Consider the following 107350-nt stretch of genomic DNA (forward strand, 5'->3'; position numbering starts at 1 on the left):
CAGATCACGAACTCTTATCAACACCAACATATGAGCTGATCCGACAAACAAATGGAGGCACAAAACATAGATATATCTATATATATTATATATGACCAAGAGGAAGACGAGGGAGAAGAAGATAAATGACAAGTTCAGTTTCCTTTCACTAACAAAAGTTTGACGGTGTTAACATGAAGGGAGATGATTGAATTTTGAAAACTAGAGGGGGTGTTTGTGATGTTTAGGTAAAACTCAGGGGAGGTGGGTGTAATTTGCCCTTAATTTAATTTGTTTTGATAATTTTGGATGGCATTGTTCATGCATGACAGATAACGAGTCAATGATCGGAACGCTTTCCTGTGTAACGGTCTAGATGGACCCAATCCAGTGGCGCCTAGCTAGATGCAGAAATTCAAAATGAGTAAACCCGATAAGAACAAATCCAGTGGAGACACGTCCATACAAACCTCCACCGTATAAAACATCCAACGGACTCAAATTAATCCAGAACAACCCCAAATCCTTCATCACCTAACCAAGGGTCCCACTCCAAACCAAAATTCAATCAAAACCGTTCATCAAATAACAATCCACGTGTCAAAATCAAGAAGAACAGTCACTTTCCGTTATTAAAATCGAAAATCAATAATAAAAGAACCCTCTCTTCTTTCATTTGAATTTTCAAACTCTGTAACAAATTCGTTGAGAGCGTTTTTGAAAATGAAGACGGAACTTCGTTCGAAAGAAGAAACTGCTACGTATCAACAATGGTTCAATTTAGCAGATTCAGGTTACGATTCATTTCATAGATACATTTCAATTTCTAATTCAGAAAACGATTTGTTTCATTTGATTTGGTGTTTTTTATTGTAGATGGAGATGGACGAATCAGTGGAAATGAAGCTACGAAATTCTTCGCACTTTCAAACTTGTCTCGTTCTCAACTCAAGCAGCTTTGGGCTCTTGCTGATAACAAACGACAAGGATTTTTAGGTTTTTCTGAGTTCGTTACTGCTATGCAGGTTCTACACATTTTCAATTTATATTTTATCAATTTTTTTTTTTATATTCTGATTTTGTTTAGAGAAACTTGATTTTGATTTGATTTGATTTGTTGCGAGCAGTTGGTGTCGCTTGCACAAGCAGGATATGAACTTAATTCTGATATTCTAAAAATTCAAAGTAAGTGTGATTTCATCGCGAACAGTGATTCTCTAATTTCAATTTGTATTTGTTAATTGAGTTTAGAATATTGATCTTGTATGAATATGAAACCTATTAATCTTATCTATTGACTTTGAAGATTAATAAATGACACTTGACACGGACACATTGATATTAGTATTAATGAGGAAATTAACAATGAATGTAATCAAATTTGTCAGTGTTGTGTCGTTCATTGACATACCCAGGATACCACATTTTCGATCAGAAATGTCCGTGTTTTAGAGCTTGTCATTATTCAATCTGTAGTTATTTGAATGAATTTATTTGAGTTGTTTTCTTATTGATGTTCTTAATACTTTACATTAATTAGCCGCTTGTAGAATGACTTCTGATTCGTAGTTTCAAATGGAAATTTATTATTAGAATGCTTGATATTAACAATTCAAATGTTTGGAGACTAAAAATAGAAATAGATATAAATGCTTAAAACTAATTTAAGAATTTCTACTGTTAATGTTTAACTTTGATTTTAAATCCGCTAAGGAATTAAGGATTTTATTAAGTTTAAAAGTTTTGTCACTAAGGTATTAAGATTTCTCTTCTTTCAATGAAACTTACTTCTTTTTTATTGATTGCAAGATTTCTCTTCTTTCAATGAAACTTACTTCTTTTTTATTGATTGCAGTGGATAAGGAGAATGTTAAACCACCTGTTATTGAAGGATTAGATACTTTAGTAGCAGTAAGCAGTGCTTTTCTATTTCTATCCCACGTTGTGCTTAATTACTAAGATTTAGATCATATTAATTCTATTGATTTTGTCTCTTACTGTCTTTTCCCCTTTTTTTTTTTCCAGCAAACTAAGAAATTGACAATCACTACCCCATCTGAAGTGAATGGTTAGAAATTTCTGATTCTTATTATAATTATTCATGATATTGTATTCTTTAGTAAAAATTTGATTTGATTATTTTATTGATAATATGTAGTGACTTCCAAGCCTCAACCGTTTCTACCTAACTCATGGTTCACTGCAAAATCTTCAAAGAAAGTGAGTCTTTTTTCTGTTCTCAGATATAGTACTCTTACTTGATTTTGATGAAACTTATGATTCCTAGTTGGAGCCTTTTTGTGGCTTTAAGGTGATATGTGATTTTATTTCCATTTGTTTAACAAGTTGTTGGTGCTGGCTATACATTAAATTTTAAACGACTTATTTTCGTTTTATTTAGAGCTCCTTCTGTAACTGAGATATCCTTGAAGCATATAAACATCATTTCCTGATGGAAAATGTTAACTTGTGCCTTATGAATCAAATATAGAAATAATTCATTGAAATGTGTGTATTACATTTAATCTTTAATTTTTTAATGAATTGAATGCACAAAATTTTAGAGAACATTTCTTCTTTTGGGTTACTTAACATGGGCCCTAAGGGCACAAGTTAACACTAACCTATAAAGATTATGCTAGCTATAAATTCATAAATTCACTTTCCTCTTTGTTGTTCTTTTGGATGAAGCGGATAAGATTACTGCCCACTTTTACATTGGCAATAATAGAGTGTTTAGCTTTAAAATAAAGGAAAAGTAAACCACAATCGCCTTATTTTTCCTTGGCAAATATATGTTCTAATTGATTCTTTTTGGTGCGAATGTGGTTGGTAAATGTTTCAGTTCTGTACAATTTCCTATTAGGAGGTAGTATTTCATCTCATGTACCTTATTTTGCCCTCCCATTTCCATTTCCATTCATTGTTACATTGATGAGTTGAATCACTTGCACAAACCAATATTTGGAAACATGTCCACATGACAATCCTACTTAAAAACAATTTAGGTGTTATTGTGATTGATATTAATTGTAATCAAATATCAAGAGATATTTCATACTCCTATATTCTTAATATTAATTTGTTGTTGCATATATTCTAACATAATAGTTTGTTTTTTCATAGTTGCCTCCAAGTGCAGCTACATCAATAGTTGATGGCTTGAAAAGATTGTATACTGACAGACTAAAGCCCTTGGAAGTTGCTTATAGATATAATGATTTTGTATCTCCGTTGCTGGTAAGTGGCATTTGCACCTATTTTATAACTAAAACATACCAAATTTCGTCAATTGCACGTATGAGCATAATTTAACACTTTTTATCCATGTAAATATGATGATGTTAACTGTTAGAATGTATTGATTTATCCCTTTCAGACCAACAGCGATTTTGATGCTAAACCCATGGTCATGCTTCTTGGTCAATACTCTACGGGAAAAACAACATTTATAAAACACTTGCTAAAATGTGATTATCCAGGTTGGTTGAATTGTTATTGATTAAACAACTACATTATTGTATATCCTTCATTTACAAAATTGATGATTGCGGGGCATAATTGGGTTATTACTATACTGATTCTATACATTCTCTTGTAACTCAGGAGCACACATTGGGCCAGAGCCTACAACAGATAGATTTGTTGTTGTCATGGTATGAAAATCTTTTTGTTCTGATATTGTCTGCGGAAATCAATAGATTACAATCAGAAAAACATGGTGTGGGATAAAGATCATAGTGTTATTTTTATTTTTAGCACACTTATCTTCTATAGTTTGTGTTGTTATGTGTTCTAGTAGTGTTGTTGGAGCTTGCCTCAAAACTCATTTATCTTTTAATTTATAGTCTGGTCCTGATGAAAGGAGTATTCCGGGAAACACTATAGCTGTTAATGCTGATATGCCTTTCAATGGCCTGACAACTTTTGGAGGTTCATTTCTATCAAAGTTCGAATGCTCTCAAATGCCACATCCAGTGAGTTTTATTTGTTTATATATTCCAAGTCAAATGACAATCGATGTGTATTTAAAATTGAAATATTTGTGTCTTTTAGCTGTTGGATGAAGTAACAATTGTGGACACTCCTGGTGTCCTATCCGGAGAGAAACAAAGGACACAAAGAAGCTATGATTTCACTGGTGTTGTATCTTGGTTTGCTGCCAAATGTGATGTCATTCTTCTCCTATTCGATCCACATAAGCTTGACATCAGTGATGAATTCAAACGTGTAATTTCATCTTTACGAGGCAACGAGGACAAGATCCGTGTGGTTTTGAATAAGTCAGACCAAGTTGATACTCAACAAGTATGACACATAAACAAGATTGAACTTTTTTTTTACTTATAATTTCTATAATTGTGTGCTGATTTTTTTTTTTTATTTCATGTCAAATTGTATCATTGCAGCTTATGAGAGTCTATGGAGCATTGATGTTGTCGTTAGGAAAAGTTTTGAATACTCCTGAAGTTGCGCGTGTATACATTGGGTAGGTTTGCTATCTTTTCTAATATGTATATTGATCTAGTTTACTATGCTTACAACTTATGACTACTTAACCATCATTTTACCATCTTGTGATTTGAAAATCTAAAGAATGACAACACTGTAATAGTTGGATTTTACCAATGTTTAGTGTTGTAAGCATTTTATTTCGGAATCTTTTGATGAGATTCACATCAATTCACTTCATATTAATGGATTGTTTATCCAGTTAATTTGATATTCTTGACTTTGACAGATCATTTAATGATAAGCCTACAAATGAAGGATTTGCTGATCCACTAGGGAAAAATCTCTTCGAGAAGGAACAGAACGATCTGTTGGCAGATTTGCTGGATATCCCAAAGAAGGCTTGTGATCGTCGGGTAGGTTTGCTAATTTCAAATTATTTAGGTTACTTGTTGGTGCAAATTAATTGAGTTGTACGTAGATGATGACATATCACGAACTGGTGCAGATAAATGAATTTGTGAAGCGTGCTAGATCTGCTAAAATTCATGCATACATAATTAGCCATCTTAAGAAGGAGATGCCAACAATGATGGGCAAAGCCAAGGCTCAACAAAAACTCATTGACAATCTCGACAATGAATTTGCAAAGGTTTCTCCTCCACCTTCACTTTTGCCTACTTTGGTTCCTTAATTTCTCAATTATTTTTCATTTTATGTTTTACATGGAGTATCATCTACCTGTAACTTTTCATTTATGTTTTTCTCAATTACTTTTTGCCTGTTATGTTTTACAAAACAGGTTAAAAGAGAGTATCATCTACCACCTGGTGATTTTCCCAGTGTTGAGCACTTCAGAGAAGTTTTGAGTGGTTATAGCATTGAAAAATTTGAGAAACTAAAGCCAAAGATGATTCAAGCCATAGATGACATGCTAGGATATGAAATCCCAGAGCTTTTGAAGAAATTCAGAAATCCATATGATTGAAATGTTTAAAGAAAGTCAGAAATCCATATGATTGAAATGTAAAATGTTTAAACATGTTATCAACCATCATATGTTTAAGAAATGTAAGATTTGGTATTTTAATTAGTTATTGAAGAGTTGTAGATGGTTTCATTTTCATTGATTAATATTCATATTCGTTTTAGTTTTTATTTTTCTTTTCTAGATAACCTTAAGAAAGGAAGATACCCCTTCCCATTACTATTTTCACAATGTTTTAGTTCAATAGTATTTTTTTTTTTACAATAAAAGAAATCAAAATAACATTATTGTATGATTTAAACATAAATATGTAATATTTCTCATTTTACTTTCCACTCACCAAATATACTCACATACTCACGTGATCATAAATATGTAATATTTCTCATTTTGCTACATGTTTTAACCCTACCGCTTCCAAAAAAAATCTCGATGTTTCTTTATATTTCTGTTCGATCCAAAGACTCGTTGTAATTTAGTGACCATCCTCTTCCAAACTCCTAATGAAATCTTTCTTTCCTCTTGTTTCAACCCCATAATATTTTATTTTTTTCTGTTAGAAAGGGCAGGTACTTGAACAAAATGAAAGAGGGAATGTCATATAGCAAGAGCCATGTAAGATAGGGTGATTTACAAAGGATACCATGATCAAGGACACATAAAATTGTGATACACTGAGTGTAAAAAGTTTACACTATCAACCAATGTACTAAGGAATCCATATCCCACTCACTTTTGCTGGTAATTACTCGTACTTGCTCATGTACATAATACAAATTTTAACTCTATCCATTGTAAGTTATTTTTTGTGAATCGCTAACCAAAATGTGTTCTTGGACTAACCAAAGTAGGATCCTTCTAAAACTTAATTATGACGTAAAAATATCTTCAGTATCCTAGAGATTTCAATTATTTGGAGATTTTTAAACAAGATCTTGAACCAAAACACTTTGTAAATAAATCATTGAACTTTGCACGAGGAAAGCAAAGTTCAAAGAATCAAATCATTGAATTTTCAAGAATAGAAAAGATCCATATTAAATCATTGAACTTCCCAAAATCTGAGAAAATGAATAATATTCTAACATAGTAGGTATTCAAGAATCGATACATGACATTTTAATGAACTTGAAAGAAATTGTACTGAGTTAAGTTACATGTATGGAACTCAGGACGCGTCTATTTGTTTCAAAGGTCATGAATATGCAAATGCTCATTACATCATTTTACCACCGGTGGACATCATTGATGATACACAACATATAACTAACCTAATAGAACCTGTTAATTTGTGTATTGAAATATAAATTGTAGCCAACACAGGAATGCTCCTTAACTGCACGTGGAAAGCAGAAACACAAGTAAAAACTTAATTTAAGTCAACATTTATACAATATTATCGTGCTAACATTGATGGTTTTCAATTTTTACAACTACTAATACTGGCATAATACAATAATATCAACTTATGAATAAAACTTAACCAAGCCTTGACAATTAATATTTGTCAACAGCTATAAATTTCTTCTAAAAATAAGCTCAAACATAAGAAAATAATTACTTTGGACCCCTTCGGGCACCTCTACCTATGTACATAAAATAAGCAGAAAAATAAAAATGCTCAACTTCGTGGATACATAGATATCATATTCTCAAACTGCTTTCAGTTTGGCCTTGATGAATCCTCACATCATATCAATCAAGTGGTATTCTGATTATTAGGAAAATATTAGTAATCTGCTTTGCATCTTCCAGAAACATGTGTGTGGAAAGGAAATAATACTTATTCCGTAGCATACGAGTTCTCCATCGGTTTGTGCCATTTCAGTGTTGTGACATCTATTTCCGAGGAGTAGAAATCAAGGAAAGATTATACTAAACGGCAATGACATCGGTATTTTGGTTGTCCTCACATGTTATGATAAGACCTTCGACACCAGTCGGCAAAAGGCAGCGCATCCACTGACAACCTGTTGAGACAGGTTCTGTTGGAGGAACAATCATGAGCACATTCTCGTGTCGACGGACTACTCCCATAACACTTACTGTGCTGCCTTCTTTGATGTGCCTGTACCAAATAACAAATATAAAGGAAGCTATAACAACATATATATAACTTAGCAAGATGAAAACTGTAAATTACACTCTCCATGTGTGTGCTACATATTGTATCATTTTAATGTGAATGAACTTCTAAAGTACAAAATTTCTCCCTCAATTTTATGTCAATACAGGCTAAAGTTTTGATGCTGATAACAAGAATAAAAAAACGATAATAGTGCTAATTATCAGCCGCAGGTGACATTAGAAGTTGCATAGAGAAAGAATATTCATTTATAGTTGTTTACCGCCGCTAAAAAAAAAAAAATTATTGACATTAAAATGAACAACCACATTTTATTTCTCTCTTAAGAAATGAAATGATAATTAAAATATTAGGGAATGTAATTTTGTCAAGCATTGAAACTATGTCTATGCCATGAGAACTACAAGGCATGGTAGTTATATGAGGGAGGAAGCAATGAAAGAATATTCAGATATTTTCAGTTCCTAGTATCAAATTAACTCAAACAGAAAACCAAAGAATAATGCAGACCACAGAATATTCTGAGATTTATGGTTCCTATCAAATTAACACAGAAATCCACAGAATAATGCAAACCATACCCTTCCTTGAGGCGCATTATCCGGTCATCAGTTGAGAGTTTGCGATCTGCAAGCCAGCCTAGGAAGTTTGGAGATAACTCTCTGTTCTCCTTTGTTACATCAACGACAGTAGTGGGTTTCACAAAAGGAGCAACTTTGTTACCATAGCCTGCTTTCACTAATGCTCTTAACCCGGTCTGGAAGTCCGATATGTAGAAGTCTGCCACGTATTTCTGTTTATAGAAAATTATAAAATTGTGATCACTATGCGGCGTAAGTGAGACAAACTCAACACATACAGAAACCAAGAAGCTATATAAAAGCAACCACAGTAGGTTCTTGTATTAAAGTTTATGACTCTAAAAACAACCATGAAAATGTACACGTCTTTAAATGCACAGTTCAAAAATATTTGGCACAAGAATTTTCTTGTGTGGTAGGTATACCCATGATTATCAATTAGAGATTCAAATCATGTGTGGTAGGTATAACCACAAGTATAACTATAATCCAGTGTTTTAGGTCTTTGTCCTGACAATATGATCCATTTAAAGATATGCTTTTTAATTAGTTTAATTAGTCTTCACATTTTTTGCTTTCACTTCTTAGGTGGCTTGGTGTGGCTGCCACTGAGTTGCACTAGTGAGTCCCACCGAAAGACATTGACGAATGGGCTCCTTAGGATTTGTCGAAATAGGCTAGTTTGCTTTTAAGTGAGCATCTGCAGTAGTATTTTTGCTGACCCTATTTCATGGAATCAACCATTTCAGTTTCATTCAACTTTGGTGTCGCGAAATTTAATTTAATAAAGACACGTAGAACTATCTTCTATCTATAGTGAACATACAGTGGCGTCATTTTAAATATCCTTATCAATAGACTATATTTAGAGCTATAAATATAAACAATGCAGCCTTAAAACCAATTGACACAACTCCCCAAGCTAAAGAATGGAAAAACAACCCGCAAGCCTGCAGTACTACTAGAAACACAATTATCAGGGAATCAGACACTGACCCGAGATCTAAGATGTCCTTAATTTTAAGGTGCTTAACAATATCAGCCCAAAATTTATTTATTATTCCTTAAGCATCTAGTCATTCTATATTTCAGTGTTGTTGATTGCGGAGAGCCAAAAACTCGCCAAACTGGCCAACATGTCTCCGCCATATCTGAGTATGGCGCCGTGGCGTGCCATCCTTCACAAACTGGCTATGGCAGAAAGCCAAAAACCCGTTGTGGCGCTGCCATGGCCGATATTTGGCAACACTGTTATATTTTATATGCCATTTGAGTCAACAAACAACTATCTGTTAGTGATGTCAGACTCGTCAAATTGAGCATAATTCTTCTCTGTTAGTACACATAAAGCATCAATAGAGTAACCAAACAAACTAACCTCAGAGTATCTAGAACCCCAAGTGAGGCAACGATGCTTAGGATGCGCTGACTTTCCACCCCAACCTTTATATTCATATAATTCTGATGAGACATATACACATCTAGGTATTCTTTGGTAAGATGACTCCAAAGGAATACTGCCACAAGTTACAACCTACAGGAAAAAAACAGGATAAATACATATATATTAGAATTGTGCCAAGATCTTCCCAACTAGCAAAGGTTACAAAAATTCATATTTTTCACTTAAATCACCCCAAAACTACTCCCTCCGGTCTCATGATATAAGAAAAAAAAAATAAGACTAAAAACTTGAATGTTTTTAGTGAAGAACAAAATGTAAGGAAAACGAGCCTATGTTTCGTAGGACAAACACGCATAAAATTCAGTATAGGCCATTATCGTCAACCCAAACAGAACAATCTTATTTTAGTGCATTGTAGTGTTAATGAAAAGAGACAAGTAAGAATTAAGAGTATGTCAGACCATCCTATTTAGGAAGTATGATAGAAACCTCTGAAGCACCGGCACGACATGTCCAGTGTCCAAGAAAACAACAAACATGTGATTACATTCAATTAAGTTTCTCAAATTATTACATTTGTCATGTTCGGTGTTCTTGTATGTCCTTCATAGTTAAAACCAACTAAGAATGTAACAACCTTACTAGTATGATATATCCATAATGTTTAGCAAAATATTTTTCCCTGCAGCATGCTACTTATCAGCCACAGGAAAATATTAGGTGTGAACATAGATTAAAAAATGATTTCTTTTTATTTTTTTTTGAGGGAAAAAATGATTTCTTAAATGCTATGCAATTACGTAGCAATATAAATTTCCCCAAATATCACAAAGTGGTAAAACCCAAGAAGGCAATGTGAATATCCACTTTTGTAAATAAATGATTACATAGCAAGCATTTTTAGTAACAAAAGGAAAAAAGCTTCCAAATTCTGACATTCTTAGAGAAGCAAATATCTGATCATTACTTAGTTAGTTGACCTCATAAATACACATCAAACATCATTATTATAATCCCTTAAAACCATCTACACGCCTAACTCAAGTGGTCACCATAATCAACACTTTTTTTGGCATAAGTAAAACATTACCCAAAATGCAAGTAAACTCCAACCTTTCAAATCATTCTTTTACCCCTGCTGTTCATTTTGTAACACCAATAATAGATATAGATATATCTATACATCTACAAACATCATTTGCTGGCTATGTTTTTTGAACAAAATCAAAATTCACTAAGCTTAAATACTGATATTGGACACCCCAGCGACCCCTACAGAGAATCATCAATATATAGGTCAACCACAAAAGAAGTAGTTGCAATCAAACACCATGACAAATCCATTCGTCATATATAAGTATCAAACCCATACCTAACAATAAATTAATATTATTCAATAGTATTAAAAACAAACCAACCTCTTCACACTCCTCTCATTAAAAAATAAAAAATAGCTCAAAAAAGAAAGTGTGACCACAAATAAACACATTAAACAATGTCAACTAAACACAACAACATTAAATAATCACAAAAATGAGATACCATCAATAAGCATATTAATAATTAATAAATGACTATGATTATTAATTTATTATTTATGAAACACTTAAACGGACACCATATAAGACACATTAACACGGATAAAAAATGGAAAAAAAATGAATTAATGGAATGTAATCACTCGTGGCAGTGTTGTGCGGTGTCGGACACCAAAACATGCCTTCCAATCTTCCATCATAAGTGTCGGTGTTAAGAAGATTATAATCATGTAAAAGAGAAAGATTAAGAAAGAACATTACCCCAGTAACCTTAACATACTGACCATCAATGGCACCTCTAAGTTCAGCATCAGGATACCTTTTCACAAACCCTAAAAGCCCTTTTCTTCCCCAAACACAATTCCAAATAATCAAAACCAAAACAGGAACAATAACACCACCAAGTGCAAACAAAATCACATTTTTCTTAACAGCCACCATCAAAAACACACCAACAAGCAAACACATTGCAACCACCACCATAAAAACCCAAACCACCGACCTAGAAACCCTAAACCCAACTTTCACTTCTTCACCCAAACTCGTCACTGCCGACCCATAAACCGCTTTCCCCATCGACCCACTTTGCTCCAGCTGCCCTGACCGTCTACTCGCCCCAACCGGACCGGATCCCACCGGTCCGGAAGTTATCAAACCGGTCGGCTGTAACGCTATCGGTCCAGACCCGGTTGATTTCCTCGACAACGTACCCGACCCAGTAAGATTCTTCCCCACCTGACCCGAATTCGGTCTGGATCTCGCTGGCCCAGTGCTAAGTTGAGAAGAAGAAGAAGATGGATGCGATTTCGGATCCAGAACAGGAATATCTAGCATTTTACCAAGCTCACCGGATTTCTTCGGGTCACCACCGGTGTATGGTACAGAACGGGATGCCATTGTCGGTGGTTGCCGTTCTTTGGGTTGTTCTGGTCGACCCGAGACATAGAGTCCGGAACTTAACTGATGTGAAGGGATTCGAGTCCCCATTGAAACTTTGAAAGCTTAGAAGATGATGAAAGTTTGTATGGTTACACTGTGAGAGTGAAGAAGAAGAAGAAGCTTCACTGGATTCAGTTTCGTGGGAAATGACGTGTATGTCCTTGGAACATGTTTCTAAGACACGTTGTTCGTTCTGTTTGATGAATGGTGATGCTTTTGTAGTTTCGTGTTAACTTGGGTCCCCACGTTCTGTTTATTTTTACCTTTTTACCCTCTTTAATTATACTTTTTATTCTTTTTAAAAACTTTATATCTTTTCTTGCTTGCTTTACTTTCTCCACCTTATCTCCAAAATAAATACGGTAATAATGTTCTTACACATTTTTTTAGAGAAAAAAAATGTTCGAGTACTCTTTTTCGGGCAATTAATAATGTTCTACTCTTATGATTTGTGATTTGGATTAATTTTGAAGCAATATGAACCTCAGATTTTTTTGACGCAGTATGAATATAAAATAATATAATATATGAACCTTAGTTTGGTTGACACCTTTAAATAATCTAAATTGGTCAAATTAAATGTCATTTAGTTTAAGGCTGTGTTTAATAAAGTCAATAAGTTAGTTTTGTTTTTTTTCATAACTTTTGGATTCTCAAGGAAAATATGTTTTAATTATTTAAAGTTTGGTCCGAAGATAAGTAAAGTTTTGTTTTTGTTTTTTTTGAGGGAAGTAAAGTTTTGTTAAGAATTGTTTCATTTTAAATTCTCCTAAATAATTTATATTATTTGATGAAGTTCATTAAATGCGTAAACTCAATTGTTTGGTTAGTTAGCTGAAAAATGCTGACAAATACCCTTGTATCATTGTTTAAGATATCAAATGCGATAACTTTTACATAGAAAATAATGCAATTATAACTATAAAAAGTGATTGAATTGTATTTTGAAGACATTTTTTTTTTATATGTATCACTTAAGTAATATTTTTAGGACACTTGTTGACATGACCTATATTTATTCGACAAACATGTTTTAAAATATAAAATGTGTTTGTTAACGAGTGTTTTTGTCATTGGCTTATAACTTTTCTTGAGATGTCATTTCAATAAGCATTTGAGATTTATAGCTTATAGTATGGATTGATTACTAGGATCCTTCAAGCACTTGATTTTATCAGTTTAAAATCAATAGAATAAAATTCTTTTTATTTAAACAAAGAGAAATGATATTTGTGCAACCATTTTGTGATAACTTTTATAATATTTTATAATGAGAGAGTTTTGTACCCTCTCATTGATCCCAATAGGATGATAGGAATTTGCTTACGTGGCAACATCTAAGGCCATCAACATAATCTTTAACTCATGAAATTTAAATTAAAAATGACTAATTTAAAAATCTAAACAAGGAATTATATTAAATCGATATATTGCAAAATGATTCAAAATACAATTTCTTTTTGAAAACCCAGTATCGGGCTTCAAAATACAAAATTTGAAATCGAATTATTACATTTCAATTATAGAAAGTTTTAAATTTTAAATAACAACAATAGCCATATTTGAAAAAACAATGCTAACATAATAAATCATCTTGAAAAGGAATAACAATAAGAATTGTTCTTAAATGAAATTCGACGATGATCGTTGCACTACAAATGGTTAATGAGCTTCACCAAACAATTGAGATCAGGTAGTCAATGAGCTTCATCAAAGTCGAATCATTCGGGAGAATTCAAGTTCAATTCCTAAGGAGAACAATTCTTAATCAGATTATCATGTGAATCGCCATTAAGATAATAATCAATTTACTTATAGGCATTTGGACCTAGCATGTTGCCTTGTAAAGTTAGTGTTGAAGATAGATGGTGGCCATTCATCAAGACCTAGATACCGAAGGCTATTCAGGTCAGTCTAGAAAACCTTACATAATAGCATATGCACTTTTCATCTGTCTTAGGTTGTGTTTGTTGAAGCGGTGGGTAGTAAAAAATGAACTTTTAGAGCGATGCTACATTTTGTAGCTTCCTTATTTTCACAGCAAAATTGCTTAGGAACACGAGAATTTAGCTTTTGCCGCATATCCAAACAATGCATTAGTATCCTGTGGCATATCCAAACAATGCATTAAAGATCAAATACTCGAATATTTTCTAAATATACCACGCTTCGTGATTGACGTCACATTTTATCTTATTACTCCTCATGGTTGATGAGTCGCATATCATATGCTCACCATGAGATGTTGGTCAAAATAACTCTCACCTAGACATTGACCATTAGTTGAGTGTTTGTGGGTTTGTTTGGTGATTTACACGGGTAGGCGTTAAATCGTAGTAAATCCAGCTCACATTGGTTTAACAAATCATATTCTTTGTTGTGAAGGTTTTCCCGCATTCAATCATCTGCGGTGAGCATATGACGAATGATGTGCTAAATGCGTGAATGCGGCAAATTGCCTAGAGGGAAATCTTGTTTGTTTCTTTATTATAGTCATGAATATGTCTTTTATAATTTGAAAACTAAAAGATACAGGCTTTAAAGCGAGTACCATCTTTATTTTGAAACGAATGATGCCATCTTTTACCTTTCCATTGAGTTTACATATTTCGAATGTTCTCTATTCACCTCAAATTTTTAGAAAAAACGTTTTAACAAAATTCAACACGTGAAAGGACATAAAGATGAATTACACGTTTATGTAATTACAATGTCTAACTTTTTTGAAAGTTCACTTATAAAAAATTTGGGATAAGAGTTTGATGCACTTGTTCCCATGTAGCTAAACCTATTCAAGTATTACCGGCTCCCACTACAATTTAAAACTCATAACAAGGGCAGATTTTTTGCTAACCACCATAGTTATAGGGCCTTTGGCTACCATTGCATCTTCTGCGGTATCCCCATAAATTTATATCCTTTGAACTTGTTATGAAATTAATCCTTAAGTTGGTAATGAGACATGTGATTTTTTATACCCTGAGTTGGGATGCCTCTTAAACAGGTGATTCCAGCAATCAAAATATTGGTTCTTTTCTTCGAAGAGAGCCATGTTACCAACAATCTTAATACCATGTTGGTTAACATTGGTGTTTTAGGGGAAAAAATATTTACACAGTGATTAATAATTTAATTGATATTTATTACTATAATCATAAAAATGCTAGCCAATCTTAATTCACTACAAAAAAAATTGGTTATATTGACGCTAAATAAGTTGCTGATATTATCACCTAGTGGTTTAGTGACATTTTTCTGGTTTTTAAATCGATCACAAACTCATTTAGGAGCTGGGATAGAGAGGGATTTAGCAACTAAATTTGGCATTAGTCTCTAAATTGGTCGTTAGAGACACTTTTTTTTAAAAAAAAAAAACTAGTAGTTTCAGTAGTTATTAGACGATTCATATTCTAATATCACAAAACAGGTCTAAAGTACAAAATTAAAACATATTTGTCTAATCAAGATGGGATGATCTAGATGTCCAACATTGTGTGATTGAAGAAAATCCATTTCCTCCTCGAATAAAGCTGCAAAGTAAAGAACTAGTAGTTTTAAGGGTTTCAATCGTTTTATATAGGAGGTGTTAGTTCTATGTAAAAGTTTGACATTGTATCTCTAGGGACAAAGTTCAAATTTCATTGTGAATCAAAGGGTTTGAATCCTCTTTTCAAGTGTGTATCTTCACGTGCAAGTAACAGATAGTTATAGCATAATTGGGTGAGGATTGATAAACATGTGCTTACAAAAAGAAAACATTTCCATGAAAATATGAAAAGAGGAAAAGTGACATAAGACACGCACAATGAATTAATGCATGTAACCGATTTGAACTAGATTTTTCATTCTTTCCATGAAGACAAAAATGGTTCCCTAACAGTGTCAGAAAAAGCAGAACATGCACACTACACCTCTAGAAAATTTTGGTTTCATGGTACACAGAAGCAATTCTTTCATTCAGTTTCAGTTATTTATTCTTTCTTTTTTCTTATTGTTATTATTTTATTTATAAATAAACCATCAATTTAATATGTAAAATATCATTCTCATAATTCTAAAGTATATGAAATCTATCACTTTAGTCTCTGCTATTAAGATGTTATCGACTAACATGACAGAAATTCACATGCTTTAAGGACTAAAACGAAAATTTCATATATTTTAGGTACCACTTGTTTTTTTTTTTTTTTTTTTTTTATATTCTTTAGAAACCAAATTGGAGACATAGCGATACTACATGAACTAAATCGATACTAGTTTATTATTTTTTAATCAGGTATTTGCACAAAAAGAGATATTAGTATCTCACAAAGCAAATGCTCAACTTCTGGAATTACACAATACATTGTGCTAATTGTTAGCACTTGTGTTTTTGGATGTGCTCCTCATGATATTCACCTTCGCTGTGGTTGGTTTGCTTCTGCAAGAATAATCAATCGTTAATTGTTCAAGAGACTGACTCTCTTATGATGACTATTTGGTGAATGGAGGGAAGCCTTTAACTTCTAGCCAGATTATTATATTCACCTATTTTAATTCCTTTATGTACCCTCTTGCATTCAAGTCAGCTAGATTTTGCTGAGTCCAAAATACAATTCTAAAAGAATAAGAAGAATAATACAGAGTTCAAAAAATTATTATGGGCCCTTATTTATCGTCGGTGTAACTTTTTGGAGTCAACCATAGGATACCAACCAAGCTATGCTTGGAGGAGCATCATGTGTGGCAGAGAAGTACTAGAAAAGAGCACCAGATGGGTGGTGGGTAATGGAGAATCTTATTGATGTAGACACAAAGAAGTGGAAGAGAGACCTCATTGCTTCATGTTTCAACCATTTTGAGGCTTCCGAAATCACAAAAGTCCAACTATTAGACTCCCAGAGGACAGAATCATTTGGCATTGGGAGAAAGATGGAGTTTACTCTGTGAAGTCAACCTACCACTTACTGACCGAGGAAATATTAAGACAGGTACCAAGCTAGTCCTCTTTGTCGAATAGCAAACTCTGGAAAGCCCTGGTGCTCAACAAAATCCAAAACTTCCTTTGGAGACTGGTTAAGAATATCCTGCCTGTTTGCGTCAACTTAGGGAAAAAAGGAATCAATTTGGACTTAAAATGCCCGATCTGTCACCTCCATGACCAAGGTGTTGAGCACCTATTCATGCATTGTCAATCAACAAATGTGGCATGGTTTTGCAGCTCCCTGGGAATTCACATGCCCCCATCTGTGAACCTTGGTGATTGGTTGGCTATTATGTGGTGATGTCTTCGCCTCACAACTCTTCTGCTCAATGCTTTGGAAAAAGTTTGGGATGCAAGAAATAAACTTATTTTTGAGAATCAGAATTTCATGCCATCGATTATTGCCAACAACGCTGCAAGGCTCATATGTGATTTCAACGAAGCTAATGGCAAACCTATCCCTCAAACTGAACCAATCCCAGATGTTGCGAACTAGTTTCCTCCTCAAGATAACTGGGCAAAACTGAATGCAGATGCAGGTTGCTTTAAGTACTGCTGCTTGCAAAAGAGATGAAGTGGATTTTAGTCCTATGTTGGCGGAGGCACTCAGTTGCTAAAGACTTGCGTTTAAACAAGGTGGTGGTGGAGTCCGATGCAGCTACTGTTGTGGATTGTATCAGTGGCAAAGCTACAATGGCTGAAATTGATCCAATTATCCAAGATTGTTGTTCTATTTTAAATTTGTTTGAGGATATTAAGGTTACTTACTGCTATTAGTAGAAACCAAAACTCTGTTGCTCACGAGTTAGTTCAATTGTTCAAAATAGTTGGCTCTAAAAATTGGGTGGGGATAAATGTCCCACACCAAATTTCTCAATTGGCCTGTAATGACTATGTTTCTGTTTTCATCATAGTTCATGGGGTTAGACTCAAACATATAGAGGAGAAATTGATAACACCATGCAATTAATCACACAAAATAAGTGCTTTCATTTTCCATTTTCTTTGTTCTTTGATCACTGGTCTTCATTGTAGAAGGTAGTTGTATGTCAGAGTTTAGTAATAACACTTCATAGCTCTTTTAAAAGTCAAACATGGAAATATGGATTTTTTACCTTCTGCATGGAAATATGGAATACTCAAGATGTCAAAATTTGTGTTTTTTATTTTTTACAATTATGTAGAGGAAAACTTATTTTCTTAATGAGTTAGGTCAGCAACAAACTCTTTCCAGCACACATTTTTATTTATCCATTAAATTTATGTGAGTCTATAGAATTTAATGAAATTCAGTAAGATTTTTTTACAGTAATAAGACTCATTTGAATTTCAACCATTGAAAAAATGTAGATAGAAAAATGTTATTAGCACTCCTATACAGTGTGCTTCATTTGGTCTGAAGACCTAAACCATTAGAAAAAGATTGAATTTTTTACATTATTATAAATCACGTGACATTATATTTTCCTCTAGCTATTGAGAACAAGGGACGGATCTATGTGGTTGGATGTGTAGGCGTGCCTGCACAAAATTTTTAGAAAAATTTCTTTTTAGTAGTATAATGCATCAATAGTTGACATTTTGACCACATGACCCACACTTCTCGCAAATCATTTCTCTTTTGGCCCACACATATCATCGTATATCTCAAATTCTTTCTTGATAATATGAATATTATCAAAAATCGGATGTAAAATCGAATGAGAGATGGTCAGTTAAATAATTGTTTAGTTATTTATATAGATAAAATATTTTTATTGGTATTGAAAATGAGAAAATCGTAGAAGACAATTATTAGGTGGGATTTAATGTTACAAGTTTTTATATATAGTGCCCCCACTATTCAAAAATTTTGGATCCGTCACCGTTGAGAACCATGATAACTTGCAAATAGACATACGCACTACATTTTGAATGCATCTCTAGGTCTTACATTTACGAGAAGTAGGAGGAGGGTAAAGAAAATACAAAATTTGTGAAAGAGATAGATTGCTCCCCCTATTCAAGTATCCGTTTCCTACACATGAAATAGAAAAACTAAAAATGAAAAAGAAAATGGTCTCTAATATTCAAGTATCCCCCATGAACTATGGAGTTTTTTTTTCTTTCCGTAAAATTCATTTGCATGGATCAATCTCTTCTTTATTTCTTAACTCTATTAATAAACGACTTTGAAAATTCTCTCACTCAAGTATATATTTAAGGGGACCTCGCATGTACACATGTCTCATTTTTTAATGTTAGTAGTATTTAATTAGCATCTAATCACTCCAATCCAAATACTTTAAAAAAATTTAATAAATAAGTTTCACCAATAACACTTCATCATTACATTATGATGTGCTTCTCACGGGTATTAAATACTACTAACATTAAAAAATGAGTTTCACCCATACTACTAACATTAATAAATAAGTTTCACCAATAACACTTCATTATGATGTGCTTACATTGATAGTTCATGTAAATTAAACTTTTTCAAAAAATATGACATAACCTAGATGAAATTTCTATACCTGTTGTTTATATGATTCTTAACTTAACTACCTATACCAACACATGTTGGCTCAGTTGGTAAGGAACGGGTCACTTCCCCTCAGAAGGTTGTGTGTTCGATTCCCGCTGCCGATGTGAGGACGGTGTTGGTGGGTAATCTGTAAGTAGCTCTGTAAGTGCCCTTTGGGCCCGGAGGCCTGCCCTGACCCTGGTGGTGACCGGAGCCGAATCCACCATAAACTTTCTGTAACCAAAAAAACCCTGACCCTGGTGGTGACCGAAGCCGAATCCACCATAAACTTTCTGTAACCAAAAAAAAAAAACTTAACTACCTATGATTTTCTTAGATACATAATTTTTTAAAAGTTTGTTACACTTAAAGCCTATTGTAAATTAAGGATCATACAAAATGTACCCAAAGAAATGCACCTAAATTTTACCCATAAAAATTATGTGATGCTAAAAATGAATCTCATCTATTTCTCATCTGGATCGTCTACTTCTCTTATAAACTGAGTCATCTATTTATTTTGAGAAATCAAAAGGTTCTCGACTCTTATACTCCCTCCATCATAATTAAAAAGGTTTAAAATTTGGTTTGCAACTATGTGATGCAATAGTATCAATTTTTTTTTTTTTAAGAGTTTCCTCGAGTCGATTAAAGCACAAGTTGAAACAAGCCCTTCCTTTAAGTCCACCAAGAAAAAACTTTTAAGTATTTATGAATATTTCTTTGTTATTTTATTCTTTTTAGCGTATCTAATTTTTGTTTAAGAGCATGTATGTCATTTTATAATTACACAATTTTTTTTCTAATACTAAACTATTAAATAATCATCTTACTCGTTATTTATTTTATCTTATTTTTTTCATTTTCTTTTCTTTCCTTCATCAACCGAACAATATGAAAAAAATGTATGAGCTATAAGTTGTCTCATTTTATTTTGCTCAGGGACTAAAATTTGCTTTTATTTTTAACTATATTGAGTCTTTCGGTTTTTCAAGGACTTAGGTCCATTTATTTTAGATTTTTAAAATAAAAAAAAAAACTAAAATTTGACGTTCTAGTTATGTTTATGGATAGGGTTATTCTTGAAAATAACTTTTGTACTAAAAATGAAATAGCTTTATTTATGGGGTTGGTGCATAGGTCTCGAAAGCATGTCTTACCATGTGATGTGAGAAAAACACTTAATAAACGGTGTTTGATTCTAAGGTAGTCTCACCCTAGTCCTTCAAAAGAAAAAAAGGTAGTCTCACCCTAGTCTCATTTTTTTCTTTTTTGTGTTTGGGTTTTTCAGTTTTTATAAGGAGTAATTGATTTGTAGATTCATGTCCATAAATAAAGAGACAAGTTGTTGTGTAGATATTATATGTGTCCTTTTTTGTGTTTGTTAGCTATGGATTTTTCGATTTGTAGGAGGACTAATTGATTTGTAGTTCCATGTTCTCTAAAATGGGACCATATGTGTCGTGCTAATTTAAAATTTAAAGATTTTATGAAAAGTGATAAAATTTTGAAAGAGTATAGGAAAATTGACTCTCACTTGTTGGAGAGTCTTACGTAATGAATAAAGTTATTGGTTGATCTCGCGTGAACAAGAAAGTTGTAGCTAAAGATATGAAGGATATAAAGTTGTTACTGTGACTCACTTGAGAGCAGAGCAAGGAAGATGGCTCAGTAGGGGGAATAACATTGTTGTTGACGACTCTCTTAGCACGTTGGCGTTGACTCTTCTGAAAAGAGATAAGAAGATAAGAAGTATAAAGTTGGTATTTATTCTTCTGATGGAAACTCTCCGACAAAAAGGATAAAGCTGATTGATATGGCTCTCCTATGCACAATATGACGTAAAAGTTGATGGTTTCACCAAAATGTCAACATTCGGAAACCAATTGTCATATGAAAGGAAAGAAAGAAAGATTTTAGATGATTTGACTACTCTAATCCCGTCTTTATCTTTATCCTCGATAATTAGTTTGTTGTAATATCAAATACAACTGTAATATAAATAAAATAAATAAATAAAATGTTTTTGGTTTGGTAAGTTGGTAAGTTGATGTGTGGATATTGTATGTGTGGTGTAGTTGTGGAGAATGATTTGATGTACTTTATTTTCTTAACTTCTTGACAACTAAGAATTGGATGGATGAAACAATCGTATATCTAAGGAGGACAAAAAAAAAAAACTTTATAACGATCATTTGAGAAGATTCCAAAAATGAAACATACAAAATTATCTAATTTCATTTTATTATTTTCTTTTTCTACATTTTTTTTAAATACGTGTGTTTGAATAGCGTGAGAAAATGGTTGTGATCATACAAGACTTCCTCTTCATAAAGTTACTATCTTGACAAGCTCTGATATATAGATATTTATGTAATTTCACTTCCTTCGTCCCAAATTATATGTCGTTTTTTTTTTGTCAAGAAGTTATATGTCACTTTACAATGCTAACAAAACATTAATGTTATTTTTCATATTATCCTTAACTATTTACTATGCTCTCTTCTTTCAATTCTTCAACTTATCTTTCCCATACAAGTTATTAAGGATAGTTTTGTAAAATAACTCATAATATTTCTTTACCATATAAAATTAATTATATTTCTTAATACGTGCGAAATAACCAAAACGTCTTTGAGATGGATGGAGTATCAAGTGTGAGAGTGGCAAGTGAGTGTTGCTTTGTGAACATATAAATTATTGAATTGTCAAGTAAAAAAATGAATCCTTCAAAAAAAAAAGTAAAAAAATGAAAATAGGCCCAAAACGTTAAAATTTAGTGACTCATCAATTAACATTTAAGAGCATTGCATTTCATCATACATGATGGTTGTTAGATTGATGTACAACCAAACTAGTGTTGTGATTTATATGTTGTGGAAAACTATTTCTACTTCAAAAGTCACAGGCATGAGCAGGCTTTATCACTTTAAATTATTTTAACAAATGAAAATTGCAATAGAACATAATCAACATGGCATAGATGGGGCACTCTGCTCTGAAATTTTCCTAATAGCATCAAAGGAATCTATAACTGTTCCTGCACCGTGCCGAAGAACTCAAACAAAGCTATGTGACCACGATCTAGACTGCTGCATCAGAGTTTTCAATATCTCTGGGACCGTATGGGACGTTGCTTCGATTGCATTTGACCTTGATTCTCTACAAAATCAAGGATTGTCACTGTGACCATTGTTTTAGAAAAGTTGAATATGTTTGTACCGTGCCTATAAAACAATTGTCAAAGACAAATGTCGATTATCTTAATAGGCACAATGTATGTATACTAAGTAGATACAAGAATCTCAAAGACTCCAGCACATAGTTTTCACTATCACTTTGAAACCTCAAATTTCCATGTGCATTATGTTTGTACTATAATATGCAAATTATGCATTATTAAGAGCCTGTTTATATTAAATTAAATCATCATGTTAATGGCCACTACCATTACCACTCAACCGTTTTCTAATGTCTTCATATGATGCTGCAGACTTGACTTGATTGTTTCTAGAAGTGGTGATCAACCAAGCATGCTGTTTCATGTTAATCATATTGGATAGTTTATTGTAGTTCTAAGCATATATAAAGAAACATAAGGAGAGGCTGAAAGAGTTAGGAAGAGTCTACCAAGCAAGCTGTTTCAAAAAAGTCCCACATCGACTGTTCAAGGAAGCAAGTGAAGAGATGTGATATATAAAAGCATAGGCAAGTCCATCTTTCAACTCATACCTTTCTCGGCCTTTTGGCTAAGATCAAGTGTAGTATTTGTTCTTATCAGTTTAATATTTGATTAGTGGCCCAATGGGTCACAACAGTATTAAATTACTTTTTTGAGGGGGAGAGGCCTTTTCAATAGCTTGCTATTGGGCTTCTCAAGTGTTGCCTATGTGTTGCACTATTGCATGGGTTGGTGCGCCCCACCAATTTTATTATGTTGATGTTGATTTACGGATGATAATCCTGGGCATCCTTGAATATGAAATGGTTATAAATTTTTATTTTTATTTATGTATTCACATTTCATAATTAGTATAGCATTTTTGTTATGAGTGGTGTGGATAAAGTTCCACTTTTTCTTCTCTCCATTTGTAATTGATTAAGAAAAAACAAATTGAGTTTCGAAAAATTAACAAAATTAAAAGATACATTTGTCGATTCAAATAAAATATATTGTCGACTCTTCAACATAGAGGCTAAATGTTTGAAGTTGAAATTTGATGACCGGCACCATACAAATAAAAGTAGTTCTGATGTGGAATATGAAAAACTATACACCTTTTTTATGACGAGTAATAAAGTGCATGGCTTGAAAAGTGGCATCAATTGGTGTTGAACAATCGACCTTTAGCGAATCGATGCATGAAATAACCATTTAGACCAAGGGATACAATTGTTAAGTGACGAACGGGAATAAGATATATATGTTCGGTTTAAGCATTAGAGAAAATCTTGAAAGAGTTGTTTCCTTTCACTAAGTGGAACGAGTTTATGAATAGACACTTTTAGAACACAAAACATAATGAAGATGAGGCTATTCTCCACTGTCTCTTCCATTGCTCTCGATCTGCTGCGGTTTGGCCGAGGTGTGGTTTCCCTTACCCAATTTCATTGTGTTTAGGTGTAGATGTGGATAATATAACTAAGGTAATCCATAAAAATAGTGAAGGATATTGGGATCCTTGCACCTTTGATTATGTGGAATATTTGGTGTACAAGAAACAAACTAGTTTTTGACAATATTCATCCAGATATGCACTCGACTGTCGCGACAATATTTTTCCAACTTCATCTTGCACACAAAGCTTTTGGTACCGACTCCTTGGTGACTCTTATTCCCACTCCAAGGATGGTGAGTTGGCAGCATGGGGACGAGGACACCATAATTCTCAAATAGTGGGTTAATATGTAAGCACGATGGAAGTTTCCTTCATGGTTTCTTTGGTAGCGTGGGGATATCGAATATTTTACATGCTGAGATTCAAGCGTTGTTGAATCAGATCATGATATTTTGCTTTTAAGACAAGAATATCAATTTAATTTTTGGCAATTCACCATGATGGCCTATGTGTATGTATCTACTCTGATTGATGATAATGTTTTAAGAATAAATAAAACAAAGGAGGAAGAAAGTGTTTTAGGAAGAGGAGTCTACCAAGCAAGTTGTTTCAAAATAGTCCCACATCGACTGTTCAAGAAAGCAAGGAAGGGATGTGATATATAAAAGCATAAGCGAGTTCATCTTTCAACTCATACCTTTCTCGGCCTTTTGGCTAAGATCAAGTGTAGTATCTGTTCTTATCAGTTTAATATCTGATTAGTGGCCCAATGGGTCACAATGGTATTAAATTACTTTTTTGAGGGGGAGAAACCATTTCAATAGCTTGCTATTAGGTTTCTCAAGTGTCGCCAATGCTTTGCACTATTGCATGGGCTGGTGCACCCTACCAATTCAAGTTGAATTTTTCATCTTTTAACCATTACTTTGCTAGTATATGGTTGTGCATTATGTTGATGTTGATTTACTGACCAGAAACCTGGGCATGTAAATGATTGTATTTTTTTATTTATATGTTCACAAAAAGTATACCATTAGATCAATTGAAATAATGCTCCTTATTTATCCCTTTCCTCATTCCTCTTTGCATTCACTTTTCGGTTTCCTATCAACTTCTCAATCCCATTCACTTTCTTTATGTCTCCTCTAAATTCAACTTCAATTATTAGATTTTAATTCTGGAAAACCAAATCACCACCAGAACACAAAAGCACAGAACTTAAAACAAATTCTGAAATTGATTTTTCTTTATCCTTTTTTCATTTTCTAACACCAACAAGTTGAATATCAGAAATAGTTCATAATATGTCTTGATTCAGAGTAGTTCAGAATCACGTTTAGTATTCTATTGAAATTCATAGTAATTCATAATCGTGTTTTGTTGTTGATGACTAGAAATCATATAGGGTTTTTAGTGTCATTTTAGAATCATGTTAAAGTTCAAGTAGCAAGTTTATTATGTTTCAATAAAGCTTTGTAAAGGATTCAACAAAAAGGCATAAATGAGCAAAAATCGGAAAAATGACTTTGAAACTCGAATCACCCAAACTAGACCACTATGTGGTCGTGTTATATTTTCCTACAAGATATATCAAGTGATTTCTTTGGATATAGTCATTACGGATGTTTGAGTGAGTAGAAATGGGACAAGGAATGAAAACAATCAGAAGGGTCAGCCTCAACCTAAGTTTCATGTTACGAGTCACGTGTCGCGCCATTGAAAGAATTTCATAATGTCTAGCCTTGTCACAACATGCGCGCGCACTAAGGAGCGGCGCCCCGCGAAAGTCAGTTACGGAAGTGGTACGAGCCACCTGTTGCGCCATTGAAGGAATTTCAGAATGTCTAGCCTCGTCACAACTCACGTCGCGCACTAAGGAGCTGCCTGTCGTGAAAGTCAGTTACGGAAGTGGTGGAGTACAAATAGAAATTATTTCCCTTTGGCTTATTGGGTTATCGTCCAACCTCGTCACAAGTTCACAACTCGCATGGCACACTTTGATTTCACTATGGGTTATTGTACTTTGACATTTTCCTCTCGTGAAAGGCAGTCTTTAAATAGATAAAAAAACGAACAAAAGAAGAAGAGGATAAAAAAAGTGTTGGAGTTCTCTCCCTTATTTCAAAACTCTTTTCATTTTTGCAAACTGCATTTTCTGTTCCCACAGTTCATTACTCACTTCTCACATTTCTACATCATGGATTTGGTTTCAAAACAATTAATCTGCACAGATATTAATTACAGAGAACAAGTGAAGAAGGAAAATATGAAGATGCATATATCTTAGAAGGAGAGCTTAAAAAGAAAGAAGAAGAATTAAGTGCTATGAAAAAGAATCACAAGATTAACAAAGGATTAGTTGCAACTATACATATGAATTTGACCTCAAGACTCAAGTGGCAGTGAGAGGGCTGCACCTCGTTCTTCTGCTTAGGAAACCGTTTAGTTGTTAAAAATGAATAATACGTAATACTTATTGTGTTGCATATTAGGACACGATAAATGATAGCATCACATTTATCAGTATATTGTGCAGCGTGCCTAAGTCATGAAATGACTAATAATGTTAGTATCCAAGGATTTCAGTTTTGTGATCATCAATAATCTTCAACATCAATAATCTTAACAAACCAATTTACTCCAACTTTCGTGGAGTATAACTGTTTTGTGATCATGAATGTCAACTGGTGAGTCATACTTAATACATTTATATAATATATTCCCCGTTTCTTCGATTAAAAGATATATATACCTCATACCTGAAACATTATAAAAGAGTATGATCGTTTGTCATCAAACCCTTCCACTTATCCTTCTCGACGCAGATTGTTCCTGTTCTTCTCAAAACCAGATACTGATGTTTCCATGGGCAATGATCACTTCGATAATCATGTGTGGTTTGTGGAAGCTCTGAACAACTCAGGGATTCTCTCTCATGTTGTTTCTGTTTCTGCTGCGGTTGTGGATAACTGCCTCCTCAACCTTGATAATTATGATGTTAATGCTTTCATCAACGATGAAAATACTAATAATGTTAAAAAGGAGAATTTGATTGATGTTGACTATTCAGTTCTTGTGGATGATGATGATGAGGAGGAGGAGGAGAACATGTTTAATTCTTCACTAGCTAATCTTCCTGAAATTCGAGTTCGTGTTGATCATGTGACGATGGTAGCGGGGCAAGAATAGAGGCTTGTAATTGAACAGCATCAGGATAAGAACTTTGATGATGTGCAAGGGGTCAACAATGTCCAATGTTTCAAAACAGTTTCCTATAGACAGCATCAGCAGCCAAACAACAATGCTAAGCAAGCATAATTTGATTCGGAGAAATATCTGTCGCATGATATTGAGGGTTGATTGGACTTCTTGTTCATTTTTTAGTGATTAATGCATATGAGATCTTCTTTCTGAAAAACTAAAGTCCCTACTGTTATCTATATGAAAGTGAATCTAATGTATGATCATATATTTCAGTCTAGTTTTTCGCGTTGTGATTTATATTTTGTGGCGAACTATTTTTACTTCATAAGTCACAGTCATGAGCAGGCTTTGTCACTTTAATTTACTTCAACAAATGAAAATTGCAATAGAACATAATCGATATGACATAGATGGGGCAGTCTGCTCTGATATTTTCCTAATGACATCAAAGGAATCTTTAACCATTCGTGCATCATGCCGAAGAACTCAGTCGTATTATGTATGTATAATAATCTGATGATCTTGGTAGCTTGTACTATTTTGCTTTGATGATAATCTAAGGTCTCAAACAAAGCTATGTGACCACGATCTAGACAGCAACATCAGAGTTTTCAATATCTCTGTGACGGTAGGGAATGTTGCATCGATTGCATTTGACCTTGATTCTCTATAGTATCAAGGATGGTCTTTGTGACCATTATTTTAGAAAAGTTGAATATGTTTGCGCTGGGCCTATAAAACAATTGTCAACAACAAATGTTGTACAATGTGTACATACAAAAATCTCTCCGACTCTCCAGCACCTAGTTCACTTTCACTTTGAAACCTCAAATTTCCAGGTGCATATGTTTGTACTATAATATGTTAATTATGCATTATTACGAGCCTGTTTATATTAAATTACATCATCATGTTAATCTTCAATTCTTCAACTTTAGTTTTATCTATGCATTAATGGCCACTACCATTACCACTCAACCGTTTTCTAATGTCTGCATCTGATGCTGCAGACTTGACTTCATTGTTTCTAGAAACGGTCCAACTGCAGTGACTTGTTATGAGTTATTGTTGTTTCTTTCATTCACTATGTTTCTTTATTTGTGATTAGTCCATTAGTTTATAAACTAAAAAGTAAATGCAACAATTCAGCTAAATTAAGTTTAACAGCCATTTCTATTTCGACCCTTTAGTATAATTTTGATCTCTGAGGGAGGATCAGCCATCAAAAAAACACAAGAATTAAATTGCTTAACCTGCAACAAAGGCATTAATTATTTTGCAGAAACTTGGTTTTTCAAATAAATTCCTGTTTGAAATTGATCAACCAAAACTGTATAAGTTTTAATTTGCTGAAATGTCTACATTATTAAAACTCCACAAAACAATAGCTGTCTGTAGTTATCCTACTACATCACAGTTTGAATTCTTAAAAGTATTTTAGCATATAATTATAACAGACACACACAACAGTGGCTCTCAAAAACAAATGAATGAACACATAAGATGAAAGATATAATAACCTTAGCAGGTTAGCCCATCAGCAAAAGCAAGGGATAAGATATGAATCAGATCATGATATTTTGCTTTAAGACAAGAATATCAATTTTATTTTTGGCAATTCGCCATGATGGCCTATGTGTATGTATCTACTCTGATTGATGATAATGTTTTAAGAATAAAGAAAACAAAGAAGGAAGAAAGTGTTAGGAAGAGAGTTTACCAAGCAAGATATTTCAAAAAAGTCCCACATCGGTTGTTCAAGAAAGCAAGTGAAGGGGTGTGATATATAAAAGCATAAGCGAGTTCATCTTTCAACTCATACCTTTCTCGGCCTTTTGGCTAAGATCAAGTGTAGTATCTGTTCTTATCAGTTTAATATCTGATTAGTGGCCCAATGGGTCACAACAGTATTAAATTACTTTTTTGAGGGGGAGAGGTCATTCAATAGCTTGCTATGCGTTGCACTCCTGCATGGGCTGGCACACCCCACCAATTCAAGTTCAATTTTTTTATCTTTTAACCATTATATGGCTGTGCATTATGTTGATGCCGTTGTATCTTGGAATATATTAAATATATATCAACAAAAGTGTGGGTGCATGGTGTTGAGTCAAGTCCTTTTTGAACACGTTCTTGCACAAAGATATTAGTATCTCACAAAGTGAAGGCTTCTCATGATATCCATCTTCACTGTGGTTGGTTTGCTTCTGCAAGAATAATCAATCCTAGATTGTTTAAGAGACTCTCTTATGGTTGGTTTGGTGAATGGAGGGAAGCCTTTACTTCTAGCCAAATTATTAGATTCACTTATTCTAATTCCCTTACGTACCCTCTTGCATTCAAATCTGCTAGATTTTGCTGAGTCCAAAATACAATTCCAAAAGACTAAGAAGATTACTACATAGAGTTCAACAAATCAGTATAGGCCCTTATTTATCCACAACCTTTTATATGCCGAGGAGCATAACTATAATTCCAATCAAAGTGACATGGTTTCAGGGCAGAATTGTAATTTCAATCAAAGTGGCGTGGCTTCAAGGTAGAACCGTAATTTCAATGCAAGTGACATGACTTCGAAGGATAATCATAATTTCAACCCAAGTGACATGGCTATAAAAGCATAACCCTGATTCTTATCCAAACCACGTGGCTTCACACCAAAACCGTAACTCCAAACCAAATGAGGTAACGACAAAGCACAACCCAAATTCAAATGCAAGACACGTGGCTTCACATCGGAAATGTAAATTCATGTGAGAAGTTTCGAGAGTACGTTTTCATGAGTAAGAATCATATCAAACAAATCATGATTTACAGGTGTCACGCTCTGTGCGCCAACGACAAACGCTAAACTTGTTGATTAAGTTATTAATTAAATTATTAAGTTATTAATTAAGTGACAAACGCCAATATAATAAATTATTATCAATATATATGACATGTATTGATATATGATTTTTTGTCATGGTGAGAAGATTGATGTATTAGCAATATTATACTATTATATAGTTTCCTTTTCATCCATTCATCATTCATATATGCTTCAACATTTCATGGGTCATTCTCTTTCCCTATGGAGCTCCAAATCCTAACCTTCTTCACTCTCTCCAACCAACTCGCCTCCATGTTTTCTTTCTCTCTCCTCCACCACGGGTACTCTCTCCCTCCCTCCCTCTTTCTCTCTTCCATTACTTCTCAATTGTTCCATTTTTTCTTCATTTTTTTCATGGGTTTTCATTTTTCACTTGCTGTTTGATTCTTTTTGTTTCTCTTATGCTTTGAATATATTTTTTTTTTTGAAATCAGCAAATTTTATTGAGATCGAGAGTGTACAAGACGCACAACAAACTCGAGAGGCTAACAAAATACAATTGTCTCTGATATACCGGAAAACAAACCCCAAAACAGATCCCAAAACAGAAAAAAAAACTGCTATGACAGCAGGAAACCCAGCCGCAGCACCCTGTTGCAAAAACACAGAAAACTGATGCTGCTATATGCATACTGACAGCATTCTACAGCCGCAGACACCTTATACCTCAGCCTCAGCCTCACAATGCAAACAGAAATGACACCCTTTACCGCGACAGACACTCCTTTGGATTCCAATGCCATTCATAGAACATACAAGCCGGAGAATTGGACCGGTCCAAATGCCATCTCCAAGACAAGACCTTGATGTCCTCCACTAGAGCATCCACCTCTCCAATTTTATTGTTAAAAATTCTGTCGTTTCTAGCACGCCATAAGCTCCACACCACTGCATGCCAAATCATCCGAAAGCCATTACACATCTTTTTAACACCCGAAACCCCATCCCAATTCTCCCAAAGAATGAACAGATTCGGAGGAATCATGAAATGGAATCCCAACCATCTCATAACATTCTCCCAGACCTTCATTGCAAACTGACAGTGGAGAAACATATGGTTGGCCGATTCCAATTCCCCTAGACACATCACACAATCTAATGAGGTATCTGGCGCAAGAACCTGTCGAACCGAGAGATTTGACTTTGTCGGAATCCTATTAAGTAGTAGTTTCCATGAGAACGCCGTTACCTTTGAAGGAGCACCACTCTTCCAAATCTTTGAAAACACCCTCCTTTGCTCATTTGAGCTAGGTCCCTCGTCAAGCATCAACCCTTCCAACTTTGAATACATAGACTTTACCGAAAAACTCCCATTCTCTTCCAACTTCCACCTCCACTCATCCACCCCTTGTCCTCCCCTAAACCCTTGAAGATCCGTCAACTTTGAATATTATTATTACTATGATGATGATAATGTTTTAAGAATAAAGAAATTTGTAAGAAAAGAAATCAAAGATAAAGGAGGAAGAAAGTGTTTTAGGAAGAGAGTCTGCCGAGCAAGATGTTTCAAAAAGAGTCCCACATCGGTTGTTCAAGAAAGCAAGTGAATGGATGTGATATATAAAAGCATAAGCGAGTTCATCTTTCAACTCATACTTTTCTTGGCCTTTTTGCTAAGCTCAAGTGTTGTATCTGTTTTTATTAGTTTAATATCTGATATGTGGTCCAATGGATCACATGATATTAAATTACTTTTTTGAGGGGGAGGGGCCATTTCAATAGCTTGCTATTAGGTTTCTCAAATGTTGCCTATGCGTTGCACTATTGCTTGAGCTGGCCGAACGGATCTCTCTTGGCTTGACGGTTGTAGCTTAAGGAACACAAATTTCTTTGCGTGATCCCATAGCTTCCACTGAAAGTCATCGTCATACACCGAACCATCAAAGTAACAAAAAAAAATTAAAATACTAATAAACATCTTAGAGAAACACACTCAGAATATAGGATTCGGATTCTCTCAATCGTGAAAGAAAAAAATAACTTGAGAGGATTATGTGATAGATTTCACTATTAAAATACATTGAACTCTACAACTTATCAAAGTTATAAGTCAGATCCAATACATTTTAATGGTAAAATCATCCACATAACACTCTCAAGTGAAAAGTTAGTCCTAATTGAGTGTATGGTCTTGACTAGTTCCCCAAACAAATGTCCTTAAGTTTCCAGTTTTGTTTACCCAATGCACGTTATTGGAAATTGTAGGCCCCTTACAACACATTGAAATTGGAATATATACATATATTTGGGAGCTTCTTTACCCACGAACTTAGATTGTTGTCTCCTCATGATTGAACACATGCACTTAGGGACCATAAGTGTCCGATCGAAATCAGATGGTTTAGATCTGAGTAGATTTTTGTTCTTTGTAAATACTAAAATTACAAAATTTGAGATCATGGACGTCCGATCGAGATCAAAAGGTCATAGATCCTTTGACTGTGTGCAGTAACTGAGAGCAATTTTGCACATCTTGTGCTAGTTTGTTCATTTTTGATAAAAGTTTGCTCATAAAAAAAATAAAAACAAATTTCTTTTTTCACTCTATCGATCTTAAAAATCAATTTTTTTTAAAAAGTTTAGTGGTTAGACTCACATTATAAATATAGAAAAGTGGAGAATTGGGATTCAAACCACGGTCTCATCACTTCAATGTTCATGGAACTATCAACTGAGCTGAATTTACACGACAATCTTAAAAATCATTTTTGTCCACGGGAAAAATGGTATTTGTTCTTGTATTTGGAGAAGTATTTTGTTAAGAAATCTATCGAGAGTAAAAATAGATCTCCATAATTTTGATCTACAAACAAAGGCAGGAATTAGTCACTTTAGTCCCTGAATAGGAAAAGAGTCGTCACTTTAGTCCCTGAATGCAGATAAATTGCAAAATAGTCCTTGAATGCAGACTCCGTTAGTCAATTTAGTCCCTGAATGTAGACTCTGTTAGTCACTTTAGTCCCTGAAATTGACCAACTGAGTCTACATTCAGGCACTGTTTTGCAATTTCTCTGCATTCAAGGACTAAAGTGATTACTCCTCTCCTATTCAGGGACTAAAGTGACTAATTTCCCAAGGCTTGATTTCAGTGATACACATTGTGTTTGCTTTGCGTTAGAGAAGTACTTACGACGAGTTTGTGACTATGACTCATCTTTCAGGATTACTCAAATGAATTGTAACTATTTAACGATCTTAATTGTGTGCGTACTATAATTTCATATTTGAGTTTAAAGGTCAAGCTAACAATTGTTCTAAAAATATTTGTTAAGAAAACAAAAAGTATAAACTTTTCATTTTATTTACCAAATATAAACTTTACATTCAAATGCACTTTCTCAGTACCAATCCATGACCACAGCAGTTGCTGATGCAACAATGTCAGGTGCTTCAAAACAATTTTCTATAGACAATATTCAGCAGCCAAACAACATTTCTAAGCAAGCATAATTTGATTCGGAGAAATATATGAACGTTTGGTTCGAGTAAATTAATGAAAATAGGTCCAAAACTTTAATTTAGCGACTCATCAATTTATGTTATCATTTAACATAACATGGTGGTTGGATTGATGTACAACCAAACTAGTGTTGTGATTTATATGCTGTGGAGAACTATTTTCATTTCATAAGTCACAGACATGAGCAGGCTTTATCACTTTAAATTACTTTAACAAATGAAAATTGCAATAGAACATAATCAACATGACATAGATGGGGCACTCTGATCTGAAATTTTCCCAATAGCATCAAGGGAATTTATAACCGTTCGTGCAACATGCTGAAGAACTCAGTTGTATTATGTATGTATAATAATCTGATACTCTTCCTAACTTGTACTATTTTGCTTTGATAATAATCTAAGGTCTCAAACAAAGCTATGTGACCACGATCTAGACTGCAACTTCAGAGTTTTCAATATCGCTGCGACTGTAGGGGACGTTGCATCGATTGCATTTGACCTTGATTCTCTATAGTATCAAGGATTGTCACTGTGACCATTATTTTGAAATCTCTCAGACTCCAGCGCATAGTTTTCACTTTCATTTTGAAACCTCAAATTTCACGATGCATATGTCTGTACTATAATATGAAAATTATGAATTATTAAAAGCCTGTTTATCTTCAATTCTTCATCTTTAGTTTTACCTATGCATTAATGGCCATTACCATTGCCACTCAATTGTTTTTTAATGTCTGCATATGATGTTTCAGGCTTGACTTGATTTTTCTAGAAGTTGTACATGTGCAATGACTTGTCATGAAATATTGACGGTTAGGAAACCGTCTCGATCTTGAGATATTGCTGTTTCTTTCGTTCCTTATGTTTCTTTATTAATACGTAGAACCAGCATAAACTATCCATTATGATTAGTCCATTAGTTTATAAACTAAAAAGTAAATGCAACAATTCAGCTAAATTTAGTTGAACATCGATTTGTATTTCGACCCTTCAGCAGAATTTTGATTTCTGAGGGGGGATCAGCCACCAAAAAAACACAAGAAATAAATTGATTAACCTGCAACAATGGCATAAATTATTTTGCAGAAACTTAATTTTTCAAATAAATTCCTGTTTGAAATTGATCAACCAAAACTGTACAAGTTTTAATCTGTTAGAATGTCTACATTATTAAAAACTTCACAAAAAAGGAGTTGTCTGCATGATCCTACTACATCACAGTTTGAATTCTTAAGAGTATATATGTTGGCCCTCAAAAACAAATGAATGAACACAGAGATGAAAGATATATTTTGCTTTAAGACAAGAATATCAATTTAATTTTTGGCACTTCTTCATGTTGGCCAATGTGTATGTATTTACTCTGATTGATGATAATGTTTTAAGAATAAAGAAATTTGTAAGAAAAGAAATCAATGATAAAGGAGGAAGAAAGTATTAGGAAGAGTCTACCAAGGAAGAGAGTTTACCAAGCAAGTTATTTCAAAAAAAGTCCCACATCAGTTGTTCAAGAAAGCAAGGGAAAGGATGTGATATATAAAACCATAAGCGAGTTCATCTTTCAACTCATAAATTTCTCCGGCTTTTGGCAAAGATTAAAGTTTTTATCAGTCCCATCCTATGGGATTCTCGCGCCCTATTTTTTTTCTTCCTAAACTGCCCTTGAAGTTTTTGGATTTTACAATCTGGAATGATGTTTCCCTTTGTTAAAGGGTGAAAACATGAGTTACGAATTTTTCCGGAAAATCCGGAAACTTCAAGTGTTGTTTATGTGTTGCACTATTGCATGGGCTGGCGACCTGGCACACCCACCAATTTTAGTTCAAAATTTTATTTTTATTTCTTAGCGAATACCTTGTTAAGTATTATATTGATGTTGATTTCCTCGGCATACTCGTATATCAAATGGTTATATTTTTATTTATTTAATTATGCATTTGCATTTCTTATTTTAGGCAAAATAGAAAATCACATAAATAAATGAGAGATACAAAGATTGGGGGACCTTAGCCTGACCTAGGAATAACTCAAATGGGAATACATCGTGATAGAACAGTCCAAGTGGATCAACCTTAAACTATACTAATAAAAATTCACTAATCAAAGGCGCAACCCAGCGAACCCGTATTTCAAAGGCACCCGCTCTTTTGACTCTTTGGGGCTGACTTTTTCTCCTACTAAAATTATTCTCAACTGTCAATACAAATAACACATATAACAAATACATAAAAGTACATTTAAATATTAAAACAATATGTAACAAACTCTATATGTCAAACCCACTTGGGTTGGCCTGGTGGTATTGGCTTGAGATCTGGGAGTGTGCTCCTCCTTGAAGTCTCAGGTTTGATTCTATCCGGTGTCAATTTGGGTGGGTTAATTTAGCTTCTTAAAAAAAACAAACTCTATATGTCAGATTTTTTTTTCCTTATCATTTAAAAAAGATAATAGATGAGAGTGAATTCAAATATTAAAAAAAAACAAATACATAAAAGTACATTTAAATATTAAAACAATATGTAACAAACTCTATATGTCAAACCCACTTGGGTTGGCCTGGTGGTATTGGCTTGAGATCTGGGAGTGTGCTCCTCCTCGAGGTCTCAGGTTTGATTATATCCGGTGTCAATTTGGGTGGGTTAATTTAGCTTATCCAGTGTCAATTTGGGTGGGTTAATTTAGCTTCTTCAAAAAAAAAAAACTCTATATGTCAGATTTTTTTTTCTTTATCATTTAAAAAAGATAATAGATGAGAGTGAATTCAAATATTAAAAAAAAATGTAACACACAATATTTTGTTTTGTTACCATACAAAATATATCGTGTAACAAACACGATATGAGTATATGTCCAGTTTTTTTTCTTTATCCTTAAAAAAAGTGTAACAAACTAGATCAAGTATATGTAACTATAAATATAATCAATAAGAAAATGATCATTATTTTATTTTTATTTTATATACAGGCAAACCAAAATACGTCGAGTTGATAAATAATTTTGTTATATGCTTTAACAATAATTTGTAGATAAATCGATATACAAATAATTTCTATTAATATTTAAAAATTGTAATCAAAATTATACAAACATAATAAAATACACACACGTTAGTGCGGTAAAAATAACGGACAGACGGGCATTACAATACTCGTCTTTCCGCTAGTTAGCATAGTATTTATGTTATGTATGGTGTAGATAGAAGTTCCACTTTTTCTTCTCTCCATTTGTAATTGATTAAAAAATATAAACCATATGAGGAGTTTAGAAAAATACACAAAATTAAAAGATATATTTGTCCATTCAAATAAAATATATTGTCGACTCTTCAATCAGGGAGAATCGAATCTGAGACCTTGAGGAAGAGCACACTCACAAGTTCCAGGTCAATACCACCAAGTTAATCCAAGTGGGTTCATTTTTAACTAAATGTTATGTTATATATACTAACGTTTGCATTACAAATCATGTTTTTACACTCTAGCAAAGTGGTTAAGCACCTCACCTTCCCGCGTTGTCATGTGTTCGATTTTTTCTTTGTTCATTTTCAGTTTTGACTCGTATTATTTTGTATTTTTTTAACACAAAATGCAATGAAAACATTGGATAATGCAAGTATTGAACCATGGTTATGAAGCAACATAATAACAAACAAATCACTTGACTACAACTTTAATTGTAATTTATTTTGTCACAAGATATATTTATATCTTAAAAATATGGCCCCTTTATAAAATAAAAATAATAATTTGGCTCCGCCATTGCGTCCAAAGATCATAGTTGGCATCGCCAGTTGAACCCATCTTTGCTAGAAAATCAACACGCTGATTACCATCTCTTGACTAAATTTTTTGTAGTTTGATCACGCAAGTTTCAAGACATTGTTTCCATATTTGTTAGCATTTCCCTTATTTATTTTTGGGGAACATTAGGATTGTCTTATTCATTGCCGCCAATTCAGCTATTTTTTAAATAGATAGATCAAACGTGCAATTAAACTATTTTTAAATAGATACTATTGTTTCCATAGTATCAAGGATTGTCACTATGACCATTATTTTAGAAAAGTTGAATACGTTTGTGCCTATAAAACAATTGTCAAAGTGAGACAAATGTTGATTAACTTAATAGGCACAATGTATGTATACCAAAGACATACAGAAATCTAGCAGACTCCAGCACATAGTTTTCACTTTCACTTTGAAACCTCAAATTTCTAGGTGCATATGTCTGTACTATAATCTGAAAATTATGCATTATTAAGAACCTGTTTATTTTCAATTCTTCAACTTTAGTTTTACCTATGCATTAATGGCCATTACCATTGCCACTCAACTGTTATTTAATGTCTGCTTATGATGTTGCAGACTTGATTTTTTCTAGAACTGGTGCAAGTGCGTGCAATGACTTGTTATGAAATATTGACGATTAGGAAAACCGTCTATACTGATTGTTAAATCTAGTTATTGTTGTTTCTTTCATTCATTATGTTTCTTTATTTATGCTTAGAACTAGTATATGATTAGTCCATTGGTTTATAAACTAAAAAGTAAATGCAACAATTCAGCTAAATTTAGTTGAACAACCATTTCTATTTCGACCCTTTAGCAGACACAAGAAATAAATTGCTTAACCTGCAACAATGACATAAATTATTTTGTAGAAACTCTATTTTTCAAATAAATTCCTATTTGAAATTGATCAACCAAAACTGTACAAGTTTTAATTTGCCGAAATGTCTACATTATTAAAAACTCCACAAGACAATAGCTGTCGGTATTACAGTTTGAATTCTTAAGAGTATTTTGGCAAATAATTCTAACACACACACACAACAGTGGCACTCAAAAACAAATGAATGAACACAAAGATGAAAGATATAATAACCTTAGCAGGTTAGCCTATCAACAAAAGCAAGGGATAAGATACTTATCAGATCATGATATTTTGCTTTAAGACAAGAATATCAATTTAATTTTTGGCAATTCATCATGATGGCCTATGTGTATGTATCTACTCTGATTGATGATAATGTTTTAAGAATAAAGAAAACAAAGGAGGAAGAAAGTGTTTTAGGAAGAGAGTCTACCAAGCAAGTTGTTTCAAAATAGTCCCACATCGACTGTTCAAGGAAGCAAGTGAAGAGATGTGATATATAAAAGCATAAGCGAGTTCATCTTTCAACTCATACCTTTCTCGGCCTTTTGGCTAAGATCAAGTGTAGTATCTGTTCTTATCAGTTTAATATCTGATTAGTGGCCCAATGGGTCACAATGGTATTAAATTACTTTTTTGAGGGGGAGAGGCCGTTTCAATAGCTTGCTATTGGGCTTCTCAAGTGTCGCCTATGTGTTGCACTATTGCATGGGCTGGCGCACCCCATCAATTCAAGTTTAATTTTTTTATCTTTTAACCATTATATGGTTGTGCATTATGTTGATGTTGATTGAATTAATCTGGGAATGTATTAAATATAAAAGTGTCAGTGTATGGTGTTGAGTCAATTCCTTTTTGATCCATATTCACTGTGGTTGGTTTGCTTCTGCAAGAATAATCAATCCTAGATTGTTTAAGAGACTCTCTTATGGTTGGTTTGGTGAATGGAGGGAAGCCATTACTTCTAGCCAAATTATTAGATTCACTTATTCTAATTCCCTTATGTACCCTCTTGCATTCAAGTCTGCTAGATTTTGCTGAGTCCAAAATATAATTCCAAAAGACTAAGATTACTACATAGAGTTCAACAAATCAGTGTAGGCCCTTATTTATCCACAACCTTTTATATGTAGAGGAGCATAACTATAATTCCAATCAAATTGACGTGGTTTCAGGGCAGAATTGTAATTTCAATCAAATTGACGTGGCTTCAAGGTAGAACTGTAATTTCAATGCAAGTAACATGGCTTCGAAGGATAATCATAATTTCAACCCAAGTGACATGGCTATAAAGCATAACCCTGATTCTTATCCAAACGACGTGGCTTCACACCAAAACTGTAACTCCAAACCAAATCAGGTAACGACAAAGCACAACCCAAATTCCAATGCAAGTCACATGGCTTCACATCGGAAATGTAAATTCATGTGAGAAGTTTCGAGATTACGTTTTCATGAGTAAGAATCATACCGAACAAGCTATGATTTACAGGTGTCACGCTCTATGCGCCAACGACAAACTTGTTGATTAAGTTATTAATTAAATTATTAGTCAAACCAATATAATAAATTATTATCGTTATTATCAATATGTATATGACATGTATTGATATATGATTTTTTGCCATGGTGAGAAGATTGGTGTATTAGCAATATTATACTATTATATTGTTTCCCTTTCATCCGCTTCAACATTTCATGGGTCATTCTCTTTCCCCATGGAGCTCCGAATTCTAACCTTCTTCACTCTCTCCAACCAACTTGCCTCCATGTTTTCTTTCTCTCTCCCTCTTTCTCTCTTCCATCACTTCTCAATTGTTCCATTTTTTCTTCATTTTTTTCTGGCTTTTCATTTTTCACTTGTTGTTTGATTCTTTTTGTTTCTCTTATGCTTTGAATTTTATTATTTTTTGGTTTATGATTTTTTCTCTAAAAATTATTCTTCTATTGTGTTAAACTTGTAAAGAGAGTGTCCCTTAAAGGAAACAAAAAAAAAATTACATTGAAAATAGTGTTTTTGAACTTTCCATATTTTGACCACCTAAGCTTCAATACTTTGTTTCCATATATTTGTTAGCATTTCCCTTTTTTAAAAGGGAACATTAAGATTGTCTTATTAGTGTCGCCAGTTAAGCTATTTTTCAAATAGATGGATAAAAAATGCAATTAAGCTAAGCTATTTTTTAGGGCAACATCTGTTTTTGTGAGTTTGATAAAATAGATGGATCGAAAAGTGGCGGCATCAAATGGTGTTGAACAGGCCACCTTTAGCGAATCGATGCGTGAAATAACCCCTCAGACCAAGTGATACAATTGTTAAGTGACGAACATGCATAAGATATATATGTTTGGTTTAAGCGTTAGAGAAAATCTTGAAAGAGTTGTTTCCCTTCACTAAGTGGCATGAGTTTATGAATAGACATTTTTAAGACACAACATAACATGAATTCATGATGTTCATGAAGAAGAAATAACAGTCACAAGAAATGGGGGTTTGTATTGCAACCCTTTTAAATTAATTTATATTCTTTAGTCTCGACAGGTATTCTAATTTCAGTTCTTAATTGTAGCATTATGCAAGTTTTGGTTAAGACTTTTTGAAACTGTTGATATGCAAAATAGAGAAAATTCATTAGTTTTTGCACTTAGATTCTACTTTAAGCAAAACTTCTAATAGTCACTCTAGGAAAAACCGAAGTTTTAAAACTTCAACACAAGTTTGAGATATCTCTCATATCTTTGCACAGGGAATGTCGAATGCCAAAAATAGAATTATGTGTTTTACACCGACAGTGAAATTGAAGGAAGAGTTTCTGTGACTTGTTCAATTTCAAAGATGCACAATTATGGTACAGTTGATTATGAGTGAATGCCCGGTATGAAATGGAATGTTATATACAAAAGAATATCGATGATGGAGAATCCTGAATTGTTAAAGAGTTGTTAAAGAGTTGAGAAAGTACAGAAAATATGATAGAGCTTTGCAGGTAAATCAATCAATATAAACCTTTTCTTTGATATATGTTATTATTCTACTTTCTATAAAGTAAAAATACATTTAATTGGTATATATTGTTAGTGTAAAGATATGTTTTTACAATGTCGACAAATCAGAATCACTCATATCTGCCACTTTCTTAGTTGTGGTTAAAATAAAAAGATTTCAATGATATGATGTTTATGAGTGATTGACGGTGTAAAGAACTTCTACACAGAAAGTATATATGAATTAAATCCTCTTATAATGAGTTTAACTAGTATACTATGTCACGTCAAATCAATAGAACTTGGCTATTAAGATTATCGTTGATCTACTCGTGCATAGTGAAATTGGACTAATTAATTAGTCAGGATAAAATCCAAGATTTGCTGCCAAATATCTTTGACATGGGAGCAACCTCCTAATCATATGAACTAGAACTTCTTTCTGAGAACCACATACAGGACATGGATTTGAATGCTGGCAAAATGCACTTCCTTTACTATTTATATAATTCACTTGATTTTATGAATTGAATTAACTAAATTGTTAGTAAAAAAAATAAATGGTAGCACCATTCTTATACTATCCTCTTGTAAATTCCAGATTTGCGAACATTTTCAGTAAAGTTTTAATAATCTAGAAGTCCATTTCCCCTACGATTCTATTAAACAGAATGCTTCCTTTTGAAAGTATGACATCACTCGATGTTTCTGATTAAATATACTTCCTTACCTCAAATAATGTCTTAATATCAGCCTCGAACGATTTTATAAAAGTAATAACTAATGAGCATGTTTTGCAGGTATATGATTGGATTTACAATAGACCAGAGAGGTTTAAAATATCTGCAAGTGACGCTGTGATTCAGTTAGATCTATTCGCAAGAGTTCACGGAATTTCTAGTGCAGAAGGTTTTTTTTCTGAACCTAACCAATGATTTAAAAGACAAGAGGACATATGGTGCCCTCTTGAATGCATATGTTCATTCTAGATCAAAAGAGAAGGCAGAATCTTTACTCGACATAATGAGGAGTAAAAGTTACTTAATTTAAGGATGACTCTGTACATGAACTATAATGAAAGAAAAGAGAAGATGGAACAAGTTTTGAACAGAAGTCGAAGGATCCTACCATTATTTCTAATTGGAGTACATTTAGTACAATGGCCGCACTGTATATTAAGATGGAACCGTTTGAAAAAGCACAAGAGTGCTTAAAAAAGGTTGAGGGTAGAATATAAGGTCGAGATAGAGTACCTTTTCTCTTGAGTTTGTATGGAAGTGTTGGAAACAAGGACGAAGTTTACCGCGTGTTGAATAACTATAAACCAATGTTTTCAAGTATACCTAACTTGGGATTCCATGTTGTCATTTCTTCTCTTGTAGGAATGGACGATATTGAGGGGGCAAAATTTTTTTTACGAGGAATGGGTTTCTGTAAGGCCTTCTGATGATTCTAGAATAGGATACCTTCTCATATGTTGATATCTCAAGGCAAATCTGATAAAGCTTCGAGTTTCTTTGAGCATATGACTGAAGGTGGTGGATGTCCAAATTCGACTGCATGGGAGCTTCTTTCTGAGGGTCATATTTCCGAAAAGAGAGTTTCTGAGGCGCTTTCGTGCTTGGAAAAAGGTTATATGACTAGTGATTCAAAGAATTGGAACCCAAGCCAATAAAATTGGCCGCATTCCTTAAGCTTTGTGAAGACGAAGACGACATGAAGAGCACCAAGGTTTTAATTGAGCTGTTGAGGAATTCAGGATACCATAACGATGAAGCGTATGCGTCACTCATTAGCAAAGATGAACTGTCAAACAGGATTGAAAGAATTGATGATGTTGACAGTGAAAACATGGATGATGATGATGACTCTCAATTGTTGTTTAACCAAGTAGATAGCAGCTTTTCATACCTATGTAGCAAGCAAGTTGTTTCAAAAAAGTCCCACATCGATTATTCAAGAAAGCAAGTGAATGGATGTGATATATAAAAGCATAAGCGAGTTCCTCTTTCAACTCATACCTTTCTCGGCCTTTTGGCTAAGATCAAGTGTAGTATCTGTTCTTATCAGTTTAATATCTGATTAGTGGCCCAATGGGTCACAACAGTATTAAATTACTTTTTTGAGGGGGAGAGGTCATTCAATAGCTTGCTATTGGGTTTCTCAAGTGTCGCCTATGTGTTGCACTATTGCATCGGCTGGCGCACACCACCATTTTTAGTTCAAAGTTTTATTTTTATTTTTTAACATTACCATGTTAGGTTGTTGTGCATTATGTTGATATTGATTTACGGATCCTGTATTCACATTTCATAATTAGTATAGTATTTATGTTATGCGTGGTGTGGATAAAGTTCCACTTTTTCTTCTCTCCATTTGTAATATTAAGAAAAAACAAATTGAGTTTCGAAAAATTAACAAAATTAAAAGATACATTTGTCCATTCAAATAAAATATATCGTCGACTCTTCAACATAGAGGCTAAATGTTTGAAGTTGAAATTTGATGACCGGCACCATACAAATAAAAGTAGTTCTGATGTGGAATATGAAAAACTATACACCTTTTTTATGATGAGAATAAAGTATATGGCTTTAAAAGTGGCATTAATTGGCGTTGAACAATCCACCTTTAACGAATCGATGCATGAAATACCCACTTAGACCAAGTGATACAGTTGTTAAGTGACCAACGGGAATAAGATATATATGTTTGGTTTAAGCGTTAGAGAAAATCTTGAAAGAGTTGTTTCCTTTCACTAAGTGGTATGAGTTTATGAATAGACACTTTTAGAACACAAAACATAATGAAGATGATATTATTCTCCATTGTCTCCTCTGTTGCTCTCGATCTGATGCGGTTTGGCAGGGATGTGGTTTCCCCGATCCAATTTCATTGTGCTTAATTAGGTGTAGATGTTGATAATATAACTAAGGTGATCCATAAACTCTTGGGATATTTAACCCGCCGATATCCTTGCTAGGGGTGGCAAAACGGGCCCAACCTGTTGGGCCGGCCAGTTTAACCCGCTATTTTTGGCTGGCTGAGTCGAAGTTTTGAACTCGCTTCCTATAGTTGGTTCGCCCCGCTTAACTTGTTGAAAAAGCGGGGCGGGCACGGCCGGCCCGCTTAACTCGTTTTTCATTTTTTTACTAGTTCATGTAATCATCAATTATTATTTGAGTTGCATAAGTGTATAGGACAAAGACATAGTAGCATTTTCTTTGATACAATACTTGCCTATACTTTGCCTCATCCATAACCCACAAATCACAATGTATCTCCCCATCTATTGGTGGCTTCTCAAGTTGTTATGCTAATTTATTATTATTCGCTTGAGCATTATCTTGTACATATATATCCTTGAGGATTGTTTTATTGATTAAATTCATTACTAATTGTGTTTTCGTCAAAGTTATTGTAGGCAGTTAATTTTAATGGATAACAATTATTTATACTTGAATTTCTCTATAGGTTTATTTTATGTTGTTTATCTGTTTTATATTGGTGGATTTGCCTTATTTGCTATTAATTATGATGTTGAATTTGAGAATTTGTTAACTATCTTTTACCACAAATTTATTTGATGACTATTCTTTAATATTTTTTTTAGCAACTTAATTTTTTGTAACAATTAAGATGTAAAAAATATGCATTAAAAAAAGTTTTTGTTTGGCAGGCCAACCCGCCAACTCGTCAGTCCGCCATTAAACGGGGCATGGTAAGATTTTGGACTCGGCCACCTAATTTGATTTGGCTCGTCTCGTCCCGTTTTAAGTGTGCCTAGACGGGGCGAGTCGGGCCGTTTTGCCATCTCTAATCCTTGCTAAGTTGTGAGCTAAAAGTTCAAACCATCTTATTATATTTAACGTATCACATGTTTTACTAGACGAAGCTTTAGGCGTGTACTTTTCAAGGACTTGGTTTTTCTTCCCTTTTTTTTCCTTTCTTTTTTCTTTTTCTCATGTAACCCAAAAAAGAACACAAAACATAACAGGGATTCATGATGTTCATGAAAAAGAAATAATAGTCTCAGGGGTTTGGATTGCAACCCTTTTACATTAGAGAAACAACAACTTTTTAGACATTCGAAAAAATTTAAAATACACTTTTTTTACTAATTTTCAAGAAAGTACTATTTCTATTTTAATTTTTCAACAAGTGTTTTGAAGATAATATTTACCATTTCTCACTATTTAATTTTACGTGTTTAATGTTCTTTCAAGTTTCAATCGTATTACTTCATTGTACTTCACAATATTTAAGGTAAGATTCGGATCTGTGAAAAATTATGTAACATTTATCTCCTGTATAACTAACTAACAACAAACAATATTCTACAGCAGCTCACCAACTACCAACAACAACCACCCAGTGGGCTAAGCAAACTCTTTAAAGTATCTATCCACCAAACAACTAGCAAGTACTACTACATTATACTATGCACCAGCAACTTGCTACTACATTCCACCTATATATACCTCTAACACTGACACTAGGCTTACAAGTTAAACGAGCAATTCTTCCATAGTCACAAACACAAATAAATAGTGTTTGGTCACACACACATAAAAATGTCATTTCTTGAAATACTAAATCATTTCATTATCAATTTCTTTTTCATTATTTAAAAAAATCTTGTAATATGTGTGTGCCCAAGTACTATACATTTATGTTTGTGACTATAATAGAATTTCTCCAAGTTAAACTACACATGCACATTTATTAATTGGTGGAGTGGAGCCTTATTAATGATTAGGATATCCTAGATTCCTATTCCCTTGTGATTAAAGTTTTCACCTTCTTAGATTTCGTCAAAAAAAAAAAGGGGGGTTTTACCTTAGATGTGAACAAGCTGCTAATCTAACACTATTTGTTGGCTTGGCCCTATGTGTTTACATTCTTTGTTCAAAACAAATGAAATTAGGAGAGAAGTTGAGTGAATAAAAGTTAATTACCGAAACAGAAATCATACTTATATAACTATTTTGTGATAATAACAACTCTCTCATACTCACATTATATTTTTAGAGTTGTGTTATTTGAACATTCATTTATATAACAACTTTTGAGACAGCTAAAATTTTACAAAGAAAATGAGGTATTGACACAAAAACCAAAACAATAGAGAAAGTAAAAACATAGTGTGAGTATGAGAGAGAAAATTGTCACAAAAGTTGTCAAGAAATGGTTGTTCAAATATCATTTCTCTATTTTTATTATCTCTCTTCCTTTTTTTTCTCTCTATTTTTTTTTTACTAATAAAAAGAGAGAAAAATGAAGTTGTCACAAAAATTGTCTCACATATAGTTGTTCAAATATCACTATTTTTACCAAAATATGTACTCGTCGTTGTTAAAGGACCGACAAACGTCGTTAACAGAGAATGCAACGTCAGCGTTGTAGTTGAGACAAACAAAGAAGAACATTGACCTAGACTCTAAAAAATAAGTCTTAAATTAGGACTAAAAATAAAATAAAAAATGGGGATCTTTTCAGAATGTTGAATTTGCTGGATAAAAATAAATTAGAAAAACCTTGCACAAATTTTATTGTTGCATTTTCTCGTAAGGATTTGTCGGATGTTGATGCAAATGATTTTTTTCTTAGATGAAAATGTTGCAAATCTCTTTATCAAATGTGTTGATGTCGGTATATGAAATTCTTAAGTTTGTCAAAACCATGAATTGTTATCCAAATATTTCAATTGTTTATCGTATTCTCTTAACTATGTTGGTGCCTATTGCATTTTTTTAAAATTAACTTATTGAAAAATTAAGTGAGTTCGTCAATGTCACAAGAAAGGTTGAAAGATACGACCGAGTACAGTAATAATTCATAGAGTAGAAGCATACAATAGGCAAATAATGAATGCATAGACATGACATGATACCTAACTGACTCTAGTGCTTGTCGTTTATTTTTCGTTATCAACTTTTACCAAAGCTACCATCACTTCACTCTCACCGAACATGTATCTCCACCTCAAATTCAAGGAAGCTGCATCAAACCAAACAAAAGGTAAAGTAATAGAGATTAAAAGGAAAGAAAATGAGAGGAAAAGATTAGGGAAAGAAAATAGAATGAAAAGGAATAAAATGATACTCCCTCTAATCACATTTATAAGCTAAAAACAACTTTTTAGATACATCCAATAATTAATGTATCTAATCCATAAATGTGACCGGATACATTAGTTATTCAATGTACCTAAAAAATCATTTTTTGCTTATAAATGTGACTGGAGGGAGTAAAGTTTAATTTCTCTTGCTTTTCCATTTTGAATCAGTTTCTCTAACTTTATTTGATTGGATAGAAAATTCTCGAATTACTTTGTTTAACTATATAGAAGAGGAAATCATATGGTATATTCTGTGAAATGAAAAAACAAAATTATGCAATCACATATACCACTTGTCGGGGAGCTAGATTAAGAAATTTGAGTATTTTGCCTGATAAAGACAAGTTGAACTCATGAACATTATTGGCCTTTTAAGACCAAGCAAGGGCTTGAGAAAGTAAAATTATAATTGAACTATTCAAAGATGTCTGCTTCGGGTTAGAAACTTAAAATATAGAAATAGTTATTTTTACAATCATTATATTAATATTATTATTATTATTACTAGTAAAAAGAATAGCACTCACGTGTCCATCTTTCCTCTCTTTTTATTGCGCTAAAACATGTAAATTATCAACGATGTTTTATAGAAATTTTGCGTTGAAATTACAAATGATATTTTATTTAATTTTTTTATTATAGATTAGATTCTTTTTTGAAAGAATATAGATTAAAATTATAAGTGATATATTGTATATGTGACTTTCAAATGTAAGAAACCTAACAAACCCTATTTATATTGTTTAATGACAACAATAATATAACAAAGATAACAAAAATTATTATCTTTTTTAACAACACCAACCATATAATATTATTATATGAAAATTTAATATAAATATTACTCTTCGGTCATTATTATAAGAAACAAAACCAAAAAACATTAAAACTAATACAATAATTAATTAATTGTAAATTTTTAAATATTTTTACAAATATACCCTTATAAAAAATTGTGAAACATTAAATACTGCAACTAACACTAAATAAGGGTAGAAAATGTCTTTTAAACAATAATTATACCTTAAAAATTATGACATTTTCTTATAAATATGACCAAATTTAAGGTTTACTTAAAAATTAGTGGAAAGACGAACATTTACATGACATAATATAAATCAATTTCTTACCAACTAAACCAAACTCCATTTGTATGAGGTACTCCCTCCGTCCCGGAATAACTGACCCATTTTCTAAAAAAAAGTGTCCCAAAATAACTGACTCATTTCAATTTTCAATACAACTTTCATCATTCCCAATACAATATAACACTAAATAATACTACTTTTATCATTCCCAATACAATATATTCCACTTTCTCCTTTATTTATACACTTTTCTTAATCGGTGTGAAAAACCAAAGTAGGTCAATTAAACCGGGACGGAGGGAGTATCATTTTTCTACGGACATAACATTTTTTTTGACAATTCTACGGACATAACATATAAACATGATAGGAAATTTTGTTAAAAAAAACATTGATAGGAAAAAGAGAGACTGCATACTCAGTCAAAGAGAGACAACATAACATGATGCTAGTAAATAAATATGTAAACAATTCTCTTTAAGGCCAGCTCTATATAGTATATACTACTACCTCCGTCCCGGTATAATTGATCTACTTTGGTTTTTCACACAGATTAAGAAAAGTGTATAAATAAAGGGGAAAGTGGAATATATTGTATTGGGAATGATAAAAGTAGTATTATTTAGTGTTATATTGTATTGGGAATGATGAAAGTTGTATTGAAAATTGAAATGGGTCAGTTATTTTAGGACACTTTTTTTAGAAAATGGGTCAATTATTCCGGAACGGAGGGAGTAGTAGTATTTTTTCCGTGATAATGAGTTTGTTTCCCTCTCAACAACCACTAAAACACGCTGCAAAATCTTGACTTCTGTCTTAGTCCCACAATGAGTTCATATTGGTACTCCACGTATAAGGTGTTGTTGACCATAGTCAATTTAACCTTTACTACAAAGCAAGAACCACGAAAGCATGCATCACACTTTTTTTATATATGCATCACACAACGATTATGTACACACACAGCATCAAGAAAAAATTAGTTCTTTCAACTTGTGACTAATGAGTAATGATTGTGCCAAAAAGATTTGGTTTGAGGTTTGATTCATTCAGCCGATCAATTTAACTGACGTGATGCTGATATTGAATTCCAACTTCTTTTTTGCAATTCATAAATCTTTTTTAAGATAAGATGTAGACTATACTTTTATTACGTGCTCAACAAGTAAACTATGTTTTTTCTTTTGCATGAACAAGTGAACTATTATTAAATACTTTATCATGCGAAATTTTTTAACACGTTTTTTTGCAGGAATGAGTGAACTATTATTCCTTACAAAAAAAAAAAAGGTGGGCTATTATTAAATACTTTATCATGCAAAAAAATTTACCACTCTCATTTTTGACACATTAATAAATACAGTACAACTCAATTTTATTGTAAATTTGTAATTCACCTTCGTTGTAAGTTTTTTATGCCTTTTTGTTATGTTTTACTTTTTTATGTTTATCATTTTTGACACATTAATAAATACAGTACAACTCAATTTTATTGTAAATTTGTAATTCACCTTCGTTGTAAGTTTTTTATGCCTTTTTGTTATGTTTTACTTTTTTATGTTTATTTTTCATTAACTTCACATAACGTGTTTCAGGGTATTTTAAAAACACGTGGTTGACGGAGATCGTTTCTTCCTAGTTGACGGAGAAAAACGTTGATAAACACTGGTCAACTCATTGACTAATTAATTTCAGTCATATTGATATTTACTTATTGACAAGCACGATGAAATTTTAAATTTTCATAGCCATACATTATTTACTAAATACTCAATAATGACAAAACGGTTGAACCGAAATTTAAAATTGTAAGTTTGTTTTGGAATTTGTTAGACAAACCCTTAATATTTTATCGGATTTAAACATAACAACCGATAACTAATATTGGTCGTTTAAAGGAATTTCCATTAATTTGCTGATCAATACACCCTCTGGTCACTAATATAAGCAAAAGTTTGATTTTTAGATTCATTCATTAAATGATGTATGCAGTCTATAATAAAGACTACATACATCATTTAATGAATGAATCTAAAAATCAAACTTTTGCTTATATTAGTGACCGGAGGGTGTATATGTTATTTTGAGTTTCTGTTGGATTCAATTCAATTCAATCGGACTATTTTAGATTTTATTGTTTGTCTAACAATTGTTGAATTTTAATGAACTACTCCCTCCGGTCCTAAATATAAGCAAATTTGACTTTTTAGATTCATTCAATTAATGATGTATGTGGTCCATAATATGAACCACATACATCATTAATTGAATGAACCTAAAAAGTTAAATTTGCTTATATTTAGGACCGGAGGGAGTAATTTTGGAGTTCATTTTGTTTTAATGAACCAGCTCGCCTAAAAGTCAATATGTTTTGGTTATTTTTAATTGGGTCATGTTAACTTGTGCCCTAAGGGCACAAGTTAAGAATCTAAAAAAGGAATTAAAACATAAATTTTGTATTAAAAAAATAGGTTTTTAAACTTTCAAGACATTGAATACACGATTTCCAAAATTAAGTTTCTACATTTGGTTTATAAACTTGTGCCTTGAGGGCACAAGTTAACATTTCCCTTTTTAATTTTGTTTTGTTATTGACGGATCAATATATTCGCATGGTCAAAACTTCAACCCACCTACTTAACCTATGTTTGATTCCATGTTTGGAGTAGTCATAATTGATTTTAGAGATGTTTGAAGTATTTAGTTGTTTTTGAATATAATTGATTTTGCCTTTAAGGTTGATTAAAACTTGTAACTACCATTTGTTACTTTTGATTATAAACATATTTTTTATATTGATATTTATTGTTCAACTCATTTTTACAGTAAACATAAATAAATTACTAACATTATTTTTGTAACTGACTGTTACAAAAAAAATTATTTTTGTCCACAAAGAGGATTCTCCCGTTTGCCGCCTCTAGAGAGAACATACATTACATGAATATCAATATCATGCATGTCAAAAAATTATCTCAGGATAAAAAATTGTTGTGATTTGATCCAAAAAATAAATAATGTTGTGAATCTTGCGATTATTGGTTGGGTCACTTGAGTGTGCGTTATGCATAAAGTTTTATAAAAGAGAAATATATTTGTACAACCATTTTCTAACAACTTTTTAACAACTTTCTCTTTCATATTCACGTTATATTTTTATTCTTTCTCTTCATTTTTCTCTTTTTATTATTTTTGACTAATCATAAAAGAGAAAAACAAAGTTATCATAAAAGTTATAAGAAAGAGATGTACATACATCACTGCTCTTTATAAAAACGACTAATCCTTTCACAAGAACCGAACAAAAGCCGAAAGCAAAATAATCGAAAGAAATTATGCTAAAATTCATAGTAAGACTATGTGCAATGGTGCTGTTGAACCTGACATTAAACAAGCAAAAGCACTGCAATGGCATGTTGAAACTGTGTTGAATGAACTGCTGGACGAGAGAGAGGATTAACGGATTCAACACCAATTAATCTGCCACAGGATGCCACGTGGCGGCGTGCAATTGGCGTGCAAATAGGATGCTCGCCATTTCACATGGCATGCAAAAAAAAATTAAAAAAAAAAACAAATAGGATGCTCGCCATTTCACATGGCATGCAAAAAAAAAAAAAAAAAAAAAAAATATTATGCTCTCCATTTCACATGGCAAACAAAAAAAAATAGTAAAAAAAAAACAACAAATGGCGCCATTTGATATGTTAAACATGGAAAAAAAAATTAAATACTTAAATATACATGCTCGCCAAATAAAATTACAAACACACACAAAAGTTTGGAATGTTTCGTGATTGAAGATGATTTGTATCGTACTAAATAGATTGCTTGTGTGTTGTGTGCTTTTTTTTTTCTTGCATTTTAAGTTATTTGTGTGTTGCGTGCTTAGTTTGTTGTATTGCATTTTAAGTTAAGAAAATAAAAATAAATTATTTAAATAAATTTTGTTTTTACAAAAAAAAATGTTAAGTGTTTCTTTATTTTAATTTAATTATAATCGATAATTGTAATTTTATGTAATTATAAAAACAAAAATATAAAATTAAATAAGAATAAGAAATAAAAGGTGGTGGGGTAGAGTGTTGAATGAAAAAAAACCATTGGAGAGGTTAAAGTTGAATGAGTGTTGAATTAAGAGAGAGAAGATGATGTGGAGTGTTGGGAATTGAAAAAGTGGGTGTTGAAGGGTGTTTAATGTTGGTGACCATTGTAAATGGTCTAAGTGATTATAAAAGGGAAAAGCGGTGGAAGTGATGTTGAAATTTGGAAGAGTATCATAGAAAGAATAAATGAAAATGGGTACACCTCGAAGTCCAAGGAAAAAGAGATTTTGGAGTCAAGTGTCAAATTGAATAGTGGAGTTTATTTGTTCTGCATCCTTCGCTTAAATCGAAGCCCTTACTTTTGCCGACCTTGTTCTTTGCAACACCTACCCTACTATTATCTCTTTGTCATTTTGTGTTTTTTAAAAGAATGACGAATAATCCTAACCAAATTAAAAGAAAGCGTGGTGTTAACTTGTGCTCTTATGACACATGTTAAGAAAACTAAAAGAAAAAATATTCTTTAAAATTGTGTGCATTCAATTCATTAAATAGTTAAAAATTAAATGAAATGCACACATTACAATAAATTATTTCTAGTTTTGATTCATTAACTTGTGCCTTAAGGGCACAAGTTAACATTTCCCAAAAGAAAAAGGTCCGCTATGAATCTATGATCATGGTGAGCTAAGAAATTTACGCAACAATTAACTTCACTGAAGCGGTAAGAAATTGAGGTATTCCATCCAATCCGAGAGTTTGAGGAAATTGAGAACCTCTTCAAGAAGATCTTCGAGATATGAGATACACGTTGATCTTCTAGTGATGATAGTTGTCGTTACTAATGAATTCGATTCAAAATGATTTGAGATCATTTTTTACTAGCAAATACTCCCTCCATTTCAAAATGAGTGTCGTTTTAGGTGTTTACACACATATTAAGAAATGCAATGATTAAAAGAAAGAGAATGGTTATTTTACCAAATTATCCTTATTAACTATTGGTTAGTTTTAAAAGTAATACTTTGGAAGTAGTGTGCAGAGTATTAATTGGGGGGTACAATTGAAAAGAAAAAGTTATTATTGCATTAGAAACTGAAAGCGACACTCATTTTGAAACAATTTTTTTTGGCTAAAGCGACACTCATTTTGAAACGGATAGAGTATAATGTTAGTTTTCCCAAATTGTAGTTGAAGACTTCGATGATTTTCCCTTGATAATTGCGAATAAATCCTCAACGGGGTGAAATACCATTGACCCAATCATATGATTTATCAACATTAACTTCACAAGCACCTTCAAGAGGGGATTCCTGGTAAATTTAACTTCATTTGGTGACTCGATCTATAAACTCAATAGGGTGATGAACATTGTGGTAATATAACTTAGTTAGATGTGCAATGTCATCAATCAAGCTCACGATTTGAATGTTGTGGGATTTTTAAAGAATTTCTATCCTTACGGAGGGAATGAACAACAACTTCTAAGGGATATTACCAATATTATCATTAGTGAGATTCCAATCCAACCAAACATGAAGACCAAAACTAAAGAACTTAGCCTAATGATTAGGTTGTATTATGCTAATCCAAAAACCATCTAGTTCTTCACAATCTTGTAAGATATGCATGATGGACTCATGAGAAATATCACAACGAGGACAAAGATCATTAGTAGTCGTATTTCGTTTACACCTTTCTTCATTAGTTAATAGTTTTTCATGATAAGTTTTCAAAGAAAGGCTCGAATTTGAATCTGACTTGCCCACTTCCAAGCCAACATATAATTATGATCAAAGTCAATAATGAAATTCATTAATAACTTGTAAGCTGATTTAAAATTCCTGCAAATACGTTCGATCTCCTCACAAATGGATGCATGAGTATTGCAAGTTTGCATTATGTAGTTAGAGGTACTTGTCAAGAAAGATTGCCTTAAGATTTATCGGCGAGCAAAAGAGAGGGAAATTGCTACCAACAAGATAGTTTCTTTCTCATTTTATCTATCAGAAAAGAAAAGGTATTCTTAGTAGTTTTTTTTTTTTTTTTTTAAGTTTCTTAGTAATGGATTGATGGATCATCAGAGCGCCAAGATAAGTTCCAAGATCAATAGTTAGATCGATCCCTGATGTATCACAAATGATTTGGTTATTCTCTTATCTCTCAAGTTGGTGAGGCCTACGATACCTTTTGATAAATTGAGAGTAATTTACCCCAAATGACAAACATGATTCAATTTTGTAACGAATGAGATGGAGATCACATGTGGAATAATGGAGATGAAGAAGTTTGTTGTTCTTCGTATGAAAATTGTAATTGATCGTAAGAAAAAGTTATATTGGCGAGGCCAACATTATCCCTTGATGAATTGAGGGTAATTTACCTCTAATGACTAATAGAACTCGATTATGAAACAAAGAAGATGTAAATCAAATGTCAAATAAAAGAGATGAAAAAGTTTGATATTCTTAAGATAAAAATAACAACTCATTGTAAAGAAAAACGAAGAAAAAAATGATTTTTCTTTGATAGGGATAAATTACCCCAATTCAACAAAGAATAACGTAGAGAAAACATTTTATCCAACACTTTTTCAGCCATTATATTTTTCTAATCTGTTTAAACTAAGTTATTTATAGTTTTTTTTTTTACCAAAATGTTATTTATAATTTGAAACAACCATTTCAGCCATTATTCTGAGTGAGGTGTGTGCTCTCTATCCATCCCAAAAATGAAAAATTACGTGTTCTGTAAACAATTGCTAATTATGTGAGTCATAAATACCTTCATTTATTGCGTGTAGTCTTTTTGGACTACAATGTTTTTTTCCATGTAGAAGCCATACAATTTTCACCTCATTGCAGAATAAAATTTGAAAAAAAAATAAAAAATTTGAAACCCTTACTGCTTGCATGACAATTGTTAGTTATGAATTTGAATATGATCTCCTATCCAGTCAGTCCTCACTTAGTCCAGTCAAAAGTACAATTGTATGTATATGACTAAAAAAGATTTTGTTCATATATACGTCAAATTATATATATTTTTTGGTCAAGAAATTAAAATTATTTCAACATGTGTAGAAAATGTCAAAGAATTTATATATTTTTTGGTCAAGAAATTAAAATTATTTCAACATCTGTAGAAAATGTCAAAGAATTTATAAATAGAGATGAAAAAAGTAGTCTTCGTAAACATAATTCAGTTAATAGAGACATCACATAATATATCAGAGTCATGGTTCTCGGATCCTCTCTTTTTTGTGAATTTTGTTTGTTTGAAAAAACGTTAAAGGTGAATTTTTAACAACTATATTACTTTATAAAAAAACTGAGCGAGTATTTTGCGCTAAATAATTTTGATGAATAACCTCTCAATTTTTTTATTAATGAGAAATTATTGTATAATATATTTAAATTTGAAGCAGAACTTTTTAAATATTCAAGTAAAATCTTTAATTTATTCGCCTAGGTATCTTTAATTTATTCGCCTAGGTTTATTTCTATATTATAGGAGATGAGACCTAATAAAGGTGATCGTCCCAATTTTATTTATTTATAAAAGAGTTGAGATATCTGTAAAACCTGTTAATATTTTATCTATATATCTATCGGTAAAGAAAATATATAGTTTTGTCATTTCTGCCTAGTTTTTTCACTTTTAATTATACCATTGAATAAATTTATCTATAAGAATATTATAGAGAGATTAGTCATTTTAGTCCTGAATAGGAAAGAAGTCGTCACTTTAGTCCCTGAATGCAGATAAATTGCAAAATAGTCCCTGAATGTAGACTTTGTTAGTCAATTTAGTCCCTAAATGCCGACAATTTATATTATATTTATTATTTATATTGTAGGTGTCATTACCATATCAAGACAATAATAGTGATTTCGGTATATAGTAAACGCTTGTAAACAGTTGTTTAAAAATATATTTCAAAACTCTAATGTTGAGTTTAATAGAATATAAGTTGATGGGATAGCTCAGGAATTAGCTCAAGTTGCCTTGTGGAACACTATCTCTTACGCTTATGATGATATATCATCATGTATTTAACTTGTTTTAACTAATGAAATGCATTGAGTGCAAAATATCTAAACTCATACTGTTAATCAAATTTTCATAAAAATATTGTTTGTAATTTCTACGCATTAACGCGATCAAATTTTGTTTATAACTTTTACGCGTTAGAGCGATAAATAAATAGCGCATTAGTATAATTTACGTGTGACATAATTTTAGTCCTTCATTTTAAAAATACTTGGATACATTTTCCATCCTTTATTTTACGCGTGACATAATTTTAGTCCTTCATTTTAAAATATGGATTTTGGTAACCAATTTCATAGTATTTATGGTCCCAGTCACAATTTTGGCCCCAAAAAAATGCGAGTTTTGACCCCAAAAAGTGATGAATTTGTGAAATTAATTATTGACACTTCACCAATTTTAAAAGCCGAAATTCAACAATTTTGAAGCCGAAATTCACCAGAACCAACGTTGTAACAGTAAGTTAAATGGAGACAAAGAATTTTGAATAAAAGACTAAAGTTTTAGGTAAAATAGAGAATTAAAGCTGCATTTAAGCCAAACGAAAATTAAGAGCTGATATGCAGAATGCTTAGGCGGTACTGTTCAATTTAAAATTTATTTACTTTCAAATTAATCGAATTTAATTTAATTCAATGCACATTTAAAAAAGTCAATATATGCGAGCAATACTTATTTTTAATTTTGCCCATGACATTCTTGTGCAATTTACTTGTATATTAAATAAATCCTCGATCGAAAGAGATAAATTAAGACCACTAAAACTATTTATAAAAATAAAAAAACCACAAAATCTACCTGGTGGCAAGTATGAAGTAGTCAAATTCAAACATCTAGTTTAAGGAAAGAATTAAGGAATGGACCATTTTTGACCTAAAACAATGAACATTATTACTGCAAATTGAATACTACTTACAATGAACAAGGATTCAACCAATATTTACAATAAGGAAATAAAATGTTTTTTTTCCCAGTTTTCTGATCAATTGAAAATGAGTTCTGTACCCAAAATTAAGAGAATTTTTTCCATAATTTCTACAAAAAGTAAATAATAGTAGTTCAAAATAATTTACAATGCCTTGGAATTAGAATGAGATACATCCATTGAAGCAAAAAAACATAAACCAGAACATTTGTCTGATGTTTAACAACAAAATCTAACCCATTCATCACAAAACCAAATAAACATTTTTTCTTTTTAAACATAACATGGTGATGATTAATGTACAAAAAGATTTTAACAAAAAATTAAAAGAGAAAAAAAGAAAATAAAAAAGGGTAGACTAAACAAACCTACCTTAATTTCTTCTTCTTCTTCTTCTTCATTATATGAAGTTTTCTTCATTATTTTTCTCTTACAAATTCATTTCACTATCCCCAAACACCCCAAATCCTTTCTCCAATGAAACTCACAAATTTTCTCACTGACCCTTTTTCTTCATCAGCAACAACAACAACAACCTTTTCACTATTTTCACTTCCACCACTATTGTTACTACTATTGCTACTTTCACCCACAGATTCTAACTCAGTAGTTGACTCGTTCAACACAGACCGATTCAACTCACCAGAATTCTTATTCTTATTCTTATTTTCAAACCCTTTCTTGTTCCTCTTCTCTTTCTTTCCTTTCCCTTTCTTTCCACCTTTACCACTCTGCACCAACCACTCCTCAAAAGCATCGATGATCTCATGTATGAGTTGACGATTCGGTGACTCGTCCCATCTGACCCAGTAACTTGTATAGCATCTGAAACAGCTACAGTTGAACAGAGTTGCATGATCGCCTGTTTTGACCGTGCTCCGTCGTGGGTTACCGGAAAAATTGCTGAAAGTTGGTGGGGTTGTGGTGGATGAACAATAGATGAGATAAGCTAAGACTTCTCTGTCTTCAGGTGATAGCGCCGCCGCTAGGGTTAGGATGGTTGCCGGAAGGAAGGAAAGTTGGTCGGTTATCACCGGTGGTGATGGATGAACCGTCGCTTTATGGTAGAGCTTCTTCATGGTTGAACAAAAAGATGAAAAAGATAGAGAGAGAAAGTGTTTGATGCTTTTTTTCTTAACAACACCGAACAGAGAGAGAGTGTGTTTGATTTTTGAGGTTTGAAGGGTTAATGATGTTTTTTTATTTTTTTGTGTTATTGGAGTTGTTGATTTTTGACGTAGATTTTGGGCTAGGGAAATGATAGGGTGTGATGAGGGACATGGTGATATGATGTATCAGTGTTTGTTGTGTACTTTGTGTCAAAAACTTGATTGATATTGGGGAGGGTGTCTTAGGGTAGGACCCACGTTTATGATAAGTCCTTGTCGTCTCTTCTGGGTCTGTTTTTGAATCCTCTTTATTTATACGGATTTAAATCATCTTTACTGTGTCCCTCTTATGTGTCAGAAAAAAAAGACATCCCATTGCCGATTGCTTTTTGGGTGGAAGCAGTTTGGATCCCCTGCTTGGAAGTAATCTAAAAATCAAACCCTACATTATTACTCCGATACAACTGGGTCATCTAAATTAACATCCGAAAAAATTAAATTTGAAACTTTGGTGTGAAGAACGATGTAAGGTCTCGTGCCAACAATATCAGACCGATTCATCGGTGTCTAATGGTTACATTATGTGACAATGGGTCGACGATTATAAGTTATTGACAATGGTTACATATGAGGCCTTGTCGACGATGTGTCGTGATCAAAGTGAGTTGGGGTTCTTGAATGAGGGGTGTGTGTAGAGAGAGAGGTGATGTGTCAATGTTTATACTCATCGTCCTGATCAAGGGCAGTTGTCTCGGATAATCGTCGCCCTATTTTTCTAACATTGTGATAGTGCTCTACTGACCTAGTAAACACCCATGTGCCTCGTTCTTATAGGCATTTATATATTAAGATTATGGATTGTCTTATTTGGTGATGGTTTTAACATGCTTTAGGAAGTAGTAACCGAGTAATTATCCTGAGTATGACATTCTATAGCTCCCTAGGCATGAGGTTTGCAAAGACAAAGTGTTTAAGACATCATGTTTGATGTAACAATTTACAATAGTCCATAGCCCCAAACACGAGGTTTGTAAGAAGACAATAACCATTCAGAGAGCGAAAGATTTGTCTTATAACATGCTTCCCAGTGTTAACTGCGAATTCCAAAAAAACGAGATACTTTGGCTTATGGGAGTTGTATTGTGTTCCTTCCTGACTCCTTTGCACCAAGTTTTAAGCCAAATGTTGTGTTTTGGCATTGTTTAAAAATGTGTCAAATGAAACATTATTCTTTCGGTGATAATGTTTTGTTCTTTGTAACGTATCGTGTACACACTGTTGCTAAAGTTTCTTTTCGCCAAGTGGATAATTTATGACTTATGTTCGCCTATATCCGACAACATTTTATTTTCCAATGGTTCAACATTGTGACATCTGCACATACGAATGATGCTTTCTTTTCTAAAAAATTAAAATAAAAAAAAATAATCTCCCTGGTTTTCTCCTTCGTCCTTTTGAGTAACATGTGCTTAAAAGGTATTAATCTCTTCCTTTTACTTTTTGTCATGTTGTTTCTGTTAATTTTATTCACTTATTTGTTTAAGAATGGTGACTCATTGTAAGTTAGAGTTCCATGAGATGGGATAGCGAAAACCTCCCACCTTTGATTTTGCTCATTATATGTCATGTTATACTCGTTTAAAAAAGATTTGATGGAATCGTAAATTGGGAAGAGTGTCATAAAGAAGTATTTAATTTTTCAAGTGTTTCTATTAATAGAGACTTAAATTGTGACGAGAGAGATCATGTCATAATCTAATTTTTTTCCTTTCTTATGACCAAGCGAGGATACTTTTGAAAACTAGTTGACCTTGTTTGGACGTGGTAGGGTATACTTTAATTCATTGCAGCGATGACAAATTCAAGGGTTTTGTTCATCTGTATGTGTCTTCTATCTAGTGGTGGAGTCAACAAAAATGTTCGGGCGGACCGTCGAAATAAATTATAATAAACATATACAAAATTTATGTTTTAATAAGGATTAAACACATATTTGACCAACAAAAACTTAAATCTTATGCTTAATCCTTATTAAAACACAAAGATTTGACTGGAAAAGGTGATGTTGTGGTTTCGGTTCGTTCGTGGGTTTAATACGGCAAATTATGCTCTCGAGGGCGTTCTGCTCGATGTCAACCATTCAAATCGTATAATTAATTAATTAATTTAGTGGTTTTGATATTTTCAAAACAAAGGATAAAGAGAACTAGTTTCCCGTAAATGACCCCCCTGGTCTGAGATGACCAAGTGTACAATGGTGTTTACAGAAGGAGGGGGCGCAATCTGCAAAAGGCATTTCGACTCTCAACTCAGTATAATGGTTACATATGGAGGTTTATAGTATATTGATTTGTACCTTGATGACACCTGCAGTCCCATTTTTGTGTTTGGACGTTGGACCCTTTGAGAGTTAATGTGAGGTAGTCGTTGAGCAACGGTTACAAATGACGGGGTCTTGCGACCTTCGACTCTTGGTTGATTATGGAGGGCTGCAGACATTACAAATTACGAGAATTCTAAGCTCGTGTATGTTATGGTCCCTATTTATTGTAGGGTAAGGGTGTAGATAACATTTTGGACTCTGCAAGATTGGGCCTTATTTGAGCCTCTGTTCGACATGGGTCTATTAGGCCAAAGGTATGTTTGCCCATTTCCAGGCCCATGTTCGGTGCTAAACCGTCGAATATAGTTCTTTGAAAATTGTTATTCTCACAAAACATTTTGATCATTCCCACCTCAAACTTCCTAAAATAACCCCAACGTGAGTTAAGTCGAGCTCAGAACCAGCGTGACTTAACTTACGTTGCGTTCTGTTTTAGAACAGCACAGGCTGAAACATAAGCCATTGTGTTTCAAACTCAACCAAATTGAAATTTCTCCCAAATTGTGCGAATTTCATCAAGCTCAACCAAATCAACTTCCATTACAAGTAAGTGCTCATTGGTTTTTTTTTGTTTAAATGTTATATTTATTTGATAAAATTGTGAAATGTTAGGTTTTTACAGTCGATGAAATTGTTAGAATTTTCGGATGCTAATGATCAAATAAGTTAGAAATTGTAGTTTAGATGTTGATTAGAGCAAGTTTCACTCCAATGTGGTAGTTTAAAGATTGAAATGACACAATGAACTCGTAATTAGGCTAAATTACATAACCAATCCCTAAACTAATTATGAGGTTTCATCTTGGTCCCATAATTAACTTCTGTTACGTTTTGGTCCCTTAACTCGCGTTTGCCAGTCAAATTAATCCACTTCGTTAACTTTTGTCAAAAAAATGTGAACATCCATTATCCTATTCACCGTCTTCATCCTCAAACCCATAATTCATCCCCTTAATCACTAAACCCAAAAAAGTTCAACATTCTTTCGGGTTTGAATTGCAACACAAAAGTCCAATTTTAACACACTACAATCATAGTGCACTTATTCGAAGTTCATCTTTCTCATAAGCCAACTTAAGAGAAATCCTCCAATCTGGAATAAAGATGTGAGTGAATGGAGGTGAGGGTAGTTCTTTCAGTCGACTCAAATCCACAAAAACCAAAACTCACAAAACCATAACTCTATCAAAAAACAACATAGAAATCCTTTCTAAAACACTCATTTTCAAATCCCCACTAAGGTCCAATTTTGATACCAGAAACGCAGACCCAGACACCATTTTTTCAAAACCATATGAGAGATTTGAAAATAAGCTTGAGCTCATAGAAGAAGTATCATCCATAGTACAAATTAAAACATTGATACAAATTTTTATGCGTATTTTAAATATCAATCGAAATTGTGAATCTTAGAATCTCCTTTTCCATGTGCATTACGAGTTTAAGAGGGTGAGAAGTTGGATATAAGGAAAATGATTGAAGAATTTTTGTAAGGGGATTGAAGAGTCATGCATTTTAGGTTTGAGTGGTTGTGAAGATTTGGGTGAGTTCATAAGATAGTGGTGAGAAGAGAGACGAGGGAGAAGAAGATACATGAGGGGTGTGGGAAGGAGGAGGTGGTGTGTGGGGATGAAATTGGATGCGGAAGGAGGGAGTGGGTTTGGGCGTGCTACATGTATTGCTAAAAATAGTTTTTAGGTTTAATTAAATTTGGAAGTGGAAGGAGGGCAAAGTTTTATTTGTTTTTGTTGTTGCTGTAAAGATTTTGATAAAGGAGTTAAATTTGTTTGTTGTTTTAATTTATGGGTATACATTTTGTTAAGTTTGAGTTTTTTATTTTATTTTTCTGGGTTTTGATGATGAAGGTGATGATTTTTTTGGGTTTAGTGAAGAAGATGATGAATTTTCTGGGTTTGAGATTGAAGATGACAAATGAGATGGTGAATGTTAACATTTTTTCACAAAAGTTAACATAATGAATTTATTTGACTGACATAGGTGAGTTAAAGGACTAAATCGTAACGAAAATTAATTATGGGACCGATATGAAACCTCATAAATAGTTAATGGACCATATATCTAATTTTGCCTCTAAATTGTTATCATGAATGAAATGAATTAGCACATTCCTCCGTCCTAAGTTATAAGGTGTTTTCGGTATTTCACATGTGTTAAGAAATGTAATTAATATTTTTTTAAAAAGAGATATTATGAGTTATTTTACAAAATTGTCATAAATAAACATTTTTTCTTTTTAAACATAACATGGTGATGATTAATGTACAAAAAGATTTTAAACAAACCTACCTTAATTTCTTCTTCTTCTTCTTCTTCCTCTTCTTCTTCATTATATGAAATTTTCTTCGTTACTTTTCTCTTCCAAATTCATTTCACTATCCCCAAACACCCCAAATCCTTTCTCCAATGAAACTCACAAATTTTCTCATTGACCCTTTTTCTTCATCAGCAGCAACAACAACTTTTTCACTATTTTCACTTCCACCACTATTGTTACTACTATTACTACTTTCACCCACAGATTCTAACTCAGTAGTTGACTCGTTCAACACAGACCGATTCAACTCACCAGAATTCTTATTCATATTCTTATTCTCAAACCCTTTCTTGTTCCTCTTCTCTTTCTTCCCTTTCCCTTTCCTTCCACCTTTACCACTCTGCACCAACCACTCCTCAAAAGCATCAATGATCTCATGTATGAGTTGACGATTCGGCGAGTCAAATAATTAAAGCTACTGGGTCAAGTAGCTTGTATAGCATCTGAAACAGCTACAGTTGAACATAGTTGCATGATCGTCTGTCTTCACCGTGCTTCGTCGTGGGTTACTGGAAAAATTGCTGAAAGTTGGTGGGGTTGAAGATGACGAATGAGATGATGAATGTTAACATTTTTTCACAAAAGTTAACATAATGGATTTATTTGACTGACATAGGTGAGTTAAAGGACCAAATCTTAACGAAAATTAATTATGGGACCGATATGAAACCTCATAAATAGTTAATGGACCATATATCTAATTTTGTCTCTAAATTGTTATCATGAATGAAATGAATAAGCACATTCCTCCGTCCTAAGTTATAAGGTGTTTTCGGTATTTTACATGTGTTAAGAAATGTAATTAATATTTTTTTAAAAAGAGATGTTATGAGTTATTTTACAAAATTGTCATAAATAAATTCTATGAAAAGGATAAATTAAAGAACTAAAAAAGATAGAGTAATAAAGATAGATTAATAAATAGTTAGAAATATAATAAGAAAAATATCATTCATATTTCGTTGGTATATTAAAACGATTTATAAATTAGAATTTAAGAAAAACTACATTCACCTCCCCAAAGGTCTATTAAAATGACACAACACCCTCTATAGTTTCAAAACTTGCACTAACCTCCCTTAAGTTTTCATCAAATATACAAACGACTTCCTTCCCTGTTAACACCTGTCAAAGGATCAATAGCCTTGCTATCTCATAAATCATAAACCAAAACATATACATTATAATTAAAAATCTAAACAAATTTTCATTTAGACACTGAAATGTATCAGAAATATATTATTATGTGACTAAGATAGAAGACAATAACTTTGAGTAACTTTGAGTCCATTGTTTAGAAGAGAAGGATTCGGGTTGTTGTGTTGCATTGAAATCATAATAGTTGTCATCAGTGCCTAGTTAACTCGACAACTTTAATATTCGTTTCATCTTCGTTGGCGTTCAAAAAATACTATTCGCTTTAATGCTTGGAATACCATTGTTGAATGTTTGATTGAGACCATTATTCATATTTGAATTTGATTGATGACATTAATGAATTAATTTTCAATAGTAGATTCAACAATGGAGTTTTTTGTCCAAAAAAGTTCCCTCTAAAAAAAAAAATATAACACTATGATAACGGTGTTAATAGAGATGAAAGACGCTTGTCTATTTGATAAAACTTAAAGGAGGTTAGAGCATCCACAATAGTAATTTAAAAATGAATATGAGGATAATTATGTCAATGTAATTAAAATTGCATTAACTCATTTATCTTTCCCTCCCCTCCAAAAAAACTCCAATTTGAGGGGGAGCAATAAATGAGCTTACGAGGGATTTTGCTCCCCTTCCTCTCCCTCCCCTTCTAAAAATTGAATCAAACACAACAAATTTAAAATATTCCCTCCCCCTCCCCATCAAAACCTCCGAACCAAACTGACGTGCATGTTTTAAAACTAGAGGAGGTATTAATGCCATTTTAGTAAACCTCGAGAAAATGAGTATAATTTCCCTGAAAATTTATGATTTGGAACCAAGGAATATATAAATAGCAGTTTTGGCCCCCTATGTTTCAAGAAGTTGCGATTTTGGCCCCCTAACTAAAATAATTCGATTTGGGCCCCCTACGTTTTGCCCCATAGACCAATTTTGACCAAGTCAATGCTGACGTGGCGCCACATGTGTAATTTTTTTATTTATATTTTTTTAATTATTATTTTTTTAAAAAAATATTTTTTAATTAAAAAATAAAAAAGGATTTTTTTTAATTAAAAAAATTTTAAAAGTATTTTTTTATTTTTTTAATAATTTAAAAAAAAATTACACACGCGGCGCCACGTCAGCATTGACTTGGTCAAAATTCTAGGCCAAATGTGCAAAGAGGGCAAAACACATGGAGTCAAAACTATTAAGCTTATATAAAAAGATAAATAAATGCATACAGAAAAAGGGAGGGAGAAACGAAATGAAAAAAATCGTAAACCCTAGACTCTAGAGCCTTCCTTACAAAGCTGCATTTGGGTTGTACAAATCAAAGAAAGGAAAAACCCTAAACCCTCCTTCCTTCCAATGGCGGGTGATGTTCTTCCGCCGGAAATACTTGCCGAAATCTTCTCCCGCTTACCGGTTCAATCACTTCTCCGATTCCGATCAACTTCAAAATCACTTAAATCCTTAATCGATTCTCACAATTTCACTAACCTTCACATAAAAAATAATCCCCTCAATCGATTTATAATCCTTCGACACAAATCCGATCTCTACCAACTCCAAATCGATGATGATGATTTCTCTAAATCAATGATACCACTCAACCATCCTTTAAGCTATAACATTTTGCTTTCCGTTTTATCTATAGGCAACAACCGCACCTTGCCTCTTATTGGTTCATGTAACGGCCTCCTCGCCCTTTCTGACGGAGAAGTTGTTTTCAAGCACCCTTATGGCCTTCTCGAAACCACAATCTGGAACCCTAACACCCGCAAACAATTCATCATCCCTTTTATCCCTCTTCCTATCCCTGACATTGAGGGATCTGACAACCCCGATCGCGGCAGTATATGTGTTCACGGCTTCGGTTTTGATCCATTAACCGCCGATTACAAACTCCTCAGAATCACTTGGTTATTTGCTCGACAAAACATCTTTTATGATTCACATGTCAGTCTCTTCAGTTTGAAAACAAACTCGTGGAAAACAATTCCTAGTATGCCGTATGCTCTTCAATATGTTCAAGCCATGGGGGTTTTTGTTCAGAATTCTCTTCACTGGGTTATGGCGAAGAAACTTGATGGGTCACAACCTTGGTTAATTGTCGCATTTAACCTCACACTTGAAATTTTCAATGAGGTTCCTCTTCCTGTTGAATTAGAAGGTGAAGAGGTTAACAGTAATAGTAATGGGAGTTTTAAAATTCGTGTTGCTGTTTTGGGTGAGTGTCTTTGTATGACTGTGAAGTATGAAACTACTAAAATTGATGTTTGGGTGATGAAACAATATGGATCTAGAGATAGTTGGTGTAAACTTTTTACTTTGGTTGAATCATGTTTCAATTCACCTTTGGATTTTTTGAGGCCGTTGTGTTATTCTAGTGATGGAGGTAAGGTTCTGTTGGAAGCAAATCCTAACTTGCATAAAACTCTTAGGAAGCTGGTTTGGTATGATCTCAAGAGTGAACAAGTTAGTTATGTTGAAGGAATTCCTAATTTTGAAGAAGCCATGTTTTATGTTGGAAGTCTTGTATCACCTTTCTTCCCTGTTGATAATTGTAAGAAGGAGAATCCTACAAGCAAAAGCAAGAGAAGGTACTTATTGATTATCTGAGTTTTTTAGTTTTTGCTATGTATAAGTTATACCAGTTCAATGGACCCATCATATGATATATATGTAGTTAAACTCGATGCTAAAGGTTAAATTGAATTCTTATTATAGAACAAGGATTCTCTAATTACTTTGAAGTCTCTACCTTTGTTTATGTATATGTGACAATGTGTGTATGCTGGATTTCAAAAGAAACAAAAAATTAATAACAGTGTATACTATGTGTTAGTTTAAGAGTTGACCTTGTGACTAGCTAAAAAATTTGCTTGAAGAAAGAATTTTGGTATGAATTGCTTTTGTTTCATTCATTGTTTGAGATCTTCACTCCTAAATAATTATTTTGACCAGCTTATTTCTGAATGTTGAGACTATTCCACCCTTCCGTGGTATGTAAAGTGGAGTAAATTGTTATTTGGAAATTAGCCTACCATGAAATTACTTCAAATTTATGCATAGTTTCATTCAAAAGCATGGTTTTTTTTTTTTTATCAACTATTCTTTTGTGATATTGTTGAACTTACTTTGATGAGATTCATTTTTTTCCCACAGGGACGACTTCTTGTCCCGAGGATTTAAACTGAAATTGTAAGGGATGGATGGAAGGAAGGACCTATGATGTGCAGCTGAAACAGGATGCTCAAGTTGTTTTTGGTAATGAAGGTTTGTGGCAAAGGTTGAATTGATAATGAATGGGGCTGCACCCATTTTTATCTCTCATTTTGAGTTGTAAGTCTGAGATCACACTTATCCTGTGTAAAAATCTCACATTAAGGTGTGAAGAATTTGATGATGAATCCTCTCTCCCTCTGGCCTTTCTAAAAGGATCATTTGCTTTTATAATTTACTTCTAGTACTGTTGAGAATATATGGAAAGCACAATGAGGTTGGTTATTGTATGAAAAGTGTCTTTTATTTCCATTAACATGCGTATGAAAGCACAATGAGGTTGGTTATTATATGAAAAGTATTGCTCCTTTCGTTCGCGTTTGTGTGTGGCGTTGTGTCTCTCTTCATTGTGTGTGTAAGTCTCTGTTTGTCCTCAAAGGATCATTAAGTATAATCATCCCATAATTGTTTTTCTGTGCAAATTGGGTACTTTTTTTTCGCTGCAAATTGAATTGATTTTCTATGCAAGTTGAATTGATTTATTTGTTGTTGTTGGCTACTTTACTGTTGGGTACTTTGATGCTACTGTATGGAAAGTATTGAGTATTTTTTCTCTTTCTGTTGTATGAAATTTAATCGTTATGCTATAAATACCATCTTTAATGCGATGCTGCTGTATGAAATTGATTTCTTCTGCTGTACGTAAGAACTGGATTGTGGCCTGCTAGGTGGATGTTTTACTGTATTACAATTCATTAGGTTCTCATGTAGTATTCAGTGAAATTATGATTTAATTGGTATGCGTATGATATTATATGATAGTGTATACTGTTATAGTCAACGTAATGAAACTGTCAATTGCCATTTCAAAATGAAGATCGGATTGGTCACTGTAGTTAGATATAGACCGTGGTGGTTGTCAGTTGTCAATGTTTTACTTTTTTATATTGCTGGTGGTAGGCTGCATCGCATTCAACTTAGTAAGTGATATAAGGGAGGTTAAGCACTAGAACTTGGATATAGATTGTGGTGGTTGTCAATGTTTTTTTTTTTTATACTGCTGGTGGTAGGCTGCATTGTCTTTAGCTTAGGAAGAGATATAAGGGAGATTAAGCACTAGATATTGTGCCTGAACTTCCAGAAATTATTATAGACAAGATCAAGTAGTTAAACAATGTTTTTGGTGATGTGTTGAGTCGATAGCTACAAGGAAGTTTGCTATTTTTTTTTCCTTCCTGCTGTGTGTGTGCTGCTGATTTTCTAGTTTTTCTGCTACTTGATTGCAGTGTCTTCAATTCATGTTTGTGCTGAGTAATACTGGAATTATTTGTATGTAGCGGTAAGGCCAGATAAAATCCTGTCAACAATTTGATGAGGAGTCAGTGTTGCACTCTATAATAATAGTACTAGGTGGCTAGTACATTGGGTCCCTGTTCTTAGATTGCTACCACCAAAGGTGGGCTGGGGTGATAATAAAAAAGAAAGGAGCGTTGCTGAATGGGGAGTTGGAGGGATGTTAGTCATTGACAAAATAACTTCTCATTTTTTTATGTCATCTGAGGTTAGGCGTGTTGTAGTTTGTATATGAAACAGGTGCTAGTAGTTTGTGCATGTATGTGATGCAAAAGAACATTACCAAATGGGGTTACTCATAGAGTATATGTGATGCTATCACGATAAAAAGAACTGGTGGTTCCTTAATTGCGCAAACTTGTTAAATTGGTTGCATGGAAAACGAGGGTGCATTAGGATTGTCACCATGGTACTGTCTCTTTGAGTATGACATTCTTTCAATGTGAATTGTCACATTCTAAACCTTAACAAGAAAACTCAATGAGACAATACCATGGCGAAGGAAAAAAGTGCAACACATTTAATTCTCACCCTCAACCAAACAATCCTTTGAGACGGCAAAGACCAAATTTTTATTACCATTTGATCAAAAGGTCTTCAAGATTATACAATCACACGGACGGGTTTGTTGAATGTTTATTTCACCACTTTTTTGAAGATCACGAGTGCAAAAGAACTTTTCATATCCAATTCAATGGAACTAACATTGCAGGGCAAGTTTGATTGTACTCAGGGTATGTTTATAAAGATTGACTAGGTAATGAAAAACACAACGAAGGATGAGTTCCAAAATTATTGAATGCACACTAGCTTTACAAAACCATACAAGAATAAGCTTAGATCCATAACCAAATGAAAGAAAGAAGATTCTGAAGTGGGGAGAAATATTGGTTTCCCCGAGTTGGCTAGAAGAATTTGCGAATAAGCGACTATATCTTTTCTTTTTAATGGGAAGTGACTGTATATCTAGGGGTGAATATATTATATATTATTAATGCACAGATATATGCTTCAATGCAATATGGAAGTGGAATAAGAAAATGAATGGATGAATGATGAGAATGGTTAAATGCCACGGTTAATGCTTGAATGAGTGCAAAGATTCACACATAGAAAAGTACATATACATTGATTCATGCGATACATTGCTGATTGATTTAAAGAATGGATGCAACAGAGAGGAAAACAAACTTTTCAAGCACTACAACACATGGTTTCAAAATTGTGCTTTGCGATATTTATAAGTAAAGAAGGGAGTAGGGCTGGTAGATGAATTTTGGGGCATAAGGCTAAAATTTTGAAGATATGTAAATTTTTTTTTTGTTTTTTGTATTTTTTTTATAGTAAACTTATAGTTTTTAAGTTGCAAAATTATTTATCAAAATTCTATAATAATCAAACAATTCTATCATTTTACTCACAATAGACACTACAATAAAAAATGAGTTTAGGCAAAGACGGAAAATGTGGGCACAAATAGGGATGTATTTGGGTCGGTTTGAGATCGATTTGGTCCTCAAAGCGATTTAGTCCTCGAGTTGTCAGATCAAAAACCCTTTAGAATTCCATCTCATCTCTCGAGCTACAAGTCTATGGGGGCCATGGGATGATGTTTACAAACAAGTTTCTATGCTGGGATCGATCAACCACCTCGTAAAAATTCCTTTTCAATTTTTTTTTGTATGAGATAGCAAACTTTAAAAAAAAAAACTTTCAATCTCGGATTTCGGTATACTGAGTACATCTTCGTATCAACATACTTTAACTTACTAACTACTCACTTTGCTATCCATTAGCAGCCACTCTTACTTGAGCGTCAATGTGTCTTTTGCATAACTCACTTAAACTATTATTATACATACTTAAACTATTATTATACATACTAGTGTTCAGACAGTCTGTCCACTGTTTTTATTGTAATAATGCCTATAAATTACGAACATTAATTTTTATTAAATTTTGATTTTGATTAAAATTTTAAGTATACTAATTTTACACTTACAAATTGTAACAAATTATATTTATCTTTTAAGTTACACAAAAAATATAAGAAATATAATATAAATTTTTTCTTTTTGAATTACATCAATAATATAACATTTTTTTTGACAAGTCAATAATATAACATTGTTATAGGTATATGTGTTTAAGGGTATAATTGAAAATTAAAAAACCATCCAAAAAACCATGTTTTTGTATAGAAGAAGATATACGTACCTCTAAGATTAAAGTTTGATTTATAAATAAAATAATAAATTCTTGTAAAAAAAATAATAATAAATTGTTGATATTATTCTACACTCCCTCTGTTCCTTTTTAAGTGTCTTTTTAGGGTGAATTTTTCGTTCCTATTTAACTCTCTTTTTGGTATTTTAAGGGTACGATTTGTCAATTATACTATTTGTCAATTACTCTTATCTTACCAATTAATGCTATCTATTTAAACAACTAAAGACACTACCAAAAAAAAAACAATTAAAGTTATTTTTTTAAACGAAATTTGTTTTTTTTAAACAAAGTTTGTTTCTTGTTTTCTTCAAATCTAAACAAAATTTTGTTACAAATAATGGTTCTAAGAAGAGTTAAAATTCTATAAATAAGATGAGTAGCAATTGTTAAAATATTTAGTAAAAAACACATTTGAGAGAAGAAAAATAAAGACTTCATGAATGTTCAAAAGGAAGGAAAATTGGAAGACTCGTTGGAACTGATGAGAGGTGAAGATGAACAATAGTTGAAGACTCATTTGACAAGATACAAGAACAAGAACAAGATGACAATGAAGAAGAAGAAAAAGTTTCATCAATATAATTTTTATATTGACTTAAAATAATTAAAAAGATGTGCACATTATTTAGAAAATTGATAATAATTGTTTGTTATGATAGAGAGCGCGCAAATAAAAATAGGAATTCGTTGGAGAAAAAGATAATAACAGACAATTGTTTATTACGAGAGAAAGATAACATATTAAATTTATTGGAAAGATAAAGTGTGTGCAAAAAAATATGAATTTATTGGTAGATTAAAACGAGGGTATAATAGGAAGAAAATGTCCAAAAATACACAACGCTATTTTGGTGTTAATTTTCTAAAAAGACACTTAAAAAGGAACGGAGGGAGTATTATATTGTATTGGGAAATGTTAACTTGTGCCCTTGGGGCATAAGTTAAAAGGCTAAATGTAGTAAAAAAAAATCTTGGAAATTGTGCATTCAATACATTAAAAGTTTCAAAAGTTGTATTTTCAATATAAAAGTTACTTTAAATTTCTATTTTAAGTTCCTTAACTTGGGCACAAGTTAACATGACCCTATTGTATTAATGCCATTGAAAAAATATACTCCCTCCGTCTCGCAATAGATGACCCATTTGAAAATGTGCAATTTTGACCTAACTTACTTTGACCATATTTTTCTATTAATATATAAAGATAAATAATATCATATAAGATGTCGTTAGATTCGTCTCGATGAGTATTTTCAAAATATCAATTTTTCATACTTTTTTCTAATATATTATTCAAGATATTTAAGCTCAAAATTATGCATTGGTATGCGTAATAGGGTCATCTGTGTCATGTATTATGGGACGGAGGGACTAATAATTATTTGTAAAAAAAAACTAAGAGAAATAAGCAGATTTTGGCGCTAGTGTATGAAAAAAGATACTCCCTCCGTTTCAAAATGGGTGTCGTTTTAGGTGTTTACACACATGTTAAGAAATGCAATGACTAAAAGAAAGAGAATGATTATTTTACCAAATTATTCTTATTAACTATTGGTTAGTTTTAAAAGTAATATTTTGGAAGTAGTGTGCAGAGTATTAATTGGAGGGTACAATTGAAAAGAAAAAGTTATTATTGTATTGGAAACTGAAAGCGACATTCATTTTGGAAACAATTTTTTTTTGGCTAAAGCGACGATCATTTTGAAACGGAGGGAGTATAAAAGAATATAAAAAAATAAAGAGGGAGAAATGAAAAACCCGTAAACCGGATAAACCTTTCTTCCAAAGTTGCATTTGGGTTGTTCAAAGCAACGAAAGCAAGAAGGCGAAAACCCTAAACCCTAGAACGAACCTTCCTTCCCTTCAATGGCGGGTGTTGTTCTCCCTCCGGAAATACTCACTGAAATCTTCTCTCGCTTACCAGTACAATCACTTCTCCGATTCCGATCAACATCAAAATCACTTAAATCCATAATGGATTCCCACAACTTCACCAACCTTCATCTAAAAAATTCCCTCAATCGATCCTTAATCCTTCGAAACAAATCCGATATCTACCAACTCCAAATCGATGATGACGATTTCTCTAATCTAACCACCACCGCGGTTCCACTCAAACATCCATTCTCGCGTAACAGCAACAAAATTACTCTTATCGGTTCATGCAACGGCCTCCTCGCCATTTCCAATGGTGTAATTTTTTGCAGGCATCCAAACGACGCAAACGAAATCACAATCTGGAACCCTAACACCCGCAAACATCGGATTATCCCTTTTCTCTCTCTTCCTATTACTCCTCGTTCTCCATCTGACTCGACCTGCTCTTTATGCTTCCACGGCTTCGGTTTTGATCCTGTAACCGCCGATTACAAACTCCTCCGAATCTCTTGGTTAGTCTCTCCACATAACAATTTTTATGATTCACATGTCAGACTCTTTAGCTTGAAAACAAACTCGTGGAAAATAATTCCTACTATGCCCTACTCTCTCTACTATGTTTACAGCATGTGGGTTTTTGTTGAAAATTCTATTCATTTGATAATGACGAAGAAACTAGATCGGTTACATCCTTCTTTAATTGTTGCATTTGACCTCACACTTGAAATTTTCAATGAGGTTCCCCTTCCTGCTGAAATAGGAGGTGAAGAGGTTAATAGTAATGGGAGTTTTCAAATGACTGTTGCTGTTTTGGGAGGGTGTCTTTGTATGATTATGAATTATGAAACTACTAAAATTGATGTTTGGGTGATGAAACAATATGGATCTAGAGATAGTTGGTGTAAACTTTTTACTTTGGTCAAATCTTGTTTCACTTCACATTTGAAAGCTTCGAGGCCTTTAGGTTATTCTAGTGATGGAAGTAAGGTTCTGTTGGAAGGAATTGAGGTTTTGTTGGAGGTAGATCATCAGAAGCTCTTTTGGTATGATTTGAAGACTGAACAAGTTAGCTATGCTGAAGGAATTCCTAATTGGAATGACGCTATAATTTGTGTTGAAAGTCTTGTACCAACTTCCTTCCCTGTTGATAATTGTAGGAATGAGAATCGAACAACCAAGAGAAGGTACTTCTAATTTATTTTCTGAGTTTTTTGAGTTCTTGCTATGTATAAGTTAATATCAGTTCAATGGACCCAATGACCCATCATATGATATATATAGTTAACTCTGCTCAAGGTCAAATTGTAGTCTTATCATAGGATAAAGATTCTCTAATTACTTTGAAATCTCTACCTTTGTTTATGTGCATGTATTTGACAATGTGTGTATGCTTGATTCCAAAAGAAACTAAAAAAGACAATGCATGCTACGTGTCAGTTTAAGAGTTGACCTTGATAGTTAAACGATGTCAGGTCATTCTATAGCATAATCATATTCAGACTATGTAAAGGTAAACCTGTAAACCAAGCCTATGATTTATATTCATAAATGATTGTTAAGAAGATCACGCGTAGTTGTATCACATTGACATATCATAATCTAATCTATGGTTATTGTATCGTCGGTCAATTTAAACCAGCAATTGCCTTGTTTTGAGAATTAGAGGCATTAAAATGCATGGATTCAAGTGTTAATGATCCTACTTTAGTAACTGAAGGAGGGGCAAAAGCTGCTAAAAGTGCAATCTGTAAACGGTGGTGTCGAACCTATTGTTGCTGGTTATCACTCGGTGATTGATCACCTATACAAAGTAGAAGGACAAGTTGATAAGATTGCAAAAATGGTGGAAACATTGCAACGTTACAAACCTAGGCCAGCACAATTCTATTCCGATTAATATGGTTATGGTTGTAATGAACAGACTATTTAATGTGGGCTTGTTCCACGAAGCATAAAGACAGTGGTTGCAGAACAATTAGGCTCTCTCTCTTTGTAAGATCTATGAAAATAACAATGGTGCAGAGGAACTTGTTTGTTGAGTGTAGTAAATATGCTTTTTAGTTTGCTAATTGAAGGACTATGCTTTTGCTTATAATGTTTAATGCATTCTTTGATCATGTTTGTATTTGGTTTATTTATTCCCTTTGAACAGATAGCTATTTATGTTTCTTGTTTTTTGCTCTTTGATTATGCATGTGATAGTCTTGACTTGTGACATTTTCTTAGGGCATCAGATTCAGTAGATATACTCTTCAACTACAGCCATGATTTAAAAATACAGGGCTGATTATCTGCTACATTGGTTTATGATATAATTTACAACTATATATTCACACTGATGCCTTAACAGACCCCATATCTTATAAGTTTGTCTATGTTTTTATATCATTCTTTTTTGTTTTTTTTTTTTAAATTATTCATTGATGATATTGTATGCATCTATCACTTTCTACGGGGATGATGATGTATTGATTCCTCCCTTTCTACGGGGTTGCAGTACTTTCTCATGGTTGATGTGTAGGGCTTTTTCAACAACCTGTTGGAGATCCAGTATAGGAAAAGTAGTATTTCTTTAAATTGAATATGATCCTAAAATGATTAGGGCCACACAACAATTGAAACGTAAATGAATGTGATGCTGGCCATATATGCATCAACTACTTCCTTGAGAAAGTCTGATTTAAATTTATATATATATATATTAGCACCTTACTATACAAACCCCCCCAAAAAAAACCACCTTACTTTGCAAAGAGAGTTGATATGTTAGGACACTAGGGTCCCATGAGTTTGATAGCCCAATGATTGGGTCCAAATCACACACGTTACACTCCTACACCTTCTAGAAGCTTATAGAAGCTGAGGGGAGCTTGGTGGCTTGATCCACAATCTTAGTAGTAATGGTTAATTAGTGGTTTGACCCACACTTTTAGGAGAATAATTGATAATAATTAATTAGTGATTAGAGCCACAATTTAAGGCGATCATGTCAGTTTATAAGTGAGAATGAGAGAGTGTAGAAGGCATTCGGTACCTTTCTATCAAATAGTAATTAAGAGATTCAACTCTCTGGTAGGAGCTATGCTCTGGATTAGTAGTCTTTGACTCTGGTTTAGACGTTTAGTCCTTTCAGTTTCTGTTTTCACCATTGTAGAGCTCTTAAGCTCATCATTTTTCATTAAATAAAATACAATTTCATTCTCTTGAATTTGTGGGTTCTACCATGATACACCATTTGTTATCAGCAGCAGAACTAAAATGCAGAAGCTCATAAAAAAAATGAGAATGAAGTGGTACAGTTTGGAAATGGACTTCCAAGAGTTTCTAATTGATGCAATTGCAAATCTCAGTCATCCGATGAAAGTTACACTTTAAAGCTGATTAGTTGGAGTTTAAATTGTAGCTATCCAATCTTCATTGGACAGTGGAAATATGACTATTTCATAACTGCAAGATTTCCTTGACAACGGAAAATCCTTGTCCCTTTTGCCATCAGTTCACCTTGCTGATAGATCAACAAGTATAAAAGGGTTAATTAAATGATCTAACCAAAGTAGGCCTTGAAATGAGTTGATCTGAGTCGAACTTGGTTCATCCTGGTTCAGCTCAACTCAAATCGAGTTCGTCCCAACTTTTTTCACGAACGACTTAGTTCAATTAAAGCTCACGAACAACTTAGTTTAGCTCGACAACTCGAATCAAATGAACCAAAATATTTATATTCTGAAATTATTAAGATCATGCGTAGTTGTATCATATATCATAATCTAATTTATGGCTATTGCATCGTTGGTCAATTTAACAAGTTGTTGCCTTGTTTAGAGAATTGGAAGCATAAAAAAGAATCTGCAGGATTCCTTTCTTTAAAATTAGATTAAAGAAAGAATTTTGGTATGAATTGCTTTTTTTCATTCACTGTTTGAGATCTTCGCTCCTAAATAATTATCTTGACAAGCTTATTTCTGAATGTTGAGCCTATTCCTCCCCGTGGTATGTAAAGAGAAGAAAGTTGTTTAGAAATTGGCCTACCATGAAATTACTCCAAATATGCATAATTCCTTTCAAAAGTATGGCTTTTTATCAACTATTCTTTTGTGAAATTGTTGAACTTACTTCGATGAGATTCATTTTTTTCTTTCTTTCTTTCCACAGGGATGGTTTCTTGTCCAAAGGATTTAAATTGAGATTGTAAGGGATGGAAGGACCTGTGATGTGCCAGCTGAAACATGATGCTCAAGTTGCTTCTTGTGATGTAATTAGTCACCTTGGTTTGTGGGAAAGGTTGAATTGATAAAGAATGAAGCTGCACCCATTTTTATGGCTCATTTTGAATTTTGTCTAATATCACATTTAGCACTCTGAAGAATTTGATGAATCCTCTCTCCCTCTGGCCATTCTAAAAGGATCTTCTGCTTTTATCTTTTACTTCTAGACTCTAGTACTGTTGAGAAAATATGAAAGCGCAATGAGGTTGGTTATTGTATAAAAGGTATCTTTTATTTCCATTATCTTTAAATTCCAAACTCTTACAACATGCTAATGAAAGCACATTGAGGTTGGTTACTGTATGAAAAATATTGCTCCTTTCTTGCGCGTTTGTTTGTGTGGCGTTGTGTCCCCTCTTCACTGTGTATGTAAGTCTTTGTTCGTTACCACGTCGCCGTCTCTTTTTGTCCTTAAAGGATCAATAAGCATAATCATTCCTGAATCATTTTTCTGTGCAAATTGGGTTCTTTTTTGTTGTGAATTGAATTGATTTTCTAATTGAATTAATTTTTTGTCGTTAGCTACTTTGTTGTTGGGTAATTTGATGCCACTGTATGAAAAGTATTGAGTATTTTCTGGTTCTGCTGTATGATATTTAATCGTTATGCTACAAATACCAAGAATTGGATTATGGCCTACTAGGCGGGTGTTTTGCTATATAACACTTCATTAGGTTCTAATGCGGTATTCAATAGAATGATTTAGTTGGTACACATGATATTATATGATATTGTGTTCTGTTGTTAGAGTCGATAGAATGAAACTGTCAATTGCCATTTGAAAGCTGAAGATAGGATTGGTCACTACTTGATATAGACTATGGTGGTTGCCAATTGTCAATGTTTTACTTTTTTATATTGCTGGTCGTAGGCTTGTGAGGGTAAGCACCAAATATTGTGCTTGAAGTTCCAGAAATTACTATAGTCAAGATCAAGTAGTTAAACAATGTTTTTGATGGTGTGTTGAATCGATAGCAACAAGGAAGTATGCTACTAATTTTTTGGTTCTTTTCTGCTATGTGTATGCTGTTGATTTTCTGGTTTTTCTATTACTTTGATTGTAGTATCTTCAATTCATGTTTGTCTTGAATAATATTGTAACTATTTGTACGTAGTGATAAGGCCTGATAAAATCCGATCAACAGTTTGATAAGGAGTCAGTGATGCAAAGGAACATTACCAAATTGGGTTACTCATGGAATTTGTGATGATGTTATCACAATAAAATGAACTGGTATTTCCTCAATGTAGAAACTTGCTAATCGGGCAAGGAAAAAAACGAGGGTGTGCATTAGGATTATATAAATCATAACCGATTTTGTTAAGAGTCTTTCTAGAGAAAAACCCAATGGAAACTAATTCTAGTGAAGGCAAAATAGTATGACATTCTTTCAATGTTAATTTCAGATATCACACGGTTATTTATTTCTCCCATGGTGAAGGAAAAAAGTGTAGCACATATTTATTTCTCCCCCTCAACCAAACAATCATCTTTGAAACTATGAAGACCAATTTTTATTACCATTTTTTTTTTTTGTATTTTTATTTCAACTTGGTTAAAAAATTTACTGGGGAGTTACTTTGTAAAAAGCTCTTAAAGATTAACCCCTAGATAGATTTGTTGAATGTTTCTATCACTACTTTTTCGAAGATCATAAGTCTAAAATAACTTTTGATAAATATGTTAAGGGATGGATCCTATTGAAGAACACATCAAATTCAATGGAAACTAGACTTTACGCACGGGTCTTGTCGATTATAATAGAGATTAATGAATAATTTTGATCCCATAAATGATCATGGATCGATCAATAAACGCAAATTAGAATATTAGATATACAATATTACGATCAAATTTGTCTTGTTATGTCCTTCAATGACACTTGAATCTTATCAAATTTTACATTTTAGTTTTGAAAAACTAATCAATTAAAAAATGTTATTTTATTTTATCGCAATATATTATTGGGGCATTATCTTCTCATTTTTTTTAAATTATAAAGAAAAAGATAAAAAGAATACAATATTATATTGTTGCACGAGTCAATTTTATTTATTACTTTTATAGTTAAACATCAAAAATTGATTTGTAACAATTGTTTTAAATTTCTACTAACATGAAAAACAAAGTCACTTCAATTAATAGAATTTCTAAATCACTTGTACAACTCTAAAAAGAATAATTACACTTTGATATTTACTAAAAGTAATAATATATTTTTCAACCAAATACATATCATATCCAATCAAATAGAAGAGATCTTATACAATGGATTAATTATTTTGAAGATGTGTGCTTGGTTGAAGAGCTATGTATTTTCCAAGGGGTATAACAATAGATGTAATTTAATGCAATTCATGGTTCCTAACAAAATTCTTTGAATTTCAAATTGAAGAAGTGTTGGAAGGAAATAGTACATAATTAGGGTTATCACTTGGCAATTAATGTGAATCATTTGGAGGGAGTTTTCTAGGTTTAGTTGCTGCAAAAATTAGGGTAACCGAGTTTGCATGAAAATTAGGGTATTCTGTTTGTAAATGTATTAAATAAGTGTCCAACAACTCGTAAAAAAAAAAAGTCTACAGAAACAATAAATATATACAAACGATGACACAACAGGAGAGGAATGAAAAGCTCATCAGTGAGGAGAAATATTAGGGATTGCTGCATTTTAGAGGGAATTTGTTAGGTTAAATTGGTGCGCTGCTTTTAGAAGGAATTTGTTAGGTTAAATTGTTGCTAACCTAATGCAGCATTTTAGAGGGAAATTATTAGGTTAAGTTGCTGCAGACCTAATAAAATTAATAAATAAGGATGAGGGTAGCCGAGTTCGCATGAAAATTAGGGTATTCTGTTTGTAAACGTATTAAATAAGTGCAGAAAATATTGTAAAAAAAAAAAAAAACAGGATAAGAATGAAATTGGTGCGATGCATTTTTTTAGTATTAAATAAGTGTACAAAATATTTCCTTCAAAAACAAGTGTACAAAATACTGTAAAAAAAAAAGGCATGAAATTGGTGCGATGCATTTTTTTAGTATTAAATAAGTGTACAAAATATTTCCTTAAAAAAAAGGCATGAAATTGGTGTGATGCATTTTTTTAGTATTAAATAAGTGTACAAAATATTGTCAAAAAAAAGGCAAGAGGATAGGAATGAAATTGATGCGATGCATTTTTTAGATGAAATTTGTTAGGTTAAATTACTGCTAACCTAATACAACAAATGAGTGAGAAAATATTAGGTTAAATTGCTGCAGACCTAACAAAATTAATAAATAAGGACAACATCACAGGCCAAGTTTGATTGAATTCAGGGTCCTACAATATATTGAAAGAATGGTTATAAAGATTGACTAGGTAATGAAAGACACAACGAAGGATAAGTTCCAAAATTATTGAATAAACACCAAATTTGCAAAACCATACACCAATTGAAAGAAAGAAGATTTTTGAATGGAGAGAAATATTGGTTTCTAGAAAAACTTGTGAATAAGTGACTATATATATATATATATATAGGTGGATTCTAGAGTGAGGGTTCAATTAAGTCCCTCACCGGTGTACCACTTATTTTGACCATTAGATTAAATTAGTCTATATGATATCATTAGTTACCGCCACACTCAATCCCATCTCATGTTTCCTCTATCTATCCACATTCTCTCTCTCTCCTAGCATGTTCCTCTATTGCTGCTACACGACATGCACAATGGCTTCCTCTAATTCATCAACACAGTTTATTGCCAAAATCCCCATTTCATTCCAACATTTTTTCATTTAAAATTTCTTTCATTTCTTAAAATTTTGCACAAAATTTTGTTGATTATTCATAATGTGTTAGGTTAATTTCTGTCATGTTTCTTCCCATGTGAAACTTGAAAATTAAAAATTACAGAATATGGAATCAAATTCATTTGGTTGAAAGACAACAATGAAAGGTGCATGAACTTCCTCAAAATTTAGAAGAAACAAGATCCCATAAAAAAAAACACAATAGTGTAAGGAGCATGAAAAAGGTGTTGGCCAAAAAGTTGTTCTTTAAGATTTGAACAGTGACAAATGCCCATAAGGTTGTGGCCATGTAATTGGAATTCAATTCCATATGTAATTGGAATCAATTCCATTTTAATAAAAAGCGTATAGTTCTGTATTGATGATTGCAAATAGAAGTTTAAGAAGATGGGAGATGGTGGTTTCCTATTTCATTTATACAGAGATCTGAATGAAAAGGGTGGGGGAGGCAGAGAACCACCGTGACAAAATGGTGGGAAGGGACGATAAGGGGGATAGAGAAAAAAGAATTTGTTGGGTGCAATCTAGTGTGGCTAACACATTATACAATCTCATTAGTCCTTTCATCTAATGGCTTTTAAAGATGGTCCACCCATATTTTAGGTGAGGGACTTAAGTGAACCCTCACCTTAGATTCCACCATATATATATATATTTTTTTTTTTTAAGGGAAGTGACTATATCTCTAGAGGTGAATATATTAGTGCACAAATATATGCTTCAGCGCAGTATGGAAGTGGAATAAGAACATGAATGGATGAATGATGAGAATGGTTAATTGCCACGGTTAATGCTTGAATGAGCGCAAAGGATTCATAGATAGAAAAGTACATATACATTCATGAAATCCATTGTTGATTTCAAGAATAGATGCAACAGCGTGGAAAACAAACCTTTCAAGCACTGCAACGCAAGTGCGGTTTCAAAGTTGTGATTTACCATATTATAAGTAAGAGAAATGATATTTTGACAACCATTTTTTGACAACTTTTGGACAACTTTCTCTCTCATACTTACATGATGTTGTTATCCTCTCCCTTCCTTTTTCTCTCTCCATTGTTTTTGACCAATAAGAAGTGAGAAAAACAAGGTTGTCAACAAAGTTGTCATTAAATGAATGTCAAAATATCATTACTCTATAGGTAAAGAAGGGGGCGGGGCTGTGTAGAGGAATTTTGGGGCATAAGGCCAAATTTTTTAGATAGTAAACATAGTTTTTAAGTTGCAAAATCATTTATCAATTTTTTTGATAATCAAACAACACTATCATTTTACTCTCAATAGACACTACAATGAAAATTAGTTTAGGCAACAACATAAAATGTGGTTAAAAATAAGGATGTATGTGAGTCGGTTTGGGATAGATTTGGTCCTCGAGTTGTCACATCAAAAATCCTTTAGACTTCCATATCATCTTTGAGCTACAAGTCTAGCGGGCCATGGAATAATGTTTACAAACGAGTTTCCACACCGAGATCAACCAACCACCTCGTAAAACATCCTTTTCAAAATTTTCCATTTGAGATGATTTAAAAAAAAAAAACCACTTCGATGCTTTTAGACCCATTACTCACTACGTGACCAGTAGTCTAGAAAGCTAGTGTTACGGTACATGCTTAAAAGCCCTACCTAACTATCCTTTTGGTCATCCAACACTAAGACACATTGAGAACATGTTAGGATGGTCCAACAAACGGGTCATGGCAAGGTTCATCGAGGTAACTACCTCGATAGGACACATGGTGCATCACAAGACTCGACCTCTTGCACCACCTTGGAAGAAGTAGCACACATGGCGCATCTCCGGCACCACCTTTGAATAAGCAACACCTTGGAGTGATGTGTAAGGCATGATAACAACCTTCAATGGTATTTTAGGAACCACCTCAGATATCAACAAAATGCCTACTTACTCCACCGCCTCAAAGCATAACTAACTTATGGATAACTTCCAAGTCGTTCCTATATATTGAGATCTCATTTGAACCATATACATGTTACTCTAAGTATATCCTCATATGAACATGCCCATGCTTACTAACTACTCACTTTGCTAGCTGCTAGCAACCAATCTTGCTCGGGAATCAATGTGTCTTTTGCAGAACTCACATAAACTATTATTATACATATTGGCGTTCAGACGGACATTCGCGTTCGTCTGTGCATTCTTTAACAGTGTTAATGCGTATAAATTAAAAAACAATAGTTTCTGTTAATTTTTTATTAAAATTCCAAGTACACATATTTTTCACTTTCAAATTGTAACAAAGTATACTTATCATTTGAAATTACATAAAAAATATATCAAATTTGGTGGTGGTCGGGGTTTGAACCCCGACCCTTACATATAGTATATAAGATGACATTTTTTTTGTTGAAATAAGTATAGAAGATGACATATGTACCTTCAAGATAAAATTTTGATTTATAAATAAAATGTTGTATTTTTTTTTTTGAAAGGAAATTAAATGCTATATTGTTGATATTCTTTATTATTTTAGTGTCATTGAAAAAATATAATAAATATTTGTAAAAAAAAAAAAGAGAGAGGAAATAAGCACTTTTTGGCGCTCGTTCGAAAAATAGAAAGCACTTTTTAGCGCTAGTTTCTGATAAAAAAGGGATAATTCAACAAGAAAAAAATAAAAAGAGGATTAACGAAAAACCCGTAAACCTTTCTTCCAAAGTTGCAGTTGTACATAGGGTTGTTCGCTGTGCGGTTTGGTTCGGTTTTGAGCAAAAAAGTCATCCAAACCGCGAGATAAAAAAGCATGCGGTTTGGTTTAGTTCGGTTGATTTTTAAAAAGTCATCCAAACCAAATCAAACCAAACCAATGCAGTTTGGATTGGTTCGGTTTGTGCGGTTTATCACGAGATAACAAAATATTACATTAACTCTAATATTGCCAACTTGTTACAAAATAAACATAGGACATTTTATTTTGATGTTTATATTATAAAATATTAGGTAAAACGTATATCAAACTAGACAAAATTAAGAAGAAACATAAGTATGAAACAAATTATTGGGAAGTAAAGAAAACAAATTCATCACTGAAATGAATTGAAAGAGATGGAAATAAATTATAATCGAACCTGATGGTGCAACGATGGAAAAATCGAATCAAAAGAGATTATTCTTGAGCTATGTAATTGGGCTAGTACATATTTAAGTAATATTCATTATTCTTGCGGTTTGGTTTGGTTTGGTTCGGTTGCTGAGATGCAAACCGCAAACCGAACCGAACCGCGCGGTTCAGTGCAAAAGTCATCCAAATTCATCCGAACCAAGTGCGGTTTTTTGCGGTTTCGGTTTGGATTGGTTTGGTTTGCGGTTTTTCTATTGGGTTGGTTTGGTTTTGAACACCCCTAGTTGTACAAACAAAGGAAAACCCCTAAAACCTTCCTTCATTTCAATGGCGAGTGATGTTCCTCCGCCGGAATTGTTCGAGGAAATCCTCTCCCGCTTACCGGTACAGTCACTTCTTCGATTCCGATCAACTTCAAAATTGCTTAAATCCATAATCGATTCTCACAACTTCACTAACCTTCATCTCAAAAATTCCATCAATCGATCCTTAATCCTTTTACACAACTCCGATCTCTACAGACTCCAAATCGATGATCATGATTTCTCTAACCTGATTCCACTCAACCACCATTTCTCGCGTAACAACACCGATCCTTTCAAGGGTATTAGAAATCATGGTTGGCCTAACACAACCCCACAAAACCGGCTTGTGAGGTGAGGATTGCCCCCACTTATAAACAAATTGTCAGGCCAACTCCTAACCGATGTGGGACTCTTAACACACCCCCTCACGCTCAGGATTACACATCTGAAGCGTGAACATAAATGACGGGTGGCCCGATAACGGAAACCTGATAACAGGTGGCCCAAAGAATCGTGAAGAGGCTCTGATACCATATTAGAAATCATGGTTGGCCTAACACAACCCCACAAAACCGGCTTGTGAGGTGAGGATTGCCCCCACTTATAAACAAATTGTCAGGCCAACTCCTAACCGATGTGGGACTCTTAACAAAGGGCAACGACATCATCGCTCTTATAGGTTCATGTAACGGCCTTCTTGCTATCTCCAATGGCGTATTCGCTTTCACACATCCTAATGCCGCCAACGAAATCACAATCTTGAACCCCAGCACCCGCAAACATCGGATTATCCCTTTTCTCCCTCTTCCTATCCCTAACATTCTTGAGTCTGAAAACCCTAACCGTACCGTCTTATGCGTCCATGGCTTTGGTTTTGATCCGTTAACTGGTGATTACAAACTCCTCAGAATCTCTTGGTTTATCTCTCTGCATAGCCCTTTTTATGATTCACATGTCAGACTCTTCAGCTCCAAAACAAACTCTTGGATTTGCCTTTGGATGTTTTGAGGCCTTTGTGTTATTCTAGTGATGGAGGTAAGGTTCTGTTGGAAGTTGATCGTGAGGAGCTGATTTGGTATGATTTGAAGAGTGAACAAGTTAGTTGTGTTGAAGGAATCACAAATTGGAATGCAGCTATGTTTTGTGTTGGAAGTCTTGTTCCACCTTTCTTCCCTGTTAATAATTGTACAAAGGAGAATCCTACAAGCAAGAGAAGGTACTTCTTATTTATTATGAGTTTTTGAGTTCCTGCTATAGATAAGTTAATATCAGTTCAATGGACCCATCATACGATATATGTAGTTAAAGTCCATGTCAAAGGTCAAATTGAATTCTCATTATAGGAAAAGGATTCTCTAATTACTTTGAAGTCTCTACCTTTGTTTATATATATGTACTTGACAATGTGTGCATGCTTGATTTCAAAAGAAACAAAAAAAGACAATGCATGCTACGTGTTGGTTTAAGAGTTGACCTTGATAGTTAAACGATGTCAGGTCACTCTATAACATAATCATATTCAGACTATGCAAAGATAGACTTGTAAACCAAGCCTATGATTTATATTCGGAAATGATTGTTCACACGTAGCTAAATCACATATCATAATCTAGTCTATGGTTATTGAATCTTCGGTCAATTTAAACCAGCAATAGCCTTGTTTAGAGAATTGGAGGCATTAAAATGCATGGATCCAAGTGTTAATGTTCCTACTTTAGTTACCGAAGGGGAGTCGAAAGCTGCTAAAAGTGCAATCGGTAAAAGGTGGTGTCAAACCTATTGGTGCTGGTTATCACTCGGTGATTGATCAACTATACAAAGGAGAAGGACAAGTTGATAAGATTGCACAAATGGTGGAAACATTGCGACCTTACAAACCTAGTCCGGCACTATAATACGATTAATTATGGTTATGATTACAATAAACAGATTATTTCACGTGGGCTTGTTCCACGAAGCACAAAGACAGTGGTTGCAGAACAATTAGGCTCTCCCTTTTTGTAAGATCTATGAAAATAACAACAGTGAAGAGGAACTTGTTTGTTGAGTGCAGTATACATGCTTTCTAGTTTGCTAATTAAAGGACTATGATTTTGTTTTTTTGTTGCACTTCTGTATGTTAGTTAATAGCCAAGTGAGTGAACAATATGCATTCTTTGCTCATGTTTGTATTTGGTTAATTTATGCCCTTCCAACAGATAAGTATCTATGTTTTTGTTTTTTGCTCTTAGATTAAGCTTGTGATTGTCTTGACTTGTGACATTTTCTTAAGGGCATCAGAACCAGTAGATATACTCTTTAATTGTAGCCATGATTTAAAAATACAGGACTGATTATCTGCCACATTGGTTTATGATATAATTTACAACTATTTACTAACACTGATGCCTTAACAGACCCCATATCTTGTAAGATCGTCTAGGTATTTTATATCATCCTTTTTTTTTTAAATTTTATTATTATTATTATTATTATTATTATTATTATTATTATTATTATTATTATTATTATTATCATCATCATCATCATCATCATCATCATCATCATCATCATCATCATCATCACCATCATCATCATCATCACCATCATCATCATCACCACCATCACCATCACCACCATCACCATCATTATTATTATTATTTTTTGATGATGATGATGATGATGTATGCATTCCTCCCTTTCTACGGGGTTGCAGTTCTTTCTCGTGTTTGATGTGTAGGGCTTCTTCAACAACCTGTTGGAGATCCAGTAAAGGCAAAGTAGTATTTCATTAAATTGAATATGGCCCTAAAATGATTAGGGTCACACAACAATTGGAACGTAAATGAATGTGATGCTGGCCATATATGCATCAACTACTTCCCTTAGAAAGTCCGATTTAGATATATTAGCAGCTTATTTCGCAAAGAGAGTTGATATAACATTCGTTATTAGTAGCAGAACTAAAATGCAAAAGCTCATAAAAAGAATGAGAATGAAGTGGTCCAGTTTGGAAGTGGACTCCCTATAGTTTCTAATTGATGCAGTTGCAAATCTCAGTCGTCCGATGAAATTTACACTTTAAAGCTGATTTGTTGGCGTTTAAATCAAAGCTATCCAATCTTCATTGGACAGTGGAAATATGACGATTTCATAACTGCAGGATTTCCTTGACAACGGAAAATCCTTGTCCCTTTTGCCATCAGTTCACCTTGCTGATCGATCAACAAGTAGAAAAGGATTAGTTAATGATCTAACCAAAGTAGATCTTGAAATGAGCTAAGCTGAGTCAAACTTTGTTCAACTCAAATCGAGTTTGTCCCCAACTTTTTTCAGCTGGAACTCGGCTCAATTAAAGCTCACAAACAACTTAGTTTAGCTCGACAACTCGAATCAAATGAACCAAAAGATTTGTATTCTGAAATTATTAAGATCATGCGTAGTTGTATCATATATCATAATCTAATCTGGCTATTGCATTGTTGGTCAATTTAAACAAGCTATTGCCTTGTTTAGACTTTAGAGAATTGGAAGCATAAAAAAGAATCTGCAGGGTTCCTTTGTTTAAAATTAGATTAAAGAAAGAATTTTGGTATGAATTGCTCATTTTCATTCATTGTTTGAGATCTTCACTCCTAAATAATTATTTTGACAAGCTTATTTCTAAATGTTGAGCCTATTCCACCCTTCCGTGGTATGTAAAGAGAAGAAAGTTGTTGTTTAGAAATTGGCCTACCATGAAATTACTCCGATTATGCATAATTCCTTTCAAAAACATGGCTTTTTATCAACTATTCTTTTGTGATACTGTTGAACTTACTTGGATGAGATTCATTTTTTTTCTTCCACAGGGATGGCTTCTTGTCCAAAGGATTTAAATTGAGATTGTAAGGGATGGAAGGACCTGTGATGTGTCAGGTGAAAGATGGATGCTAGAGTTGTTTCTTTGATGTAATTAGTCACCTTGGTTTGCAGGAAAGGTTGAATTGATAATGAATGGAACTGCACCCATTTCTATGGCTCATTTTGAATTGTTGAGATCACACTTATCACTGAAGAATTTGATGAATCCTCTCTCCCTCTGGCCTTTCTAAAAGGATCTTCTGCTTTGATCTTTTACTTCTAGACTCTAGTACTGTTGAGAAAATATGGAAGCACAATGAGGATGGTTATTGTATAAAAAGTATCTTTTATTTCGATTATCTCTAAATTCCAAACACAGCATGCTTATGAAAGCACAATGAGGTTGGTTATAGTATGAAAAGTATTGCTCCTTTCATGCACATTTGTTTGTATGTGACGTTGTGTCTCCTCTTTACTTTTTTATATTGCTGGTAGTAGGCTGCATCATATTCAACTTATGAAGAGATATTAGGGAGGTTAAGCACCAAATACTGTGCCTGAAGTTCCAGAAATTACTATAGGCAAGATCAAGTAGTTGAATCAGTAGCAACAAGGAATTTTCCAGAAATAACTTCTCATTTTTTATGTCATCCGAGGCTAGGCGTGATGTAGTTTGTATATGAAGCAGGTGATGGTAGTTTGTGCATATATGTGATGCAAAGGAACATTACCAAATGGGGTTACTCATGGAATTTGTGATGATGCTTTTACAATAAAATGAACTGGTAGTTCCTTAATTGTAGGAACTTGCTAAATCAGTTTCAAGGAAAAAAACAAGGAGGGTGCATTAGGATTATATAATCATAACTGATTTTGCTAAAGTCTTACTAGGGAAAAACAGTATGACATTCTTTCAATTTGAAATTTAATAAATATGTTAAATGTTTGATATATGCAGTGAAGCAGTACAATCAGTATCCATCAGTTCACACTTCACGGACTAACTGTGTGGGAAAACATATACTCCCTCCATTCCTTTTCTTTTGATGTTTTAGAGCTTAAACTTTATTCCAAAACTTTTGATGTTTTAGAATTTTTAATACTTTTTATCCAATTTTACCCTTGTTGAAAAACACACTTTGAAAATTGGAAATTTAAATAATAAATGCAATTTGTGTGGTGAGTTTCAATAATTAAGGAGATTAGAATTTTGAGAAAAAAAAAATCAAGGAGTAAGTAAGGGTATTTTAGTATAAACCATATAATTATTCCTATAATTTAATGATTCATTAATATTTGTGCAATCACCTAAAACATCAAAAGAAAAGGAATGGAGGGAGTAATGAAGTGGGAAACTTTAATGCTTAAACTAAGAATAAGTTTTTATTTTTTATTTTTAAAGATAAATGTTTTTGAACGTAGAAAGAATGCTAATTGACAAGTTCAGAATGAATAAGGCGCGTAAGAGGCTCTGAAAAGAAATTTGTAAAGGCACTAACAAAGGTGCGGAGGCTTTGAAAAGGAAGATGTTAAGGTAAAGAAGTGTCACATGTTAAGAAGACTCGACGTTTAAATTTGTATTTCAAACTTTGATGATAAGTTTAAGGTTCTCTACGGTCTATACTGATGTTGGATCATCAAACACAAGAAAAAATAAAACTAAGCTTAATTTTAGAGCATTACAGTTTGTACTAACAATGGATTGGTTTTGGTGGGAAGAGACTTGAAATTCTTAAATGTCTCGTCAAAAGTTTGATTTCTGCCTAATCGTAAGAAAAAAATTCGATTGGGAGAGGAGAATCCACCTTTTCTATCTCATAGCAAAAAAAAATATTACTACTCCCTCCGTTTCAAAATGAATGTCGTTTTAGGTGTTTACACACATATTAAGAAATGCAATGATTAAAAGAAAGAGAATGATTATTTTACCAAATTATCCTTATTAACTATTGGTTAGTTTTAAAAGTAATACTTTGGAAGTAATGTGCAGAGTATTAATTGGAGGGTACAATTGAAAAGAAAAAGTTATTATTGCATTGGAAACTGAAAGTGAAATTCATTTTGAAACAAATTTTTTTGGTTAAAGCGACACTCATTATGAAACGGAGGGAGTATTTGTTTTTTTTTTTTTTTTAACCAACATCGATTGAGTCATTATCTCTTATTTCAGTTATGATTTTCCTTATAGTAATACAATTTTCCTTAGAGCAATACAATGATCTTCTTTCTACTTGTTAGAGTTCTAAGTATCAATCTGTCTTAGATCATATGAAACAATTCCTCACTCTTGAAGCCTTCCTTTGAACCATGTTTGAATAAGACAAAAATAAAATGGTATTTGAGTAGGGATCATGATTGCATGCAGTCAAAATTTGACGCATTCGTGATAACTATGGTCGTTGGACTGCGATCATATAGTCTAAATGTCAAAGTTTGATATTTTTTTATTGGCTTAAATACTCGATTAGTCCCTTAACTTGATTTCAAGTATCGGTTTGATCCCATAAGTAATAAAAGGTCCGTTTAAGTCCCTTAACTTTATTTAAAGTAGCGGTTTGATCCCTTCTGTTAATTTAATTCAAAAAAACGTTAAATTTTGGTCCCTTAACTTATTTAATTAGTATTAGTTTGGTCCCTAAACTTAACGTTTTTTGAATTAAATTTACAGAAAGGACCAAACAGATACTTTAAATAAAGTTAAGGGACCTAAACGAACATTTTATTACTTATGAGACCAAACCGATACTTAAAATCAAGTTAAGAGACAAATTGAGCATTTAAACCTTTTTTATTTTAAAAAATTCAAAACCTATATTGAAATTTTGACGGGATCTGACTTTGTCCGAAAATTGTCGGTTGTTAAGAAATCATGAATGCCTACAAGAATTGACAATCTCATTTAAGTAGGGGAATTGAGACATGTGGAAAATAACGTATAATCTCTCTTTTTATGGGTAAATAACGCATAATCTCTTTTACCATAAAATTACCTTAGATAGGAGAGGTCTTTTATACGGTTTTGTCCGAAGGTAATGGTTGAAAATATTTAGTGATGACCATCTAATTATTATCAATTTGTTGATTTGGAAATTATTACTAACTAACATTTTAATCATGTTGAGCATGTTACAGATGCAAATTTTATTACGTCCTCGAGTATAAACATGCTTTTTGAATTATTCTTCTATATTTTAGTCTATTGAAGCTGTTGAATCATTTAGCTAACAAATATAATGATTGTTTGGTGGTGATTATAAAAGTGAAGCTGTTGAATTATTCTTCTATATTGCAGTTCTATCGAAGGGATTATTATTCTTTATTTTACAAAATATAGGGATTATTCTAATCATAACTTGCTGGTAGTTCCTTTTGTTAGTAAACAAAAACATAATGTCATATGGTGTATCAATATTCTTTATCTAATTTCATTTATTTTGTTTTTCTAAAGTGACTTTGTTTATCATTGGGGAGTGGACATAGCTAGTTGTGCAATTCTGATTCTTATTATAGAAAGCTTATGTGTCACTCCACTCTTTCATGTGGTACAATTGGTGATGAATACAACTCAAGTTCTTGAAACTCATTTGAAATTATCTTGTTAAGGATTGTGCTATTTTTATTCATCATATCTATGGGAAGGGAAACTCTTGTGTCAATATCCTTGTTAAGTTGAGAGCTAATTGTTTAAACCATCTTATTATGTTTAAGGAACTCCTACCATGCTCATCACGTATTTATTAGGCAATGTTTTAAGCGTATTCTTTTCAATGACCAAGACGTTTACCCCTTTTTATTTCCTTTTTCTCATGTAGCCGAAAAAAATTAATTTTAATAAGGGTTAATTATGTTTCTAGTCCCTATAAAATAGCGACCTTGTAAGTTTAGTCCCTACTTAATTTTAATAGCATTTTTAGTCCCTATAAAAAAAATTTACTTATAATTTTAGTCCCTGCTAAAACAAAGTTTGATTAATTATCCTTAAACTCTTAAATTTTTGAACGATTTTTTTGAGACAATATTAGAACACTATGAAAGGTTCGTTTACTAAAATTTAGAATTTTCTGACATGAAATGAATTAAATATGAATTTTTTAAAACGACAAAAGTTAAAGATAAAAAGTAATAAAATCTGGATGTAGAAATCAAATTTTGCAATAATTTTTTGCGGACGAACTTTTAGTAATGTTCTAAACATGTCTGCAAAAAATTGTTCAAAAATTTAAGAGTTTAAGCATAAATTAAACAAATTTGAATTGAGTAGGGACTGATACTCAGTGCAGAAAAACAAAATTAGGGACTAAAAATGCTATTAAAATTAAGTAGGGACTAAACTTACAAGGTCGCTATTTTATAGGGACTAGAAACATAATTAACCCTTTTAATAATGAAATGATTTTCATAAAACACAATTATATTGAAAAATATATATATTATATATGTATGCTATATCTATATATTTATATATTGAAAAGAGATAATTAAGTAAACGTTCCTATAAATATCTAGAATTTCATTTTTAATCTATACAACAAAAATTGCACTTTTTAATCCCTCTAATATTTACCTTTAACATTTTTAAGGGAAAAAATGTTATGAACTTTTTTACAGAGATGAAAAATGGTCACATATGTTTTTACTTAACTAACGTAAAGAAAAGGGTTAATAGGTCTTTACCCCCATGTAATATAGGTCATTTCCGGTTTTATACTCTGTAATTTTATTTTTTGATTCACCCCCGTTAAATTTTTTTTTTATTTACCCCCCTAATAGGCCAAACAAAAACGAAAATTTCTTGAAATAAAAAATAAAATTGGTTTTTGTTTGGCCTATTAGGGGGTAAATAAAAAAAATTATTTTACAGGAGGTGAATCAAAAAAAAATTTTACGGGGTATAGAACCGGAAATAACCTATATTACAGGGGATAAAGACCTGTTAACCCTAAAGAAAACATGTCTTTGCAACATAAAAATGGCATGAAATTAGTGAAGTGAGTTGAGAGCGTGAAAGTAGAGAACGGAGTTGTGAAACAAATACTAGATATACGGCACTCTATAAACCCCCGGGTTTAAGCTTTTCTACCAAAAATACTTCAAAATATCCGCCACCACCATGGCTCACTTATCCTCTTTGCCGCGTCTTCTCTACAACAGTGCCCTTCCTTTATTCCACTTCCGCCATTTCTCCGGGAAGCCAGTAGAGCGGCTGCGCAACATCTGGATGACAGGGCTGATCAACCCTGACAAGATAGGCCCGAAAGAGAGGGAGATGTTATACGCTGGTAAGATCGATGACGCTCGTAGAATCATGTTTTCCAACCAGGAAGAGACCGAAAAATACTTATATATGCAGGCTAGGATGGAGCTTGATGGTATAATGTTTATTAGAAAGAATGTGGATACTAATGAACACAGAATGATAAAAAGCAGATCACAGATTTACCAAGAAAATAACACGTCTGCTATCACTTCCTTCAACTGGAAAGATTATCAGGTAATATTAATATATATTATCATATTTCACTTTCAATTTTGATTCAAGAATTTAATTGAATAATTTAATTTGTCCTTGCAGATGAACATAATTGACACACAAAGTCCGTGTGTTGGTTTTGCTGACGAGGTTTCGACTGCTTTGAGTGCTTTTGACGGTGCCATTCTTGTTCTTTCTAGTGTTGTAGGGGTGAAACGCCACTCCACTACTGTTCATTGGAAAATGGACAGACATGGACTTCCAAGACTTGTATTTATCAACAAGGTTGATGAGAAGGGAACGGATCCGTGGGATGTTTTAGATCAGGTAATCTTGAGATTAATGAATGTCAATTGTCATCATAGATTCCAGGTTTTGTACTATGTTGTCAATCCCAGATAGTGGAAAAGAGAGTAGCTGTTGTTTCTCTTTCTATAGGGCAGTCCAAATGCTATTAGGTTTTTTTTCGAGTTTTGTTTCTTTCTTATGCGCATAGAGCTAACGTAACTTTAGATTTAGAAACCTATAACATTTTATTATTATTATTAAGCATGCACATTTTATAACTAATGCTCATTGTTACTATATAATTCAAATTCAAATTGTTGTTTTTATTTGTAGATCATTTTGTTTTATTTTTCAGATAAGATGCGAGCTTCGACTTGACAGTGCTGCAATTCAAGTTCCAATAGGCTTGGAAGATGAGTTTAAAGGACTTGTTGATCTTGTGCAATTAAAGGCCTACTATTTTCATGGTTCAGATGGGTCTGTTGCTGAAACTTCGACATTGGTTATACCAGTGATTGTTCTTCAAATTACTCAATTGTTTCTTATTGCAGTTCAAATGTTGTCATTGAAGAAGTTCCTGCAAATATGGAAGCCTTGGTGTCCAAAAAAAGGCGTAAACTAATAGAGACTGTGTCAAAGGTGGACGATAAACTTGCTCAAGCGTTTTGCAGTGACAAACCCATATCATCCGCTGATCTTGAGGTGTGTGGGTAATGGTGTATTTTTTTTTTCATTGGAGTTTTACATGTTAATTTTTTTTTTTTTTTTTTCATTTAGCAAAGATATGTTTGTGGTAGAATTTTTGCTTGCCATCGTAATCCGCATTACGTCAACAAAACCAACGAGGCATATATACACTAATGTTGATCAGTATTATCCCTCGGGTTTTGAGATGAAGTTGAAGAACAAATTCAAATCTGTTTTATTCATGTATTACATTTTAGGGTTAGATCCTTGAGAAAACCCACTTATTGTCCATGCTCCTATGAATTTGCAGATATGAAACTAGTTGTTACTTCTGTCTCGCCCGCCTCACCCTCTCTCTCTTTCCAAATCTTATTTTGTAAATAGTTTTCATTTTGTTATTATTTTGTGTGTGTAGGAAGCAGTTCGTAGGACCACCATATCAAAGAAGTTTATGCCAGTATTCATAGGTAGTGCTTACAAAAATAAGGTAATCATTGAATTAATTTGTTTTTTATTTTGCATGTTTCCCATCTCCATGCCTTAAATGAAGTCTGAGGGAGTTGCATTTGTTGAAAACCGCCATGGAAGAATATGGAGAAAGCTTGAAAAGAGTTCAGAAAAGAGAGAGAATATGTAACTGTTTTTCTAACTGAATTTGTGAATCTCAAATATGATTGAATCATGAAGGTTACAATTATTTATAACCCTAAGCTGATGTGACAACTGTCCTAACTAACTGACAACTATCAACAACTATCTAAGGAGTAGCTTGCATTGCAAGATTAAGGATAAGAACATGCCTAAGCTATATGTTCTAACTACATTATGTTGTCTTTTCTTTAATCTTGACTTATAACTATTTTATGATTTAGGTTAGTTCGGGTCTTCCAGGGACTTCACTTTGGAAATTGAATTCACTTGTAGCATTTCAGTACGATGATGGTTGCTACAATATCCTTTTATTTATACAACTTATTGTTATAGCATTTCAGTACGATGATGGTTGCTACAATATCCTTTTATTTATACAACTTATTGTTATATATCCTAAAGAGTTAAACCAAATATCCATAAAGTATTCCCATTATAGCCAATTACAATACGACTAAGTTGTTTGGTAATTTATGTTGGAGGGAATTGAGGGAGAAAGGAGAGAGATGTAAAGGCACACGACTAAGAAATAAGAAATGGAAGTCATGAGAAATCTCATGTTATCAGGTAAGATTTTTTATGACTAAAAATTAAAAAGTCACTACAATGTTGAATGTCCAACAAATCTAATTTATAAAGCAATCCACCAATATTAAAAAGTTTTTAAACACCTCAGAACTTTTTATAATTTGCAAAAAATCTCAATTGAATATCCTGCTATTTTGGCTGGTGCTAATGATTGCAGATGGCGAACCTTGGAAGAAGGCAAATAATCCTCCATTTTTAGCCTCTATTCCACCATTAAACATTGTGGTGCCGCTATCTTCTCTGCAATTTTCCATGGCTGCTAATTGATAACATTGATTTTGGCTTGAATTATACCTACAGGCCAGCTCTTAATGTTGTGTTTTACGAGTCTTATATTTTCCATTTTATGTTGTTTCTGGTACAGGGGCTACAACAACTTTTGGATGGTGTACTTAAGTATTTGCCAGGTCCAATTGAAGCTAGTAATTATGATCTTGACCAATCTAAGAATGGGGAAAAGGTACCAGATTCAATGAAAATTTATCCTTTGTTATCTTGACTGTCTGAAATTGCAATTATATTTTGAATTTTGCGACAATTTCTTGAATCATGACTACATGGAAGATCTTGCTGCCTGCAGATCCATAGTTGGTGCACTGTTGTATGTGACCATAACTAGACGAGAAGTTGGATATACTGCCAGTGTGTAGCTCAACCCCTTCATAATTATTCTATTGCAGTAAAGTGAATTTCAAGATGTCTTAAAAGGAAAGGCTCTGGATCTTGGTTTAGTTCTGTAGGATGTTTACCTTATGTCTCCCCCATGTTTGCAGGCCTATTGTTATGTTGATTTGACCTCTGATGTAGATAACATGAGGTCTGCTTCCAGGGCATTGTTATGTCTTGGTCCCTACTTTTAAGGTCCTAACTTATGATCCACACCAATACTTTATTGCAACAATCAAATCACTTTTGCTGTGAGTCATAATTTGATTTTGCATTCCAGAACCGAATCTTTAGTTATGAACATTCTCACAAAGTCATTGACCAATGTTCAGTTTTATAATCTCCGAGACAAACTCAGCGGTCTTGAAAAAAGACTGCTCAGTTCTACATTCAAACTTTTTCACTCTTTAATCCTATGCACCTCAGAATAGCAAAGACTGCACTGTTCCATAGAATCTTGATAAATATGGTTGTTATGCTATTTTTTTTAATCTACTAACAAAGAATACTGTTGGGCTATTTTAACAGCATCACCTTGTGGCATTGGCTTTCAAATTGAAGAAGCGTGGTCGTAAAACATATCTAAGGTACCACAACCTTTACACGTGGTTAAATCCTATTTCATATTATCTGGATCCGTTGACAACAGTTGTTGAACTTAATATACTCGCATTTTCAATAACTCTTTGTAGAAGGTGAATTAAGTAAATCCAATTAATTATTGAATCATCTTAAATATGGCACATGGTGTCAACGAATCTTGACTCGTAATATACACATCTACATATATGTACTGATTATTTTTAATTGTGTGAAGAATATATGAGGGTGTTCTTCGGAAGGGAGATCTTATTACTGATGTTGACACTGGCAAGAAGTTTGAAGTAAGTTTCAGGCTCCTCTTTGTTCTAGTTTTATTGCATTAGTCTTGGGAACAAGGTGTTGTGTTGTGGATCTGCTTTACTTTCTCATATGTTGTAACAAAGATTATCCATTTCTTACTCGCTACAGAGAAGTATGTATTTGACCCATACTTCTAATATCATCTTCTTGCAAATTGAGGCAGTCACAACAAAGCCTAGTACAAGTTTTAGCTTTTATTTGTCACCTCAATTTGTGCACTCATAAGATCATTTTCATGTGTCTGCTTTCATTTATTGCATTTTGAGTCTAGTGATTTTGTGGCTGAAGTCTTTCTATCTGGAATTGCAGATTCGTCGTTTGCTTGGGTTGTATAATAATGAGGTATATGTTAGTTTTTAGATTTTCACCATGACTTGGTGGATCTTCCCATTAAATGTCCTTCGGACAACTTTTGTATAAGTTTTCTGCATATCTCTTTTTAAATTCTAATCGGGATTCTCGGCAGGTGATTCTAGAGGCTCATGCTGGAGAAATAGTTGGTGTAATCCATTCTGGACCAGGTTCTACCTTTCTCTTCCCTCAAGCATAAGCCACATTTCTTGAATTCTACATTTTTTTTTTGTAAGATTGAATTTTTCTTGAATATGTTTTTGGTGGGTGGTTTAAGTTATTTTTTGTAAGATTGAATTCTACACTGCTTTATTTAATAGATCATTATGACATCATATGGTCCATGTAGCCGAGCCCACTTAGTGGGATTAGACTTGGTTGTCGTTGTTGAAGTTCATTGAAAATGTGGACATTATATTTTTATTGGAGAGTAAATTTCATTTGAGGGCTTGAAAATACCGTAAACTGCATATGATAAACCTAAAATGCGAGCAAAAATGGCTAAAATATACTAAACATTGAAGTTTTTGTGTGTTACTTGAATATTCACATTGCCTTGTTAGGCCCATTTTATTTTATTTTTTGAAAAAACTGAGACTATACTTCTAGATCCCATTAAACAATACAATCCAATCTCATACGAAATTATGGGTCTCCAACAAAATATGATAGCTTAAACAAATGTTAATGTAAAAGTCTTATTTTGTGTTCTTGATTTAATCAGATAAATTTAACTATACATGTGGGTGGAGAAGATATACAACAACTTCTATTAATGTTTCTGAGTCGTTCTCAAAAGATTCTGGAGTGCAAGTAAGTAGTTTCTTTTATATGTCAATTTAATTTTCCTTCCTTGCTTTAAATGAATTTATATCACATAATTGTCTTGTTTCTTGTATTGCTTTAATGATTCAAAGGCTTTGAAGGACTTCCAAAGAAGTGACATAGAGATCAAGCAGGTTGTATTTTAGTCATTTTACCTTTCTCATTTACGTGACATTCGATTTTCTTATCATTTGATTCTTAAATAACTGCAGGAAAAGGTGAATTCAGAGCAGAATGCAAGGGTTTAAGGAAATTTTCTAGCATCCTACGATGCTTGAACTTATGTATGGGAAAAAGGGACACGTTTTTTTTTTTTTTTAGGAAGGGACACGTTTTTTCTAAAGATCTTTAGGTCTCTAAGCAAAAAATATTTACTATACTTAAATAATATTTGCTCCGCATCAAATTATATGTCATTCTAACAAACATACACGGATTGAGAAATCCAATTAAAGTGTCAATATTTTTTCATTCTAACAAATGTACATGGATTGAGAGATCGATCTATTTTCAAATATAAAAAAATACATATATTCATTGCTTCTCCGATGCCCCCCACACACACACACATATATATTCATTGTTTCTCCGATGTCCACTTCACCGAGAGGAGAGTGTTTTTGCAAGAGCAACAAATCCTTATCATCCCAAACAAAAATACCAATACCAACTTTATTCAAAGAGGATGCGATTATGTTTCATTTTAAACGACTCGGCTGTGGTTTGGGATCAAGAGATCATTTATAGTCGATGATTATCTTTTTCGAAAGTTGGATGAAATCAAAGACGGTGATTATCTTTTTCGAAAGTTGGATGAAATCAAAGACGGTGGATCTCAAATTATTAGTGACATTTGACCATATGTGGAAGATTTTATCCCGGTTGTTACATAATGTTTTTTGAAATTCCTATATGTACTCTTAGCGGGATTTTACCTATTTTGATAGCTTGTACCACTCTCAAACTATGGATGGAGACTGTCCCAATTCATGATCATTTTGATGGTATTTTTGCTATTTTAGCATTTGAATGAATGAAGTATATTTATCGTAAAAAAACAATTAATACCTTTAAAAAAAACAATTAGTACCTCTCAAAGAGAAAATATAATTTTCCTATTAACAAAAAATAAATAAAAATATGAAAATATTCGAGAATCATCATCTAATCTAATCTAATAATTTCAAAATATGAAAATCCATTCTAAAACTTCCGCCACGTTAAAACCTGCCAGGGTTTAAGTTACCTCCCCATTCATTCTACCAGAAATCCTAACAACCATCTTCAACCACCATGGCTCGTTTCTCCTCTTTGCCGCGTCTTCTCTACAACACCGCCCTTCCTTCATTCCACCTCCGCTATTTGTCCGGGAAGCCAGTGGAACGGCTTCGCAACATCTGGATGACAGGGCTGATCAACCCTGTCAAGATAGGCCCGAAAGCGAGGGAGATGTTATACGCGGGTAAGATTGATGACACCCATAGAATCATGTTTTCCAACCAGGAAGAGAACGAGAGATACCGGTATATTCAGGTTATGCAAGAGATTGATGGTATAATGTTTTTTAGAGAGGATGCGGATACTAGTAGATCCAAAACTATAATAAGCAAATCACAGATTTATCAAAAAAATAACGTGCCTGCTATCACTTCCTTCAACTGGAAAGATTATCAGGTAATATTAATATATATTATCATATTTCACTTTCAATTTTGATTAAAGAATTGAATTGAATAATTTGTCCTTGCAGATGAACATAATTGACACAAGTAGTCCGTGTGTTGATTTCCCCAACGACGTTAAGACTGCTTTGAGTGCCTTTGATGGTGCAATTCTTGTTCTTTCTAGTGTTGTAGGAGTGAAACTCCACTCCGTTATTGTTGATAGGCAAATGGTAAGAAATGGACTTCCAAGACTTATATTTATCAACAAGGTTGACGAGAAGGGAGCGGATCCATGGGATGTCATAGATCAGGTAAACTGGTATTTAATTATTATTGAGCTTGAGCATTTTTTTATAACTATTTCTCGGTGTTACTGTATAATTTAAATTGTTGTTTTTATTTGTAGACCGTTTTGATTTGTTTTTTAGGCACGATCATATAAGCTTCGACATCGTTGTGCTGCAATCCAGGTTCCAATAGGCTTGGAAGATGATTTTAAAGGACTTGTTGATCTCGCGCAATTAAAAGCCTACTACTTTTATGGTTCAAATGGGTCTGTTTGTAACTTCGACATTGATTATACCAGTGATTATTTTTCAAATTGCTAAATTGTTTCTTATTGCAGAGAAAATGTTGTCATTGAAGAGGTTCCGGCAGATATGGAAGCCTTGGTGTCTGAAAAAAGGCGTGAACTCATTGAAACTGTGTCAAAGGTGGACGATAAACTTGCTGAAGCTTTTTGTAGTGACAAACCCATAACGTCATCTGATCTTGAGGTGTGTGGGTAACAATGTCTATTTTTTCTTTCCATTGAGTTTTAGATGTTAATTATTTGGTTTTTCAATTAGTGAAAATATGTTTATGCCGGATTTTTGGTTTGCCACCATAATCCGCTTCACATCAACAACGCCGACGAGACATACAATATATACACTAATATTGACCAGTATTATCTCTTGGGTTCTGAGATGAAGTTGAAGAACAAATTCAAATATGTTATATTCTTGTATTACATTTTAGGGTTCGATCCTTAAGGAAACCCATTTTTTGTCCATGCACCTATGAAGGCAGATGCATTTTCAGATATGAAAACTAGTTGTTACTTCTCCCCCTCCAAATCTTATTTTGTAAATAGTTTTCCTTTTGTTATTATTTTGTGTGTGTAGGAAGCAATTCGTAGGGCCACCATAGCGGAGAAGTTTATACCAGTATTCATGGGAAGTGCCTTCAAATATAAGGTAATTGTTGAATTACCTTGAATTCTTTGTTTTAGGGACTTGATCTTCATTCCTCCGCTCCTCTCCAAACCTTAAATAAAGACTGAGGGAGTTGCACTATGTTCTCTTTTTCAAAGACTTATCTTGTAGCATTCTTAGTACGATGGTGGCTACAATGGTCCATGATCAATCATAAATGTAAGGTCACTCTGCAATTTTTTGGGTATGGTCAAAACCTTATGTCATATTATAAATAATAAAATCGCAATCTCTGTCATGTTTTTTTGGGTCTGTCATTGGATTTGTGGGGTGGAAATGTTAGCGTTGAAGCTGGTTCTCGTTGGGCGTGCTTTTAGTGAAAAAGGTTTTCCTTGTTGGGAATCAACCTCCCTGGTTCTAAGTGCCAGTTGTTTGCATCATCAAATAGCTCAATGAATTACATGTACCAAATGAAGTGTTGTTTTCGTTCTCTCGAATACGTTATTTGAGTAATTGATATGAAAAAGAAAGTGTTCTATTTATCACTAATGACCAAATATTTTTGCGATTTATGTTAGGTTGAGTGATAACAGTAGGGATGATAGATTCCACATTGATGCTTGACATACCAATTTTGGTTTTAAAAAGAAGACAAATGTTGGGGGGAAATGGGGGAGAAAGGAGAGAGATGTAAAGGCACACAACTAAGAGATAAGAAAAGAAAATCTTGAGAAATCTCATGTTATCGGGTAAAAATTTTTACGACTAAAAATTTAAAAATCACTACAATGTCCAACAAATCTAATTTATAAAACAATCCACCAATGTTAAAATGTTTTTAAACACTACAAGACTTTATATATTTCATAAAAAATCTTGATTGAATACCACTAGATTTATACACGGACCGAAGCCCGGAAGAAAGGAGAACTACAACAAAACAATATGGGGAGTCGAGACTCCCAAAATATCAGCTTACAGCAGCTGCCTAATATTGGCAGGAGAATGATAAAAGATAACTAAACTTATTTATTTGCTTCCATATTTGCAAGACTATTTGCACACTTATTTGCTTTGCGATAGGTGTGGCACACTTTCACTTCCCAATCAACCTCAAGGAGGCAAAAAATCCTCCATTTTTAGCTGCTATTTATGCCATAAAACACCATGGCGCTGCTATCCTTCCCTGCAATTTCCCATGGCCACTATTTGATAACATTGATTTTGGCTTGAATTATTTATACCTACAGGCCAACTCCTAATATTGTGTTTTAAGAATCTTATATTTTTCATTTTATGTTCTTTCTGGTACAGGGGTTACAACTTCTTTTGGATGGTGCACGTAATTATTTGCCGTGTCCAGTTGAAGCTAGTAATTATGCGCTTGACCAATATAAGAGGGAGGAAAAGGTATCAGATTCAAAGAAACTTTATCCTTTTTAATCTTGGCTGTCAGAAACTGCAGTTTGAGTTTTTAAATTGGCGCCAATTTCTTTAATCGTGAACATAAATCACATCTTATAATAATATGTTTTAGGCTCCTCTTTAGTTGGATTTCATTCGTCTTCTGCACATGGTGTTCTGCGTTGCAGATCTGTTTTTTTTACTTTCTATTACCTAATCTTGTTTTTTATTACTCAATTTGTTAAAAAAATTAAAAATGTATGGCTCAATTCAAGATTGCATTTATGATAATCTACAATTGTAGTTGCTGTAATTAAATTATGTCGCTGGAAAATAAATAACAAAGATTATCCATTTTTTACCAGTCCATGGATTCAAATTCTTACTTGCTACTTCTTACTTTGACTATTTTATAAAGAAACTTCTCCTACAGTGAAGTATATAATTAACCCTACTTCTAATATTAGCCTCTTGCATATTCAAGTCTTGTCACCTTATTTTGTACTTTAAAAAAAAATATTGGTACAACAAAGACCAGTAGCTTTTACTTGTCACCTCATTTTGTGCACTCATAAGATCATTTTCATGTCTCTAAAATGCAGGTTCGTCATTTGCTTGGAAAGCATAATGAAAGGGTTAGTTTTTGGATTTTCACCATATCTTCCCATGAAATTGATTGTCTTTGGCGAAATTGTGTTATTGTTCTGCATATCTCTTTTTATATTCTAATCATGCATGAATATTTAGATTCGCTATTAAGATGGTGAAAATTGCATAAAATCTGTCCTATGCAATTTTAGACTTATTAATATCAATATTAGATTTATGAATACATGTGCAATAACATTATAAAATTTCTAGCCAATATAAGTAAATCGTGATAATGATAATAGGCAAATTACTTTAAAAGTTGAAAACATAAATAACATCTTATAGTATGTCTAAATATAAATCACGATAATGCTGTCTTTGCTCTAAAATAGATTGGTCATCTTGAATACTAAATATGCCAGAGGTTACTCCAGAAAGCAGATATGTCCTCTGCATCTATACCTCCTTCCTAGGAATCCTAAGTTGGAAATGCTGCCGGTTTGTGGCTCAACCCCTGTAGATTTACTCTAATGCAGTAAAGTGAATTTTGAGATATCTCAAAGGAAAGGCTCTGGATCATGGTTTAGTTCTGCAGGATGCTTACCCTTTGTCTCCCCCAAGTTTGTTGATTGGACCTTTGATATAGACAGGACGAGGTCTACTTTCGGGGCATTCTTATGTCTTGGTCCTAACATATCATTCATAGCCTTAGCAACTTCTAAGGTGTTATCCTTACTTTATGAGCTGCAATTTTACATCTCCACACCAATCATCTATTGCGATGCACACATCACTTTCGCTTTGAGTCGTAATCAGACCTTGGTTTGTTCTTTCTTTGAGAAAAAATTCTTGCCAAATGATCTCTACATGTGATTTATATTGTGTTCAGTCGTAAATTGCTAACATTGTCACAAAGCCATTGTCCAATGTTCAGTTGTGTAATCTCAGAGACAAAGTCAGGGTTCTAAGTAAAAAAGACTGCTCAATTCTATACTCAAACTTCTTCACTCTCTAATCCTCCTAATAGCAAAGACTGCACTGTTCCATAGAATCTTGATAAACATGTTTGTTATGCTATTTTTTCATCTACTAAAAAGGAATACTATTGGACTATTTTACCAGCACACACTTATGGCATCGGCTTTCACATTGAAGAAGTATGGTGGTCATATGACATATCTAAGGTACCGCAACCTTTACATGTGGTTAAATCCTATTTCAAATTATCTTGATCCGTTGACAACAGATGTTGAACTTAGCATACTCACATCTTCAATAACTCTTTGTGGAAGGTGAATTAAGTAAATCCAATTTTTGAATCATCTTATATCATGTTGATGATCATGCATACAAAATTTCAAACAATTTAGACATTCGCTGGTATAGGTTTTAACAACAGATATTTGCATTTTTTTTGAATAGCGTATTTTACGTTAAAAGAAGGTGATGTCATGGAATATAATATAGTTTTAAAATTCTATGAACTTTTATAGGTTTGTTCTACTTAACGAGAATGTTCAATTCAAAGGTTGGATTGATTTAATTCGCCTTCTACAAAGAGATAGTAAAGGTGTAAGTATGTTAAGTATGACAAATGAAGTCAACGGATCCTGACTTGTAATATATGAGGGTGTATACAAATATTGATTCTTTTTTAATTGCGTGAAGAATATATGAGGGTGTCCTTCGGAAGGGAGATTTTATTACTGACGTTGACACTAGCAGGAAGTTCGAGGTAAGTTTAAGGCTCCTCTTTGTTCTTATTTGATTGCATTCTGCTTTTCTTTTCTTTATGATTTTGTGGCTAAAGTCTTTCTACTCTGGAAATGCAGGTTCGTGGTTTGTTTGGGTTGTATAATGATGAGGTATATGTTAGTTTTTAGATTTTCACCATGATTTGGTGGATGTTCCCATTAAGTGTTCTGCATTTCTCTTTTTAAGTTCTAATCGGGATTCTCGGCAGGTGATTCTAGAGGCTCATGTTGGAGAAATAGTTGGTGTAATCCATTCTGAACCAGGTTCTACTTTTCTCTTCTCTCAAGCATAAGCTGCATTTCTTGAATTCTACATTGCTCTATTTTTTGTAGGATTGAAATCTATGAATTGTGTCACTTCAGTAATGAATATTCACATTGCCTTGTAACAACCATTATTCGGCTCCAGTTTTATTTTATTTTTTTGTTGAAAAACTGAGAATATGTTAATTTGAAAGTCTTATTTTGTGTTCTTGATTTAATCAGATAACTTTAACTATACTAATGGGTTAAGAAGATATACAGCAACTTCTATTAATGTTTCTTAGTCGTTCTCAAAAGATTCTGGAGTGCAAGTAAGTAGTTTCTTTTATATGTCAATTTAATTTTCCTACCTTGCTTTAAATGAATTTATATCACATAATTGTCTTGTTTCATGTATCACTTTTATGATTCAAAGGCTTTGAAGGACTTTCAAAGAAGTGGTAGAGATCAAGCATTTTGTGTTTTATTTATTTTACCTTTCACATTTATATGACAAATTCGATTTTTCCCTCAAAAAAAAAATGACAAATTCGATTTTCTTGTCATGAATTCAGTACACTTTCATGTTGGTTCTTAAATAGCTGCAGGAAAAGGCGAATTCTCAGCAGAATGCTTAAGGAAATATACCAGCATCCCACGATGTTTGAATGTAACTATTGGAAAAAGGAATCTTGCATACACAAAGCTACAAGTCACGAATATAAAATTCGATGATTTCATAATTTAAAGGAACATCTCACAAAAATCAAGGACTTCTTGATCTCTCTTTGGCAACCACAATTTTGATAAGGGCTAGGGTTCTTGTGAGCTTTCAAACACCACTAATCCTAGTTTCATCTCATCTATTGATTCGCTACTTCATATCTTTTATTGAATATTAGAAACCTTAACACATCCTTTGGATCTTGAGTTGAGTCTCTTTTCTCACGCAAGTGTCCATTGACAATTGATTAAAGTTTAACAAGTTATTATTCTAATACATTTTATCTGGTTGCTGGTAGAGTTAGTTGCTTCTAGTGTTGTGATCTTGCGTCCGTGCTCTAAAACCACTCTAGTTGTAAAACTTTAATTTAAGATAAAGAGCTTGAGATTGTAGAACTTTAGATATTCCAATTTGTAGAACAATATTACCTTCAAAAGACTTCCTATACACCATGTTGATGGCTTCAGAAGCAATGCAAACACATTCAAAGATGTTCATATCCTTAACAAATCTCGTTTGATTCATATATGAGATTGGCTGCTCCAACAAGAAGTTTGTCTTCCAAAAAATTAAAAATTATTTTGTATTGGAAGTTTGCCGAGGCAAAATGGTTACAAAAAATTTAGGAATTAAAACCACTAAATTAGAATTATGGTTAGGAAGAATCCAACCTTTCCTTAGTTGCATTATACACATCATTTCCAATAATATCTTAAAAATTGTGTTGAAAAAGTGCTATCAAATCCATATCAAGACCAATATCACATCGTTTTAAGGTAATAAGTTGTATTCTACCTCGCTCTTGGAATCAACTCAATATGGATTTTTCTTTCCAATATTGATCCTTAAAATGTAAAGCTTGTTGTAACAAATCATGAGCTATACTATGTGCATTAACCGCTCATTTTCGCCAAATTTATCAATGAGCTCCTAAATATAATCAACCTCTGATAGCCTTAATATCTCCAAACAAAAGTCCTTATTCCAATTTTTCAAAGCCACATTTAG

General features: G+C 33.1%; 8 protein-coding genes, 1 long non-coding RNA gene, 5 other non-coding genes and 2 pseudogenes across 20 annotated transcripts; 13 read left to right on the forward strand and 3 right to left on the reverse strand.

The window, feature by feature from the left end:
* Positions 1 to 665: 665 nt before the first annotated feature.
* LOC146944681 (EH domain-containing protein 1-like) lies at positions 666 to 5589 on the forward strand. Its single transcript, XM_085743034.1, has 15 exons — positions 666 to 772; positions 856 to 1004; positions 1107 to 1164; positions 1835 to 1890; positions 2005 to 2047; positions 2138 to 2199; positions 3106 to 3219; positions 3359 to 3461; positions 3586 to 3635; positions 3828 to 3956; positions 4036 to 4287; positions 4389 to 4468; positions 4721 to 4847; positions 4940 to 5083; positions 5234 to 5589. The coding sequence occupies exons 1-15, from the start codon at positions 703 to 705 to the stop codon at positions 5417 to 5419; spliced, it is 1623 nt and encodes a 540-aa protein (XP_085599160.1). The 5' UTR covers positions 666 to 702; the 3' UTR covers positions 5420 to 5589.
* A 1199-nt stretch (positions 5590 to 6788) lies between these two features.
* LOC146944682 (Ubiquitin-specific protease family C19-related protein) lies at positions 6789 to 12157 on the reverse strand. Its single transcript, XM_085743035.1, has 4 exons — positions 11291 to 12157; positions 9465 to 9620; positions 8087 to 8298; positions 6789 to 7487 (listed from the first exon to the last, which is right to left on the reverse strand). Exons 1-4 carry the CDS (start codon positions 12014 to 12016, stop codon positions 7295 to 7297), a joined length of 1287 nt encoding a protein of 428 aa, XP_085599161.1. The 5' UTR covers positions 12017 to 12157; the 3' UTR covers positions 6789 to 7294.
* An 11008-nt stretch (positions 12158 to 23165) lies between these two features.
* On the forward strand, positions 23166 to 23361 carry LOC146944683 (U2 spliceosomal RNA). Its single transcript, XR_015029373.1, has one exon. It is a non-coding gene; the product is annotated as a U2 spliceosomal RNA (small nuclear RNA).
* Positions 23362 to 24689: 1328 nt separating this feature from the next.
* LOC146944684 (U2 spliceosomal RNA) lies at positions 24690 to 24885 on the forward strand. Its single transcript, XR_015029369.1, has one exon. It is a non-coding gene; the product is annotated as a U2 spliceosomal RNA (small nuclear RNA).
* A 4133-nt stretch (positions 24886 to 29018) lies between these two features.
* On the forward strand, positions 29019 to 29190 carry LOC146944685 (U2 spliceosomal RNA; annotated as a pseudogene).
* Positions 29191 to 30229: 1039 nt separating this feature from the next.
* Positions 30230 to 34199, forward strand: LOC146944686 (uncharacterized). Its single transcript, XR_015026045.1, has 2 exons — positions 30230 to 30353; positions 33937 to 34199. It is a non-coding gene; the product is annotated as an uncharacterized LOC146944686 (long non-coding RNA).
* Positions 31665 to 31859, forward strand: LOC146944687 (U2 spliceosomal RNA). Its single transcript, XR_015029377.1, has one exon. It is a non-coding gene; the product is annotated as a U2 spliceosomal RNA (small nuclear RNA).
* Positions 34200 to 38718: 4519 nt separating the features above from the next.
* Positions 38719 to 38914, forward strand: LOC146944688 (U2 spliceosomal RNA). The gene has a single exon (XR_015029370.1). It is a non-coding gene; the product is annotated as a U2 spliceosomal RNA (small nuclear RNA).
* A 516-nt stretch (positions 38915 to 39430) lies between these two features.
* LOC146944689 (pentatricopeptide repeat-containing protein At1g02150 pseudogene) lies at positions 39431 to 43384 on the forward strand (annotated as a pseudogene).
* On the forward strand, positions 43190 to 43384 carry LOC146944690 (U2 spliceosomal RNA). Its single transcript, XR_015029372.1, has one exon. It is a non-coding gene; the product is annotated as a U2 spliceosomal RNA (small nuclear RNA).
* A 14148-nt stretch (positions 43385 to 57532) lies between these two features.
* LOC146944691 (uncharacterized) lies at positions 57533 to 58709 on the reverse strand. Its single transcript, XM_085743023.1, has one exon. It carries the CDS (start codon positions 58482 to 58484, stop codon positions 57852 to 57854), a length of 633 nt encoding a protein of 210 aa, XP_085599149.1. The 5' UTR covers positions 58485 to 58709; the 3' UTR covers positions 57533 to 57851.
* Positions 57533 to 63794, reverse strand: LOC146944692 (uncharacterized; the record flags this gene model as incomplete). Its single annotated transcript, XM_085747980.1, is given in 2 exon segments — positions 57533 to 57773; positions 63201 to 63794. A coding segment is annotated over 1 exon segment (504 nt), but the record flags the coding sequence as incomplete, so codon positions are not given.
* A 1917-nt stretch (positions 63795 to 65711) lies between these two features.
* LOC146944693 (F-box protein CPR1-like) lies at positions 65712 to 67975 on the forward strand. The gene is made up of 2 exons (XM_085743036.1): positions 65712 to 66978; positions 67544 to 67975. The coding sequence occupies exons 1-2, from the start codon at positions 65744 to 65746 to the stop codon at positions 67581 to 67583; spliced, it is 1275 nt and encodes a 424-aa protein (XP_085599162.1). The 5' UTR covers positions 65712 to 65743; the 3' UTR covers positions 67584 to 67975.
* Positions 67976 to 72933: 4958 nt separating this feature from the next.
* LOC146944694 (F-box protein CPR1-like) lies at positions 72934 to 88777 on the forward strand. 3 transcript variants are annotated; one of them, XR_015026046.1, is made up of 3 exons: positions 72956 to 74244; positions 74700 to 77127; positions 77213 to 77653. XR_015026046.1 is itself a non-coding variant. In XM_085743037.1 (2 exons), the coding sequence occupies exons 1-2, from the start codon at positions 73049 to 73051 to the stop codon at positions 77250 to 77252; spliced, it is 1236 nt and encodes a 411-aa protein (XP_085599163.1). In that variant the 5' UTR covers positions 72934 to 73048; the 3' UTR covers positions 77253 to 77653. The 3 variants fall into 3 exon arrangements, 2 of the variants coding, with proteins under 2 accessions (XP_085599163.1, XP_085599164.1); XM_085743037.1 differs by lacking the exon at positions 74700 to 77127 and having other exon boundaries at positions 72934 to 74244; XM_085743038.1 differs by lacking the exons at positions 74700 to 77127; positions 77213 to 77653 and adding an exon at positions 88346 to 88777.
* Positions 88778 to 93447: 4670 nt separating this feature from the next.
* On the forward strand, positions 93448 to 99242 carry LOC146944695 (elongation factor G-2, mitochondrial-like). The gene is made up of 13 exons (XM_085747981.1): positions 93448 to 93828; positions 93910 to 94134; positions 94451 to 94572; positions 94647 to 94797; positions 95198 to 95269; positions 96386 to 96481; positions 97216 to 97274; positions 97505 to 97571; positions 97900 to 97932; positions 98057 to 98111; positions 98666 to 98754; positions 98859 to 98900; positions 98979 to 99242. The coding sequence occupies exons 1-13, from the start codon at positions 93448 to 93450 to the stop codon at positions 99012 to 99014; spliced, it is 1428 nt and encodes a 475-aa protein (XP_085604107.1). The 3' UTR covers positions 99015 to 99242.
* Positions 99243 to 99991: 749 nt separating this feature from the next.
* Positions 99992 to 106778, forward strand: LOC146944696 (elongation factor G-1, mitochondrial-like). Of its 5 annotated transcripts, none has more exons than XM_085743039.1 (13): positions 99992 to 100440; positions 100517 to 100741; positions 100859 to 100983; positions 101056 to 101206; positions 101597 to 101668; positions 102941 to 103036; positions 103633 to 103665; positions 104744 to 104805; positions 105290 to 105356; positions 105454 to 105486; positions 105585 to 105639; positions 105862 to 105950; positions 106227 to 106778. In XM_085743039.1, the coding sequence occupies exons 1-12, from the start codon at positions 100060 to 100062 to the stop codon at positions 105921 to 105923; spliced, it is 1362 nt and encodes a 453-aa protein (XP_085599165.1). In that variant the 5' UTR covers positions 99992 to 100059; the 3' UTR covers positions 105924 to 105950; positions 106227 to 106778. The 5 variants fall into 5 exon arrangements, 4 of the variants coding, with proteins under 4 accessions (XP_085599165.1, XP_085599167.1, XP_085599166.1 ...); XM_085743041.1 differs by having other exon boundaries at positions 100901 to 100983; XM_085743040.1 differs by having other exon boundaries at positions 106221 to 106413.
* The last annotated feature ends 572 nt before the right edge of the window (positions 106779 to 107350 follow it).

The sequence above is a fragment of the Medicago sativa genome, chromosome 2, assembly GCF_051527215.1.
Source record: "Medicago sativa cultivar Bolivia chromosome 2, Bolivia_mono, whole genome shotgun sequence".
Taxonomy (NCBI): domain Eukaryota; kingdom Viridiplantae; phylum Streptophyta; class Magnoliopsida; order Fabales; family Fabaceae; genus Medicago; species Medicago sativa.

Coding starts and splice junctions, on each gene's coding strand:
- LOC146944691 (XM_085743023.1), bottom strand. CDS start 58,484: ATGAAGAAGCTCTACCATAAAGCGACGGTTCATCCATCACCACCGGTG.
- LOC146944681 (XM_085743034.1), top strand. CDS start 703: ATGAAGACGGAACTTCGTTCGAAAGAAGAAACTGCTACGTATCAACAA. Junction 1,005..1,106: donor AGTTCGTTACTGCTATGCAG/GTTCTACACATT, acceptor TGTTGCGAGCAG/TTGGTGTCGCTTGCACAAGC. Junction 4,288..4,388: donor ACCAAGTTGATACTCAACAA/GTATGACACATA, acceptor GTATCATTGCAG/CTTATGAGAGTCTATGGAGC.
- LOC146944695 (XM_085747981.1), top strand. CDS start 93,448: ATGGCTCACTTATCCTCTTTGCCGCGTCTTCTCTACAACAGTGCCCTT. Junction 93,829..93,909: donor TCAACTGGAAAGATTATCAG/GTAATATTAATA, acceptor TTGTCCTTGCAG/ATGAACATAATTGACACACA. Junction 96,482..97,215: donor AATCTAAGAATGGGGAAAAG/GTACCAGATTCA, acceptor CTATTTTAACAG/CATCACCTTGTGGCATTGGC.
- LOC146944696 (XM_085743039.1), top strand. CDS start 100,060: ATGGCTCGTTTCTCCTCTTTGCCGCGTCTTCTCTACAACACCGCCCTT. Junction 100,742..100,858: donor CATGGGATGTCATAGATCAG/GTAAACTGGTAT, acceptor TTTGTTTTTTAG/GCACGATCATATAAGCTTCG. Junction 105,487..105,584: donor TTGGGTTGTATAATGATGAG/GTATATGTTAGT, acceptor GATTCTCGGCAG/GTGATTCTAGAGGCTCATGT.
- LOC146944682 (XM_085743035.1), bottom strand. CDS start 12,016: ATGGGGACTCGAATCCCTTCACATCAGTTAAGTTCCGGACTCTATGTC. Junction 9,621..11,290: donor AGTATGTTAAGGTTACTGGG/GTAATGTTCTTT, acceptor TTTTTCCTGTAG/GTTGTAACTTGTGGCAGTAT. Junction 7,488..8,086: donor ATAATGCGCCTCAAGGAAGG/GTATGGTTTGCA, acceptor TATTTGGTACAG/GCACATCAAAGAAGGCAGCA.
- LOC146944694 (XM_085743037.1), top strand. CDS start 73,049: ATGGCGGGTGTTGTTCTCCCTCCGGAAATACTCACTGAAATCTTCTCT. Junction 74,245..77,212: donor AATCGAACAACCAAGAGAAG/GTACTTCTAATT, acceptor TTCTTTCCACAG/GGATGGTTTCTTGTCCAAAG.
- LOC146944693 (XM_085743036.1), top strand. CDS start 65,744: ATGGCGGGTGATGTTCTTCCGCCGGAAATACTTGCCGAAATCTTCTCC. Junction 66,979..67,543: donor ACAAGCAAAAGCAAGAGAAG/GTACTTATTGAT, acceptor TTTTTCCCACAG/GGACGACTTCTTGTCCCGAG.